We start from the raw sequence: 144,179 nt of genomic DNA, 5'->3' as shown, positions 1-144,179 counted from the left end.
GTCGTTGTCGGTCATTTGTCCCACAAGGTCGAGTTTGCATCCCATAGAGCATATGAGGTTCCAATTGACTTGCCACCAGCCAATTCCACAACAGGTTCGGTTTCAAGAAACATCAGGGTTAAGCGGGACAGGGACGAAGCGATTAATTACCCATACAAGCTACCATGTTGCTATTATGCATGGCGTCGCTCACGCCAATCCTAAATGCCCTTCCACAAGCACCACTACCAGTGTTGTTACGATCACATGGATTCTCAATACTGTCATCGTTCACTTGGTTATTGACATTTTGACTTAATAACAGTCAATCCTTGTCGAAGTCACCCTTGTTTCCATACGGTAGCCTACGATTACGAATACCTTGATGGCGTCGCGACTGTTGCCTCTAACACCGTTGCTTGAAACGGATCCCTACAATCTTTCACCAACAGGGTCCATCTTGTCACATTTCCGTGTCACGTCCTGAGGCGCTACTCATAGTGCGGGCAGTTACACATTCCATACCATGGTCAATTGTCATTGTTTATGTCCCGGTCAATCCGTAGGATCTGACTCCCATAAATCGCTGACTAGGGTTTAGGATTCGGTTGAAGTCAGCCCGCTGGTGTCCGTTGCCAGTAACCAAGGTCGTTCTAACACTAAGGTTGTTACGCTCATCCTCTTGTCCATCGTTCTTGCAAGTTGACTGAGTAATACACAGTATGTTTCCAGAGCGTTGCAGAAGTGATCGCACTTCAGGGTCTAAGACGTCAGTACATTGAATTCCCGCAAACAAAGAGGAATGAGAGTGGTACAGACCAATCGTTGACGCTGCAACATCCAACCCAGGGACGCGCGTATAAGCACCTAACATTCTACACAGTTCGCTAGACGTTCAGGTGGGTGTTCAAGTAATACTTGATAGCATCGAGATTCGAAAGGATTCAGAGAGAAGTGAAAAAGTCACGTTCAAGTAAGAAACAATCACTGCTATGACTCCTATAGGCTTGTTGCGTTTCACATTGATGAAAGAACAGAGTAGAACCCTTTTTCACTTGTTAGGCCTTACTGGGACTCTCATGCACCCCACATTATTATTATGTGTGCACCCACAATAATATTGTGATTTGCATGCTCATCTCAGTTCATCCTAACTCATGTCAAATGGTTTCTCAAACTCAAATGTCAAACAAATAATGTCACAAAACAGGGGTCACGAATATCTAGAGTAACACCACACTATCAATCACTAAACACATGCAAGTAATACGTGAATTCATATTGTTGGGCTAAACGTGCAATCACATACAATATCATATGAAAGTGTTCACTAGTTATCCTGTATAATGAGTAAACGAGAGACGAACCTTGCAGTCTGTAGCTGAGTGTCATGGTCGATTTCGGATCTGTTTGGTTATAGTCTGGTTTTATAAACACGTTTTAAAACCAAGTTCCCTATAACCAGTGGCTCTGATACCAAACTGTCACACCCCCCAAAAATACCCCAAGCGGAAACCCCTGCGAGGCGTGTGACGTATCATGATCTAGCCACCAATCACATTGAACCCATCCAACATTTTAGATAAAACGTTCATTCATTAATATAAAGTGTTACAAACAGTAATTTCAAATCATTGTATTCAGCGGAAGCATAAATCATTAGTTAAGTGTTTCATAAACCATATGTATAATATCCATTAGACTCGTCTCTTATTTTCCTTGTATCTTGACCCATGACCACTCCAGCTTCCCAGACGGCAAGTTCCACATCCACACATACCTATAACCTGCGAGCATGTAACAAGTGTATCAGACAAAGCTGGCGAGTCCACAGTTTAAGAAAACGTTTGTTACCAGTTGAATGTAAAACAGTTCAATAACCAATGCAAGTAATATTGTTAATATCTCAATTCCGAACAATGACGGCTCCTGAAATACACGACTGCCCTTCCCACGTACTCCTATCTAGTACTGGGCCAGACTGGGTCATTAGTTCACCTCCGTCCTCTACAGGAGCGGTGTGAGGGTGCCAAACCTAAGTAGCGCTACTAACTAATACCCGATGAGGGACTTACAAAAGATGATAGGTGAGAATATTAACCAATATACCCGTTTTTACCCAAAGACTTATCCCCCTATGGGATACCCACTGACTGTCCCCAACCACTGGGACACATGCTCGAATGTAGTGAACTCACCTTTGCTTTGCTCGGTAGATAAAGCGTTTGTCCTAAGTTGGTCAACCACACCCTATTATGGTTACCACTTGTTAGGACGGTATACAAATAATCACGTATTAGTTACACGTATCTAACACACATTCATCAAGTAGTGTACCAGTATCAACTATTGTATAACACTTTATTCATGCATGAATACACAAAAATTCCATATATAACAGTTAACACAAGATAATCATAGAACAGTGATGAGTGTGCGACTATTAAAGGATTTGGACTATTTCAGTGTGTGGCCCGTTAAGCTAATCCCAACACCAGGTACGACCCATAAGGGACTCTGCGGCACACATGAGGGCGTGCGACACATTGGAGTGTGCGGCCTCCTCATGTGTGCGGTCATGCAATACCAAGTTGTACCTTATGTAGATTAAGTGATACGGCGTTGGGTGTGCGACTTTTCCATTTATTCAAATAGTATTTCCGTTAATTTTTTTTATAATGTAAATATTACAAACAAGAATTAGATTCATTCACTTTTTCATCAACAAAAATGAACCTTTATTATTAACATTTTTATTAAATGGGTCTTAAACAATTACCATTATTATAAAAACTATCATTTTTAGAAGTGTTACTAAATCGTGTTTCATAAGACCAATAGCAAACACATGCTTCACGGTAACATCTCTTTAAACACATTTATTCATTTGACAGAAGCAATTTCATGTTTTTCACAAATCAAACAACATTTCCTAATCATCCCTTTTTAAACGGACCATGGATTAAACAACAAGAACACATCTTTTGCAACATACAATCTCTAAGTCAACCCATCATATCTTCATGTATCATTATCAACCAGTTAGCATTTATTTATCCTTTTGAATCATATATAACAGAACCATATTATTTTCACCATTACTCAACAATTACCAAACATTATACAGCTTTATATCATTACGACTGATCCTGGTTTAGGATTGTTTAAGCAATCCGTGAGCCTATCATTATTCAAATATGGACAACACACCAACAGAAGTCCTAATCGGATTGTTTGCAAAATACAATACTATCACTATTATATACAGCCGATGATTACCAAATACCAAAGCAATTAACAAGAATCTCGGTATGTAAGAAAATTCAGGATGAGCACATACTATCAGACGAGTTTTGTGCGAGTGAAGATGAGCGAGGGCTGATGTCTTCTTCTTGGATCGAGACCCCAAACCGAGCTCACCATCCTCTTCTCTGTCGTGTAATCGAAGCTTCTGTCGGGGCTCAAATCGAAGCCGGAGTTTCCACAATCGTCCCTCTAATGCCGCCACTTCTGCATTCGTCATATCCCAGCGCCGTCGCACCACCGCCGCTGCTGTTGTGGCTTCGCCGGTCATCACCGAATTCAATCGCCGCCGTCGTCAGTACGGCTGTTGTTGATGACGATGACGGAAAGCCACAGGTCCATCTCTTCTCTTTCGGTGGCGCTCTCTATGTCTCCTTGATCTCGCCGCCGCCGCCACCACGGTGGTGGCTGACCATAAGTGCAGAGGTGGAGACATGTGGGTGTGGGTGAGAAGTAAACGAAGGAGAGAGGGATTTAGGGGGGGGGGGGGTTGTGCGTGGCCAGAAACGTGTCGCCGGACTCTCACCGGAAAACAGCTCCGACGGCCGGACCTTAGAGAGGAGGCGGATGTCTTTGTTTGTGTGTGTGTCAGGGTTTTGAGTTAAATGAGGGATGAAAGGGTATTAGTATGTTTTTATAGGCTAGGGTTTTAGAGGATAGGTTAGGCTTGGCCCAGGTGGACTAGCCCACGAGTGTTATGTGTGTCATGTCTAAACAAACGGTTCGTTTTTATTAACGATTAATTATAACCGTAAATATATATGCGCGTATCTGGGTAAAATTTGGTTTGAGTTATTAGTAAACGGTTATTATGTCAATAAGTAAATAATGATAATAATAATAATAATAATAAAATACTCGTTTCTCGACGATCAAGGTCACGGGTTCGAGTTGTCACAATATGCAATTGTAACCTGTTACATTTGTCTTTTGTTAGAACTCTGCTTCCAAAAGAATCGAAAACACTACTCCTGTGTCTAACATGGCGAGCACCGTTTCACCTGTTTCATTGGATCTCACTGATACTCCTGATTCCATGTTAGCTAAGGATGAAGTGAAGCGAAACTTGGTTCAAGTCTACGATGTTGAAGAAGATTCTCACACATCTGCAACGAAGATCCAAAAGACTGGAGAGGTTCAGGATTTCAACAGTGCGGAGAAGAGGAAACTCTTAATTCCTAAAGTTGAGAAATAGTTTTCAAGTTTTCATAACATTAAGATATTTGGTGACTTTTGAGAAGTTGGTTTTTGTTGATGTCGTCTAAAACAATTGATTGTTTGAATTCGTGGTTTGGATTTATGGTTTTTATTTGATGGTACGGACAATACATGTTTTGAATTTCCAAAGTTGTGATATTTGGTTTCGAGTAATAATTTTTATTTTAATGTACCTGTTTTTTTTATTTCGTTAACACTATTTCTTCCGGACAATACATGTTTTGAATTTCGAAAGTTGTGATATTTGGTATCGAGTAATAATTGTCATTTTAATGTACCTGTTTTTTTTCTAATAATTATTGTTTATGTCTTTTTTTTTACATTTCAGTTAACACTAATTAATAGTATATGCGTATTTTGTATGTGGTTTTTATTATAACAAATCATTTGTCTTTGAACATTTATTATGATAACAACTATCGAAATTTTACAATCTGTAGAAAAAACAAATAAGATTTTTTTAAGTATATTTTTTACATCACTTTATGGTGTCCACTATTAGTTACTAAAAAATATTTTGTTTAAATATGGTCATGTGTGCTAATTATAGAAAGCATACCTATCGGATATGTGATTTTGCTACATTCCATATGTATTTATGATCCAACTAATAAGTTATTTAAAAAACGGCTAATTACCTATAATGTAGATTTCTTAAATTTAGGGTACACCATAATGCATTATTTCTTAATTACTATCAATTAAATTTATATCCATATTTAAGGTTATTTCCTTTTCACTACTTGAATACACTCTCATGTATTCTTATTTATATGTACCTCATTTCTTCTCACAACAAAGAACATCATCATCGAATTTGACAAAGTATGAAATAGTGTTCTATTATGCTTACCGGTTTCATGTGATATAAGGTACGTGTTCTATCCTCATTATACATTTACTTTATCTATCTTTATATATATATATTATTTATATTATTTATTATATATATTATATATAAACTTATGTCCAACAATATATGACAACTAATTACAGTTTGCATTTTAGAAAATGTCTCACATTCGTAAAGGTTCATCCGCATCAAGTCCCGATTTACGTAACATAAATGTTACTTCAGGAACTCCTTTGTCTGATATATCTAACGGTATGTTCTATAATTTTTTTTTTGAGATATTATTAATTCAATTATCGTTTCAGTTCATTTCATTGTTTTACTAATTCATATATCATCTCAGTTGATACATGCAGCAACATTGACAAACCTGAAGCTGTCCAAAGAACAAAAGCTAGAAGAATATATTCCAACAGTAAAAGATTCAATACAACCTCATCGCAGACTCAATCCACACTAAATTATTCAACTCATAATAATAAAGAAAATGTAACTTCAACCACATCTACCGTGTATAACAGATCATTATGTAGGCCTGGTATAAACATCAATTTTTCCTCTGGTATATCATATTCGGAAACTCATAATACGAATCTTCCTTTTTCAACAAATCCTTCACATGATATTTCCAATGGTATTTTCAAATCTATACTACTTACTTTATTACAAAATTTATATTTATATAAATTTAACTAATGTATATGTCATTTCAGTTTCTATACGTGATGTAGACAAGGATGAGGCTGCAAACAGAAGGAAGGCTAGACGTATATACTTGAATAGCAAAAGATTGAATAAAAATTCAACACAGACTCAATCGTCACTAACTTCTTATACGCCAAATAAAGAGAATATTAGTCCGAACACTACTTTTACGTTGAATAGATCATCTTTTAGCGTCCTCTCAAGTATCAATGTCTCTTCCGGTTCATCTAAATTCAATTCAGGTAAGGCGTGAGTAATGTTGTTTTTAACATATTATGTAATAAAGTGTTTTTTCTTATATCATCAAGTGTTTTATAAACCATAACAACTTTATATCTCTCAAATTTTACTAATTCATGTCATTTATGTACATTAATTTTATTTTAGTTACCAATATTATTATCAAGCTTTTTAATATATAGTTAACGAAATTATATATTTTTTTAAGTACGTTTTTTATTATATGATTTTATATCATTTGTTATAATAATTTTTATAGGAAACATTGCATCTTCCAGTGGTATTCCAAGAAACATTACAAGCAACTCAGCATCAGTCATGATACCTTCTTCATCGTCTACAATTCCACCAAATACTGTTATAGCATCAGACGAACCTTCACCATTGATAAGAATGTCATCAGGAAAGCGGAAATTAGTAAGAAAACGACGAAACTTAACACCTATACCTATTATTGATTTGACAACAGATGATGATAATGAGGTTGCTGATATCATTGATCAACATTTAAAAGGTGTTTCAAAAGGTATAGTTAATCCTCTTTTATTTAATACTGCTTCAATTATTTATTTTCATATTGTTTTTTAACAACATAGATTTATTATTTTTAATAACATTAATCTTTTAACTGAAATAAACAAATGTACAGACTACTTGGATCATGGTGACCAGATTATCGTGTGTCGAACGTGTAGCGCAAAGCTATGGAAAGCAGAGGCGGATAGGGGAGAACAAAAGCGAAATAAACCTAACTATTTCCTTTGCTGTTCATACGGCAAAGTTTTGTTACCTGATTTTAAGCAGCCTCCTGAAATTTTGAAAGATCTATATGTTGGCGTCAGTGCGAAGAGCAAATTCTTTTTAAAAAACATTCGTCGTTATAATTCTATGTTCTCATTTACATCTATGGGAGGAAGGATTGACAAAACTATCAACCGTGGAAATGCACCTTATGTCTTTCGATTAAGTGGTCAAAATTATCATACTATTGGGAGTCTATTACCTGATGATGGAAAGGAGCCAAAATTCAGCCAGTTGTATATATACGACACAGATAATGAAATATTTAATCGACAAAATGCAGTTGGGTATGTATTAATTTCATAGTGTTTATAATTACCTATAATTGTCGATTTATTTTATATGATATTAATGTTAGTAATACATATATAATCGCTATTAATCCATACATTTTGTTACTTTTATAGGGGCTCAAACACTTCTTTTACAATAACTGAGTCAACTTTTGATGTTCAGATCATTGAGGAACTTACACTTATGTTAGACACTAACAACGCTTTGGTTAAAATTTATCGACAAGCTAGAAATTGTTTAAACGAAAACCCTTACATCGACTTGAAGCTTTGTCTAATTGGTAAAAGATCCAAAGATGGTAGGACATATAACCTTCCTGAAGCTTCTGAAGTTGCTGCATTAGTTATTGGAGATCTGACTCAAGCTGTTGAGAATCGTGATATAGTAGTGAAAACAAGATCTGGTCGGATTGAGCGCATAAGTGAATTACATCCTTCTTATCTTTCTCTACAATACCCTCTTTTATTTCCATACGGAGAAGATATGTACAGGGTTGACATTCTTCATAGAGGTCTCAATCCAGACACGAACAGCAAACGTCCAATGTGTACTATGCGTGAGTTCTTTGCTTATAGACTACAAGATCGTGTCGATAAGTTTTCTTTGATTCATAATGCAAAAAGACTTTTCCAACACTTTGTTGTTGATGCTTACACTATGATTGAGAGTGAAAGGTTGTTTTACATACGGCGACAACAAACTCATTTGAGGTCAGAAACTGTTCAGAATATTCAGAATGCAAGTAATGCTGGAAAAAAAAGATATGTCAAAAATTGGAACACGTATCTTTATTCCATCTTCCTTCACTGGCGGTTCTCGATATATGATGCAAAATTACTTAGATGCAATGTCTTTGTGCAAATGGTTTGGGTATCCAGATTTTTTCATCACTATTACGTGTAATCCAAAATGGCCGGAGGTGCAAAGGTTTTTAAAAGATACAACGATAAGGCCTGAAGATAGACCAGACATTTTGTGTCGAATTTTCAAGATAAAACTAGATGCCATAACAAAAGAATTGAAAGAAGGCAAGTTGCTCGGTAGAGTTAATTCTGGTATGTTTATTTATACGATAACATCTAAAGGCTACTATTTTTAAATAACGTTACGTTTTTTTTATTAGTATTATTATTATTAATCTATATTTAATGTTGATAATATAAGTTACTTTTTTGTTCTAATTTATTATATGTTTGTTGTTGTACTCTGTAGTTGTCTATACTGTTGAGTTTCAAAAACGCGGACTTCCTCATGCACACATATGTGTATTCATGCATTCTGACAGCAAGATTCTATCTGTTGACCAACTAGATCCAATCATTTCTGCCGAAATTCCAGACATAGCCGAGGATCCAGAGTTATATAAACTTGTGGCAGACTACATGATTCATGGTCCGTGTGGTCCTCTCAATATGAATTGTCCTTGCATGATCGATCGTAAGTGTTCCAAGAAGTTTCCTAAGAAATTTGTTAACGAAACATGTTTGGATAAAAAAGGATTTCCAGTTTATCGTCGAAGGGATTCTGGCCTATCTGTTGTTAAATCACGTGTGAACGTAGACAATAGATATGTTGTTCCATATAGTAAAGTTTTGTTAAAAAGATACCAGGCGCATATTAACGTTGAATGGTGCAATCAAGTTGGTTCTATCAAATATTTGTTCAAGTACATTAACAAAGGCCCAGATAGAACTACTCTTAGAGTTGTTGAAAGTGGAAATCAGGATGAGCAGGAACCTGTAGTCGATGAGATAGAAAAGTATTACGATTGCCGGTATATTTCTGCATGCGAATCTGTTTGGAGGATCTTTTCATATGATATTCATTATCGATATCCCGCAGTTATTCGATTGCCGTTCCATTTACCTGGTCAGCAAAACGTAGTATATGGCGCAGACGATGACATTGACGAGGTTCTTAACAAACCATCTGTTGCTTCTACTATGTTCTTATCTTGGATGAAGTGTAACGAAAAATTACCTGAGGCACGTAATCTTACTTATGTTGAGTTTCCATCAAAGTATGTTTTTAAATTAAGAACTCGCAGTTGGGATATAAGGAAACGACATCCTTCAATCGGTAGGATTCATTCGGTGTTTCCTTCAGCTGGTGAAGCATACTACCTCAGAATATTATTGAACAAAGTAAAGGGACCAAAATCTTTTGAAGATATTCGTACTGTAAATGGTACTTTGTATCCAACTTTCAGGGACGCATGCTATGCGCTAGGGCTTTTGGACGATGATAACGAGTACATTGAAGCTATCAAAGAAGCTAATTTGTATGGAAGTGCTACTTATCTACGGACGTTATTTGGAACAATGCTGATGTCTGGTAGTTTGTCTAGACCTGATTTTGTATGGGAGAAAACATGGACGTATTTATCGGATGACATTTTATATAGACAAGAAAAACATTTGAATGTTGATGGTATGTCTTTTTTTTAATTTTTGCATGTTATCTAATATTCAATTAATATATTTATTAAATTAAATTTTTTTTGTTGATAATTTTTTTATTTGAATGAAATAAAAAAAACTTCATTTGTACAAAATTTTTTTTGTTATTTACCCTTCAAGTTCATTTATGTATATTTACCAAAATATACTTTAATATTCGACAGTACGAATTATTGTATTATTAAATACATCTTCAATTTTGTTTGCAGGTTTAAATTATTCTGACGAAGAAATAAAGAATTTGGCGTTGTTAGAGATTGAGAAGTTCTTACTTCGTAATAATTCATCTCTGAGGAACTATTCAAATATGCCTTATCCTGATGATGAGTCTATTTCTTCGTCTAACAATCGATTGATCAACGAGGAGTTATCTTACTTCCAAAATACCATGGAAGATGAGTTGAATAATATGTTACTACTTTTAACAGATGAGCAACGTAATGTTTTTGATCAGATTATGGAATCTGTTAGAACAAACAAAGGTGGTGTCTTTTTTGTTTACGGATATGGTGGCACCGGTAAGACCTTTCTTTGGAAGACATTGTCGGCAGCAATTCGAAGTAAGTCTGAAATTGTTTTAAATGTTACTTCAAGCGGTATAGCTTCTTTGCTACTTTCTGGAGGTCGAACAGCCCATTCTCGATTTTCCATCCCTCTGAATCTAAATGAGGATTCTCTTTGCCGCATGAAGCCTGGATCTGAACTTGCGTGTCTTTTAAAAAAAACACAACTTATTATATGGGATGAGGCTCCTATGATTCATAAACATGCCTTTGAAGCATTGGATAGAACCTTAAAAGATATATTGATGCCTGATTGTTCAAATAGCGAAGCTTTACCATTTGGAGGAAAGGTAATTGTATTTGGTGGTGACTTTAGACAGATTCTTCCTGTTGTTCCTAATGGCTCTAGACAGGATATCGTGAATGCTTCCCTGAGTTCGTCATATATATGGAATAAATGCAAGTTACTAAGGCTAACAAAAAACATGAGGCTTACTGTTGGCATGAATCATGGTGATATTGACAAGACAAAAGAGTTTGCTAAATGGCTTTTGGATATTGGCGAGGGAAAACTTGGTGGTCGCAACGACGGAGAAGCTCTTATTGATATACCTCAAGAACTGTTGATTACTGAGTCCACTAACCCTATTGGTAATCTGATCAACTTTGTGTATCCGTCGATACTTGAATCGTTCAATGATCCAAATTATTTTCAGGAAAGAGCCATACTTGCTCCTAAGAACGACGTTGTTCACGAGATAAATGATACCTTATTAGCAATGTTTCCTGGTGATCATAAAGAGTATCTAAGTTCAGATTCCATCTGCCAATCTGAGAATGTAACTGACCATATTCGACACAATGTTTACCCCCCGATGTTCTAAATGGTCTTAAGGTTTCAGGAATGCCGAATCATAAATTGGTTTTAAAAGTTGGTGTTCCTATCATGCTGTTACGTAACCTTGATCAGAAAAACGGTCTGTGCAATGGTACAAGATTACAAGTCGTAAAACTTGGTGATCGGATTATTGAAGCCAAAGTGATTTCTGGTAATAATATTGGTACTAGAACTTTTATACCAAGGATCAATCTTTCCCCCTCTGACAAACGAATACCTTTCAAGCTTCAAAGAAGGCAATTCCCGATAGCTGTGTGTTTTGCAATGACGATAAATAAAAGTCAGGGACAGTCGTTATCTAAGGTTGGTTTGTTTCTAAAGCAGCCTGTTTTCACTCACGGACAACTATATGTTGCAGTTTCAAGAGTCAAAAGCATGGATGGTTTAAGGATGTTAATATTAGATGTTGAGGGAAACGTTACTAATAAGACTACAAATGTTGTATACAAAGAGATATTCTCAAATTTATAGTTTTGATTCGAAGTTTCATTATTTTAATATTAATATCCAACTGTCATATTATTTATTCCTTTACTCCGAGATTTATATTTCCATTTTACTTTATATTTTTTTATACATTTCATTTGTAATATATATCACATACAACTTATAAAAATAATCTTAACCACATATAAACAAACACAAGTTAGTTTGTAAATAGATATATTTAAACATTGAAAACCAACAAGTACTTATGCATGATACCAACTGTTAATTACATTCAAATGTATGGTACTTTGTTAGATTATATAATAGTAGTTGTCTTTAACCATAAACTACCTACTAACAAAATAAAACATCATAACCATAGAAACTTTGTCCAAAAAAGAGTAAACCAAATAACATGATCACAAAACAGTTATCATTTGTTCAACACAAACACCTTCATCATTAGATTACCTGTTAACATGCATTAACCCCATCCACATTTGATAAGATCAGGAGATTTGATGAACTTACAAATGTGAAATGCAGTCTATCACCCAAACAAAGTCCATTCTCCTTCATGAACATCGGCCAACCTTCGATTGCATACCTTACAGCATTTCCATTCTTTTGGCGCCTAACATTCATTTTGATTGTTTTTCCCTTCATGTTCCTCACGTTTAACTTATGAGATTTATTTCGGAATCCGGCTGCTCTTACAACATTAGCAGGCATTCTCTGCATGCAAATCCGTATTTAAGAACTCATTCAGCCATATTCATGTTAAAATATTTCAGTCTATGATTTTTATGTCAAAAATACATACCATGCGGTTTTCTCCTTTCATTGTGAAATCATACTTTCCAATTTTCTCAACAGTAGTTGTTTTTGCAACAACTTTTCCTTCAACCTCCGCTATCTTTAATCCATGATCATCCCTCTTTCTTTTTTCCTTTACCTTTTTTTTGAACACATACATTATCTTTAGAATTAAATCTAAGTTAATAATAAATGTTGATCACTACATATTGTTTATTTATGATAAACGTACCATCCGTTTCCGAGTTATCTCTCCATCTGTTGAGACCTTTTCCATTTCAAATTCTGTCCTGCATATCAGCTCCTTACTGACCTCCGCATGACAATATGCCTCTACATGTTTACCTTTCTTCGTAACCTATTAAGATAAAACAAAAAAACCTATTAAGACAATATGCCTCTACATGTTTTCCTCTACGTGTTGAGACCTTTTCCATTTCAAATTCTACCTTTGAGTTTTCTTTTCCAGCAATGTTCTTAATCACTTCCTGTTTTTTACTAATTTCATGAATCTGTGTATCATATTTAATAAAATTACAACATCTGATTGTAATGTGTTTTAATCTACATAAATATAAGGTTATTACCTCAGAAATCATCTCATCTGTGGAGTCATCATCATCATCACCGAAGCTCTGTTATACAATAAGATATTAGCAAAAGAGACGTAATTATTACTAAACTGTTATACTTTAAGTTGATAATACTTACAAAGTTGACGGTTTTGTAGTATGTGTCTTTAGCTATCTCCATCAGAGACTCATCATCACTTTCTTCTTTTTTATTCAAAACAACTTCAATTCCTCGACGATAAATCTTTATCTCAAATTTTTTGCTTTCCGTATTCGTCAACAACATTATATCATCATCTTCTATCCCAAGATCATCAAATAGTTTCGGACAACCTTTCGTAAAAACATAATTATCATTTATTTTCTCCGTCTCAACTTTCCAAATCTGACCTACTGCACATATGTTATAATAATCGTTGACTGGCGTGTGAGAGTAACATTTTGTAACATAAGCTTCGGGAATCACCTGAAAAGTTTAGTAGCATTTTACTCTCAAATATATATGTATATCATTTATTTTACAACTATAAAGAAAAACAGATTAATATATTAATGTATACTTACTATTATCTTTAAAATGCCGTAACGGTTTACTGTTACGAAAGATTCACCACATATGTTGTTGACGAAACAATCAATGTGAATATCTTTATCTTTCAATATCCTTAAGCGCAACAATGTCTGTTTTTTCAACTGAAGATCCCTTACGACATTTTTCCAACCATCAGTTATAACCGATTCCCCGCTTATACTTCTCAAATAAGCTGTCCAACTTCTTTCACTTTGATGATGTATCATTACTTTAGTTCTTTGCCAATAATCACCGTATACACTCTTAACAAACTCAATTAGCAGTACCTGTTGTTAAATTTATGTTAAAGATATTATCTAACACAAATTAGAGTTATTTTATTTTCTAACAATTGTAACATACCAGTTTCATCGAGTAATCATCATCTAACACAGTTATGCATGAGGAACTCATCTTTATATACCTGTAAACAATGATGTATATATTTGTTTACAATATACAATAATACAATATACAATATACATATAAACAATAACAAAGCAACTGTTATCTCATCATCTAACCATAATTTTTTTCACAATTACATTCACAAACTATATCAACCAAATAAGTATAGTAACCTAAATTTTATACTTTCAAAGACAAACAATTAAATGTAATCCGTTTTAGATAACATAAGGTACACAATAAATAACATTGTTATTCAACTTTTTTAATGTTATAACCTAATCAATGATCCAAAATACAATGTCAATCAAGAATTTTTTACTATCACAATAAGATGCACTAAATATATCAACCAAATCATGTTATTAACAGAAATTATATATTTTTAAAACATGCAATACGATCTAATTTATTTTAGATACATATAAGATACACAACATTTAATTTCATAAAACTGAAAAACCTGATTTCATGTGTAAACCGTAAACAATCGCCGGAAATACTTCGGTGAAGTCACTTAACCCGGAAATTGGCGTTCAACTCAGATGATAATAAGTGTGTGAATCAAAGAGGAGATTTCCGATAAAATGATCGGAAATAATGGAGGTAAACTTACTTTACCAAATTTCTTCTTCACCGTCGGTTTATGTTTCTTGAGCCAAGTGATTCTTGATTGAAGGTGATGGAGTGTTGCAGCATCTTTAGTCTTTGATATGATATGTGATGATTATAATTTATATTTTATTTTTAATTTAAGTATCGATTTTTATTTTTAACATATATCCGTTATTTATGTAATAATATTAAACTAATGTTTTTTATTTTACCCATTATGTATTTGAATATCATACAAAAATATATATTCACTAATTAGTACTAATATTTCGGAAAACCTTTTATTATGTTAAATTTTTATTACTAGCAATATTTTGTAAATCTTTTGCTATTTTTAAAACACATTTACAATAATTACATTAATTTATATATTTTTGTACAATATTGAGTTTATTAATTATTTACATAAATAGTTATAAGAATTGTTGATTCTATAGTTTCTTAAATTTTATTTCCAATTTTCTCATATAAATACATGCTGATATCATTCTATGTGTTGCTATTAGTATTCGATTGTTAGTATTCTTCCTCAACTGTCGTGTTCGGGTGAATATGTATCGTCATGGTCCGTATTCATCATAACTCTACTTGATCCACTATCCCTTCAACAGGTACATAACTTTCATTATTGTTTTTATAAACTATTTATTAGTATTGTTTGATGTTTGATATTTATTCTAAAGAAATTTTTCATATATTTTTTTTTGGTTTTCAGGCTATACCTATATGTATGAGTAGATTTATATGGACGAATAAGTTACAATCCTCAACTGTTAGCCTTAAATTTGATGAAAAGCATTCATGGCGTGTTCGCATCCAATTAATAGAAGATGTATTCTACTTCACTGATGGATGGTCTGAGGTTTTAAATTACTTTGGCCATGGATATTTCTTTATTATTTTCAACTATCTTGGTGATCGTACTTTTAAGTTCAAGCTTTTCTGTCATGATCCAAATCAAGAGTGGGGGAAACCGTTTTGTAAAATTATTCAAAATCCTTTACAAACTCCAATGGTACGTACTTTTATTATAGATTTATATTGTTTTTTTCTCGATTTATGTAAAACATAATACTCATACATTTTATAATAATTAATTTCTTTACAGGTTATACCAGATACTTTTCTTTCAGAACATTTTGATTATCCTTTACCGGATAACAAGGTTATACTTAACGTATCCGAGATTCATAAATGGGAAGTCCGTATTAGAAAGATTGGTCCAAATTATTGTTTTGCTGATGGTTGGTTTAAATTTATTGAAGATCTCAGGTTAAATCCAGGCGATATTTTGTGTTTTAAAATAAACGACGTGAAAGATTTTAATATTACCATATTCAATAAGCACGGTCGTCAAGTTTTGTTAAACAACACTCCTTTGATTGAGCAAGAATATGAACATATTACCAATGTTGAAGGTTATCGACAAGTTAGTGACGATCCTAACTATCCTTTTTTTGCAATGACAGTATCTACTGAATTGGTATTCTACTATGCTTTTTTATGTTTAATTTTTTTTTATTTTTAGTTTTTTTTCATTTAATAACATTAACATATTTGTAATGTGCTTACAAAATGTAGATCCTTCCCAAATTGATTACTGACATAAGTGGTTTAAATGAGTTTTCTGAAGTAAACATCAAAGTTGTTAAAGGAAATACTTGGGTTAAGAATCTTCGTACACACAATATTGATGGTCAAATAAGGTTTGTCAATCAATTTATTATCTTATTTATTATATATTATTATTTAACTTTCACTGTATTTGTATATGAATTAGTAACATTTTTTTTCATATTTTATCTAACATAGGTACGGTGTTGTTGGGTGGCATGATATAATTGAAGCTGAACATATTTCCTTAGGTGACGATTGTTTCTTCAACTGGTCGAAAGCGAATTCCAAGTTATTGGTTACGAAACTCAAGCAAGCATAAGTGCTATAGTAATAGGCTTTCACTTTTTATTTAAAATCCGAAAAAACAATTACCTTACAATAACTTTTCGATCACCCTTTATATACGTTTCCGGTACAATGCGTTTGTTATTTTATTTATTTTAAATTCAGATTGCCATTATAACCAGAAAATCAAATCGTATCAACTTCAAATTTCAATAGTACGTTCATGCATACAGTTTCTTTATGATCAGTATAATCGTATTATTTTCAAAAAAAAAAAACATATCATTTCTCAACACCGCGAAATTCGCGGGTATTAGCACTAGTTAAACAATAAAACAAACCAAACATAAACCCAGCTCTCTGTATCATCCCTTTCTCTCTCTAAACCCACCACCCCCGCCGCCACCACTGTAACCCGATTTTACCACCACTCACGACCTACATCTATGCACAACCAACTACCTACCATCTAGAGGCAGGCTGAGAGAGAAAGATGAGTGAGGAGAGGTCACCAGATCTGAAGCGTCGTCTATCGCCACAACCCGTATCTCTCTATCTCTATCTTCTCCTGCACAGCGGCGATGATGGTGATGGACTCAAGCTTGGAAAATACTGAGCAGTCCACGAGTTCTTGCGGATCCGGCGACGTCGCACCAGGACCTCCTGAGCCTCTGTTGGTACCAGGTGGGTTTCTCCATAGATGACGTTTATATATTTGGTGGGTTTATTATGAGGGTATTCATGATGGGAGTTGAAATTTAATGAAAAAAATTGGGTGAATTTGATTAGGTTTTGAATCCTCAATTTAATGAAGAAATTTGGTAGGTTGTTGGTCGTGTATTCAAAACTTGCATCAAATGAAATGAAGAAGAGGTAGAAATTTTGATGATTCTAGAAACAGAAAAAGATGTGGAGGACAAGTTTTTATTTTTTGTTTATTTGAAGTTGTTTTTTTTATTTATAAATATACTTTTAAATAAAATGACTGAAATGCCCTCATGTGCCTTACACATGATTAGACTTAACTAATAGTTTTAACTGGGTTAGTGCTAAAGGACCAAGGATGTAATGCTCTTAACAAAAAAAGGACTGTGACTGTAATTATTGAAGTTAAAAGATATCTATTGCAATCCAATACATACATAAAGGACGAAAAGTGTAATTTACCCTTATAAAAAACTAGGTTACAATCTCGTCTATTACACGGATTGATAAATGTAACGTTATATAACTAATAATAATTTTTTCTTTTAAAAAAATATGCATTGCATGATAAAATAAACCTGTATATTATACTAGTATAATATAATATAATGTAATTTGTCAACATATAGTAGTCAAGATATGTATTTAAAAATGTAATATTGAAGTGACGGTTATAAATTTTGTTAAGTTAATTTTTAAATCATTATTTATTTAACTGGATATTAACATTGAACTTTTTAGTGCCACCTTTTTTTTTATTTAACATGTAGTATTTTTACCATCCAATCACATTAAATATTTGAAAATTTTTAGAAACACTCATTAAAACAACTATCATCATTATTTTTTATTTTTTTTAATATTTAAAGAAACATAACTTTTGAACTTGGTGAATCTTTTATAAGTAAAACATATAAGTTTATTTAAAAATATTATAAATAAATTCATTTGTTTAATGATATAATAACTATCTTTAATTAAAAAAATCCATAATTTTGTAGGAGAGAGAAATGATAAAACCAAAAGGTTGGTGTCTCTAATGGATGACACGTGCGCCCAGTTGTCTTCTTTTAATGCCTTAAAAGGTGCATTAAACTTCTGTTTTGACTCGAGCCAGGGACTCTTCCCCTTGGCCCTCCAGTGGATGCCGCCCCTTGGACCCTGCTACCCGGGGGTGCTGCCCTCGAACCCCCGTTGTTGCCCCCTTGGAATACCCATTAGGGGCTTCGTCCGAACACTAAGAATTATAACAACTCATACAAGCGTGCACTCGTGCATCACCTAACTTGTTTGATGTGTATTAAATGAGTAAATTACTTTTTGAGTCTCTATGTTTTAGTGGTTTTAACCACTTTAGCCCAAAATTAAAAGGTTTGACACTTTGAGTCCCTAACCGCTCATTTTATAACGCTTTGAGTTCCTGTGTTTTAATGGGTTTAACCACTTGAGTCCAAAATCAAAAGTACAAGTGTTAAAAATTGGACTCAAAACGTTATAAAATGAGCGGTTAGAAACTAAGGGCGTTAAACTTTTTGATTTTGGATTAAGTAGTTAAAACCACTAAAACACAGTGACTCGAAAAGTAATTTAACCATATTAAATTCACTTTAGTCGCCAAATTCATCCTAATTACACTAAAATATCCGACATTATTATATCCACCTGTCTAGTAAAAAAATTGCGTGTAAGAAAATTAGAAAAATGCAAAGTTGTAAAATGGCCATCACGTCTTTTTCTTTACTTCTAAGTAATAATTGGAATATTATATTTGAATAATTTATGTGTGTTGTACAAAAGAAAAAAGAAAAAAAGAAAAAGAAAAAGAAAAAATAACTGGAATATTAAATTTGAACAGTATAAAAGAAAAAAAAGCAAAAAAGCAAAAGAAAAAATAATTGAAATATTATAGTTGAACAATTTACGTGTATTGTACAAAAGAAAAAAAAGCAAAAGGAAAAAAGATGATAAAGAAACAAAGGTATACTACTCCAAATTCCATTTGAATCTTGGTAGAGTGAATTAAGAGGGATTGAATACTCATACGTGTCAAATATGTAACTTGATATATAGTTGCATATATATATCTTTATTCAAGTGCTAAATCAACTAAAAATTTTTAAGAAGAAAATAGTTTTAATGGAAAAAAATTAGTTGCTAGGTTTGTTAAGTTGTGAAGTATGACTTTTGTTGTAGGAATGTGATAGCGGCCACATCACGGAATACCGAGATTGTAGTAATAGGACCCACTCCCAACCGAGCGGGCGGAAACTAGGACGAGAAGAGGAAAAAATAGAATGATACAGTTTGGCTTGGATGGATTTTAGGCCTGATTTTACAAGTCGGTTTATAAGCAATTTGAAAAAACAAATAACTTGACAAATTAGCAACAATATAGGATTAATCTTCCCTACATAATGCTATATATAATGTAAACTAATAACACATTAATACAAAAATAATGAAATCTTTAATACGGTCTTGGATGTAAATCCATATTCCTGTGAAACACATAAATTCTTGTATTAATTTCTTTTCTTCCAAGATTAATTAGTGTTTATCTTATTTTGGTATCACTTACACTAAACCTCTGTTTAGTAACAGAGAACAGATTTTAAATTTTTTAAAAGAAAAAACTTTAAGGGTATATAAAATAAAAAATAAAAAATAAAAAATAAAAAATAAAAAATAAAAAAATAAGAAAACATAAAACAGAAAACATCTTCTTTTCTTTTTCCTTTTGTGTAATAGATATGTTTTGATATGAACAATTCAAGACTTCAAACATATATTCCTTTCCCTTTAAAAAATACCATGCTTAAACATCTTCATAGGAATCTCAGTTAGTTCAAATTTACACTTTCCTAAATTTTAGAGGAATGAATATGTTTCCATCTACTTAGAATATGTACTTATTTATTTTATATATTATTAGGAAAATATGTTTTTAATAAACCAACCTTTGTCCCGTTGGTAAATAATAATCTTATCTACGTAATTGGTATACAATAATCCTACCTATCAACATGTTGGTACTCAATGAACTTTCATTAATTTTTTTTAACTGAAGTTAGTTTTTAAGTTTTATTTATTACACAAACAGTCCCTGTAGTTGTTTTACAGTACACATATGTATATATAAAATTTAATTACATGGCCCTTGACGTTTTTTTTGTTTTACAAAACAGTTAAAACTAGTAAATTACAATTACAGGGTGGTGAAACCAAGACTTGAAAACTTAAAACCTTGGTGGGAAACCAAGACTTGAACTTGAGACCTTTACATTATCTTGAGATAGTTTTTCCACTCCACCACCAAAACCTTTTTGCATAATAAGTGGATGCATATATTAAATATATAATTTAGTATATATATAAAAGCTTATAGAAACCGTTCGGGCCCTCTAAAAATTTGGGCCTTGAGCGATGGCACATGATGGTCAGCTGTGATACATGATTAAATTCTTTCACAACCAGGCGAGATTTGTTCCTTTATCTAGGAACAATTGGTGTAATTTTAATAGGATTAAATTAACACACCAAGATACTCATAGACTTAATGCACTTTGATAAAAGTTCATAAACTAGATAACAACTAATTAATGCACTATGATAAAAAATCCTAAACTAGATAACAACTAACAAATGAAATTGACAATGGCGCTTTTATGATTTATCGAAAAATCTTGATACTTATAATATTCTAAAACATCATTTAATATGCTAATGTTATTATAATCAGAAATAATAACATTAACAGATCACAATTTCATGAATACCATCCAACATGTTTTTTTTTTTTTTTTTTTTTTTTTTACATACAAGACTTGATAATGAAGATAATTTAATTTGCAAATTGTGTTTTTAATCCGCAATCATATAAACATATTTACTTTTAGTATGTGATGGGTAACATAAACTTGGTAATGAAGTTAAGTATGTATATGTATGCCTATAAATGCAATAGCTCATCCTTTTCATAACTCACCCCATCACATCTTCGTTTGCTCTTTCTCCCCAATTCTCTTTTCATTTCATTTCTTGTTTACTTTTGTGTCTGTTTCTTCTCATACTATTTTTTTACTAGAAAAAGAAAAAAAACTTAAGATGTTTGAGCACGAACATCCGTTAAATCTTACAGATTTGTGGTCGGAACAACTGCAACGTGACGAAGACCATGAAGAAGACAAGGAAGAGAACGAGGATGAAGTAGATGCAAAACAAGACTTCCGATGTTTGTGTTCCCGGTGTCATGAAGAAATCAACTGGTTCCATAGGTATTACTACTCTTGTTCTACATGTAGTGATTTTTCTATCCATAAGTTTTGTGCAGAGCTTCCCGATAGATTGGAAGACATTTGTGAGGCTGGTCATACTCTTGGCTTCTGCCTAGTTAACTACTATTGGAATTGTAGTATTTGTAATCGATTTAGGAAGCCTAGAGAGCTACTTTACCGCTGTGATCTTTGTGATTTTAAGGTTGATGCAAATTGTGCTAAAAAAAGGCTACAAAACAATATCATCTATCATCCTAGCCATAAACACCCACTAGTTCGCATCCCCAGACAAATTTTAGACGAGTGTGATGCATGCGGGAAGGAGCATAAAGGGCTCTTTTATCATTGTCCCACGTGTGCTAGTTCTAAATTCATTAATAGTGATTGTGCTTTTCTACCGAGAAAATTGCAAATCCAACATACGACAAATGGTATCTTCTCCCATATTCATCCTCTCACCCTCGCTTATTCCTTTCCATATGCGGATCAAATATCCAAAAAATACCCACGGTGTAGGGTATGCCGTTGTGGGTTTGATGATAGTTCACATCTTTGGCTATATAAATGCGAGAAATGCAGATACTATACCCATCTAGATTGCGCAACATCTCCAGGTAGACCTACCACCCTACCTAGTACATATGTTTTTAGTTATTTCTAAATATATTATTGGTTCTATGTTTATCTAATATTTCAATGTTGTTGTTTTCACTAGGTACGGGCAAAATGATTAAAAACTATGACGATGTTGAACACCCTGATCTTCTTCATCTTCCATTTCCTGATCCATCTTATAGCCTACTAAAACACTTGTTTTTCAAAGAAAGTGGATCAAAAACACATGAAGTGAGTCATCAACACCCACTCATTCTGGAAGATAGCCCCACCTCTTCAAGAATATCCTACCATAACCCAACAAAGAGGATTGAAACTTTGTGCAATGGATGTTTAAGACCAATTACGAGTGGGCCAGTTTACGTGTGTTCTAATGAGGAGGGGGAGCATTGCAACTTTGTGCTCCACGAGTGGTGCTCCCGACTGCCTACTGAACTAAAAGACCACCCTCATCACCCACGACACCCCCTGATTCTCCATTCAAAAGTCATTGGTAAGTTTTTCGGGGTCTTCGCTTGTCGTCTTTGCGGGTTAAATTGCAATGGATTTGCTTATTGTTGTGTCAAATGCGATTACTACATCGATGTTAATTGTGCCTTCGTACCTAAAGAAATCACTCACAATTCTCACCCGAATCACCTCCTTACATTAGATAGTCCATTCTTCATTTGCCATACTTGTGATTACTTTAGAATACCCTTGTGGAATGCTTTGTTGATACCAGAGACAACTACACACAAGTGTGACAAGCATCCTATGAAACTGAGTTACTTTCCCATTGAGAACCATATGAGTGACTATTTTTGTGAAATTTGTGAGGAGGATTTAAATCCTGAGTATACATTCTATCATTGTCGTGAGTGTATGCAATCTATGCATACAGCTTGTGCTCCGTCAATACTTCGTTATGAAACATATGCCAAAGATGTTGAATATGGTGCTTACGTTCATCGCTATGTAAATGTGAAATTTGGGGGCACATATAACAATATTGAAGTCCATCCACACCCCCTTTCATTCGTTCAAGGGGTTGAAAGCGATGGTCTTTGTCACGAGGATGGTTGGCGCAGTCTCCATTACGAGATGATCTTTAAGTGTTTAACTTGTGAGTTTGCAATTTGCTACCGTTGTATGAAGTGTCTTTGTGAAGTCTTTTCTGTTTAATCTTTTCTTCTTTTATATGTAATAGACAAATTGAAGTTAATTCATGTGTTTGCTTTGTAATCCACATGTCTTTAGCAGCTTTGTATGCATTAGTTGTTTTTTGAATTGAAATGTCGTTTGGTGTGCGGATATAAGGGGATAATGTACAAGAATATTCGGGTATTTAACCGAGTATGATATTATATAGGAATAATTTAGGGCTACAAATGAACCAAACGTTCAATGAATCGTTTGTGAACCATTCGACAGAAAGTTTGTTTACGCTCGTTCATTTAATAAGTGAGACAACATGAACAAAAGAATTCCATTCGATTAGTTAAATGAACGAACACGACCAAAGGTCTCGTTTGTTCAATTGTGTTTGTGAACGTTTAGTAATGTGTTCGTGAATGTTCATTCATTTACGTTTGTTCATATTCGCGTGTTTATGTTGGTCATTAAAGATTTTGTACATTTAATTATTTTATCTAAACTTTTTATATTTTTTAATTCTTATTTATTTAATTATTTATTATTCTAACAAATAAAACATGAAACCTCATTCCCAATATGGTTATGCACCGTTCCCCACTTCCCATTTCCTGCTCATCATTCAAATCGACAAATACTATTAACCTCTATTCCATGATTAGGCCTTCAGGTTCCAGCGCCACTCCGTCCGCCATCCACCTCTAGTCTCCGCAAATTTTATTTGTGTCCATTTATATCCAATATTCATCATGAGTTTAGGATGGGTATGATATTAAAGGTTATCCATTCAGTAGTAACACGATATTGGTTCCATATCAGGGAAATGAACAAGTTAATACATTATATAATCATAAAAATCGTATCACACGTATTAAAAACTTGCAATTACAAAAAATACAATGTTGTTAGATACTTTTACTAGTATAAAAAGTATAAAATATTTTTTTACTAGAAATAACGTATTTAACATGGGCATAGGAACGCCAATGGGCACGATAAGATATGGTTTTCTTCTGTAATCTCAACAACATATTAGATTATAAGAGAATCTCACATTTCAGGGAAACCCACCGTGTAGGTCCCTTTTCGCGGAGGATGACGAACCTAAACCTTGTTATACAAACCTACTAGCGAGTGCGGAATCCAAGCTAGTAAGCAAACCGGGATGAAGCAAGTAGAGAAACAAACACACAAGAGTTCACCGATTAACACCACTGTATTAATACGTATGAAGGTTCCAGTTACAAGCACAATGTTTACAAATCAGTTTGCAAACTCTCACTATGTGTGTGTGTGTTCCGGACAGAATGCTCTCAAGCTCTCTAGTCTCTTGTCTGTGTGCATCTATCTACACTCAACACACTGCATGGGTATTTATACCCAGCTCATGTTGTCTATCCCGAAGGATCCGATAGATGGTCCGAAGGATCATCTATCGAGGACAAGTCACTCGAAGGATCAGCAGGGACCTCGAAAGATCACCTTTCGAGGTCTAATCATTCGAAGCATATCTTTCGAGCACCTCGAAGGATCAACAGTATCCTTCGAGGCTATCCTTCGATACAGACAAACATATTACAACTTATTGGCCAAGTCAAACTAGGAGGATAGTTGACTTTGTCAACTTACAGACTAACTTAGGACATCGTTTACATACAGACCGAATACAGACAAAGTACAGACACAAGTGCACCAACAAACTCCCCCTTGGCTGTAGCTTTGTCTTTATCTTCTATGGTTGTAGACTCGTCTCGAACTTCGACGGTCTTTGGTCTTCGAGTTACTAAAACTCTGATGTCCTTTCAAGTCTTCATTTTCGGAGGATCTTCAAAGTCTTCACGTCTTGAAAGCAGAGAGTGTATCAACAAACTACCCGTATTATGTGGGAAGTGTGTTAACAAACTCCCCCTTAACATAAGCTCCACCTTGAGTTATGCTCGTGAATGACTTGATCTTTATGAAGTGAGATCCTTGTGGTGTTGATGATGGCCGGCGGCAACTCGATCATCTTCATCTTTTGAGCGCCTTCTCGTCGTGTCTTCATTCCAAAGCTTGTCATCGACCATGTTCTCCTAGCCTTTAGAATCTGCACATGCAAGAAATCTAAACGCGTAATGAGAACAACTGCTTGGAATAGATAACATAACCACATGACACACGAATGACCATGTCATAATCAAACACCGTCCGACAGTTTGAAAGTTTAATAAATTGTCAATTTTAGTTTAACTTTCAAAACTTGCAAATTTCGACCGTTTATGAAGATTTAGTCAGTTCGGTTTTCAGTCAGGTTTCAGGTAACGAGGACTCGAGCTCCAACATCGTACGATCGAAAATAAAGTAGAAAGAAAATCTTTTTGGCTTTTATAAAGTTTATATTAAAACACGCCTAAAATCTTTTTGGTATTTTTGAAATTAAAGGACAACAATTTAAAATCCTTTGAGTGTTATCAAACGACATCACCGCTAATGTCGTGCTGATATGCACCAAACGACGAAACTGTTTAAAAAGAAAAACAATAAAAGTTAAGCAGTAAATAAATACATATATACAAACATTCTTTTTGCGAGTTTCGAGGGTAAGAGAATCATATCAGTGTACGGTCATGCCAAAACACTCTTGTTGTTCAGTTAGTTAATATTAAGACAAGCATCCTATAACAATTATCGGTATTGATGTCCACTTAAACTCAACTTATCAGATGTAATCATGTTTAGGAGATAAGTTAAGGTATGATTTATACTTACCGACCGGTGTTCATCCACATCACGACACATTCCCGTATCAAGGTATGCACGAGAGTTCATCTTACCGGTGAGTATACCGATTATCATCTGTTTGACCGTATAAAATGTGAGATACTCACTTATTTTGATTTGAAAACAAGCCCTATGTGATATAATCACTTATTGATGAGGAACTTGATTTTCGTATGCATGAGGGCACAGGTGCAAGTCCGTGAACAGGTCAGTACTTCCGTACAGCAGAGAGACGAACTTGACACCCGGATAAATGTGATATTTTATCACTTATTTGATTTGGACATGTGATTGTTTATCACTTATTGAGGTCGAATGCAGTATGTAATATGTACACGTTTGTATAGTATCATGGAAGATCTAGACTTGCGTCCCCGTAATTTTTCGGTAAAAGATACAACCATGATACCCAGATGATAAGTAGCATAAAGACCGAATATCTCAGAACCTCGGCAATCTATCAAACGAAATTTCGGTACTAAGACCATATGCCAATGAGTGGTTCCCACCTGGTCTTCAGTCGATTTAAGGTTTATATCACCCTGCACACTTTAAAATGATTGTGAGCCTACCGATACATCTTATATAGAGTTGCTTATCGTTTTTCATTTAAGGTTTAAAGAGGTTTGGATAGACCACTGATGTACTATCATTTTCTCTTTTGCTCGCCAGGAAACTCATTTTTTTTTTCTATTGTTTTTGTGTTTTTGAAATTTTTCGATGTTTTTGGATTTTCAGATTTTTGGATTTACTCCCCCTAAAATCAATAAACTAAGAGAAATTTAAAACACAAAGATATTTACAAAAATGATTTTCCGATGTTGGTTTACTCTTGCTTGACCTTAATGCCATTTACCAATAATAAGAAGTCAAATCTAGATTTGTCAAAAGCTTTGGTAAATAAGTCGGCACGTTGGTCATCGGTGTGGACCTTAACAACATCGATTAGCCTTTTCTCAAAGCAATCACGTATGAAGTGATATTTAATTTCGATGTGTTTGGTCTTTGAATGCTGCACAGGATTTTTAGTGATGTCTAAAGCAGCAGAATTATCAACGTAAATAGGAGTAGTTAGGAATTCAAAACCGTAGTCCCGCAATTGTTGTTGGATCCAAAGAACTTGGGAGCAACAACTTGAGGCAGCAATGTATTCAGCTTCGCATGTTGATGTAGCGACGCATGTCTGCTTCTTGCACTGCCATGTGACTAGGCGATTTCCTAAAAACTGACATCCAGCCGTTGTGGATTTGCCGTCGATTTTGCATCCGCCAAAATCAGAATCACTGAAAGCGACCAAGTCAAAGTTATTATCCCTAGGATACCACAGACCGGTGTCGGGGTAAGCCTTCAAATAACGATAGTATGAAGGGCTAACAGGTTCACCCTTCAAGTCAGGAGTAATTCCGTGATTAGTTGGCAATGGGGTACCAATGGGCGTTGCATCGGACATCTGGAACCGGCTCAAGATGTCACCAACATATTTAGTCTGATGGATGAATATCCCAGACTCCGTTTGTTGCACTTGTAGGCCCAAGAAGAAATTCATTTCCCCCATAGCACTCATCTCGAACTTATCCTGCATGATGCGCTCGAAATTCCTACACAAAACATCATTAGTAGAACCAAAAATAATATCATCAACATATACCTGTACCAGAAGAAGATCTCCATCTTGTTCTTTGATGAAGAGTGTACAATCGATAAGACCTCTTCGAAAACCATTCTCCAGCAGATATGTAGATAAGGTTGCATACCAAGCTCGTGGCGCTTGATGAAGACCATAGAGAGCTTTGTTTAGCAACCAAACCCGATCGGGATGGACAGGATCTTCAAAACCTGGAGGCTGTTCGACATACACCTCTTCTTCAACCACACCATGTAAAAATGCACTTTTGACGTCCATCTGGTAAACCTTGAATCCTTTGAATGAGGCATAAGCCAGAAAGATCCGAATAGCTTCTAGACGTGCAACTGGTGCATAGACTTCGTTGTAGTCGATCCCTTCAATCTGACGAAAACCTTGAACGACTAAACGAGCTTTGTTCCGAATAACCACTCCACGGTCGTCTTTCTTGCATTTGAAGACCCATCGAGTGCCAATCTTCTTGTAGTTCTCAGGCTTTTCAACAAGCTTCCAAACACCAAGCTTGTGAAATTGCTGTAATTCTTCCTGCATGGCTTCAACCCAAGCGCTATCTTTCAACGCTTCTTTCCACGACTTTGGTTCTTCTTGTGACACGTAACACGCGAAGGACCAGTCATTTTGTTGACCAGATTCTCTTATAGCTGAATACAAACCAGCATTCCGGTTGTTTCTCAGCTGATTACGCGTCTGCACACCGCGATGGACATCTCCTATTATGTTCTGCTGGGGGTGGGTATCATGAATCCTCATTTCAGGATTATCTGGCACACGTGCATTGATACCCAAATTGGTAAGATTAAGATCAACAACCAACTCCACACCAGGAATGTGGGTAGAGGTGGATGCATTCCCTTCAGCAGTGTCTACATTCTGCGTATGAGGTGTACCACCAGAGGCACCTTGAACAGGAGCAGCTGGAGCTGAAGATCCTTCAGCTGCATCATGATATTCATCATCTTCAGAAGAATCATTATAATCAGCAGCATCTTCATAAACCTCATTTTGAACCATATTGTTGACTGACGAAGAAGCTTGAGGGTCAACAACAATAGGTCTAACCAATGGCGAGACAGCAGCGTTGTCACTTTCCAACAACATTCTAGCCGCTGCTGATTCTTCGTCAAAGGTTGGCAGATTGAAGGAGTCAAATAGCCCATCGTAATCGAACATCCACGGATCACCCGGAGCCCTAACAGGACTCGTGTACCTTTGAACTCTAACTTCACTCCATAGCTCAATCTTCTTGGTAGCTAGATTCCAAACACGAAAATTCGGAGTGGCATATCCAAGGAAGAAACCCTCGATAGCTCTTGCACCAAACTTTCCATCCGGCTCAATCATAGTACAAGGAGCACCAAACGGTTCAAGGTAAGAAAGATCCGGTTTCCTTTTCTGAAGGAGTTCGAAGCAAGTTTTGCCATGTCTCTTTACTGTAAGAACTCTGTTCAACGTGTAGCATGCAGCCGATACAGCCTCCCCCCAGAATTGAATAGGGAGTTCCGACTCTACTAACATTGTTCTTGCAGTTTCTATAATCGTCCGATTCTTCCTCTCAGCGACACCATTTTGTTGTGGAGTATAACGAGAACTGTACTCATGAAGAATGCCTTTAGAAGTACAAAACTCATCCATAACTTGATTCTTGAATTCGGTTCCATTGTCGCTACGGATCCTTTTTACTTTCAACGAATAGAGATTCTCCAACATTGTAAGAAGATCCTTGAGGATGCCAGGAGTTTGACTCTTGTGTACCATAAAGGATACCCAAGAAAATCTAGAGTAGTCATCAGTAACTACTAAACAATAGGCATCACCGAACGTTGTTTTGTGCTTTATAGGTCCAAAAAGATCCATATGAAGACGTTCGAGAGGCATGCTGACTGTGTTGATTTTCTTCAAAGGGTGAGACTTCTTTGTTTGCTTCCCCTTTTGGCACGAGACACAGATATCTTGTAGATGAAAACTTCTCACAGGCACACCATTCACAAGATTATTTTTCACCAAATGGTTCATTTTTCTCAAGTGAATGTGTCCCATTCTTCTGTGCCAAGATATAGACTCCTTTTCTGTGGCTTTTGAGACAAAGCAAGTGACTTGTGCAGATGTTGTAATCGCCTGGCTCATGTCGAGAATATAAAGATCATTAACTCTCGGAGCCGATAAGAGAATCCATTCTTGTGGAATTTTGAATCCAGGTTTCAGCACATAGCAGCCGGCATCATCAAAATGCACGGTGAATTTCTTATCGCAGATTTGCGACACACTGAGAAGATTGTGATCAATTTGCTTCACATAATTGATCTTATCAAAGCACACGATGCCATTGGAGATACTTCCCTCTCCAGTGATAAAACCGCCTTTGTCACCCGCAAAAGTAACATACCCTCCTCTAATATTTCTCACGTCGTATAGGAGCCGTAAGTCGCCAGTCATGTGCCTGGATGCTCCACTATCAACAATCCAATGACTATTAATAGTTCCTCCTAGAACATCCTGCACATGTCATAAAAACATCAGTTGAGAATGGGGACCCAAGCCTTAGTGGTCTTGGGTCGTCCCTTAGCATCACGAAACGTGAGCTCGATCTCTTGATGATTTTCAAGAATAATTGCTCCCCCTGAATTGTCACCCGACTTAGGTAACCAAGTTCGTTTTTGCCTACCAGTTTTTGAAGATTCTGGTTTTACAGGTTGTGACACACTTGGTTCCTTTTGAACTGTTTTAACTTCAGATTTTAAAGCTTTTTCAACAGTTTTCATGTTTTTACGTCGTTGTTTAGTTTCTTGTTCTTTTACAGTTCGTTTATCATGTTTAGGTGAAACTGACCGACGTTGAGGGTGAACTGTTTCAGGTGGAGCTTTTTCAACAAATTTCTTCTTTGGAGCATTTGGGCAGTTTCTGATAATGTGCCCAATTTCTCCACATTTGAAACAAGTTCTCCTTTCAACAGACTTAGGAGAACTTGATCGACTAGCAGATGTTAAACCTGTAGAACCTGAGGTACTTGCTCTTTCATCACACCCGTTTGTGTGTTGGGTGTAATTGTTATCACTGTTACGTTTCAAAATCTTAACTTGTTGTACAAAATCAGTGTTTGATTTGTTTTCAAAAGTCTCAATTTTATCTGTACCTCTTGATGCTACAAATTTAACATCTTTTCCTTTCTTCGTGTAACGAGCTCCTTTTGATTCAACCTTAGCCTTTGGCTTTGGAGCTCGTTGTTGTTGTTTACCCTTAGAAGCAGTGGGTTGTTCAGTGGTTGGAGATTTTTGATTACCAAACTGTTTTCTCATCTCAGCCTTAGGAATTGGATCACATTGTGTTACAACAATTCCCGGAAGTGTTTTTCCCAAAAACTTGTTTGTGTTGTCTTCAAAGACTTTATCAATCAAGGACTGATTTACATTTTTAATTGGAAAAACATGATCTGAGTAGATTTTATTATCTCCAACCAAAGTGTACAACACATTACTGCTTTTAACAGTAGACACACCTGTCTTATCAACTTTGACAGGATCAATCACTTGCTTCTTAACAGATGGAACCTCAGGAGTATCAGGATCACAAAGGATGTGATTCTCTCGTGGAATATCTACTCCTTTCATCTTGCTAAGTGATTTATCCTGATCACTTACAGCCACTTCTGATTCATCATCCGATGTCTCATAGTCCTCGATAATTGGAGGACTTTGCTTCATGGATGGTGAAGTTTCTTGTTCCTTAGAGGCTGTGTTTGAAGAATTATCCGGTATGAACCCAAGGCCAGTAGCAAACTCCTCAACATCAAGAGGCACACTGGGTTCATACCGAGGCATTTCTTCCTCATCAGGCATCTTGGTATAGTTGTTCATCAAGGGGGGCGGACATTTGTTATACCCTATGCCTTTCTGATTTCCCTTTAGTTGTTGAACATCGATGATGTGATCAAGCACAAATTGGGAGTTAGAATAACTATCCAATTTCTGTTTGATCGCATCATGTTCGCATTGGGCAATGGCTAATTGTTTTTTAGTTTCTTCCACAAGGTTAATATATTCATTTATACTTACTTGCTTGTGGTAAACTACTTTGTTAACCTTGGACACATTTTTCTTTAATGTTTCTATTACAGATTTAAATTCTTTTTCATTCCGGGTTAAAGCCATGTTTGCCTCTTTGCATTCCGACAGTTCAATAACCAAATTCTGGTTATGACTATGAAGCTTTTCTGATTCAAGCTTCATCTCAGCACATGAGTTACAAATACTAGGGGCAGGAGGTTCAGAATTTACCTGACTAGAAGAGGCTGAGCCATTTGCCATAAAGGCAGTTTGAAAAGAAAAAGCTCCATCTTCAGAAAATAGCTTTTCCATTTCCTTTGATGCAGTAGCCGCCTTTCTAATCAGAATTGATTTCTGACATTTAAGCTCATCAGCTTCATTCAGTAGATCCTGAACATCATCATCTCCTTCTTCCTTCACGTCAGGCTCTGAGTGATTATCCCCAGAAACAGAGCCTTCTTCATCCGAACTTCCAGAATAACCAGAACTGTCATCACTTCCAGAAGATTCTTCTTTATGAGCCTGCTCGATGACCTTAGCATACAAAGCTGTTCCACTTCCCTGATCACCTTCACCAAACTGCACTGACCAGTCACATCCTTCATCAGCTTGAACAGCCAAAGCCCGATTGTGATTTGTAGTTCCAGGCTGTCCCTGATTGTTATTCACTGCCACCATCCTCCGTTCACGGTTTTCTTGTTGGGCATTCACATTCGTCTGGTTTCTGAAGGGGTTGTGATTGCCGTGTTTTGTTGGTCGAGTGCACTCACGTTTAAAGTGCCCTTTCTCGCCATAGTTAAAGCATGTGACAGCATTAATATCAAACCCATACTTCGTGTTTTTCTTTCCTTCCAACGAAGTTCTTCCAGTTCGAGCCATAAAATCTTTCGCCCTTCTAACCGCACTAGCAAAAGCCCATTTAATATCCATCAACTCCATTTCTTCCTTGTCGATCTGATCATAATCTTCATTGGTCATGTTGATGTTTCCAAGCTGACCTGCTACCAAACCACAGTAAGCACTGATCATGGTGTTGATAATTTCCATGTGTTCCTTAGCAACTTCAATGCTAAGGTGTGAAAGATTTGAGTTGTCGACTCGGATTGTGTTAGGATTTTGGGGTTGAGGTTGAGGATTGCTTGTATAATGAGCTTGCTGTTGTTGTTGTTGTTGAGATTGTGGTTGTGGCTGTGTTGGGACAGGGATGTAAGACCTCGGATCAAATTGAGGTTGAGGTTGTGGTGGAGCAGCTGTTGACTGAGGAAATGGAAAGGAACTTGTGTTGGAGACAAATGCAGTCTGCAGTTTGGGTTGCTGGGCTGCAGCTGCTCTAGCTAGAGCATCGAAACCCGGAAGATACATTTCTGTATTTTGAGGGGCGGGAGCTCTCTTGGCTTTCCTGATTTCTTCATCATTTTTATGTTCCAGCTTTTGGATGAACTCGTAGATATTAACCGTGTCTAGAGTTCCAGTGTGCTTCAACAACTCAATGAAAGAGCTCCACTTTGGAGGTAAGGCGTCAGCAAACCTACTCACCATGTCTTGTTGAGTAGAGACAACTCCATAAGCACACATTTCACTAATCAAATGATAGAAACGTGTGGTCATATCATTCAGAGTCTCGTTTTCCAAAAACTGAAAAGATTCAAACTCTTTCTTCAACAAATCATGCCGAGACTTTCGAGCAGCTGCATTGCCTTCTCCTCTAGCTACTAAACAATCCCACAATGCATATTGGCATATCCCTCAGAAGTGGATGCAGCAGTCTCCAGATTTTCATTGAATGCATTGATGAAACACGTCCACAGATCGGTGCTTTGCCCTTGGACATACGTGTGAAAGCGGTTTTTCCATGATGGAAACTCATTCATATGATTTAGCTTTGGTGGACGATTGTTACTACCCGTTTCGCTTTCACTGATCAAAAGGTTTTGAATGCTTTGACTTTGATTGGATACCAAAGCCCATTGACTTGGACTGATTGATGGTTGAGGAAGCATACTCTTTGCCCAATCTGCAGCAGTGACTAGCTCTTGATTGGATCGTGAGTCCAAACTCCAATCCCATTGACTTGTACAACTCATTTTAATCAAATACTAATAGAAGAGCTGAAAAACCACAAACTGTTAAAAACACAAGCAAATAAGAATCGAAAGATACTGACTTGTTCGAAAGATCAATGCTTGTTCGAATGATCAACAAGGTTCGAAAGATCCCTGTTGAGTTTCGAACAAAGACTTCGAAGGATTGATTTCGAAAGATTGATCACACGAAGGATCCTTATCTGTCGAAAGATGATTTCGAAAGATTCTCCTTATGTTTCAAACACAGATCATGAAAGATTCACCAACACGAAGGATCCTTATCTTTCGTAGAGAAACAGTAGCTCGAAAGATGTATCCTACGACAAGATTCCTTGGCTCGAAAGATAGAACACAGGCTTCGAAGGATATTCGAAGGATGGGTATCTGTCGAGCTTCCTTGATCGAAAGATGATCTGTCGAGGTCGAAGGATATCTTTCGGAAACTTCTGACACTACTGACACAAAGTTGACTGGTAGGTGAAAAAGGTGATGGGTTGGTGCACAACTTTCGGCAGAAGGTATGTGCAGACACAACTTTTCAACAACTTTGAAAAGTTTACCCAAAATGGACACAACCTTATCCAAACCAGTCACCGGAGATATGACCGGAAAAATGGCCGGAAAACACAAAGTTTCACAAAAACAAATTTTATGTTACCCAAACCGACCTTGAACACTCCCGAAAGGTTTAGAAGCCGTTTTTCAGTTTAGAAAAGCAAGAAAAACCACCAAAACGGGTGCTAAACCTAGTGTCCAAACACACCAAGAACTCGAACAAACCCGGTTTTAAACAAGGTAAAGAGCCAAAGCTCTGATACCAATTGTAGGTCCCTTTTCGCGGAGGATGACGAACCTAAACCTTGTTATACAAACCTACTAGCGAGTGCGGAATCCAAGCTAGTAAGCAAACCGGGATGAAGCAAGTAGAGAAACAAACACACAAGAGTTCACCGATTAACACCACTGTATTAATACGTATGAAGGTTCCAGTTACAAGCACAATGTTTACAAATCAGTTTGCAAACTCTCACTATGTGTGTGTGTGTTTCGGACAGAATGCTCTCAAGCTCTCTAGTCTCTTGTCTGTGTGCATCTATCTACACTCAACACACTGCATGGGTATTTATACCCAGCTCATGTTGTCTATCCCGAAGGATCCGATAGATGGTCCGAAGGATCATCTATCGAGGACAAGTCACTCGAAGGATCAGCAGGGACCTCGAAAGATCACCTTTCGAGGTCTAATCATTCGAAGCATATCTTTCGAGCACCTCGAAGGATCAACAGTATCCTTCGAGGCTATCCTTCGATACAGACAAACATATTACAACTTATTGGCCAAGTCAAACTAGGAGGATAGTTGACTTTGTCAACTTACAGACTAACTTAGGACATCGTTTACATACAGACCGAATACAGACAAAGTACAGACACAAGTGCACCAACACACCGTCATGGCCCATAGTGGTAAAACCCATGGCTCACATGAAACAAAGTGCACCAAGTAGAACTCCAACCCATAACCTCCACATTGGAAGGTCATGGGTTAATTCCTCCCGAACGAATTGATCTAGAACTCGTTGGCTTACCATTACCATCATTATCGTTGTCGTTGCCATCATTATCGTTGACCAATTCCATTTTTAGCCAACTAATCTTTCCATGGTCAAAAAACAAGATTTTCAATTCAACCAGCACTTGCAAATTCAGGGTTAAAAAAAGATGGTATTTGAATTACTTTAACATATACATCTACAAACTTGTATAAAACAGTTTACATATCATCAACACACAATTTCCACTATCTTTTCCTTGGAAAGCTTTTGACAGATAAGTGGATCCAAACACCCCAAGAATCATATTAGCATGCATTATCCATGTAGTCTACCAGTAATTCATTAACCATACCTCTATCCGGAATCTTCCCGGCTGCACCATATATCGGCGCAAGTCCTCCGCTTATTGGCCCGGGATTCTTTTTCACCTAAAAATATAACGAACAATTTATCGGCAAGGTGAAATATATATAGAAGCCGGTTCTTGTACAAAGTGATTTTTGTGTGTGATGGGTAGATGCTTCAGTTAAATTAAAGGTGGTTTTAGACGTGACGTTGTAATGGTTAGGACACACAATTGTAATCACACGGTTCCTTCATGTGTCAGGCCAGGACAACTTGAACGAACCGTTGTATGTTAAAAGCATTGTTGTAACTAGTTTAGACGTACGTTATAATTAATAGTGCATCAACATCTTTACAAATAATATACCAATACTATATTCAAAACAAAGATATCAATCCTCAATGTTATGCTATACTTTTTTATAATATAAAAAATAATAAAGTATATATAACTTAGACTTAACTTCCATTTTGTTCCCTGTGATTTGGTCATTTTAACGGTTTTGCCCCATAGTTTAAAAATAGCCATTTTCCTCCCTGATTTTTCAAACTTATCGTCATTTTGCTCCCCACCTCTAATTCCATCCAAAAAACCCATTAACTAGAAGGGTATTTTGGTAATTTTATAGATAAAAGCAAGGGCAAATAAGTCTTTTCACCTAAATAAATCTATAACTTGTTTATTTACATGTATATAAGTAATTTTTTTCTATCCCCCATCTTTCCAACCACTCTTTCTACCGGCCACCCCCATCCACAACCATCCACCACCACCTGCAACTACCACATGCCGACCACGACTACCGCGACTTTTAACTAAACGTTTTAGTTGAGTTAGAGCCAGGGAGTAAACTACTGAAATACCTCTACTTTTAATTGAACGCTTTAACTGAGTTAGAGCCAAAGAGCAAACTGGCGACAAAATCGAAAGATCAGGGAGGAAAATGACTATTTTTAAACTATAGGAGCAAAATCTTTAAAATGACCAAACCACAAGGAACAAAACAAAAGTTAACTCTATAACTTATTTGAGTTTTTAAAAGAAAAACGTTGAAGCAAGATTTAAGCCAAAAAATCAACATTAACCTTCATTGTTAATTACGATCTTGCCACTCAATCTTAACCATTGAAATAGTGTAATCAACGGTCCAAAAGCACTTAGTACCCTTCTCAAGTAATATCCACTTTGTATATGATCCTAATCCAAATAAATGAAAAGTTATCTAAACAAGAAAATTTGGAGACTTACAGTTTGCACTGAATCCTTTAAATCGTTGAGGAATTCATCAACAACAGGCACATGTTGAAGGGTCACACAGATATGAATGCTGAAATATGAACAATACGTTCGAAATGTCATTTCCCGATTATTATTACACGAAATAAAATTATTATGATCATATACCTGTTGGGTCTCTGCAAAGGACTTAAATGCCAGCCTTTAGAGGACAATATGTCATTCACTTCAAATATGTCAGTTACATTAGAGCCAAACGCCACAATTGTCATATCTGGCCTTCCAACGATAAACAATTCGGGGATCTCTTTCACTCTACAAAACATTCAAAAAAAGGGCATATAAGTAATTTCCACCTTAGAATTAAAAAAAGAGACAGAGAGAGATGCATACCCTTGTTGTATCCTCTTTGATGCTTCCATTATCTCTCTTGTGTGCTCAAGGTAACCTTTAAAACATACAAAATAATGATCATTTTAACTATAAAAATGTGACAAAAAAGGGCCAGAAATTATAAAATCAAATTTTAAATACGCAACCTTCTTGCCCTAATGAAATCATAGCTGCCCAAGCTCCTGCAATCATGTTTCCATGTCGGCTACCAGCAATTGTTGGAGATACATATAGACCACCAGACCACTCGGTAACTTTAGTATTAACATTAAACGCACTTTAAATACACATATATCTCATAATTTCATGCATCAAGCTCACACGTAGATTGGAAAATTCAACCTATCTACTTATAATTTCAATGTGACACGTAGATGGTCGATTGCCGCTTAGAGGACCAAGATAGAAGATTTTGTCCCATGTAAACGCAATATCCCGAGGTGGAGCGACGGGTGTCGGGACACCCGGCCCAATCAGCGTCGGTATAGGCCCGGAGAGAGATATCCGAACACGATGATAAAGTGAGCCCATAGGCTGCCGTGCCTTGAATATAACGAATAATGCGTTTCAATGCCTGCCAATGTTCAATGCTCGGATGATGCATGTGAATGCATATTTGTTGAACCGCATAACTAATATCGGGCCGAGTAAACGTGAGGTATTGCAGAGCACCCGCAAGGCTTCGGTATAACGTGGGATCGTCAAATGGGGTACTAGATGTGGCGGCAAGCTTGGGCTTTGTATCGACCGGTGTACTGACCGGATTGCATGAAGACATACCCGCACGCTGAACAATATCCAAGGCATAAGATTTTTGTGAAAGAAACATAGTCTGACCGGTTCGAGAGACCGTAATACCCAAGAAGTAGCTAAGAGGTCCAAGATCTTTCATGGCGAATTCAGCCGCGAGGCTGCCCATTAGTTTCACCCGTAGCGAGTCGGTAGAAGTGGTGAGTATAATATCATCGACATAGATCAGTAAATACGCAATATCACCCCCGTAATGATATGTGAAAAGAGAGTTGTCACATCGACTTTGCACAAAGCCCATTGAAGTGACAAAATCCGTAAACCTTTGGTACCATGCCCTGGGTGCCTGTTTGAGCCCGTAGAGAGACTTTTTGAGACGACACACGTGGTCTGGATAGTCGCGATGGCGAAAGCCCATAGGTTGATACATATATACAGTCTCCGTAAGATTTCCATGAAGAAACGCGTATTGATGAATGGGCCAAGACTGTGACAGTGCCAATGTTAATACTGTCCGAATGGTGGCCGGTTTAACAACCGGACTGAAAGTTTCCCCGCAATCAACCCCCACTTCCTGATTTCGACCGTCACACACAAGCCGTGCCTTATATCGATCTAATGTGCCATCGGACCTGTATTTATGACGAAAAAGCCACATGCTACGAATAATATGCATGTCAGGATGTCTCGGGACAAGTTCCCAAGTCTTATTTTTAATTAAAGCATTAAATTCGGTCTGCATGGCATTGAACCATTCCGGTGTAGATAAGGCAACATTGGGAGTTTTTGGTATAGGGGCAATGTGGGTTGAGGAGAGATTGAAGATATGTTTGGGTTTGGAAATACCCGACATGGCACGGGTGTGGATGGTTCGTTGAGGTGGAACAGGTGGTGTTGGGTCCGAGATTGGGCTAGGGCATGGGCTGGTAGGTGAAGGCAGTGGGCTGGGAGGTGAGGTATCGGCCAGTGAGTGGGCCGAGGAGTTAGGTTGGGCCTGATGGGAGGTAGTATGTGAGGGGTTGGTGTGGGCCGTAGGAGTAAAGTGTTGGGGTTGGGCCGGAAGGGGAGAAGGGGGAGATTGGGCCGTAGAGATGGGTGTGGGCGGATGCGAGTGGGCTGTAGGGGTGGGTGGGTCTGGTGTGTAGGCCAGGGGGGCGGTTGGAGGTGTAGCAGGTGGGTCGGTTAGGTGGGTAGGTTGGCGAAGGTAAGGGTGTATAGGGGTGTCAAGGAATTGGTAGGAATGAGATGGGTGTTTATGTGGTTTGGAAAATGGAAAGATGGTCTCGTCGAAAAGGACATGGCGGTTGATGGTTATGGTTCGGGTCTTGAGGTCAAGGCATTTGTACCCTCTATGGTTCGAAGGATAGCCAAGAAATACGCATGGGTAGGAACGGTAGGCAAGTTTGTGTATGGTCGTATGAGGTATAAGGGGATAGCAAATACACCCAAACACACGTAAGTGGTCGTAAGAGGGCAAGCACTTGTATAGGCGTTGGGTGGGGGTTTGAAAGTCAAGTGTTTTGTTAGGAATGATATTTAATAAATATGTTGCGGTTTCAAGGGCGTGATGCCAATAAGTGTTTGGGGTTGACGAGTGGGCCACAATGGTACGCATTAAATTATTGATAGTGCGTATTTTGCGTTCGGCTTTACCATTTTGGGAAGAGGTATGTGGGCAAGAGAAACGGAAGTGCATGCCATGGGTGGTGCAAAACGTATGAAATTGGTTATTGGCATATTCACGTCCGTTGTCACATTGAAATTGTTTAATTTTGGTACCAAATTGGGTGTGAACGAAAGTGGTGAATTTAGTGAACATTGCATATACATCAGATTTATTGGCTATAGGGTAGGTCCATAGAAAGTTGGTGTAATCGTCTAAAAATAAGACATAGTACCGGTGTCCCCCATTAGAAATAATGGGAGAGGTCCAAACATCACTGTGGATTATATCAAAAGGCAAACGAGTACTTGTATTAGAAGCAACAATAGGAAGTCTAGTATGTTTCCCAAAAATACAAGCACGACACACTTTATTGTTTAAAGAACCACAAGAAATTGAAGATGAAGTTTTTAAAGTTTGTAAAATAGCTGGGCCAGGATGACCGAGCCGTTGATGCCAGATGTCTTGAGAGATAGCTGCAAAAGTGGATGCAGTGGTGAGGTTGGTGATGTTGGACGGGTTGAGAGTGTAAAGGTCCCCCGAGCTATTGCACCGTAGGATAGGTTTCTTGGTCTTGAGGTCCTTCACAGTAAAACCATAAGGGTCAAATTCAACAGATAATTGGTTATCAGTAGTGAAACGACGTACAGAAATAAGATTTTTAACGAGATTAGGTGCGTATAAGACGTTATTTAATTTAAAGGGTGGGAAAGGTGGGGGGAGGGTTATGTTGCCTTGTCCGAGTACCGGAATGGTTGTGCCGTTGCCAACAATAATGTTGCGAATAATGCCAGAATTAAAAAGAGACTGAAACTTATCAGATTGAGGAGACATTGTACCTGACGCGCCGGTGTCCATGGTCCATGAAGAGTCGTTGTTATGGAGAGCCAAGTTGTAAAGTGCTTGTGCTATATCAGTGGGAGAATATCCAGCAGCATACGTTTGGGCCGAGGAAGGAGTGTTCGGTTTTGGGCCAAGAATCTTCGTGTGAAGTTTTCTCTAAATGACATCTATGTGGGTCAAGCAAAGAACACGGGTGGAATGTATCGTCTTGACTTAGCTGAAGATGGGATTGATGAAGAAGAAGATTCGGATGAAGGGGGCGTTTTTGTGATTGATGGGTTTGGGAATGAAAGTGATAGTGATAGTGGTGGTAGTGATAGTACTAGTATTGGTGAATGTAATGCAATTTGTTTTGAATTGAATGAAATTATGTCTTCTGATTATATCGCTTGTTCAATTTCTTTATGGCATAAACGTTTAGCTCATACAAATATTTTTTTTTATATAAACCAGCCTATTTTTATTTCATTCCAAACATCAGGGCAAATTAGATAAGGATAGCAGGTAGACGAGCAACAAACTGCGCCGCCATCCCTTTCTGAATATAAAAACCCAATCTACTAAAAACAAAGCTCTGCCCCTGAGGGGTCGAAAAGTTGCTATGGACCACACGCTGCACTTTAGACAAGAACCGAACTGCCTCCGGCGCCAAGGAGCCGAACGTGTCAAACGCCAGGGGGACAAAGGCATGCTGATTATCCTCACAAGCTTTCGCGTGATTTTCCACCTTCTTTGACTCTGCTTTCAGTACCGCTTGCCCCGCCACAAACCCATTTTCCTGGAACTCGGCTAGTGGGGATACACCTGTGAGATCGACACAAGCATGTTTCCCGCCCTCCGAACCAAAAACTAGCACGTCAGCTGGGCGTAGGGTGGATCTCCCCTCCGACGGGTCTGTAAGAAAATTAACCGGTGCCTCTTTCTTCGCCGAGATCCCTGCTCGTCTGAGAATATCCATTAACGCGTCTCGCACAAAGTCATGGCGATACTTAAACCCCGGCAACTCTCTACAAATATTAAAAACATTGAAAAAATGCAAACTAAAGGTTTATTAAAATTAAAAGATAAAGACTTTGAAAAATGCGAAACTTGTGTGAAATCAAAATTCACAAAGAAACCTTTTCCAAGTGTCCATAAACGCAATACATCACTACTAGAACTAATTCATTCAGATATTTGTGAACTGAATGGAGTTCTTACTTGTGGGGGTAAGAGATATTTTATCACTTTCTGCGATGACGCGAGCCGATACTTATATGTTTATTTGTTGCATTCAAAAGACGAAGCTTTTGAGGCATTTAAAATATATAAGGCTAAGGTTGAAAAACAAAAAGAGAAACGCATTAAAATTATTCGCTCGGACAGAGGCGGAGAATACTTTAACCGAAAGTTTGATGCATTCTGCGAAGAGGAGGCATCATACATGAGAGAACTGCACCGTATACTCCCCAACAAAATGGTTTGGCTGAGAAAAAGAACCGAACCTTGGTAGAGATGGCTAACTGTATGTTAAATCAATCGGGTCTACCTCGTAATATGTGGGGGGAAGCTGTGTTAACCGCATGTTATGTTCACAATAGGATCACTAGTCGTGTGATACCTACGAGCCCATATGAGTTGTGGAAAGGAAGAAAACCAAACCTAGAGCATTTGAGGGTTTGGGGGTGTCTTGCCTACTATCGCGTACCTGATCCAAAGACACTCAAACTGGGAAAACGAGCTTTCAAGAGTGTATTCATTGGATATGCTTCGCATAGTAAATCTTACCGATTGTTGGATGACGAATCAAGTATAGTTGTAGAATCAAGAGATGTGGAATTCTTTGAGAACAAGTTTTCTAGAGATGATGAAAACTCAAATGGCACCACAACTTCTAGTACTTCTGAAAAAACAACCCTCACTAATAGTTGAAGAACCAAGGAAAAGTACTAGAGTTAGAAAAGAGAAAAGTTATGGAGATGATTTCTTTTCTTACCTGGTTGAGGGAACTCAAAAGAAAGTGACGAGAGAGGTCATTTTCGCTGTAAATTTGGATTATGATCCTAAAACTTTCAGTGAAACAATGCCATCAAGAGATGCTCCTTTGTGGAAGGAGGCAGTCAATGATGAAATGGATTCCATTATAGGAAATGGAACTTGGGAGTTAGCTGATCTATCCAAGGGAAATAAACCTATTTGATCCAAATGGATTTTCAAAAAGAAGTATCATCCAGATGGATCTATCTCTGCCTATAAAGCGAGATTAGTTGCTAAAGGGTATAGGCAGAGAGAAAGGATCAACTATTTTGATACCTATGCACCTGTGGCTAGAATTAGTTCTATTAGAACTCTAATAGCGGTGTTTGCTTTGAAAGGGCTGTACATCTATCAAATGGATGTAAAGACAGCATTTTTAAATGGGTATCTAAATGAGGAGATTTATTTGGAGCAACCAGAAGGGTTTGTGATACCGGGGAAAGAGAACAAAGTGTGTAGACTTATTAAGTCTCTATATGGTTTGAAGCAAGCTCCTAAATGCGAACCCGGTTATACAGTCGTGATTTGTCTTTGTGTTGATGATATGTTGATAATTAGCACTCACGTTGAAGGTATTTCTGAAACTAAGAAATATTTGTCCTCGAACTTTAAGATGAAAGATCTAGGAGAAGTTGATACCATTCTTGGGATCAAGGTGAAGAGAACTGGAAGTCAGATTTCTCTAAGTCAATCTCATTACATAGAGAAAATTCTGACTAAGTTTCAACACTTAAATATTAAAGAGTTTAATACCCCATTTGATCCAAGTGCGAAACTTAAAGTGAACTCTGGAAGAGCAGTGGCTCAATTGGAGTATGCGAGTGCTATTGGAAGTATGATGTATGCAACGCATTGCACTCGTCCTGACATTGCTTTTGCTGTAAGCAAACTGAGTCAGTATACTATTAATCCAGGGACAGAACACTGGAAGGCAGTGGGTAGAGTACTAGGATACCTGAAATGGACCAGTAACTTAGAACTGACATACACGTCTTCTTCCAGAATACTTGAAGGTTATTCTGATGCAAGCTGGATTGATCGCACCAATGATTCAAAATCTACAAGTGGGTGGATTTACACTCTAGCAGGAGGAGCAATTTCTTGGGCGAGCAAGAAACAGACGTGTATTGCCCACTTAACTATGGAAGCTGAGTTCATAGCGTTAGCTGCGGCTGGTAAGGAAGCGGGGTGGATTAGAGATCTACTTATTGACATCCGTCTGTGGGATGTTCCAATGCCGTCTATTCCCATGTATTGTGATAGTGAGGCCACACTATCTAAAGTATACAACTCAGTGTATAATGGGAGGTCAAGACACATAGGTCTTCGGCACAATTATGTGAGACAACTGCTTGAAAGTGGTACCATCAAGGTTATCTATGTCAAGACAAGTAAGAACTTGGCAGATCCGTTTACTAAACCTCTGACGAGGGATTTGGTTGTGAATACCCCGAGAGACATGGGTCTAAAACCACAATAGAATCGTAAATGATGGAAACCCAACTTGAACTTAGTGCTCCTATTTCTCAAGTTTAATGGGTAAAAACGAAGTCACTTAACGATAGAAGGTACTATCAAATTTGATAGATCCATGGGAGGTATGATAGTCTGTCGTTGCAGAGAACAAGGGTGAGCTTATGCTCTTAACAAAGTTTTGGAGGCATCCAAGCAACGTGGATGATGTAAAACTTCGCCTATATGATCTAGGGGTGGTGCCGCCTCGAGTGAAGATTAGTGGTTTATCTTCTAAAGGGTCATGAAAAGGATTTATAGCGCACGGCCATATTCGCGCTTAGTAAGAACGCAAAGTCAGCTGGTGATGTGTGGGGGTAAACCGAAGGGGGCTATCAGGTTAATGGTTTAATTCCATAGGACACCATCAAATCTGTCTCTTCTTGTTTATCAACATAAACTGGGTTTAATCTTCGTGAGACCTAGTGACGTCATATAATTTCAGTGACTTAATAGAGACTAGTTACCTTCCGAATATCATGATTTCTGTATAAAACTATACTAGTCCCTTTGGGTGCCAACCCATACTTATGAACATCTGCTGATATAGAGGTCACTCATTGAACTGTAAAATCAAATGGTGGAATTGGGTACCTGCAAAATAATAAATTAAATCATATAATTTATTATATTTTGGCATTAGTGCATATTGGTTATATAATATAAGCAACAATAGTAATGAACAAAACACTAAGATAATCACACCCGAGTTTGCGTGCAAAAGGCAACACAAAACCACCAAGACAAAGGTCTACATGCAGACAAATCCCGTAACTAACTGCTAATTCACCGAGCTCCTGCAAGATATAAGTATATAACCCACAAATCATTACCGGCAAACAAATTATTTAACAAGTTAGTGACTGATAAACTTTGCTAGATCATACACCTTACCTCTATTGGGTCAATGATTCCATGTGGAAAACCAGGAACCGATCCAACAATCTGATTTGCGATTAAAATGTTGAGTTGTTATGATTTAGGCATATTAAATAAGACTGAAAAGATGACAATCAGTGTACCAGTTCAACAACCACGTACCATTATGGTGTTTTGTTGATATATTTCTTGATAGCTTTAACATCTGCTTGAAATTCCTTATTCACGGGAACACGCCACAATTTGATTTTGAAATATTGACAAGCTTTGTCATAAGCTGAGTGTGCAGATTCAGGTATTATCCTGCACTCAGAAAGAGAGGAAAAAAACTTTATAGGTTAGAGGTGGAAAGTTCAACTGAATTATATGAAAAAGAGTCAATTAATTATTTACTGATAAGTGATATCGGGTCAAACAGGTTTAACAGGTCAAAAGTCTCTACGTGTATCAAAATGCTTACAGTGTCCTGAATTATTTACTGTAATCCTTTTCAACACATCAATTACTTACAAAAGTCTATAAGATTTGCAAAAGTGTGTTGGTCGGTTGACCCGCATGTTAAAATTTTCCATTTTAAGTTGGGTCACTTTTGACTGGTTAACCAACCCAACCATGTGAATTAAGATCATATGTAATGCATTAGTTATTTACAAAACATAAAAAACGAAAAAAATGATTGATAGGTCGACGGTTGTCCCAACCCCACCTGAACCGTTTCACCAGCAAATTAAAACCACCAATTTGACCCGAAGCCATTTTGACCCGTTACCCAACCCACCCACTTTGACCTAAAATGTTTCAGTTAAAAGTAATTATCTGACTATTTTAATAATATGATTTTATCGTATCTAATGCATCAAATTTAATTATTCACAATAAACAAAATTCGGGCAAAAAGGGTCAAAGGTCAGCCCAAACCCATTTGACCGGCTCAGTAAAACTTAAAACCGTTTGTATTATTCCAAATGACTAACCCGCCCACCCATATTGCCACCTTAAAAGTAATCTTACGACAAAAAAAAATCAAACCCACATTTCCGGACATGTAATATTCTTTTTCGCCCTCATATAATCACGTGACGATTTGACAGCCATTAATATACTCTCTGTTCCTCCAGAAGTCATATTGCCACATATTTTCCCTCCGGATGCCTTTTCTTTACTTCCGAAAAGAGCGCCTGTCATTGCAACCACTTCTGCCTCAATCAACCCAACCCGTTACCCCCCGTCTATTGCCTATTTCCTTAACTTAACGTGATGGTATTCTATAACCGATGAGCAGGAAACTCCTGTTCATGTCTTCCAGGACAACCATCACTCGATCACGACTTATAATACTATCCCAAATCGAACTTTTACGCAAAGACTTCAAGTAAACCGCAACGAGAAGGGCAGTTTCGTAAATCATTCACATGCATAGAGACTGCAAAACAAATAGCAGCAGCAGCAGAAGAAGAAGAATCAGCTGCTGTTTTCTCTGAACTTTTTCACGGGTTCCTTACAATAGGAACTCTAGCTGCAGAAACCGTCACTAACGAACCAAAAACACCGACGTTTGCCACCTACATTGAGAACGATATGGTGGTCCTAGAACCTGAAGCAAGGGAGAATGAACTGAAGCTCATTAATGATGAATTAGAGAAGGTTTTAGAACCCGAAGGAAAGGAGAATGCAGCGGTTGTTTGTCCGCTTAAAGATTATCTGTTTGGTTCGGTAATTGAACTGTCGGAAACAGTGACGGCTAAGAGAGAAAAAGGAGCATAGAACCTCACTTGGAGAGCTGTTTCAGAGAACTAAAACAGTTGAAGAAGTTGTTGCTGGAGGTAAAGTTAACAAAGGTGAAAAGATAAAAGAGAAAGAAACTGAAAAGTCTGCTGTTTGTTTGTTTCATCTAAGCACTCCTCAGCTGATAAAAAACCGCGAAAGGTATACTCATATAATGTTTTCTTGACTTGCAAGTTACACAGATCTTTATAGCTAGGGTGTAAAAGGACCGAGCTGAGCTCTGCTCGTTTAACTTATGAGAGCTTGAGCTCAAGCTCGAGCACGGCTCGTGAGTAGTTTAAGTGCGTATCTTACATATTTTGTGTGGTTTTATATGATATATGTTTAGAAATGTTTTATTGCGAGAATTTATATGTTTGCAGGTTAAGAACGTAAAATGGGTGAAGTTACGGAGTTTAAAGAGAAAGAGGAACATGCGAGATGGATGAGTGAGGTAACTGGCAATGTGCGGGACGTGTTTCGAATTTGAGATGAGACTTACGGATGGGTCTTGAAATTTAGGATTGAGAAAGGGTGCAAAGTGCAACCTACAATGTGAACACACTAAATTCCAATCACTTTTTGGGAGCCATTCATGTGATGGAGAGAGAGATATTAATTAATTAATTAATGGGTAAAGGATCAAATAAAAATAATATTAACGTACGAACCGTACGCATTAAGGGAAAAAGCAAAAAGTGGCGATGTCATTTTGGTAATTATCAGCAACTTCAAAATTACTGGGGAAAAAGCAAAAAGTGTCTTTTGAGTAATTTTGAGCATCTGTAGAGTAATTTTGGGAAATGTAGAGTAATTATCAAATTACTCTAGTAGAGTAATTTTGCAAAATGTTTTGTAGAGTAATTTTGTTAGTATTTAGTTATATGGTTTAGTTTTTAGCTTTTAGTTAGGGGGCTTAGTTTTTTTTTTGTTTTTTTTATGGTTAGTGTAATTTTGATAATTACCCTACACGACCAAAATTACTCTACATGAACATTTACAATGGTTTAGGTTTTTTTAGGTTTTTGGGGGGTAGGGGGTAGTTTAGGTTTTTTTTTTTTTTTTTTTTTTTTTTTTTTTTGGGGGGGGGGGGTTAGTGTAATTTTAATAATTACCCTAAAACTTTGATAATTACCCTACACGACCAAAATTACTCTACATGAACATTTACAAAATTACTCTACAGAAGCTCAAAATTACTCTACTAGAGTAATTTTGAAGCTGATGATAATTACCAAAATGACACCGCCACCTTTTTTACTTTTCTTTCAATTCGTACGTTTATTTTATTTTCACGGGAACTTAACTCTTAATTAATGATCACATGTCCTCAAAGAACATCTTAAGGTGAAAAGTTCAATTCTTGGAAGGTCTATGTATAGCTAGTTAATAGGAGTTGATTAGGGCTAGAAGCGATTAATATCTTTAAAAAGACTCTTAAATTCTTGGTAGAAAATAGGGATAAGCATTTGGTACTGGGTACCGGTTATATTCGGTACAAGTACCCATTTATTTCATTTTCTGGTACCGCTTCGATACCGGTACCCGTTTTCCTCATTTTTCGGTACCGGTACTTTCGATACCGGTTTGGTACCATGCTTATCCCTAATGCAAAATTAGTTTCGGTCTTTATTTGTTCGGGGCCGTTGGCATGATCCATGAGTGTTTAGTCCCCCAAAATTTTCTGGTACGTGATTACCTTCAGTATATTATTTAAATTTTTTGTTGGAGAAATTAGAACGTAATGGTTGTTTCAAGAGGTGTGTGTTCACTTTTAGATCAAATAATTTTGGTAGTTCTCTCTAAATATCAAACCAAAGGGGGGAGGGGGTGGTTCTATCACTCACAAGCACCCAATCAAGTTCCGCCATGTCATCAACCATTTTTCCATCACTCACAACCTTTTTTGGTGGCAATGGTCATCACTCACCACCACACCCAATAATTTCCCCCCAACCAACAATTACCCTCACAAAAAAACCATCATGGGCCATGAAGAAAATAACGAAATCTGATTTCGTGGTGATATAACGCGTGGACTTTTGGAGCGGCGGTGGGTATAACACGTGGACTTTTGTGTATAACGGTGCTATCACGCACCGGCCCTTGTCGCCTAATACAACTCAGATTGAAAAATAGAACCTAGTATGTGTGTATTGTGTAATTCGTATGAACCAGAATAGGGTGTAACCAAAAATGGAGTTAGAATTGGGGGATGAAGAGATCAATTGCTAGAAACTGCCTCTAAATAGTTTTTATTATATAAAACTAGGTTACAATCTCGTGTATTACACGGGTTTATAAATGTAATGTTATATAATTAATAATATTTTTTTAAATATGCATTGCATGATAAAATAAACCTGTATATTATAAGTATAATATAATATAGTGTAATTTGTCAACATATAGTAGTCAAGATATGTATTTAAAAAATGTAATATTGAAGTGACAGTTATAAATTTTGTTAAGTTAATTTTTAAATCATTATTTATTTAATCGGATATTAACATTGATTTTTTTAGTGCCACCTATTTTTTTTTATTTAACATGTTGTATTTTTACTATCCAACCACATTAAATATTTGAAAATTTTTAGAAACACTCATTAAAACAACTATCATCATTATTTTTTGTTTTTTTTTTAATATTTAAAGAAACATAACTTTTTGAACTTGGTGAACCTTTTATAAGTAAAACATATAAGTGTATTTAAAATATTATAATTAAACTCATTTCTTTAATAATATAATAACTATCTTTAATTAAAAAATAAGTATCCATAATTTAGTAGGAGATAAAAGCGTAAAACCAAAAAGTAGATGTCTGTTGACACGTTTCCCAGTTGTTTTCTTTTAATGCCTTAAAAAGTGCATTAATCTTCCGTTTCGACCTCAGCCAAAGGCTCTTCCTCTTGGACCCTCCAGTAGCTGTCGCCCCTTGGACCCTACTACCCGGGGGTGCTGCCCCTAAACCCTCGTTGTTGCCCCCTTGGAACACTTAGAATTATAACAACTCATACACCCGTGCACTCGTGCACCACCAAACTTGTTTGATGTGTATTAAATGAGTAAATTACTTTTTAAGTCACTGTGTTTTAGTGGTTTTAACCACTTGAGTCCAAAAACAAAAGTACAAGTGTAAAAAATTGGAGTCAAAACATTATAAAATGAGCGGCTAGGGACTCAGTGTGTTAAACTTTTTGATTTTGGATTCAAATAGTTAAAACCACTAAAATACAGTGACTCAAAAAGTAATTTATCCATATTAATTTCACTTTAGTCGCCAAATCAATCCCAATTACACTAAAATATCCGACATTATTATCTTCATCTGTCTAGAAAAAGAATTATGTAGGATAGGTTTTCAACTTCCGAACGATTGTGTATGACAAGTGTGACGTGCGGAATCCATACACGTGCGTGGACCGAACACGAGAATCGTACTAAATCTGTGATTCGATTGATAGATCTGAAAAGTACAAAGAAACTTGAATCACCTTGCTACTTTCTCTCTCTAGCTCATATGCTCCAAATGTAGCAAATGACAAAAGTTCTAAATCTAAGGCATAAGCCTCCTATTTATAGGCCAAGGCTTTAATGAGAGATCTCATTAATTACAATATTACCACCTTGTCTTTTCCCTACTTATTACAATATAAAATCTTGTTATCTTCTGATTTTTGCTACGAGCTGGATTGACGGAGACGATAGACATTACTGCACTAACAAATTACGTGTAAGAAAATTAGAAAGATGGCAAAGTTGTAAAAAGGTCATCACGTCTTTTTCATTACTTCTAAGTAATAATTGGAATATTATATTTGAACAATATGTGTGTTGTACAAAAGAAAAAAAGCAAAAGAGAAAATAATTGGAATATTAGATTTGAACAATTTACGTGTATTGTACAAAAGAAAAAAGAAAAAAAAGCAAAAGAAAAAAATAATTGGAATATTAGATTTGAACAATTTATGTGTATTGTACAAAAGAAAAAAGAAAAAGAGCAAAAGAAAAAATAATTGGAATATTCAAAAGAAAAAAGAAAAAGGAAAAAAAAAGCAAAAGAAAAAAAAATAATTGGAATAATATATTTGAACAATTTACGTGTATTGTACAAAAGAAAAAATGCAAAAGGAAAAAAATGATAAAGAAACAAAGGGATGCTACTCCGAATTTCTTTTGAATTTTAGTAGAGTGAGTTAAGAAGGATTGCATATTCATACGTGTCAAATATATAACTTGCCTTGTTATATATAGTTTCATCTTTATATCTTTATTCAAATGCTAAATGCCTAAATCAACTAAAAATTTTTAACAAGAAAATAGTTTTAATGGAAAAAAAATTAGTTGCTAGGTTTGTTAAGTTGTGAAGTATGACTTTTGTCGTAGAAATGTGATAGCGGCCACATCACGGAATACCTAGATTGTAGTACCTTGTTTAGGTCCCACTCCCAACCGAGCGGGCGGAAACTAGGACGAGAAGAGAAAAAAATAGAATGATACGGTTTGGCTTGGATGGATTTTAGATCTGATTTTACAAGTCGGTCTATAAGCAACTTGAAAAAACAAGTAACTTTACAAATTAGCAACAATATAGGATTAATCTTCCCTACATAATGCTATATATAATGTAAACTAATCACACATTAATACAAAAAATAATGAAATCTTTAATACGGTCGTGGATGTAAATCCATATTCCTTGAAACACATAAATTCTTGTATTAATTTCTTTTCTTGCAAGATTAGTTAGTGTTCATCTTATTTTGGTATCACTTACACTAAACGTCTGTTTAGTAAAAGAGAACAGATTTTAAATTTTTTAAAAGATGTTGGTGCACTTGTGTCTGTACTTTGTCTGTATTCGGTTTGTATGTAAACGATGTCCTTGTCAGTCCTGTAAGTTGACAAAGTCAACCGTCCTCCTGGTTTGACTTAGTCAACAGTTGAAAGATGTACTGTGTCGAAGGATAAGAGGTCGAAGGATAATGTGGATCCTTCGACCTCATCGAAAGATATGGTTCGAATCATAGACCTCGAAAGATTATCTTTCGAGGTCCTTGATGATCTTTCGAATACTTGGTCTTCTCTATCAGATCCTTCGATCAGGCATGCTAGGCTGGGTATATATATACCCATGCAGTGTTGAGTTTTAGATAGAGATGCACACAGACAGAACACACACATCCGAGAGATATTGTTGAGAGCATTCTGTCCAGAAAACACACACACACTTTGAGAGTTTACAAGTTAGGTTTGTAAACATTGTGCTTGTAACCGAAACCTTCATTTGCATTAATACAAGTTGTGTTAATCGGTGAACCCGTGTGTGCTTGTGTTCATACTTGTTTAATCCCGGTTTGCTTGCTAGCTTGGATTCCGCACTCGCTAGTGAGTTAGTATAACAAGGTTTGAGGTTCGTCATCCACCGGATAGGGACCTACAAGTGGTATCAGAGCTTGGCTCTTTACCTTGTTTAAAACCGGGTTTTTCAAGTTCTTGGTGTGTTTGGACACTAGGTTTAGCACCCGTTTTTGGTAGTTTTCTGCATAAAAACGGCTTCTAAACCTTTCGGGAGTGTTCAGGGTCGGTTTGGGTAAACATAAAATTTGTTTTGTGAAACTTTGTATTTTCCGGCCATTTTTCCGATCATATCTCCGGTGACTGGTTGAGGATAAGGTTTGCTTATTTGGGTAAACTTTTTGAAAGTCAAAAAGTTGGTGAAGATCTGTGTGCAGAACATACCTTTCTGCCGAAAGTACTTCACCAACCCATCACCTTTTTCACCAACCTATCACATCAACGTCAGTTGTGTCAGAACCTCTCGAAAGATATCCTTCGACTTCGAAAGATCATCTTTCGATCAAGGAAGGCTCGAAAGATTATCATCCTTCGACCCATCCTTCGAAGTCTGAAACATATCCTTCGATAAAGGAATCTTTTCGAAAGATAAGTGTCCGAAAGATAGGGATTTATCTCGAAAGATAAGGATCTTTCAAGTGTGAATCTTTCGAGATTTTGAATCTTTCGAAGCCAGTGCTCGAAAGTCAACAGTGATCCTTCGAACACTGTTGATCATTCGAACAAGTGTGATCTTTCGAAAGTCAGCTATACGAAAGATAAGGATATTTAACTCGAAAGATAAGGATCTTTCAAAGGAGAATCCTTCGAGTTCTTGAATCTTTCGACATCATTGTTCGAGATTCAACAGTAATCTTTCGAGTACTGTTGATCCTTCGAACAAGTGATTGATCTTTCGATTGTGGACAGTTTATTGTTAACAAGTTTATGTGATTTCAGATCTTTCGGAACAGGATCTTTCGGCCGTGATATCTTTCGGTTTACTCACTTAGCATTTATTTTGCTTATCTATCATGAATCCGAGTTGGTGGAATCCTGCTCCAGATAATGGTGAATATACAAGATCAAATGTCACTCCCTCATGGTGGGGTACATCGGCTCCAGACGATGGAAAATACACGAATACAAGATCATCTCCTTTATGGGCCGAGTCGCCGGTATCGACATCTTCTCAGGGAAATCAATGGGCTTTGGTATCGAATCAAACTCCAAGCATTCAAAGTATTCTACTAAGCGAAAGTGAAACAGGAAGTTTGAATCGACCTCCAAAGTTGATGCATTTGAATGAATATCCAGGATGGGTTGAGAGGTTTAAAACGTATGTTCTTGGTCAAAATACCGAACTGTGGATACGTTTCACCACAGATTTCGATCAAGCCATAGAGGTTGCTGCTTCAGATTCTGCTACGTTTGCTGATCTTCCAGAAGATAAAAAGAAAACGTATGATCTGGAAAAGAAGGCATATGCCATTCTTACTCAGGCGTTGAGCAAGGATATCTACCATCAGTTCGTCAGCTTCAAGACAACAAAGAAGTTGTGGGACGGATTGAAAAACAGAGGAGTGGGAAATGCAGCAACACGTCAAATGCGTCATGATCTTCTCAAGAAAGAATTTGAAGGTTTCACTTGTATGGATAAGGAGTCCTTGGGAGATATGACAAGCCGATTTTATCATCTGCTTACAGAATTGGATAATTATAGTGTAGTGACAACTCAAGCTGAAGTTGTGAAGAAGTTTGCTGATGCTTTGCCTCCTCAATGGAGTAGTTTCTTGGAAATCCTGAAGTACAACGGAGTGTTGAGAACCACTAATATCAACGAATTCGTTCAACTTTTGGAAAACAAGGATCAGGAGGAAACATTGAAGGCGAAGAGAGTTCCATTGCCACAGAATCCAGAAATGTACTGTGGAACTTCCAATTCTTCGGCTGCAAGAACCGGTTCACATGCTCCACTTCAAACAGCGTTTGTCACAAGCACAGATTGTTTTGGCAACCCAATCCAAGTTCCTGTTAAGCCACCTCCCACCACAGACATGTATGGAAATCCAATCCAACCACCTCCACCTCCTCCTGCTCAACAACAACAACGTGCATGTTATGGAGGAACATCATCTGCTGGTCAACAATCAAAGTCAAGTACAGTACAGCTCGACACGTCAAGCTTCTCTAAAATCAGTGTAGAAGTAGCTAAGGAACACATGGAGCTGCTTAACACTGTAGTGAGCGCGTACTGTGGGTTGATAGAAGGTCAGATTGGCAACATTAATCTGACACAAGAAGATTACAGGCAGATTGATAAAGAGGAGATGGACTTGATGGACATCAAGTGGGCCTTTGCGAGTGCTGTGAGAAGAGCAAAGGATTGGATGGAGAGTACTGGAAGAACCAGCTTGGAAAGTAAGCGAGACACCAAGTATGGGTTCGATAAGCAAGCTGTAAAGTGCTTCAACTGTGGTGAACGGGGTCACTTTAAACGGGAATGCACAAAGCCAGCCCAGCACGGGAATCAAAACCCCTTCAGAAACCAAGGCAACCGGCAGAACAGGAACAATGATCGTACCATGGTACCCGTCAACAACCAAACCAACCGGGCACTTGCGGTTCAGGTGGATGAAGGTTGTGACTGGTCAATCCAGTTGGGTGGTGATGCTCCCGATGGAACAGCATGTTTTGCTCAGATTGTGAAGGAGCTAGTTCACACCAGTGGTGGAGAATCTTCTGCCAGTGGTGGTGAATCGTCTGAAGATGAAGACTCTTCTGGGTACAGTAGAAGTGTTGATGAAGAATCATCAAATTCTGGTGATGATCATGTGGGTGAGACATCTAATGTTTCGGATGATGCTGACTTTGATGAGCTTTTGGAGGAAGCTGCAGCAGAAACTCATAGAAGATCTATTCTGGTGGATCAAGCTGCTTATACTTCGTCTTCTCTCCATTCAGCCTTTATGGCTAATGTCGACGGTTCATCAAGTCAGGTATGTGTCGATGAACCCATTGCTGTTAATTGTGATGAATGTACTAGGTTGCATGCTAGATGTGCTGATCTGGAGGAAAGTATGTCTGAGTTGCAAGGCAAACATGATGCTTTACAAGCTAGTTTGTTTGACTTGCAAGACAAACATACTACTGTGAATGAGAATTTGAGTGACTTGCAAAGTAAGCATGACGCTTTGCAAGAAAAATATGATGTGACCTTTCTCCACAATCAGAAATTGACTGTGGACCTCTCTAAATGCACAGAAGCCAACATGTTTTATGAAAACCATGAAAAAGAATTTAAGTCAGTAATTGAAACATTAAAGAAGGATAAAACTGAACTAACTAAAATGGTTTCAAGAAAACAAACTGATATTAATTTGTATATATCTCGCCTTGAGACAATGCAAAAAGAGATGGCTTGTGTGAAAACCGAAAGTGATGCGATCCAACTCAAGCTAGACAGTTATTTGAGCTCTAGCTATGTGTTAGATCACATCATTGATGTTCAGAAGGAAAAGAGAGATGTCACATGCATAGGCTACAAGAAGTGTCCACCACCAGTGAGACATAATTATGACGCCATGCCTGATGAAGAGGACAGGGTATTCTTTGAACCTTCTGTGCCTCTAGATGTTAAGGAGTTTGCTGCAAGACTCGGATACCAAAAGGAAGTATCCTCAGATTCAGATGTGTCAGCAGATACATTTGTGAGTGCTGAACAGAATCAAGATCCTCCAGTTGTGATTGAGGATGCTGATTCGTCTGATGATGAATCTGATGATACTGTCCCAGCAAAGTCTGATGCGGTAGTCAAAAATGAAGACATACCTCTTGAGAATCACATTCTATGTGATCCCCCTGTACAACCCGCTAAGACTGTTGCAACTGAGTCTTCATCTGCAGAAGAGCCGGAGAGTGTGAATTTGCTGTACACTCTAGTTGGTGATGATAGAATTTACTCAGACAAAGATTTTCCCATTAAGAATGTTAATCAATCCTTAATCAGTAAAGTCTTTGAGAATTCGACGAGTAAGTTCTTGGGAAAGGCAGGACCTAAAGTTACAGTTACACAGTGTCCTCCTATCCCAAAAGCTGAAATCCGAAAGCAATTTGGAAACAAGAAATTACCAACAATGCCAAAACAGCAAAATCACACCAAACCCAAAGGTAAAACACCGGCTCAAGTCCAAAAGAAGCCAAACCAAAAGAAGAAGAAAAATGTTAACTTTGTGAAATCGACGGGAACAGACAAAATTGAAAAGTTTGAAAACCAATCTAACTTAGATTTTGTCAAGAAAACTATTGTCGAGAAAAGAAATGAACCAAGCAGTTCAAAGCCTAGTACCTCGGGTTCACAAAGTTCAACATCATCGGCTAGACGATCACATGATTCTTCGGGGTTTGTTGAACGAAGATCATGTTTTGAATGTGGAACCATTGGACATATTATTCATAATTGTCCATATCTTCATAAGCAAAAGGAAAAGGTTGATGATCCCCGTGGAAAGACTGACCGTAAGCCATCTGTTTCCACAAAACAAGATCCCCGGCTTGTAAAAGAAAGGGAAAAGAAACAGAAACGGCAACAGGTCAAGAAGATTGAAAAGGCAATTAAAATCGATGAGGTTCAAAAATAATCTGTTGCTGTAAAACCAGAAAATTCTAAAATTTCAAACAATCAAGAAGTTAAAATTTTAAAGAAAGATACTGGTAAAACAAAACAGACCTGGAAACCTAAATCGGTTACTGAATCAGGGGGACCATCACAATTCACCAACCATCAAAGACAAGAAGTTATTGTCATTGATGAAAATGGAAGACCCAAGACCACAATGGCTTGGGTCCCCATCTCCAACTAATTCATTTGAGTTCATGTGCAGGGTGCTTCAGGAGGAACTATCAGTAGTCATTGGATTGTTGATAGTGGGGCATCCAGGCACATGACAGGCGACATGAAGCTTCTCTACGACGTTAAATCTATTAGAGGAGGTTATGTTGCTTTTGCTGGAGATAAGGGTGGATATATAACGGGTGAAGGAATGATATCTAACGGGATTGTCAGCTTTGACAAGATCAATTTTGTGCAACAACTTGATCACAATCTTCTTAGTGTTTCTCAAATCTGTGACAAGAAATTTTCAGTACACTTTGATGCTAATGGATGTTATGTGCTGAAACCCGGCTTCAAAATTCCAAAAGAATGGATTCTCTTGTCGGCTCCAAGGATAAATGACTTGTACGTCCTTGACATGAGCCAAGCTATTACTACGTCTGCACAAGCAACTTGTTTCGTTTCCAAAGCCACAGAAAAAGACACTATCTCTTGGCACAGACGAATGGGTCACATTCACTTACGAAAAATGAATCATTTGGTTTCAAATGAATTGGTGAATGGTGTTCCTCTCAAAAATTTCCATCTTCAAGACGTCTGTGTTTCGTGCCAGAAAGGAAAGCAAACAAAGAAGAAGCACCCTAGAAAGAAGATCAACACAGTGGCAGTTCCTCTTGAACGTTTGCACATGGATTTGTTCGGTCCTGTCAAGCACAAGAGTATTCGGGGTGATCAATACTGCCTCGTGATTACTGATGATTATTCAAGATTTTCTTGGGTTGCGTTCATGGCACACAAGAGTGAAACCTTTGGTATTATCAAAAACTTAATCATTCAGATTGAGAATTTGTATAAGTTGAAGGTTAGGCGGATACGTAGCGACAATGGTACTGAATTTAAAAATCATTCCATGACGGAGTTCTGCACTTCAAAGGGTATTCTTCATGAGTTTAGTGCAGCTTATACTCCTCAACAGAATGGTGTCGCTGAACGTAAAAACCGCACATTGATCGAGACTGCTAGGACAATGTTGGTAGAGTCGCAGCTACCCATTCCATTCTGGACTGAAGCTGTGGCATCTGCATGTTATACATTGAACCGAGTCCTTACAGTCAAAAGGCACAACAAGACCTGCTTTGAGCTTCTTCAAAAACGGAAACCAGATTTGTCTTATCTAGAACCGTTTGGAGCTCCATGCACAATCATCGATCCTAATGGAAAGTTTGGGGCAAGAGCAATTGATGGATACTTTCTTGGATATGCCACCCCTAACTTACGAGTCTGGAATCTAGAGACTAAAAGGGTCGAGGAATGGTCTGAGGTCAGAGTACAAAGGCACACCTTGCCAGTCAAAAATCCGGGTCAACCTTGGATGTTTGAGTATGATGACTTCTTCAATTCGATCAATGTTGAAGCCGTTGAAGAAAATGCTGCGGCTAGGATGTTTTTCGAGAGTGATAATGCAACAGTTTCACCGGTGGTTCGTCCAATTCTTGTGAATCAAGAACCATCTTCTTCGGTGAACAACAATACTCTCAACAATGAGGATTTTCATGATGCAAACGAATTGAACGAATCTTCAGAGGATGATGAATTTCTAGATGCAGATCAGGAAGCTCCTACAGCAGCAGTTCATGGTACTTCAGAGGGTACTCCTCCAGTGGATGCTCATAGAACAGCTGAGGCTACTGCATCATCCTCTTCGTCAATTCCGGGCCTTGAATTGGTTGTTGATCTTAACCTCAACAACCTGGGTATAAACGTTCCAGTTCCAGATAATCCAGAAACAAGGATTCATAATACCCATCCTCAACAAAACATCATTGGAAATGTGCAAAGTGGCGTTCAAACAAGAAACATGTTGCGAAACAACAACAATGCAGGCTTGTATGCAGCTATTCGAGAATCCGGGCAACAAAACGACTGGTCCTTCGCGTGTTATGTCTCACAGGAAGAACCAAGAACGTGGAAAGAAGCCTTGAAAGATAATGCCTGGGTTGAAGCAATGCAGGAAGAACTGCAACAATTCCAGAAGCTGGGTGTCTGGAAACTAGTAGAGAAACCTGCTGGATACAAGAAGATTGGTACCCGTTGGGTTTTCAAATGCAAAAAGGATGACCGCGGAGTTGTTATCCGAAACAAAGCTCGTTTAGTCGTTCAAGGTTTTCGTCAGATTGAAGGGATCGACTACAACGAAGTCTATGCACCAGTGGCACGTCTCGAAGCAATTCGAATCTTTCTAGCCTATGCATCCTTCAAAGGATTCAAGGTTTATCAGATGGACGTGAAAAGTGCATTCTTACATGGTGTGGTTGAAGAAGAGGTGTACGTCGAACAGCCTCCAGGTTTTGAAGATCCTATCCATCCCGATCGGGTTTGGTTGCTTAACAAAGCTCTTTATGGTCTTCATCAAGCACCGCGAGCTTGGTATGCAACTTTATCTCACTATCTGCTGGAGAACGGTTTTCGTAGAGGTCTTATCGACTGTACTCTCTTCATCAAAGAACAAGATGGAGATCTTCTTCTGGTACAGGTATACGTTGATGATATTATTTTTGGTTCTACTAATGATGTCTTGTGTAGGGAATTCGAGCGCATTATGCAGGATAAATTCGAGATGAGTGCTATGGGGGAAATGACTTTCTTCTTGGGCCTACAAGTTCAACAAACAGAGTCTGGGATATTCATCCATCAGACTAAATATGTTGGTGACATCTTGAGCCGGTTCCAGATGTCTGATGCAACGCCCATTGGTACCCCATTGCCAACTAATCACGGAATTACTCCAGACTTGAAGGGAGAAGCTGTTAGCCCTTCAAACTATCGCGCTATGATCGGATCTCTTATGTACCTCACAGCATCAAGGCCAGACATAATGTACCCAACGTGCCTGCTTGCCAGATATCAAGTTAACCCGAAGGCCTCTCATCTTGCTGCTGTTAAAAGGATTTTTCGTTATTTGAAGGCGTACCCTGACACCGGTCTGTGGTACCCTAGGGATAATAACTTTGAATTGGTAGCTTTCAGTGATTCTGATTTTGGCGGATGCAAAATCGACGGTAAATCCACAACGGCTGGATGTCAGTTCTTAGGAAATCGCCTAGTCACATGGCAGTGCAAGAAGCAGACGTGTGTCGCTACATCAACATGCGAAGCTGAATACATTGCTGCCTCAAGTTGTTGCTCCCAAGTTCTTTGGATCCAACAACAAATGCGGGACTACGGTTTTGAATTCCTAACTACTCCTATTTACGTTGATAATTCTGCTGCTTTAGATATCACTAGAAATCCTGTGCAGCATTCAAAGACCAAACACATCGAAATCAAATATCACTTCATACGTGATTGCTTTGAGAAAAGGCTAATCGATGTTGTTAAGGTCCACACCGATGACCAACGTGCCGACTTATTTACCAAAGCTTTTGACAAATCAAGATTTGACTTTTTATTATTGGTAAACGGCATTAAGGTCAAGCAAGAGTAAAACCAACATCGGAAAATCATTTTTGTAAATACCTTTGTGTTTTAAATTTGTCTTAGTTTATTGATTTTAGGGGGAGTATATCCAAAAATCAGAAAATCCAAAAACATCGAAAAATTTCAAAAACACAAAAACAATAGAAAAACAAAAATGAGTTTCCTGGCGAGCAAAAGAGAAAATGATAGTACATCAGTGGTCTATCCAAACCTCTTTAAACCTTAAATGCAAAACGATAAGCAGCTCTATATAAGATGTATCGGTAGGCTCACAATCATTTTAAAGTGTGCAGGGTGATATAAATCTTAATCGACTGAAGATCAGGTGGGAACCATTCATTGGCATATGGTCTTAGTACCGAAATTTCGTTTGATAGATTGTCGAGGTTCTGAGATATTCGGTCTTTATGCTGCTTATCATCTGGGTATCATGGTTGTATCTTTTACCGAAAAATAACGGGGACGCAAGTCTAGATCTTCCATGATACTATACATACGTGTACATATTACATACTGCATTCGACCTCAATAAGTGATAAACAATCACATGTCCAAATCAAATAAGTGATAAAATATCACATTTATCCGGGTGTCAAGTTCGTCTCTCTGCTGTACGGAAGTACTGACCTGTTCACGGACTTGCACCTGTGCCCTCATGCATACGAAAATCAAGTTCCTCATCAATAAGTGATTATATCACAAAGGGCTTGTTTTCAATTCAAAATAAGTGAGTATCTCACAATTTATACGGTCAAACAGATGATAATCAGTATACTCACCGGTAAGATGAACCCTCGTGCATACCTTGATACGGGAATGTGTCGTGATGTGGATGAACACCGGTCGGTAAGTATAAATCATACCTTAACGTATCCTCTAAACATGATTACATCTGATAAGTTGAGCTTAAGTGGACAACAATACCGATAATTGTTATAGGATGCTTATCTTAATGTTAACTAACTGAACAACAAGAGTGTTTTGGCATGACCGTACACTGATATGATTCTCTTACCCTCGAAACTCGCAAAAAGAATGTTTGTATATATTTATTTACTGCTTAACTTTTATTGTTTTTCTTTTAAACAGTTTCGTCGTTTGGTGCATATCAGCACGACATTAGCGGTGATGTCGTTTGATAACACTCAAAGGATTTTAAATTGTTGTCTTTTAATTTCAAAAATACCAAAAAGATTTTAGGTGTGTTTTAATATAAACTTTTCAAAAGCCAAAAAGATTTTATTTCTGCTTTATTTTCGATCGTACGATGTTGGAGCTCAAATCTTCGTTACCTGAAACCTGACTGAAAACCGAACTGACTAAATCTTCATAAACGGTCAAAAATTTGCATGTTTGAAAGTTAAAAACTAAAATTGACAAATTTAAACTTTCAAACTGTTGGACGGTGTTTGATTATGACATGGTCATTCGTGTGTCATGTGTGTATGTTAACTATATTCCAAGCAGTTGTTCTCATTATGCGTTTAGATTTCTTGCATGTGCAGATTCTAAAGGCTGGGAGAACATAGTCGATGACAAGCTCTGGAATGAAGACACGACGAGAAGGCGCTCAAGTGATGAAAATGATCGAGTTGCCGCTGGCCATCATCAACACCACAAGGATCTCACTTCATAAAGATAAAGTCTTTTCACGAGCATAACTCAAGGGGGAGCTTATGTTAAGAGGGAGTTTGTCAACACACTTCCTACATGATACGGGTAGTTTGTTGATACACTCTCTGCTTTCAAGACGTGAAGACTTTGAAGATCCTCCGACATTGAAGACTTGAAAGGACATCAGAGTTTTGATAACTCGAAGACCAAAGACCGTCGAAGTTCAAGACGAGTCTACAACCATAGAAGATAAAGACAAAGCTACAGCCAAGGGGGAGTTTGTTGGTGCACTTGTGTCTGTACTTTGTCTGTATTCGGTCTGTATGTAAACGATGTCCTTGTCAGTCCTGTAAGTTGACAAAGTCAACCGTCCTCCTGGTTTGACTTAGTCAACAGCTGAAAGATGTACTGTGTCGAAGGATAAGAGGTCGAAGGATAATGTGGATCCTTCGACCTCATCGAAAGATATGGTTCGAATCATAGACCTCGAAAGATTATCTTTCGAGGTCCTTGATGATCTTTCGAATACTTGGTCTTCGATAGATGATCCTTCGGACCATCTATCAGATCCTTCGATCAGGCATGCTAGGCTGGGTATATATATACCCATGCAGTGTTGAGTTTTAGATAGAGATGCACACAGACAGAACACACAGATCCGAGAGATATTGTTGAGAGCATTCTGTCCAGAAAACACACACACACTTTGAGAGTTTACAAGTTAGGTTTGTAAACATTGTGCTTGTAACCGAAACCTTCATTTGCATTAATACAAGTTGTGTTAATCGGTGAACCCGTGTGTGCTTGTGTTCATACTTGTTTAATCCCGGTTTGCTTGCTAGCTTGGATTCCGCACTCGCTAGTGAGTTAGTATAACAAGGTTTGAGGTTCGTCATCCACCGGATAGGGACCTACAAAAGAAAAAACTTTAAGGGTATATAAAATAAAAAATAAAAAATAAAAAAACATAAAACAAATGCCATATAATCACACCTTCTTTTCTTTTTTCCTTTTGTGAATAGATATGTTCTGATATGAATAATTCATGACGTCAAACATATTTTCCTTTCCCTTTAAAAAATAACATGCTTAAACATCTTCATAGGATTTTTAAAAGAAAAAAACTTTAAGGGTATATAAAATAAAAAATAAAGAGTTAATTACTGTTTTCGTCCCTGTGGTTTTTCAAAAATCACTATTTCAGTCCATTAGTTTAAAAATTGCGATTTCAGTCCCTGAGCTTTCACTTTTGTAACCATTTCAGTCCCTGTGGTTTCACTTTTGTAACCATTTCAATCCATTATTTTGTTAAGTACAGGGACTGAAATGGTTACGAGGTGGACTAAAATGGTTACGAAAGTGAAACCACAGGGACTGAAATCGCAATTTTTAAACTAATGGACTGAAATAGTGATTTTTGACAAACCACAGGGACGAAAACAGTAATTAACTCAAAAATAAAAAATAAGAAAACATAAAACAAATGCCATATAATCACACCTTCTTTTCTTTTTCCTTTTGTGAATAGATATGTTCTGATGTGAATAATTCATGACTTCAAATATATTCTCCTTTCCCTTTAAAAAATACCATGCTTAAACATCTTCATAGGAGTATTCATGACTTCAAATATATTTTCCCTTCCCTTTAAAAAATACCATGCATAAACATCTTCATAGGAATTTCAGTTAGTTGAAATTTACACTTTCCTAAATTTTAAATTCTTCCACAGCTCAGAAACCGTAGTCAGCTGAGATTTAAACCGCCATCCCAGTTTGTAAAAATTAACTTCTAGAAATAACACACCAAGATACTCATAGACTTAATACACTTTGATAAAAATTCATAAACTAGATAACAACTAATTAATGCACTATGGTAAAAATTCATAAACTAGATAACAACTAATTAATGAAATTGACAATGGCGCTTTTATGATTTATCGAAAAAAGTTGATAATTTCACGATATTTTTAACAACTGCCTGCTTATAATATTCTAAAACATCATTTAATATGCTAATGTTACTACCAATGATCTCTAGATCAAGTGGTGGAGGGTTTGCATTTCTCTTGAGAGATGCAGGTTCGACTCCCACTTGGTGCAGAGTGAGGCACTGGTGGGCAATGATAGGAGACCCTGGGAAACCTGGGTTGGATCCTTGAGCCAAACGGGTTTTACCGGTAATTTCACTATCGTGCCTACGGGCGGGTGGGTTACTGGGTTTTCCCCGGAATTGGTGGTGGACTCGGGTTACTCTTGGAGTACTCCGTTTGTCCAGTGGGTGCCCCGAGAGTGCTCGGGATTGAGTTTGTTGGCCGTTCAAAAAAAAAAATATGCTAATGTTATTATAAGGGTAAATTCCACTTTTCGTCCTTTACGTTTGTAGCGGGTTGCAACGAATGACCTTTAACTTCAACAATTACAGTCACAATCTTTTATTTAGAAAACTCATTACACCTTTGCAACCCGCTACAAGCATAACGGACGAAAAGTGTAATTTATCCTTATTATAATCAGGAATAATAACATTAACAGATCACAATTTCATGAATACCATCCAACATGTTTCTTTACATACAAGACTTGATACTGAAGATGATTTAATTTGCAAAATGTGTTTTTAATCTGCAATCATATAAATATATATACTTTTAGTACGTTATGGGTAACATAAACTTGGTAATGAAGTTAAGTATGTATATGTATGCCTATAAATGCTAGCTCATCCTTTCATAACTCACCCCATCACATCTTCAGTTGCTCTATCTTCCCAATTCTCTTTTCATTTCATTTGTTGTTTACTTTTGGGTCTGTTTCTTCTCATACTATTTTTTTACTAGAAAAAGAAAAAAAAACGTAAGATGTTTGAGCACGAACATCCATTAAATCTTACAGATTTGTGGTCGGAACAACAACAACGTGACGAAGACTATGAAGAAGACAAGGAAGAGGACGAGGATGAAGTCAGGGGCGGATCTACAATCAAGAAAGGGGTTCCCAGGAACCTGTTCGGTTTGTAGTTTATAGTGTTAAGTTAAATAAAAAATACTGAAGGAACCCCTTAATATTTTGAAAAGGAACCCATAAACAAATTTGTGTGGTGATCAGTTGGTTAAGCGCCTCCTAAAGAAAGTTGAAGTCCCAAGTTCGAGTCCTTTCGGTAGCTTTTTTTTTGCGTTCTTGGAAGATGGGAAGATTAAAAGACAATCAATCACATTTACTGCTAATAACAGACACCATTTATTATTCTTGGTGGAATATTCACACTATTGTTTGATCATCATTCTTCGTCTACTTCATCAAAGAGGTTTGAATATCTTAGTTTGAAACTCAAACTATCTCGACCCTAAAATAATGATGAAACATTAGCTGAAGCCATTTTGCAGCTGATGATGGTAGGCAAAAAAAAAGGGACAACTTTGGGAAGAGAAAGTCAAGTTGGTTTAATTTTTTTCATTTTTGTATTTGATATTTCACAGATATTCTGGTATCATCACAACCATATGGCTTTTGTCAAGGGTGCAGTTGTGTGCCGAATCATTATAGGTATAAACCTCTAAAAGAGAGGATATCATCATCATACTCAGTAAATCCAATAAATAGCAAAACTAAGGTAGGGTCTGAGGAGGGTAAGATGTAGACAGCCTTACCTCTACCCCGTAGGAATAGAGAAGCTGCTTCCCATGATCATCATACTCAGTAAATCCAATCAATAGCAAAACTAAGGTAGGGTCTGAGGAGACAACCTTACCTCTACCTCGTAGGAATAGAGACGTTGCTTCCCATGAGACTATACCCGACCCGACGACCCGATTTTTTTTTATGTTCGGAGATATGAAATTGGAACATTAAAAGTGAACCCCTTAGAAAAGATTCCTGGATCCGCCACTGGATGAAGTAGATGCAAAACAAGACTTCCGATGTCTGTGTTCCCGGTGTCATGAAGAAATCAACTGGTTCCATAGGTATTACTACTCTTGTTCTACATGTAGTGATTTTTCTATCCATAAATTTTGTGCAGAGCTTCCCGATAGATTGGAAGACATTTGTAAGGTTGGTCATACTCTTGGCTTCTACCTATATAACAACGATTGGTGGTGTGATATTTGTGATAAACTTGGTAAGCCTAGAGAGCTACTTTACTACTGTGATCTTTGTGATTTTTATGTTGATGCAAATTGTGCTAAAAAAAGGCTACAAAACAATATCATCTATCATCCTAGCCACAAACACCCACTAGTTCGCATCCCTAGACAATTTTTAGGTGAGTGTGATGCATGCGGGAAAGAGCATAAAGGGCTCTTTTATCATTGTCCCACGTGTGCTAGTTCTCAATTCATTCATAGTGATTGTGCTTTTCTACCGAAAAAATTGCAAATCCAACATACGACAAATGATATCTTCTCCCATATTCATCCTCTCACCCTTGCTTATTCCTTTCCAAAAACGGATATAGAATCCAAAAGATACCCACGGTGTAGGGTATGCCATCTCGGGTTTTCTTCTAGTTCACATCTTTGGCTGTATAAATGCGAGAAATGCAGATACTATACCCATCTAGATTGCGCAACATCTCCAGGTAGACCTACCACCCTACCTAATATATATGTTTATAGTTATTTCTAAATATGTTATTGGTTCTATGTTTATCTAATATTTCAATGTTGTTGTTTTCACCAGCTACAGACAAAATGATTAAAAACTATGACGATGTTGAACACCCTGATCTTCTTCATCTTCCATTTCCCGATCCATCTTATAGCCTCCTAAAACACTTGTTTTTCAAGGAAAGTGGATCAAAAACACATGAAGTGAGTCATCAACACCCACTCATTCTGGAAGATAGCCCCACCTCTTCCAGAATATCCTACCATGACCCCACAAAGAGGATTGAACTTTTGTGCAATGGATGTTTAAGACCAATTACGAGTAGGCCAGTTTACGTGTGTTCTAATGAGGAGGGGGAGCATTGCAACTTTGTGCTCCACGAGTGGTGCTCCCGACTGCCTATTGAACTAAAAGACCACCCTCATCACCCACTGTTGAAAATATTGTTATTAAATCTGGTCAACAGCTTGACCATGGTCATTCAATTGGTTTATGGGCCTGTTATTTGATGTTGGGCTTGTACGCTTTGCTTTACTGGGCTAATTATTTGTTGAGTTGTTGGTTGTTGTTACAGGCCTGGTTGTTGTTGGAAATGTCTAGAAGGGCTTATGTGTAACTTGGAGGGTTTCTGTTGCTGATCTGTTGAAGCTTTAGGGGCTGGATTGAAACATTTCTTGTTTCTCGCTATTTGAGGCTTTTGATCATCATTATTGATCAGTTTAGTTGTTGATAAATCTCTCTCTCTCTTGTTTAGTTCTCTGCTAGGGTTTGATCCTTTGTGGTTCAGAGTTTGTATATGAATAATCTCTCAACTGTATCTGAGAGATTATTCTATTGTTCTTGTATTTCTTTCTATTGTAGATGATCATCAGTTGATGATCATCGTTGTACTTGTTGTACTTTTGATCTTACAGTTTGTAAGATCTTCTGGGTATTTTGGGGGGCAAGTATTTTGGGTTGGATAAATAAGATTTTGTCACCTGTTTTGTCGCTATTTCTTCTGTTGTTGTTCTTGAGTATTTGATTCATATAATTTTACATGGTATCAGAGCTTGAAAGCTCTTGGTACGTTCTTATTTCCGCTGTTTTGATCTGATTTGGTTGTTGGTTTGTGTAGGTCTGCTTCAAATCGCAGATCTGTTCTTGGTTGTATTAGATCTTCTGGATCTTGGGAGGTGTGATAGCAACTCAAACCCTAGCTAGGGTTTCTTGCATCTGGTTGAAGGACTGTGTTGGTCTCTGAACCCTAGAAGGTTTAGAGCAAACTGACCAGTTTGGTTGAAGGACTGTGTTGGTCTCTAAACCCTAGAAGGTTTAGGGCAAACTGACCAGTTGATCTGCCCCTGATCTTGTATAGGAACTTCAGATCTATTCAGATCTGGTGTTTTTGGATAGCTTGCACCCGCTGTGAGATCTTTCTATCTCCTCTCTTTATTTTTTGTTGTTGGTTGGTTGATTTAGTTGAAGTCGGGGTAGTGAGGACCGGCATTTGTTTGTGTATTTTTTTGTGATTGGTCTTTTTTTTGTGTTGGCTCCTGTATTAAGACCTGTCCAGGCACTATAAGTGACGAACCTGGAATCTGGACACTGATACAGCTTCGCCTTTTTTTGAGTTCTTGTTTATCTGTTCTTTGTTCTGGTATATCTGCTTTTGTGATTGTGTGTTTCTTGATTGATTGGTTATGGGTGATAAAGGTGATAGTTCTGGATCTACTCAGACTTTGATTAGTAAGTTGGATATAGGTGATCCATTGTTTTTACATCCCAGTGACTCAAGCTCTTTAACTATAGTTAGTATAAAGTTAAAGGGTACTGAAAATTATAGGGTTTGGTCTAGTGCTATGAAATTAGCATTAGAAGCCAAAAATAAATTTGGATTTATAGATGGAAAGTGTAAAAAGAATACTGAGGATGATGTTTTGAGTAGTCAGTGGGATAGATGTAACTCTGTGGTGCTAAGTTGGTTGTTAAATTCTGTTTCAGAAGAGTTGTATTTAGGTCAAGTTTTTTCAAAGCTAGCTTCTGATGTTTGGACTGATTTGAAAGAAACTTATGATAAGGTTGATGGCTCTATAGTTTATGATCTTTATAAACAAATTAATTGTATTACTCAAAGTGGTAGTTCAGTGTCTGAATATTATCATAAACTTAATACTATGTGGAAGCAGTTTGATGCTGTGCTTCAACTGCCCACTTGTTCATGTCAAGCAGCTAAAGATTTTAATGATTTCTCTACTTTAATCAAACTTATGCAATTTCTTATGGGTCTTGATGATGTTTATCATCCTGTAAGAACAAATCTTTTAACTAGAGAGCCATTACCCTCAGTCAAAGTTGCTTTTTCAATTGTATCTAGGGAAGAATCACATAGAAATTCTAGTTCAGGGTCAAAAGCTCAGAGTGTATCATTTGTATCTAGAACAACTCAGTCATTTGATCAAAAAAAGAAAGAGTTTAAAGGACCTAATCCCAATCTTAAATGTACTCATTGTAGTAAACTTGGTCATACTGTGGATAGGTGTTTTGAGTTAATTGGATATCCTTCAGGTTTCAGAAAGAAATCTGGAGGTCAAGGTGGAAAGAATTTTTCTAATAATAGATCAAATGTGTCTTCTGTTCCTTCTGTGTCACCATTTTCTCCAGAGCAGGTTGCAAAACTTTTGAGTCTTGTGAGTGAGAAAACAAGTTCTGAATCACAGCCTTCAAATGTTGGAGGTGAGTCTAAATGTGGTTTTAGTTCTTTAAATGACTTTATGTGTTGTTCAAGTTTGATTAGTTTTGGTTTTGATTATAGTTGGATTTGTGATTCTGGTGCAAACCAGCACATGATCAAATCTGATAAAGACATGTTTGATTGGTTTGATGTGTCCGAATTTGATCTTTCTGTTTCTCATCCAAATGGAACTAAAGCCAAGGTTGCTAAAATTGGTAGTATAAAACTTGCAGAAAATGTTATTTTAACAGATGTGTTTTTTGTTCCATCTTATAGTGTCAATCTCCTTTCTGTTTATAAGTTAGCTAAAGTGAACAAAATTACTGTTATTTTTAATGAAAATAATTGTTTACTTCAGGATTCGAAATCAGGGAGAATCCTGGTGACTGGTAAACAAGATAATGGGCTGTATTTTATTACAAAAGTGGTAATTCTATCAATCTGTGTTTTAATAGTCTTAATAATAGTAATTTGTGGCATAGTAGGCTGGGACATCCTGCTAGTCAGGTCTTGTCAATATTAAAAGATGACTTAGGTGTTGTTGATGTTACCAAACACCCTTGTGAGATTTGTCATAGAGCCAAACAAGTTAGGGTCCCTTTTCCTTTGAGTGAACATAAAACTAAAAATGTAGGTGATTTAGTTCATCTGGATGTCTGGGGTCCATATAAAGTTACCAGTAGAGATGGTTTTAAATATTTTTTAACTGTTGTGGATGATTACTCTAGGGCTGTTTGGTGTTATTTAATGAAAAATAAAACTGAGGTGTTTGAAAATATTGAAAATTACTATGAATTAGTCTTAACTCAGTTTAAAAAAAGGATTAAAATCTTTAGAAGTGACAATGGTACCGAGTTTGTAAATAGTAAAATGGAAGTTTTTTGCAAATCAAGAGGTGTTTTACATCAAACATCTTGTTCATACACACCACAGCAAAATGGTGTTGTTGAACGAAAACACAGGCATCTTTTAAACTTGGCAAGATCCTTATTGTTCCAAAGTTGTGTTCCTCTAAGTTTCTGGTCAGATTGTGTCTTGACTGCTGTTTACATTATCAACAGGTTACCATCTTCTGTGCTGCTAGGTAGAAGTCCATATGAGTTAATGTTTGGTTTCAAACCCTCTCTTGAGCATCTTAGGATATTTGGTTGTTTATGCTTTAGCATTGTTCTTAATGATTTAGACAAATTGTCTTTTAATGCTGAAAAATGTGTTTTGATTGGTTATTCAAATGTTAAAAAAGGATACAAGTTATGGAGCTTAGACAATAAAAAGGAATTTTATTCTAGAGATGTTAAGTTTTATGAAACTGTATTTCCTTTTAAATCATCTCAGATAACTGATCAAGATAAAAATTTAAATCAAAGTTTAAATCATTTAAACTTTTTTGATAGTGTTGAAGTGTTAACAACTTGTCCTATAAATCCCAATGATGAAGAGAGGAGTCATGATTCTCATGAGGTTACTGGTGATGATCAGCAACCTATTCCCTCTACATCTGCCATTCCAACTGTTGAACACCAGCATTCAACAGTTGGAGTTGAGAGTAGTAGTAGTAGTGATGAATATGGTAGGGCAGAGGACACAAGTACCTCAAATGATGAGATCATTCAATCTGAGGGAACTAGTGCTGTTAGAAAGTCTAGTAGGAGAGTTGTTGTACCAAAACATTTTCAAGATTTTGTTTTGAATGCCAAAGCTAAGTATAGTATTGATAAAGTTGTTAACTACTCTTGTTTGTCTAGTGATAATTTCTGTTTTACTACCTCTTTAAACAAAACTGTTGAGCCTTCCTGTTATGAGGAAGCAGCCAAAGATCCAAGATGGGTAGAGGCAATGAACAAAGAAATGGATGCTTTGTTCAGAAATAACACTTGGGTTTTGGCTGATCTTCCTCATGATAGGAAAGCAATTGGGTGTAAATGGGTTTATAGAGTTAAATATAGAGCAAATGGTGAAATAGAAAGATTTAAAGCTAGATTAGTTGCTAAGGGATTCAATCAAAGGGAAGGTTTGGATTTTGGAGAAACTTTTTCTCCTGTTGTTAAAATGGTTACTGTTAGAACTATTGTTACCTTGGCTGTCTCTTATGGTTGGTCTTTGTACCAGCTTGATGTTGATAATGCATTTTTGCATGGTACTATTACAGAAGATGTTTATATGAAGTTACCACAAGGCTATTATTCAAAAAATGAGTCTAAGGTTTGTAAGCTTGTTAAGTCCTTATATGGGCTTAAACAAGCCCCTAGGAAATGGAATTAAAGGTTAACTGATGTGTTGCTCAAAAATGGCTTTGTTCAAAGCAAATGTGATCACTCTCTATTTGTTATGTTAAAACCTGGTGTTACTGTTTTTTTGCTTGTCTATGTTGATGATATAGTTGTTACAGGAAATTCAGTTGTTGAAATTGAAAAAATAAAACATGTTTTACATGAAACATTTAGAATTAAAGACTTAGGTGTTTTAAAATACTTTCTTGGTATTGAAGTATTGTATAATCAAAGTTCTATTTTCCTAAGTCAAAGGAAATATTGTCTAGAACTCTTGAATGAGTTTGGCTATCTAGGTTGCAAGCCTGTCAGTACACCAGTTGAACAAAATTTTTTAGTTACTTCTAAAATTGACAAAAAACAAAAATTACTTGACAATATAACTGGGTTTCAAAAACTGATAGGTAAACTTATATATCTGTCTTTAACAAGACCAGATATAAGTTACACAGTTCAGTTTCTAAGTCAGTTTATGCATAGTCCAAAAGAGGTTCATTTGAATTTAGCATTAAGATTGTTAAGATATCTAAAGAAAAGTCCTGGTAAAGGATTGATCTTTAAGAAAAGTGTCAATCTAGAGTTAATAGGTTTTGCTGATTCAGACTGGGCAAAATGTTTAACTACACGTAAATCTGTTACTGGTTTTTGCATTTTTTTGGGAGACTGCCTTGTTTCTTGGAAAAGCAAGAAACAAAGCACTGTTTCTCGGTCTACTGCAGAAGCTGAATATCGTGCTATGTGCTCTGCTACTTGTGAATTAATGTGGTTAAAAAACTTGCTGTCTGAGCTGAATGTTATCTGTTCTTTACCTATGGTATTGCATTGTGACAGTGAAGCTGCTATGTCAATAGCAGCTAACCCTGTGTTTCATGAGAGAACCAAGCATTTTGAGCTTGATTTACATTTTTTGCGTGAAAAGGTTGCAAATGGTGTGATTAATCCCATAAAAGTTGTTTCTGAAAAACAACTGGCAGATATTTTTACAAAAGGTCTTAGTGTTGCACAACATGAAGATTTTTGTACTAAACTTGGGTTGGAAGATTGGTTTAAACCAATTGAATGAAGGGGGGATGTTGAAAATATTGTTATTAAATCTGGTCAACAGCTTGACCATGGTCATTCAATTGGTTTATGGGCCTGTTATTTGATGTTGGGCTTGTACGCTTTACTGGGCTAATTATTTGTTGAGTTGTTGGTTGTTGTTACAGGCCTGGTTGTTGTTGGAAATATCTAGAAGGGCTTATGTGTAACTTGGAGGGTTTCTGTTGCTGATCTGTTGAAGCTTTAGGGGCTGGATTGAAACATTTCTTGTTTCTCGCTATTTGAGGCTTTTGATCATCATTATTGATCAGTTTAGTTGTTGATAACTCTCTCTCTCTCTTGTTTAGTTCTCTGCTAGGGTTTGATCCTTTGTGGTTCAGAGTTTGTATATGAATAATCTCTCAACTGTATCTGAGAGATTATTCTATTGTTCTTGTATTTCTTTCTATTGTAGATGATCATCAGTTGATGATCATCGTTGTACTTGTTGTACTTTTGATCTTACAGTTTGTAAGATCTTCTGGGTATTTTGGGGGGCAAGTATTTTGGGTTGGATAAATAAGATTTTGTCACCTGTTTTGTCGCTATTTCTTCTGTTGTTGTTCTTGAGTATTTGATTCATATAATTTTACACCCACAACACCCCCTGATTCTCCATTCAAAAAGCATTGGTAAGTTTTTCGGGGTCTTCATTTGTGATCTTTGCTGGTTACCTTGCAATGGATTTGCTTATTGTTGTGTCGAATGCGATTACTACATCGATGTTAATTGTGCATTTGTACCTAAAGAAATCACTCACAAATCTCACCCGAATCACCTCCTTACATTAAATAGTAGTCGTCGTTCATTCATTTGCCATACTTGTGATGACTTTGGAATACACTTGACGAGGGCTTTGTTGATACCAGAGACAACTACACACAAGTGTGACAAGCATCCTATGAAGCTAAGTTACTTTCCCAGTGAGAACCATATGGGTGACTATTTTTGTGAAATTTGTGAGGAGGAGTTTGATCCCAAGTATACATTCTATCATTGTCGTGAGTGTATGCAGTCTATGCATACAGCTTGTGCTCCGTCAATACTTCGGTATGAAACATATGACAAATATGCTGGATATGGAGACGTTCATCGCTATGTAAATGTGAAATTTGGGGGCACATATAACAATATTGAAGTGCATCCACACCCTCTTTCATTCGATCAAGGAGTTGAAAGCGATGGTCAATGTGGCAAGTGTGGTCGCAGTCTCCATTACAAGATGATCTTTAAGTGTTTAACTTGTGAGTTTGTAATTTGCTACGATTGTATGGAGCGTCTTTGTAAAGACAAAAACTAAGCTATTTGTTTTCTCATCAAGTAAGGTGACCGACCACACACGTTGACTTTATACTTGAAGTCTTTTCTGTTTAATTTTTTCTTCTTTTCGATGTACTAAACAAATTGAAGTTAATACATGTGTTTGCTTTGTAATCCACATGTCTTTAGCAGCTTTGTATGCATTAGTTGTTTTTTGAATTGAAATTGTTGATGCAGATTTTGTGTCCGATGCTTGTCGAATAGATTAGTTTTAATTTTACGCTGAATTTGTAATAGTTAGTGACACGGTCTATCGAACGTGTATAGACCCGCTCGTTTGAAGTGGTCAAACGAGAGGGTTATTCGGTTGACCGTGTGTGTTTGCAAGACAAGGGGTGTGACTATAAATAGAAAACCCTTGCCATTTGCAACACAAGAGAGTTAGTGGAGGTTTGAGACCTCACCGGGAGAGCTCACCACTTGGTCTCTCCCCGGATGTATACTCCTTTGGTATTAGTTCGGTTATCATGTAATCGGGCCGACTTGTAATGTTTTACTACCGGATTAATACAAAGTTGTTTTGTTTATCATCTCTAATCTCTTCCGTCTTTGAACATAATCATGAAAATCACGGTTTCGGTCCCGAAACCCGGACCTACAATTGGTATCAGAGCCATGGTGCCCGATTTAGTAAATCTAACCGTTTACTAAGTCACATGTGCTCTAGATTTGTGATTTTTGTGCTTTTTGTTCAAGATGTAAAGTTTATAAAAGCCAAAAAGATTTTATTTCTATTTTATTTTCGATCGTACGATGTTGGATCTCGAGTCTTCGTTACCTGAAACCTGAACGAAAACCGAATTGACTAAATCTTCATAAACGGTCGAAATTTGCAAGTTTTGAAAGATAAATCTGAAATTGATAAATTTTGTTAAACTTTCAAACTGTCGGACGGTGTTTGATTGTGACATGGTCATTCGTGTGTCGTTTGTTTATACTAACTATATTCCAAGCAGTTGTTCTCATTACGCGTTTAGATTTCTTGCATGTGCAGATTCTAAAGGCTAGGAGAACATGGTCGATGACAAGCTTCGGAATGAAGACACGACGTGAAGGCACTCAAGTGTTGAAGATTCTAATGCATATGTATTGTTGCTGATGTGTGTATCGAAGAAGGATAAGAGGTCAGGCAATATGTTTATATCTACTGGACTGGTTTGTTTCAAGGAAAAAGATGACAACAGATGGCAGATGTATCGAAGAAGAGAGAAAGAGCTGCTGCTATTGTTGTATAATAATAATAATGATAAGAGAAAGAAGGTGATGTCGGCTGGTGATGTTTAAAAATAGGGTTGTTGACTTTTGGGTGAATCAGATACAATCTGTGGGCTGTGAATGCACATCACAAATTTTATTTGGGCTTGTGTTTTTGGTAAATGAGTTGGGCTAAAGACAAATTATTAACAGAAAGGTGGACTAGTTATTTCAAAGCAATTGTTGTCAGCCATGGATAAAATTGGGGATTTGTGATTATTTATTTGTGGATTTTTATTTGTGGCCCACTAGCATTTTACTAGCAACCATTATCACATTATGGGCTCACATGATGGTTTCTACAAATTACTAGTGGGAGTGGGGTCGGGTGTTCGTGAAGTTTAGTTGAACCACGCTTCTAAATGTCAACGTCAAATTTGTACGGGTTCGGAAGCGCGCTGGATGATGCGGCATGATGAAAACAAGAGATGATGAAAACTTGATTTTTGAAAAATGTGGGGTAGTCACGGTTACCGATGCAAATGGCAAGAATGGTGACGCGACTATAATGGGCCAAAAACAACACGGTATGTTCACTTCCGCACGTCAATATTTATGATTGTTACCGGTCATTCGGAAATGTTCGAAAGCATTTTGTTTATTGTCATATTCTCGCATTTGAAAATGAACGTATGAACCTGGAATGTCAATACCGGTCCTAACGAGTTCACAAAGTCTTTGGAGGGATACAAGTCGGATCCTACGGGGTACTAGGCGAAATTTCTTTATCAACTAGAATATGCAACGAAGAAATCTTTTTGTTTATTGTCATATTCTCGCATTTGGTAACGAATGAATGAACCTAGAATGTCAATACCGGTCCTAACGAGTTCACAAATTCTTTGGGGGGATACAAGTCAGATCCTACGGGGTACCAGGGGACGTTCTTATTCAACTAGAATATGCAAAGAAGAAAGTCGTTTTCGTGAATTTTCGGAACCGAGAACATTCAATGAAGATTGATGACAGTTCCGCTCAGTGGAGGGAATTGGTGAACATTTGAAGATAAATTCTACTCAGTGGAGAGAATTTGTTATGTGAAATTGACGACAGTTTCTTTGAAGTGGAAAGAATCTGTTAAGGTTTAGAGATTTTACCAAAGAAATGGGGGGATAAAAATTTTCATATGTTGAATTTCTTCGGTAAATTTCTAAACGCAATCACAGGTGGTAGAGTTTGTGATTTTCTGGTGATACAAACGGTTCTGCGTGGAATGTTTTGCACAGACACATATTTGAGGATTTTAATTAATTCTCCAGCCAGCGTGAAGAGTTTTGCACGGAAACATACAGGTATCTAAAGTCGACAGTAGTTTCAAAGCGCTGTTTACTGAAGACCTGGGGGAATCTTTATGAAAGTTGATAGTTCAAGGCTGAAGACCTGCAGGATTCGGTTTTGGGTTTGATGTTTCTTTGGGATTTTACAGGGATCTGGGGGTAACTCAATTCGTTGAGTTTGCAAACGATGTACTTGTTCAAGCTGACTTCCTGAGTACTGATGCTGAAGATCCGTAGTGCATTACGTGGTCAACTTCACAAAGGCGAGACAATGAGATCTGGATGTAGTTCAACTAAGCGTGCCGTTTGGTTGAGCTTGCAAGGGATACACTTGGTCTAGCTGACTTTCCTGAGTGTTGATGCTGAAGATTAAAGTGCATTACTTGGTCGATTCCACAAAGACGGTTTACAGAAGACAGTTCACCAGAAATCTCTATCAATGTAGTATGCTTGAAGATCAAGACTTGATGCAGTTTTTTTTTTAAGAATGGAACCCTTATCAAATGCCGGTTGGAGTATTGGAAGATCAGCGGAAGATCGGTCAATTGAGCCTTTTGAGGAAATTGCACAACACCCAACACGGATACGCGTACTTTGAGGGGGAAATATTATGCAAGGAGCATCAAGATACTACTTACCTGGATCATCGGTCAAGGGGGAATTTGTTAACACAGAAAGATGAATACTTGACTGAAGATCGATTGCAGTTGCATTTTCAGCATTCGACAGCAACGAACAAGGGGGAATTTGTTGATGCAGATTTTGTGTCCGATGCTTGTCGAATAGATTAGTTTTAATTTTACGCTGAATTTGTAATAGTTAGTGACACGGTCTATCGAACGTGTATAGACCCGCTCGTTTGAAGTGGTCAAACGAGAGGGTTATTCGGTTGACCGTGTGTGTTTGCAAGACAAGGGGTGTGACTATAAATAGAAAACCCTTGCCATTTGCAACACAAGAGAGTTAGTGGAGGTTTGAGACCTCACCGGGAGAGATCACCACTTGGTCTCTCCCCGGATGTATACTCCTTTGGTATTAGTTCGGTTATCATGTAATCGGGCCGACTTGTAATGTTTTACTACCGGATTAATACAAAGTTGTTTTGTTTATCATCTCTAATCTCTTCCGTCTTTGAACATAATCATGAAAATCACGGTTTCGGTCCCGAAACCCGGACCTACAATTGGTATCAGAGCCATGGTGCCCGATTTAGTAAATCTAACCGTTTACTAAGTCACATGTGCTCTAGATTTGTGATTTTTGTGCTTTTTGTTCAAGATGTAAAGTTTATAAAAGCCAAAAAGATTTTATTTCTATTTTATTTTCGATCGTACGATGTTGGATCTCGAGTCTTCGTTACCTGAAACCTGAACGAAAACCGAATTGACTAAATCTTCATAAACGGTCGAAATTTGCAAGTTTTGAAAGATAAATCTGAAATTGATAAATTTTGTTAAACTTTCAAACTGTCGGACGGTGTTTGATTGTGACATGGTCATTCGTGTGTCGTTTGTTTATACTAACTATATTCCAAGCAGTTGTTCTCATTACGCGTTTAGATTTCTTGCATGTGCAGATTCTAAAGGCTAGGAGAACATGGTCGATGACAAGCTTCGGAATGAAGACACGACGTGAAGGCACTCAAGTGTTGAAGATGATCGAGTTGCCGCTGAACATCATCAACACCACAAGGATCCCAAATTATAAAGATCAAGTCATTCACGAGCATGACTCAAGGGGGAGCTTATGTTAAGGGGGAGTTTGTCAACACACTCTCTACATGAAACGGGGAGTTGGTTGATACACTCTCTGCTTTCAAGACGTGAAGACTTTGAAGATCCTCCGACATGGAAGATATGGAAGTTGAACCTCACGAGTAGCGTCCAAGGGGGAGTTTGTTGATACATATTATGTGGACGCGACTTGGTTCAGTTCAACTCGGTTCGGTTCGACCCGGTTAGGTTCGGCTCAAGCCCGACGCCACGACATTCCTCCGTCGTGCGCCCCAGAGTTCGACACGTGAAGCACGGAGAGCCGCAACCTATTCCCGTCGCCACATCATCATGACATCATCATGATGATGTCATGATGATGTCATGATGATGTCATAAAGTGGCTAGACTTTGACTAAAAACAAGTTCATGAAAATTCATGCAAGTTATTAAACTGAACGTGCATGTGTTGTTGTATATGGGCCAATCACATTACTTGGGCTGATACAATCACATCTGGGCCGAACCTTACCCAATCGCACAAGTCAACATTTATATATATACCGAACTCACTTGGTGATTGGTGGACACAAGGAAAACAAGAAAACAGACAAGTGTTTTCGGTGGTAGACAAGAACCGCACAAGGAAGATATACCCGAGAGATTCAAGAGAGAGTTTGCAAAGATTGTTTTGTAAACATTGAGCTTGTAACCGACTTTTCAAGTATTAATACATTGGTGTTAATCGTTGAGTCTCGGTCTTGTATCTCGTGTTCTTGTCGTGTTCGATCTCGGTTTGCATCTCCGGTTGGATTCCGCACAACCGGGTGTGTTTGTATACAAGGATTAGGCGACTAGATCCTCCTAGCCGGACCTACAGAAATGTCGTTTGTTGCGCGGATATAAGGAGATGATGTACGAGAATATTCGGGTATTTAACCGAGTATGATATTACTTATAGGAATAATTTAGGGCTACAAATGAACCAAACGTTTAATGAATTGTTTGTGAACTGTTCGGCGGAAGGTTTGTTTACGTTCGTTCGTTTAATAAACGAGATAACATGAACAAAAAATTCCATTCTATTAGTTAAAGAACGAACACGATCAGATGTGTTTGTGAACGTTCAGTAATATGTTCGTGAACGTTCATTCATTTATGTTTGTTTATATTCGCGTGTTTATGTTGGTCATTAAAGATTTTGTACATTTAATTATTTTATCTAAACTTTTTATATTCTTTAATGCTTATTTATTTATTTATTTATTATCCTAACAAATAAAATATGAAACCTCATTCCCAACATGGTTATGCACCGTTCCCCACTTCTCATTTCCTTCTCATCATTCACATCGACAAATACTATTAACCTCTATTCCATGATTAGGCCTTCAAGTTCCAGCGCTAATCCATCCATCATCCAGCTCTAGTCTTCGCCAATTTTATTTGTGTCCATTTATAGCCAATATTCATCATGAGTTTAAGATGGGTATGATATTAAAGGTTATCCATAAAGGTTATCCATTCAATTACACGATATTGGTTCCATATATGAACAAGTTAACACATTATATAATCATAAAAATCGTATCACACTTATTAAAAATTTGAAATTACTAAAAATACAATGTTGTTAAACAATTGATGTACTAGTTAAAAATACAATGTTGTTAAATACTTTTACTAGTATAAAAAGCACAATATTTTTTTACCAGAAATAACGGATTTAACATGGGCATAGGGACGCCAATGGGCACGATAGGATATGGTTTTCTTTTGTAATCTCAGCAACATATTAGATTATAAAAGCATCTTTCATTCCAGGGGAAACCCACCGCCATGGCCCATAGTGGTAAAACACATGGCTCACATGAACAAAAATTGCACCAAGTGGGACTCCAACCCATAACCTCCACATTGGAAGGTCATGGGTTACTTCCTCCCGAACGAATTGATCTAGAATTCATTAGCTTACCATTACCATCATTATCGTTGTCGTTGCCATCATTATCGTTGTCGTTGGACAATTCCATTTTTAGCCAACTAATCTTTCCATGGTCAAAAAACAAGATTTTCAATTCAACCAACACTTGCAAATTCAGGGTTAAAAAAAAGATGGTATTTGAATTACTTTAACATATACATCTACAAACTAGTATAAAACAGTTTACATATCATCAACACACAATTTCCACTATCCTTTCCTTCAAAAGCTTTTGACAGATAAGTGGATCCAAACACCCCAAGAATCATATTAGCATGCATTATCCATGTAGTCTACCAGTAATTCACTAACCATACCTCTATCCGGAATCTTCCCGGCTGCACCATATATCGGCGCAAGTCCTCCGCTTATTGGCCCGGGATTCTTTTTCACCTAAAAATATAACGAACAATTTATCGGCAAGGTGAAATATATATAGAAGCCGGTTCTTGTACAAAGTGATTTTTGTGTGTGATGGGTAGATGCTTCAGTTAAATTAAAGGTGGTTTTAGACTTGACGTTGTAATGGTTAGGACACACAATTGTAATCACACGGTTCCTTCATGTGTCAGGCCAGGACAACTTGAACGAACCGTTGTATGTTAAAAGCATTGTTGTAACTAGTTTAGACGTACGTTATAATTAATAGTGCATCAACATCTTTACAAATAATATACCAATACTATATTCAAAACAAAGATATCAATCCTCAATGTTATGGTATACTTTTTTATAATAAAAAAAATAATAAAGTATATATAACTTAGACTTAACTTCCATTTTGTTCCCTGTGATTTGGTCATTTTAACGGTTTTGCCCCATAGTTTAAAAATAGCCATTTTCCTCCCTGATTTTTCAAACTTATCGTCATTTTGCTCCCCACCTCTAACTCCATCCAAAAAACCCATTAACTAGAAGGGTATTTTGGTAATTTTATAGATAAAAGCAAGGGCAAATAAGTCTTTTCACCTAAATAAATCTATAACTTGTTTATTTACATGTATATAAGTAATTTTTTTCTATCCCCCATCTTTCCAACCACTCTTTCTACCGGCCACCACCATCCACAACCATCCACCACCACCTGCAACTACCACATGCCGACCACGACTACCGCGACTTTTAACTAAACGTTTTAGTTGAGTTAGAGCCAGGGAGTAAACTACTGAAATACCTCTACTTTTAATTGAACGCTTTAACTGAGTTAGAGCCAAAGAGCAAACTGGCGACAAAATCGAAAGATCAGGGAGGAAAATGACTATTTTTAAACTATAGGAGCAAAATCGTTAAAATGACCAAACCATAAGGAGCAAAATTAAAAACTCTATAACTTATTTGAGTTTTTAAAAGAAAAACGTTGCATCTAGATTTAAGCCAAAAAATCAACATTAACCTTCACTGTTAATTACGATCTTGCCACTCAATCTTAACCATTGAAATAGTGTAATCAACGGTCCAAAAGCACTTGGTACCCTTATCAAGTAATATCCACTTTGTATTTGATCCTAATCCAAATAAATGAAAAGTTTTCTAAACAAGATAATTTGGAGACTTACAGTTTGCACTGAATCCTTTAAATCGTTGAGGAATTCATCAACAACAGGCACATGTTGAAGGGTCACACAGATATGAATGCTGAAATATGAACAATACGTTCGAAATGTCATTTCCCGATTATTATTTCGCGAAATAAAATTATTATGATGATATACCTGTTGGGTCTCTGCAAGGGACTTAAATGCCAGCCTTTAGAGGACAATATGTCATTCACTTCAAATATGTCAATTACATTAGAGCCAAACGCCACAATTGTCATATCTGGCCTTCCAACGATAAACAATTCGGGGATCTCTTTCACTCTACAAAACATTTAAAAAAGGGCAAATAAGTAATTTTCACCTTGGAATTAAAAAAAAGAGACAGAGAGATGCATACCCTTGTTGTATCCTCTTTGATGCTTCCATTATCTCTCTTGTGTGCTCAAGGTAACCTTTAAAACATACAAAATAATGATCATTTTAGCTATAAAAATGTGACAAAAAAGGGCCAGAAATTATAAAATCAACTTTTAAATACGCAACCTTCTTGCCCTAATGAAATCATAGCTGCCCAAGCTCCGGCAATCACGTTTCCAGGCCGGCTACCAGCAATTGTTGGAGATACATATAGACCACCAGACCACTCGGTAACTGTAGTATTAACATAAAACGCACTTTAAATACACATATATTTCATAATTTCATGCAAGTTCACACGTAGATTGGAAAATTCAACCTATCTACTTGTAACTGGATTGATTTGAGTCATGCTTTATCGTTAATGGGTCAAACACGTAAGACGTGACGTGGGTTATGCTTTAACGTTCTGCATAATATCTCCTAAATCGGTTATTAAAAAAAGGCAAATTGGATTTAAATAGTCCCAACTTGCTCAATTTGGCCGATAATAATCCCAACTCAGTTATTAGCCGATAATAATCCGAACTTGTCCACTTTTGGCCAATAATAGTCCGCCGTTAAAAATAGCTTAACGGAGTTAAGTTTTTTGGGGAATTTGCCTGTAATAATCCCACCTAGACCTTATTGGCCATTAATAATCCCACCTCAGAATATTCCCCCCACCAGTCCCACCTTTCACATATTTTTCCTACAATGGTCCCCCGTTAAAAAAACTTAACGGAGTTGTTGGTGCACTTGTGTCTGTACTTTGTCTGTATTCGGTCTGTATGTACGATGTTCTATTTAGTGTTGTAAGTTGACCAAGTCAACCATCCTCCGGTTTGACTTGGACAACAGTTGGTAAAATAGTGAAAGATGTTCTGATCGAAGGATAGCTCCTCAAAGGATGCTGTTGATCCTTCGAGGTGCACGAAAGATATGGTTCGACTGATTAGACCTCGAAGGATGATCCTTCGAGGTCAATGCTGATCATTCGAACAACTTGTGATCGATAGATGATCCTTCGGACCATCTATCGGATCCTTCGGACCAGACATCATGGGCTGGGTATAAATACCCATGCAGTGTGTTGAGTTTCAAGAGATAGTAGACTTGTGAGACAGAACACACACACATCCGAAAGATTGAGAGCATTCTGCCCGGAAACTCACACACACACTTTGAGAGTTTGCAAGTTAGATTTGTAAACATTGTGCTTGTAACCGAAACTTTCATTTGCATTAATACAAGTTGTGTTAATCGGTGAAACCTTTGTGTGTTTGTGTTTATACTTGTCTCATCCCGGTTTGCCTACTAGCTTGGATTCCGCACTCGCTAGTGGGTTAGTATAACAAGGTTTAGGTTTGTTCTCGATCCTCCGAGAGGGACCTACAAGTGGTATCAGAGCCTCGCTCTTTACCTTGTTTAAAACCGGGTTTGTTCAAGTGTTTGGTGTGTTTGGACACTTGGTTTAGCACCCGTTTTTGGTGGTTTTCTTGCTTGTTTAAACTGAAAAACGGTTCCTAAACCTTCGGGAGTGCTCAAGGTTGGGTTGGGTAACTTGAAAACTTGTTTTTGAGTAACTTTGTGTTTTCCGGCGAAAGCTCCGGTTAAAAATTCCGGTGACTGTGGTTAAGATAAGGTTTTTCATTTTTGGCAAATTTTCAAAGTTGGTGGTGAAAGGACAGCCTGCACATACCATCTTGCCGAAAGTTGACTTACCATCCTGTCACCTTTTCACCAACCTTTCACATCAGATCAGTTTGTGTCAGAAGTCTCGAAGGATATCTTTCGATCAAGAAAGGGTCGAAAGATTATTATCCTTCGATTCATCTTTCAAAGTTTGAATCATATCCTTCGAGAAAGGAATCTTTTCGAAAGACAAGTGTCCGAAAGATAAGGATCTTTTGTATTGGTGAATCTTTCGAGATTTGTTGTTCGAAAGATAAGGATTTAACACGAAAGATAAGGATCTTTCAAAAGGGAATCTTTCGAGTTCTTGAATCTTTCGAAATCATTGTTCGAGAGTCAACAGTAATCTTTCGAGTACTGTTGATCCTTCGAACAAGGTTATATCTTTCGATTGTGGTCTGTTTATTGCTAACAAGTTTCTGTTTTCTTTTAAGATCTTTCGAACTAGCATCCTTCGACTGTGTGCTCATCATCTTTCGTGACTTGGACATAGAATTTATTTTTCTTGTTAAAGATGAATCCGAGTTGGTGGGGAAATCCGGCTCCAGACAGTGGAAAATACATGAATACCAGTCAATCTCCATCATGGGCCGAATCTCCGGTATCTACATCCTCACAAACAAATGCCACTCCAGCTGGTCAATGGGCGTTTGTTTCAAATCAAACTCCGAGTATTCAAAGTCTTCTACTAAGCGAAAGTGAAACCGGAAGTTTGAACAGGCCTCCAAAGTTGATGCATCTTAATGAATATCCGGGATGGGTTGATCGTTTCCATACATACATTCTTGGTCAAAATACAGAGTTGTGGTTGCGGTTCACTACGGAATTCGATCAAACTATCGAGGTTGCTACTTCTTCGACAGCTACATTTGCCGATCTTCCTGATGATCAAAAGAAGACGTATGACTTAGAAAAGAAAGCATACGCTATTCTCACTCAAGCACTGAGCAAGGATATTTATCATCAGTTCGTCAGTTTCAAGACTACGAAGAAGCTGTGGGATGCATTGAAGACAAGAGGAGTAGGTAATGAAGCCACACGTCAACTACGACGAGATCTACTGAAGAAAGAATTCGATGGCTTCACATGTATGGATAAGGAGTCCTTGGGAGATATGACAAGCCGTTTCTATCATCTACTTACTGAGCTGACCAACTTTGAAGTCACAACGACTCCAACAGAGGTGGTAAAGAAGTTTGCCGATGCATTGCCTCCTCAATGGAATAACTTCCTGGAAATCTTGAAGTACAACGGAACGTTGAAAACTACAAATATCAACGATTTCGTGCAGCTTCTGGAGAACAAGGATCAGGAAGAAACGTTGAAGGCAAAGAGAGTTGCAGTGCCACAGAATCCAGAGATGTATTATGGCACCTCCACTTCTTCATCTGCAAAAGCCGGTTCACATACTCCACTTCAAACGGCGTTTGTCACAAGCACGGATATGTATGGCAATCCAGTGCAAGTTCCTGTAAAGCCGCCTCCAACCACAGATCTGTATGGAAATCCAATACAACCACCTCCTCCTCCTCCTGCTCAACAACCACAATATGCGTGTTATGGAGGAACATCATCTGCTGCAGGTCAACAATCAAAGCCAAATACAGTACAGCTTGACACTTCAAGCTTCTCTAAAGTCAGTGTAGAAGTAGCTAAGGAACACATGGAGCTACTTAACACTGTAGTGAGCGCGTACTGTGGGTTGATAGAAGGTTAGATTGGAAACATTAATCTGACACAAGAAGATTACAGGCAGATTGATAAGGAAGAGATGGACTTGATGGATATCAAGTGGGCCTTTGCGAGTGCTGTGAGAAGAGCAAAGGATTGGATGGAAAGTACTGGCAGAACCAGCTTGGAAAGTAAGCGAGACACCAAGTATGGGTTCGATAAGCAGGCTGTTAAGTGCTTCAACTGTGGTGAACGGGGCCACTTTAAAAGGGAATGTACAAAGCCAGCACATCACGGGAATCAAAATCCCTTCAGAAACCGAGGCAACCAGCAGAATCAGAACAGAAACACTGAGCGTTCATTGGTGCCTGCAAATAACCAAACCAACCGAGCACTTGCAGTTCAGGTGGATGAAGGTTGTGACTGGTCAATCCAGTTGGGTGGTGATGCTCCTGATGGAACAGCATGTTTTGCTCAAATTGTGAAAGAGTTAGTTCACACCAGTGGTAGAGAATCTTCTGCCAGTGGTGGTGAATCGTCTGAAGATGAAGACTCTTCTGGTTATAGCAGGAGTGCTGATGAAGAATCATCCAATTCTGGTGATGATTATATGGGTGAGACATCAAATGCAGCAATCGATGCAGATATTGATGAACTTTTGGAGGAAGCTGCAGCAGAAACTCAAAGAAGATCTATTTTGGTGGATCAAGCTGCTTATACTTCATCTTCTCTCCATTCAGCCTTTATGGCTAATGTCGACGGTTCATCAAGTCAGGTATGTGTCAATGAACCCACTGCTGTTAATTGTGATGAATGTGCTAGGTTGCATGCTAGATGTGCCGATCTTGAGAAAAGTATGTCTGAGTTGCAAGGCAAACATGATGCTTTACAAGCTAGTTTGTTTGACTTGCAAGACAAACATACTACTGTGAATGAGAATTTGAGTGACTTGCAAAGTAAGCATGACGCTTTGCAAGAAAAATATGATGTGACCTTTCTCCACAATCAGAAATTGACTGTGGATCTCTCAAAATGCACAGAAGCCAACATGTTTCATGAAAACCATGAAAAAGAATTTAAGTCAATGATTGAAACATTAAAGAAAGATAAAACTGAATTGACAAAAATGGTTTCAAGAAAACAGACGGACATTAATTTGTATATCTCTCGTCTTGAAACAATGCAAAAAGAGATGGCTTGTGTGAAAACCGAAAGTGATGCGATCCAACTCAAGCTAGACAGTTATTTGAGCTCTAGCTATGTGTTAGATCACATCATTGATGTTCAGAAGGAAAAGAGAGATGTCACATGCATAGGCTACAAGAAGTGTCCACCACCAGTGAGACATAATTATGACGCCATGCCTGATGAAGAGGACAGGGTATTCTTTGAACCTTCTGTGCCTCTAGATGTTAAGGAGTTTGCTGCAGGACTCGGATACCAAAAGGAAGTATCCTCAGATTCAGATGTGTCAGCAGATACATTTGTGAGTGCTGAACAGAATCAAGATCCTCCAGTTGTGATTGAGGATGCTGATTCGTCTGATGATGAATCTGATGATACTGTCCCAGCAAAGTCTGATGCGGTAGTCAAAAATGAGGACATACCTCTTGAGAATCACATTCTATGTGATCCCCCTGTACAACCCGCTAAGACTATTGCAACTGAGTCCTCATCTGCAGAAAAGCTGGAGAGTGTGAATTTGCTGTACACTCTAGTTGGTGATGATAGAATTTACTCAGACAAAGATTTTCCCATTAAGAATGTTAATCAATCCTTAATCTGCAAAGTCTTTGAGAATTCGACGAGTAAGTTCTTGGGAAAGGCAGGACCTAAAGTTACAGTTACACAGTGTCCTCCTATTCCAAAGGCTGAAATTCGAAAACAATTTGGTAACAAGAAATTACCAACAGTGCCAACACAGCAAAATCACATCAAACCCAAAAGTAAAACACCGGCTCAAGCTAACAAGAAGCCGAACCAAAAGAAGAAGAAAAAGGTTAACTTTGTGAAATCGACGGGAACGGACAAGATTGAAAAGTTTGAAAATCAATCTAACTTAGATTTTGTCAAGAAAGCTATTGTCGAGAAAAGAAATGAACCAAGCAGTTCAAAACCTAGTACCTCGGGTTCACAAAGTTCAACATCATCGGCTAGACGATCACATGATTCTTCGGGGTTTGTAGAACGAAGATCATGTTTTGAATGTGGAACCATTGGACATATTATTCGTAATTGTCCATTTCTTCATAAACAAAAAGGAAAGGTTGATGATCCCCATGGCAAAACTGACCATAAGCCAACTGTTTCCACAAAACAAGATCCCCGACTTGTAAAAGAAAGGGAAAAGAAACAGAAAAGGCAACAGGTCAAGAAAATTGAAAAAGCAATTAAAACTGATGTGGTTCAAAAACAATCTGTTGCTGTAAAACCAGAAACTTCTACAATTTCAAACAATCAAGAAGTTAAAATTTTAAAGAAAGATACTGGTAAAACAAAACAGACATGGAAACCTAAATCGGTTACTGAATCAGGGGGACCATCACAATTCACCAATCATCAAAGACAAGAAGTTATTGTCATTGATGAAAATGGAAGACCCAAGACCACAATGGCTTGGGTCCCCATCTCCAACTAATTCATTTGAGTTCATGTGCAGGGTGCTTCAGGAGGAACTATCAGTAGTCATTGGATTGTTGATAGTGGGGCATCCAGGCACATGACGGGCGACATGAAGCTTCTCTACGACGTTAAATCTATTAGAGGAGGTTATGTTGCTTTTGCTGGAGATAAAGGTGGATACATTACGGGTGAAGGAATGATATCTAACGGGATTGTCAGCTTTGACAAGATCAACTTTGTGCAACAACTTGATCACAATCTTCTTAGTGTTTCTCAAATCTGTGACAAGCAGTTCTCAGTACACTTTGATGCTAATGGATGTTATGTGCTGAAACCCGGCTTCAAAATTCCAAAAGAATGGATTCTCTTGTCGGCTCCAAGGATAAATGATTTGTACGTCCTTGACATGAGCCAGGCTATTACTACGTCTGCACAAGCAACTTGTTTCGTTTCAAAAGCCACAGAAAAAGACACTATCTCTTGGCACAGACGAATGGGTCACATTCACTTACGCAAAATGAATCATTTGGTTTCAAATGAATTGGTGAATGGTGTTCCCCTCAAAAATTTCCATCTTCAAGACGTCTGTGTTTCGTGCCAGAAAGGAAAACAAACAAAGAAGAAGCACCCTACAAAGAAGATCAACACAGTGGCAGTTCCTCTTGAACGTTTGCACATGGATTTGTTCGGTCCTGTCAAGCACAAGAGTATTCGGGGTGACCAATACTGCCTTGTGGTTACTGATGATTATTCAAGATTTTCTTGGGTTGCGTTCATGGCACACAAGAGTGAAACCTTTGGTATTATCAAAAACTTAATCATTCAGATTGAGAATTTGTATAAGTTGAAGGTTAGGCGGATACGTAGCGACAATGGTACTGAATTTAAGAATCATTCCATGGCGGAGTTCTGCACTTCAAAGGGTATTCTTCATGAGTTTAGTGCAGCTTATACTCCTCAACAGAATGGTGTCGCTGAACGTAAGAACCGCACATTGATCGAGACTGCTAGGACAATGTTAGTAGAGTCGCAGCTACCCATTCCATTCTGGACTGAAGCTGTGGCCTCTGCATGTTATACATTGAACCGAGTCCTTACAGTCAAAAGGCACAACAAGACCTGCTTTGAGCTTCTTCAAAAACGGAAACCAGATTTGTCTTATCTAGAACCGTTTGGAGCTCCATGCACGATCATCGATCCTAATGGAAAGTTTGGGGCAAGAGCAATTGATGGATACTTTCTTGGGTATGCCACCCCTAACTTACGAGTCTGGAATCTAGAGACTAAAAGGGTCGAGGAATGGTCTGAGGTCAGAGTACAAAGGCACACCTTGCCAGTCAAAAATCCGGGTCAACCTTGGATGTTTGAGTACGATGACTTTTTCAATTCGATCAATGTTGAAGCCGTTGAAGAAAATGCTGCGGCTATGATGTTTTTCGAGAGTGACAATGCAACAGTTTCACCGGTGGTTCGTCCAATTCTTGTTAATCAAGAACCATCTTCTTCGGTGAACAATAATACTCTCAACAATGAGGATTTTCATGATGCAAACGAATTGAACGAATCTTCAGAGGATGATGAATTTCTAGATGCAGATCAAGAAGCCCCAACAACAGCAGTTCATGGTACTTCAGAGGGTACTCCTCCAGTGGATGCCCATAGAACAGCTGAGACTACTGCATCATCCTCTTCGTCAATTCCGGGTCTTGAATTGGTTGTTGATCTTAATCTTAACAACCTGGGTATAAATGTTCCAGTTCCAGATAATCCAGAAACAAGGATTCATAATACCCATCCTCAACAAAACATCATTGGAAATGTGCAAAGTGGCGTACAAACAAGAAACATGTTGCGAAACAACAACAATGCAGGCTTGTATGCAGCTATTCGAGAATCCGGGCAACAAAACGATTGGTCCTTCGCGTGTTATGTCTCACAAGAAGAACCAAGAACGTGGAAAGAAGCCTTGAAAGATAGCGCTTGGGTTGAAGCAATGCAGGAAGAACTGCAACAATTCCAGAAGCTGGGTGTCTGGAAACTAGTAGAGAAACCTGCTGGATATAAGAAGATTGGTACCCGTTGGGTTTTCAAATGCAAAAAGGATGACCGCGGAGTTGTTATCCGAAACAAAGCTCGTTTAGTCGTTCAAGGTTTTCGTCAGATTGAAGGGATTGACTACAACGAAGTCTATGCACCAGTGGCACGTCTCGAAGCAATTCGAATCTTTCTAGCCTATGCGTCCTTCAAAGGATTCAAGGTTTATCAGATGGACGTGAAAAGTGCATTCTTACATGGTGTGGTTGAAGAAGAGGTATATGTCGAACAGCCTCCAGGTTTTGAAGATCCTATCCATCCCGATCGGGTTTGGTTGCTCAACAAAGCTCTTTATGGTCTACATCAAGCACCGCGAGCTTGGTATGCAACCTTATCTCACTATCTGCTGGAGAACGGTTTTCGTAGAGGTCTTATCGACTGTACTCTTTTCATCAAAGAACAAGATGGAGATCTTCTTCTGGTACAGGTATACGTTGATGATATTATTTTTGGTTCTCTTAATGATGTCTTGTGTAGGGAATTCGAGCGCATTATGCAGGATAAATTCGAGATGAGTGCTATGGGGGAAATGACCTTCTTCTTGGGCCTACAAGTACAACAAACGGAGTCTGGAATATTCATCCATCAGACTAAATATGTTGGTGACATCTTGAGCCGGTTCCAGATGTCTGATGCAACGCCCATTGGTACCCCATTGCCAACTAATCACGGAATTACTCCAGACTTGAAGGGAGAAGCTGTTAGCCCTTCCATCTATCGCGCCATGATCGGATCTCTCATGTACCTCACAGCATCAAGGCCAGACATAATGTACCCAACGTGCCTGCTTGCTAGATATCAAGTTAACCCGAAGGCCTCACATCTTGCTGCTGTTAAAAGGATTTTTCGTTATTTGAAGGCGTACCCTGACACCGGTCTATGGTACCCTAGGGATAATAACTTTGAATTGGTAGCTTTCAGTGATTCTGATTTTGGCGGATGCAAAATCGACGGCAAATCCACAACGGCTGGATGTCAGTTCTTAGGAAATCGCCTAGTCACATGGCAGTGCAAGAAGCAGACGTGTGTAGCTACATCAACATGCGAAGCTGAATACATTGCTGCCTCAAGTTGTTGCTCCCAAGTTCTTTGGATCCAACAACAGATGCGGGACTACGGTTTTGAATTCCTAACTACTCCTATTTACGTTGATAATTCTGCTGCTTTAGATATCACTAGAAATCCTGTGCAGCATTCAAAGACCAAACACATCGAAATCAAATATCACTTCATACGTGATTGCTTTGAGAAAAGGCTAATCGATGTTGTTAAGGTCCACACCGATGACCAACGTGCCGACTTATTTACCAAAGCTTTTGACAAATCAAGATTTGACTTTTTATTATTGGTAAACGGCATTAAGGTCAAGCAAGAGTAAAACCAACATCGGAAAATCATTTTTGTAAATACCTTTGTGTTTTAAATTTATCTTAGTTTATTGATTTTAGGGGGAGTATATCCAAAAATCAGAAAATCCAAAAACATCGAAAAATTTCAAAAACACAAAAACTATAGAAAAACAAAAATGAGTTTCCTGGCGAGCAAAAGAGAAAATGATAGTACATCAGTGGTCTATCCAAACCTCTTTAAACCTTAAATGAAAAACGATAAGCAGCTCTATATAAGATGTATCGGTAGGCTCACAATCATGTTAAAGTGTGCAGGGTGATATAAATCTTAATCGACTGAAGACCAGGTGGGAACCATTCATTGGCATATGGTCTTAGTACCGAAATTTCGTTTGATAGATTGCCGAGGTTCTGAGATATTCGGTCTTTATGCTGCTTATCATCTGGGTATCATGGTTGTATCTTTTACCGAAAAATAACGGGGACGCAAGTCTAGATCTTCCATGATACTATACATACGTGTACATATTGCATACTGCATTCGACCTCAATAAGTGATAAACAATCACATGTCCAAAACAAATAAGTGATAAAAATATCACATTTTTCCGGGTGTCAAGTTCGTCTCTCTGCTGTACGGAAGTACTGACCTGTTCACGGACTTGCACCTGTGCCCTCATGCATATGAAAATCAAGTTCCTCATCAATAAGTGATTATATCACATAGGGCTTGTTTTCAATTCAAAATAAGTGAGTATCTCACATTTTATACGGTCAAACAGATGATAATCGGTATACTCACCGGTAAGATGAACTCTCGTGCATACCTTGATACGGGAATGTGTCGTGATATGGATGAACACCGGTCGGTAAGTATAAATCATACATTAACGTATCCTCTAAACATGATTACATCTGATAAGTTGAGCTTAAGTGGACAACAATACCGATAATTGTTATAGGATGCTTATCTTAATGTTAACTAACTGAACAACAAGAGTGTTTTGGCATGACCGTACACTGATATGATTCTCTTACCCTCGAAACTCGCAAAAAGAATGTCTGTATATATTTATTTACTGCTTAACTTTTATTGTTTTTCTTTTAAACAGTTTCGTCGTTTGGTGCATATCAGCACGACATTAGCGGTGATGTCGTTTGATAACACTCAAAGGATTTTAAAATTGTTGTCTTTTAATTTCAAAAACACACCTAAAATCTGTGTTTTAATATAAACTTTATAAAAGCCAAAAAGATTTTATTTCTGCTTTATTTTCGATCGTACGATGTTGGAGCTCAAGTCTTCGTTACCTGAAACCTGAACGAAAACCGAATTGACTAAATCTTCATAAACGGTCAAATTTTGCAAGTTTTGAAAGTTAAATCTAAAATTGACAAATTTATTAAACTTTCAAACTGTCGGACGGTGTTTGATTGTGACATGGCCATTCGTGTGTCAATTGCTTATACTATATTCCAAGCAGTTGTTCTCATTACGCGTTTAGATTTCTTGCATGTGCAGATTCTAAAGGCTAGGAGAACATGGTCGATGACAAGACTTGGAATGAAGACACGACGAGAAGGCGCTCAAAAGATGAAGATGATCGAGTTGCCGCTGGCCATCATCAACACCACAAGGATCTCACTTCATAAAGATCAAGTTATTCACGAGCATAACTCAAGGGGGAGCTTATGTTAAGGGGGAGTTTGTCAACACACTTCCTACATGATTCGGGTAGTTTGTTGATACACTCTCTGCTTGCAAGACGTGAAGACTTTGAAGATCCTCCGACATTGAAGACTTGAAAGGACATCAGAGTTTTGATAACTCGAAGACCAAAGACCGTCGAAGTTCAAGACGAGTCTACAACCATAGAAGATAAAGACAAAGCTACAGCCAAGGGGGAGTTTGTTGGTGCACTTGTGTCTGTACTTTGTCTGTATTCGGTCTGTATGTACGATGTTCTATTTAGTGTTGTAAGTTGACCAAGTCAACCATCCTCCGGTTTGACTTGGACAACAGTTGGTAAAATAGTGAAAGATGTTCTGATCGAAGGATAGCTCCTCGAAGGATTGTGTTGATCCTTCGAGGTGCACGAAAGATATGGTTCGACTGATTAGACCTCGAAGGATGATCCTTCGAGGTCAATGCTGATCATTCGAACAACTTGTGATCGATAGATGATCCTTCGGACCATCTATCGGATCCTTCGGACCAGACATCATGGGCTGGGTATAAATACCCATGCAGTGTGTTGAGTTTCAAGAGATAGTAGACTTGTGAGACAGAACACACACACATCCGAAAGATTGAGAGCATTCTGCCCGGAAACTCACACACACACTTTGAGAGTTTGCAAGTTAGATTTGTAAACATTGTGCTTGTAACCGAAACTTTCATTTGCATTAATACAAGTTGTGTTAATCGGTGAAACCTTTGTGTGTTTGTGTTTATACTTGTCTCATCCCGGTTTGCCTACTAGCTTGGATTCCGCACTCGCTAGTGGGTTAGTATAACAAGGTTTAGGTTTGTTCTCGATCCTCCGAGAGGGACCTACAGGAGTTAAGTTTTTTTCCAAATCACAAACAGATTTTTTAGGGCTTTTGATCGGAACGATGATACGAGTCCATTGATGTAAAACATACTTCGAAATGGTGCTTCAAGTGACTTGATTTTGGTTAATTAGAAATTTAAACACCCGAATTGAAGCGCCATTTTCATCGGTTGGAGCACCGTTTCGAGGCAAGTTTTACATCAATGGACTCGTATTGCCGTTCTTATGAAAAGCCCTAAAAAATCTGTTTGTAATTTGGAAAAAAGCTTAACTCCGTTAAGTTTTTTTTAACGGGGGACCATTGTAGGAAAAATATGTGAAAGGTGGGACTAGTGGGGGGAATATTCCGAGGTGGGATTATTAATGGCCAATAAGGTCTAAGTGGGATTATTACAGGTCAATTTCCCAAGTTTTTTTTCCGAATTACAAACCGATGTTTTATGGATTTTGATCAGAACGAGGATACGATTCGATTTATGTAAAACTTACCTCGAAACGGTGCTTCAAACGACTTGATTTTTGTTAATTGGAAGTTTAAACACCCGAATTGAAGCACCGTTTTCGTCGTTTGGGGCAGTATTTCCAGGTAAATTTTATATCAATCAACTCGTATCCTCGTTCTGATCAAAATCCATAAAACATCGGTTTGTAATTCGGAAAAAAGCTTAACTCCGTTAAGCTATTTTTAACGGCGGACTATTATCGGCCAAAAGTGGACCAGTTCGGATTATTATCGGCCAATAACTGAGTTGGGATTATTATCGGCCAAATTGAGCAAGTTGGGATTATTTAAATCCAGATTTGCCTTAAAAAATAGATTACCGAAAATGTACAACTTTAAGTAATCATATTTGACACACTGATTATTAATTAAAACTACTTTTTTTACAAAAAGTGTTCATGTTATATTGGTTTTTTTTTTTTTTTTTTTTTTTTTTTGTAGCAGGTAATACACTCTTTTTTTTAAGGATAACATGATTCAGAAGAAAGAATCTTACCAGCAACAAACTGATGCTGTTTAAGTCAGAAGGATGCACAAGTTAGCCAATTTCCAGAACGCCAGCCACCGTCAAATATGAGAAAGCAAGAAAAGTGTGAATTTTGTGATTTGGCTCGACTCATATAAACCAAACAATCAAACATCATATTTTGGTTAGTTCTTATTTGATTCTGGCTATATACACACACATACACATACATATGGAAGTCAAACGTTCTGTTTTGGAAAAACGATCAAATGGAAAGGTAGGCAAACAGTACAAATAGTAGTTTATTAAGAATAATCATAGTTCACCTGTGTTATTAGAAGTTTGTAAACAGCTTATATGCTACAAAATGTTGAATTACAGGGATTTAATAGAGAGTAGTTACCTTCCGAATATCATGATTTCTGTATAAAACTATACTAGTCCCTTTGGGTGCCAACCCATACTTATGAACATCTGCTGATATAGAGGTCACTCCTTGAACTGTAAAATCAAATGGTGGAATTGGGTACCTGCAAAATAATAAATTAAATCATATTGGTAGTATAAGCAACAATAGTAATGAACAAAATGCTAAGATAATCACACCCGAGTTTGCGTGCAAAAGGTAACACAAAACCACCAAGACAAAGGTCTACATGCAGACAAATCCCGTAACTAACTGCTAATTCACCGAGCTCCTGCAAGATATAAGCATATAACCCACAAATCATCACCATTACACAAATTATTTAATAAGTTAGTGACCGAAAAAACTATGCTAGATCATACACTTTACCTCAATTGGGTCAATGATTCCATGTGGAAAACCAGGAGCCGATCCAACAATCTAATTTGCGGTTAAAACGTTGAGTTGTTAAGATTTAGGTGTATTGAATAAGACTGAAAAGATGACAATCAGTGTACCAGACCAGTTCAACAACCACGTACCATTATGGTGTTTTTGTTGATATATTTCTTGATAGCTTTAATATTGATGTAGTGAGTAGTACGATAATGAAGATCAAACACGTTGATTCTGTGAATACCCGTGTCGTTCTTCCCCAACCCCAAAATTCAACCCAAAGGGCTCGGAATTTGAAGTGAAAAAACTGTTTTCTCAAAATTCAATTCTGATTGATCAAATGACTAGGGCAATACATAAATAGAGACAGAAATTCGAAACGGGCCTAAAAAAGACAACGGGCCAAACACAAGCCCAAAAACAAAAAGCCCAAAATACTTGAAAAAACATAAAAATGGAAAAAAACTAATAGAAATAAGCGTTTTTTCGGCCCACGTAGCCCAAGTTAGAGCCATTTCAGTGAAGCCCTTTTGTGACGCGATCTTGGGCCTCCAAGTACAGGATGGCCCGCTCTTCCACGCTTGGGCCCGCATCAAATATCTGCTTGAAATTCCTTATTCACGGGAACACGCCACAATTTGATTTTGAAATATTGACAAGCTTTGTCATAAGCTGAGTGTGCAGATTCAGGTATTATCCTGCACTCAGAAAGAGAGAGAGAAAAAAACTTTATAGATTAGAGGTGGAAAGTTCAACTGAATTTTTTTTTTTTTTGAACGTCCAACATAAGAATCGCCGGGTACTCCGTACGCGGCACCCATTGGCCGAAAGGTAGCCCGCGGCAGCCCAACCTGCACGCACGGAGCCCCTAGCCCACCATGCCACCAGTTCCGGGGAAAACCCGACCCTGCACCCGCCCGAGGGCACGACAATGCAGAGCTGGTAAAACCCGGGTGGATCAGGAATCGAACTTGAGACCTTTCAGTCAAAAGTCTTCCCTCATTTCCATAACCACTAAGCTATAAGCCCAGGGTTAGTTCAACTGAATTATATGAAAAAGAGTCAATTATTTCTTGATAAGTGATAACGTGTATTAAAATGCTTACAGTGTCCTGATTATTTACTTTAATCGTTTTCAACACATTAATTACTTACAAAAGTCTATAAGATTTGCAAAAGTCTGTTGGTCGGTTGACCCGCATGTTTTTTCCCCTCCGGATGCCTTTTCTTTACTTCCGAAAAGAGTGCCAGTAATTGCAACCACTTCTGCCTCAATCAACCCCACCCGTTACCCGCCCATCTATCACCTATTTCCTTAACTTAACGAGACGGTATTCTATAACCGATGAGCAGGAAACTCCTGTTCATGTCTTCCGGGACAACCATCACTCGATCACGACCTACAATACTATCCCAAATCGAACTTTTACGCAAAGACTTCAAGCAAAACGCAACGAGAAGCACAGTTTCGTAGATCATTCACATGCATAGAGACTGCAAAACAAACAGCAGCAGCAGAAGAAGAAGAATCAGCGGCTGTTTTCTCTGAACTTTTTCACGGGTTCCTTGCAATAGGAACTCTAGCTGCAGAAACCGTCACTAACGAACCAAAAACACCGACGTTTGCCACCTACATTGAGAACGATATGGTGGTCCTAGAACCCGAAGCAATGGAGAATGAACTGAAGCTCATTAATGATGAGTTAGAGAAGGTTTTAGAACCCGAAGGAAAGGAGAATGCAGCGGTTGTTTGTCCGCTTCAAGATTATCTGTTTGGTTCGGTAATTGAACTGTCGGAAACAGTGACGGTTAAGAAAGAAAAGGAGCATAGAACATCACTTGGGGAGCTGTTTCAGAGAACTAAAACAGTTGAGGAAGTTACTACTGGAGGTAAAGTTAACAAAACTGAAAAGATAAAAGAGAAAGAAACTGAAAAGTCTGCTGTTTGTTTGATGAAGAAGATACTGAAAGGAAGAACACATTATTCTTCATCTAAGCACTCCTCAGCTGATAAAAAACCGCGAAAGGTATACGCGTATAATGTTTTCTTGACTTGCAAGTTACACAGATCTTTATAGGGGTGTAAATGAGCCGAGCCTGAGCTTAAGCACGGCTTAGTAGTTTTCCAAGTTCAAGCTTAGCTCAGCTCGGGTTCGGCTCTTTTATAATTTATTAAGTACTTTATGTACATGTTTATATATTTTATAATATTTATTTCTATGTAGTTAATACCGGTGATATATCGGTTATCAATCCCCATGTAAAATATCAGTACCAATATTATCGACGATATTGACCGATATTAAAATTACGGATATCCCACCGATATCCTACCGCGATAACCTATATCTCAAATAACAGTCCTTGACCTTGACCGATATCCGATATTTTACCACGTTAACTGCATAGTTTTAATTATATATAGCACACATATATTATTTGGTAATATTTAAAAGTAATTATTATATAAATATATATTTAATATATTAAAAAAAAGTCATATAAATAACTCGTTTAAGCTTGGCTCTATATGAGCTTTTAGCGAGCCTATCTCGAGTAGCTCATGAGCGGCTTGGCTCGTTTATAGTCCTGGATACTTTTAGTTAAGTATTCTAACATGTTATGTGGGACATACATGCAGATTTTGCAAATGTTTCATAGGAAAGTTCACCCTGAAGGAGTAGCTGTTGAACCCAAGTCTGAAAATCATTTGAAACATGCTACAGAGGGCAACTTTGCTCAGGAGTTTAAAAACAAAAATCAAATATTGTTTGAAGATGATAAACTATTTCCTAAAAAGGGTACAAACTGCACTAGCAGCCACATGCCCTCTGACTGTTGTATGAATGATTCAGATGGGAATAGAGAATGCTGGATTAATTCAGATGCTGATTGTAAGCATGCAAACATCCACCATCTATCATCTCATAAACACACACACACACACACACACATATATATGTATATTTATAGAGGGGCATGCATTTCAGAACCATAGTTACTTTGAGAACTGTTAGAACCACCTAATGCACTTGTATCTTTTGCTTTAAGTGATATAGAATGTGGTTACATAACCTACTACCCCGTATCTCACTAAACTATCAATGCACTACATACAAGTGTTTTATGCAGTTGTCGCGGTTCTTAACATAGAATTGGTTTTGAAAAGAACGTGTCCATTTATGTATATATAGGGGCTCATTCATTACATAATCAATTTTAAGTATAGCAGTGTAAAAACCAGGTTAAATATAACAGTTAAAGCAATAGGTACACGTGTTTATATGGTTCTCGCAGTTTTCTATCTAAAACTAGTTCTGTATTGAATGAACATCCATATGTTAATACTCCAACCAACAATAATGTTATATTTTCTTATTGTTCATGACACATGATTGCTATTTCATGCAGACCTGGTGCTGGAACTGTAGAAGGCAAAAGATACAAAGAAAGTGGCATGCAAGGTTGTGATTGATTGAATTTGGGCTGGAAGAAGCAAGATATGATAGTGTGAGTGTATGAGTTTTCCTGTTGGTAAGTGATATAATGACAAGTGTTTATGAGCATTGTATTGTTGAAGTTTGTGAAGTTGAAAAGAATAAAATGGAATATAGTTATCAAATGCATGAGCCATGCATGAAGATTAACTAATATTCCTTAAGATACATTAATTTGTGAAATGTTTGATGTGGATTCAATGAAGTCTTTTACCGTCCATATAAATATACTCTTTAAAAAGATTCAAAAGCAACTGTGTGAGTTGTGCTTTTACCTTGTACTCGCTCGTTGGGAGTGTATTGGTGGCCCGCGAGTTTAAGGAGTTTCTTTTATTAACTCGATATTTGACATGAATATAATTGGATTTTGTGATGCTTAACTCATTTAATAAATGGTTCGTTATGTTGATCTGGTTAACAAGTTTAATTTAAGGGTTATATTTGGATTGCCCCTCACGACCCTCTAAAATAATATATATAAAAAATAATCTAAGTGTATGTAGTTTTTATACAAATAAAATATAATATATAATTCAAATAACTAATTCTGGAAAATTCATAGATTCAAACCTGGTTCACGAACCGATTCAAATATTTGGAGCCCAGATTTGAACTCTTTCTTCAAATTTGGTTCGAAATGATTTTCCGAGTATGATTCAAATAGTTAAGTATCCTAGTTTGTGAGTTTTGTGAAAAATAACTTGATTGTAAAAGTTTACTTGAACTAATGCAAGAATTTAGCTTAAAAAGAGATTGATATGAAGCCCATTTCAAATAATTTAGTCTTTAAGCTTACGAGTACGAAGTTGAAATTTCTCAACTTTGTCTAGCTCTAAGCCCTTTTAAACTATAACAATTATTTTAATTTTACTTACTCTTTTTGTGTTGAGTGGGAAAACTACAAAAATAACATTAAAATAACATGTAAAACATATTTTCATTATCTGTAAAAAAAATTATCCGCTTCTATTAAAATAGTGATTAATATTGCAAAGTTTAAATCGTGAGACTCCGTGTCTCGCAAGACTTACATGTGGATTTACAATTGGCTCCCGTTGGTATCAAGGGTCGACATTCAAACATCTCATAAGATTTTTAAACATCACACAAAATTGCCAAAAACGTAAATAAATAAATAAATAAAAGATGTTTCCATCATGTTTAATAAAGAACAATAAATGTGATATCTCCCATTAGAAGAATATGTTCTCCGTATTGAACTTGAATATTCAATTGTAAGTAGTTCACAAACAACCTAAGAGAAACATGATCTCAAATAAGTTGTTCTGAATACACATTTAACTATAATGTCCACATGTCTAAGTGAATATGACTCAATAATTCACTACTTTGTAGCCGTAGACACAATTTTTGCTCCTAGAAGGGATGGTTCATTCATTATGTTGACTAGACGTGGATATTTACACATGGCATGTGTAAGTTAAGCAATTATTTAGCGTACTGTATTTGCTCAAATATTGTATTATATTTGATAAGTTAAGAAAATGTACCATAGCTAAAGCTTGTTTATCAACAATATCAGCAAGAAGAAATGTACCATAGTTAAATCTTATTCTATCAAGTACATATATCTTACATGTTTTTGTTACAAAAGAAGGCATAAAAAATCACGGTTTGAAAAACAACACTAAATAGACCATCCAAAGGTATTTCGCTAATTGCTATTTTTTAAAGCCGAGCCGCCATATACTAATCCATAGTAAGCACTTCAGCAAATTTGATCACGAGTCCTCAAAGAACATCTTAAAGTGAAAAGTTCTATTCTTGGAAGGTCTATGTATAGCTGGTTAATAGGAGTTGATTAGGACTATAAGCGATTCATATCTTTAAAAAGACTCCTAAATTCTTGGTATAAAATAGAGACAAGCATTTGGTACTGGGTAACGATTATTCGGTACTAGTACCCATTTTTTTTTCATTTTCCGGTACCGGTTCGATACCGGTACCCGTTTTCCTCATTTTCCGGTACCGGTACTTTCGATACCGGTTCGGTACCATGCTCATCCCCAGTACAAAATTAGTTTTGGTCTTTATTTGTTCGGGGCCTTGGGCATGATCCATGAGTGTTTAGCTCCTAAAATTTCTGGTACAGTATACTATTTAAATTATTTGTTGGAGAATTTAGAATGTTATATGGTTGTTTCAAGAGGTGTGTGTTCACTTTTAGTTCGAATAATTTTGGTAGTTCTCTCGAAATATCAAACCTAATACAACTAAGATTGAAAAAGAGAACCTAGCTAGTATGTGTGTGTTGTGTAATTCGTATGAACCAGAATAGGGTGTAACCAAAAATGGATTTCGAATTGGGGGATGAAGAGATCAACTACTAGAAACTGCCTGTAGATAGTTTTTATTATAAAAAGGGTAAATTACATTTTCCGTCTTTTATATATGTACTGGATTGCAATAGATACCCTTTAACTTCAATAATTACAGTCACAGTCCTTTGTTTGCGAAACTCATTACACCTTAGATCCTTTAACCCTAACATGGTTAAACTTTTCAGATAAATATGGCATCTACTGCACATGAGGATAGATTTGTAATTTTACTCATTTATTTACTTAAAAAAATTAAACAATAAAACAAACCAGACATAAACCCAGCTCTCTGTATCATCCCTTTCTCTCTCTAAACCCACCACCCCCTCCGCCACCACCGCCGCCACCACTGTAACCCGATTTTACCACCACTCACGACCTACATCTATGCACAACCAACTACCTACCATCTCTAGTACACAGTTTTAGAGAGGGGATTTTAGAGAAAGTTTAGACATATGAGTGGTTAGTGGTTACAGTTGAGAGGCAGGCTGAGAGAGAAAGATGAGTGAGGAGAGGTCACCAGATCTGAAGCGTCGTCTATCGCCACAACCCGTATCTCTCTATCTCTATCTTCTCCTGCACAGCGGCGATGATGGTGATGGACTCGAGCTTGGAAAATACTGAGCAGTCCACGAGTTCTTGCGGATCCGGCGACGTCGCACCAGGACCTCCTGAGCCTCTGTTGGTACCAGGTGGGTTTCTCCATAGATGACGTTTATATATTTGGTGGGTTTATTATGAGGGTATTCATGATGGGAGTTGAAATTTAATGAAAAAAAATTGGGTGAATTTGATTAGGTTTTGAATCCTGAATTTAATGAAGAAATTTGGTAGGTTGTTGGGCAGAGAGAGGGCGTTTAGATGTGCTGGGCCGCTGGGGGGGGGGGGGGGGGGGCAATATGCACTCACCGAATCACATCTGCTTGTGTATTCAAAACTTGCATCAAATGAAATGAAGGGGGTGTTTGGCCTAGTTTTTTTTTTTTTTGCTTATAATTATATTTTAAAGTAGCTTATAAGCTTATTTTTTATCATTTGATAAGCTATTTTTAATGTGTTTTGATTAGCTTATAGCTTATTAATATCATTTGCCCTTACAAAAAGAAGACTTCTTCAAATAAGCTAAATAACCATCATCAAATAAGCTTCTTCAAATTAGCTTATATAAGCTAATAAGCATAAGCTTAAAAAGCTAAACCAAACAGTGGCGGAGCTTGACCAAAAGTTTCGAGTGGGCGTAAAATGATGGGACCCAAAATTTTTTTCCTATCTTTATGTTTCGGGTCGAGTCGGCTATTCGATTCAGGTCAGGTCAAATAATAATAGTTTCAAATAAAACTAAAAAAATCATTCATTCGAAGGACCTGTTCTTGCACAAAGAAAAATTAAATATTGTATAACAAACAAAAGACCTATATATATGTAATGATACGAGATAAATTGAACCTGGACGAAAAATTACAACTCAGCCCGGCGACCTTTAAGATTTTTGAACTCATCAAATATGTTTTCCGAATCAAACTTATCAGCAATTTCTTTTTCTATGTAAATCATGAAGCTATTTGTGAGATATTAATTTTATTGTGTGGTCGGTAATCAAGGGTTAAACAAATAAAGTAAGAGTAAAAATATATTTACCAAATTACCCATTATTTAGGAATAATAATCGGGGGGGCGATCCTATATAATTTTTAAAATTTTCGGACGAAAAATCGGACCATATACACTTCTAACCGAAACATTGGGGTGGGCGGGTGCACCCCCGGCCACCCATTATCCTTCGCCACTGAAACCAAACATCAAATTAAGCTTATTTTGTAAAAAAAAAAAAAGCTAAAAAAAGCTATAAGCTTTGTTAAAAAAGCTATGCCAAACACCCCCGAAGAAGAGGTAGAAATTTTGATGATTCTAGAAACAGAAAAAGATGTGGAGGAGGACAAGTTTTTATTTTTTGTTTACTTGAAGTTGTTTTTTTTTTAGGATAAATTACACTTTTCGTCCTTTATGTTTGTACTGGATTGCAACGGATAGCCTTTAACTTTAATAATTACAGTCACAGTCCTTTATTTGGAAAACTCGTTACATCTTTCGTCCTTTAACACTAACTAGGTTAGAAATTTCAGTTAACTCTGATCATGTGCTTAGCATGTGAGGGCATTTATGTCCTTTTACCCTTGATTCCTCCCACCTTATAAAGCCCTCTTTCACCCTCTATCCAAAATTAGGGTTCCAAACTTCAAACATCCAAGCCCCACCACCACCGTTCAAATCTGTCCACCAAGTCCCACAATCACAACTGTCGCCCTCTTTCTATCAGCCATCTCTTTCTCACTCTTTGTCTTCAACCAACCACCACCACCATCTCCCAGTCGCTGGAGAGAAGATACTGGAGATGTTATGTGGAAAATTGATTTGTTTTGCTGGATTTAGATGCTGGAAAGTTAAGAATGAAATGTATGCGTAATTGATTGATTTTGTTGCACTTTGTTGGAATTTTTGCAATTTTAGCTGTTTTTATGTTTTTTTTTTTTGGGTTCTGATTTGAGATGTTATGTGGAAAATTGATTTGTTTAGCTGGATTTAGATGCTGGAAATTAGAATTAGTGAATTGCAAGAATGACATGTATGCACTAATTGATTGATTTTGTTTCATATTGTTGATTTTTGTTGGATTTTGTGCAATTTTAGCTCTTTTTGTTTGAGTTTTTTCTTCTGATTTGAGATGATAGTGGAAAATTGTGGAAATTGATTTGTTTTGCTAGATTTAGTGAATTGGAAGACTGAAATGTGTGCATAATTGTTGAGTTTTGGCTGTATTTTGTGAGTTCAGAGTAGAAAAGTTATGATAGGACCACAAATTGATGTTATGTAGAAAGTTGTAGAAATTGATTTGTTTTGGTAGATTTAGATACTGGAAATTAGAATTAGTCGATTGGAGAAATTGATTTTTTATGCTAGATTTAGATGTTGGAAAATCGAATTAATGAATTTGTTGAGAAAATGTATGTACCTTTGTTTGATTTGTTTTATTTATAAAATATTTTAATTAGATTGGTAAAAAGACCAAAATGCACTTATGTAAATAGACTTAACTAAAATTTTTAACCTTGTTAGTGCTAAAGGACGAAAGATGTAACGAGTTTTCTAAATAAAGGACTGTGACTGTAATTATTAAAGTTAAAGGTTATCCGTTGCAATCCGGTACAAACATAAAGGACGAAAAGTGTAATTTATCCTTTTTTTATTTATAAATATACTTTTAAATAAAATGACTGAAATGCCCTCATGTGCCTTGCACAAAGGCACATGATTAGACTTAACTAATAGTTTTAACTGGGTTAGTGCTAAAGGACCAAGGATGTAATGCTCTTAACGAAAAAAAGGACTGTGACTGTAATTATTGAAGTTAAAAGATATCTATTGCAATCCAATACATACATAAAGGACGAAAAGTGTAATTTACCCTTATAAAAAACTAGGTTACAATCCCGTCTATTACTCGGATTGATAAATGTAACGTTATATAACTAATAATAATTTTTTCTTTTAAAAAAATATGCATTGCATGATAAAATAAACCTGTATATTATACTAGTATAATATAATATAATGTAATTTGTCAACATATAGTAGTCAAGATATGTATTTAAAAATGTAATATTGAAGTGACGGTTATAAATTTTGTTAAGTTAATTTTTAAATCATTATTTATTTAACTGGATATTAACATTGAACTTTTTAGTGCCACCTTTTTTTTATTTAACATGTAGTATTTTTACCATCCAATCACATTAAATATTTGAAAATTTTTAGAAACACTCATTAAAACAACTATCATCATTATTTTTTATTTTTTTTAATATTTAAAGAAACATAACTTTTGAACTTGGTGAATCTTTTATAAGTAAAACATATAAGTTTATTTAAAAATATTATAAATAAATTCATTTGTTTAATGATATAATAACTATCTTTAATTAAAAAAATCCATAATTTTGTAGGAGAGAGAAATAATAAAACCAAAAAGTTGGTGTCTCTAATGGATGACACGTGCGTCCAGTTGTTTTCTTTTAATGCCTTAAAAGGTGCATTAAACTTCTGTTTCGACTCGAGCCAGGGACTCTTCCCCTTGGCCCTCCAGTGGATGCTGCTCCTTGGACCCTGCTACCCGGGGGTGCTGCCCTTGAACCCCCGTTGTTGCCCCCTTGGAATACCCATTAGGGGCTTCGTCCGAACACTAAGAATTATAACAACTAATACAAGCGTGCACTCGTGCATCACCTAACTTATTTGATGTGTATTAAATGAGTAAATTACTTTTTGAGTCTCTATGTTTTAGTGGTTTTAACCACTTTAGCCCAAAATTAAAAGGTTTGACACTTTGAGTCCCTAACCGCTCATTTTATAACGCTTTGAGTTCCTGTGTTTTAATGGGTTTAACCACTTGAGTCCAAAATCAAAAGTACAAGTGTTAAAAATTGGACTCAAAACGTTATAAAATGAGCGGTTAGAAACTAAGGGCGTTAAACTTTATGATTTTGGATTAAGTAGTTAAAACCACTAAAACACAGTGACTCGAAAAGTAATTTAACCATATTAAATTCACTTTAGTCGCCAAATTCATCCTAATTACACTAAAATATCCGACATTATTATATCCACCTGTCTAGTAAAAAAATTGCGTGTAAGAAAATTAGAAAAATGCAAAGTTGTAAAATGGCCATCACGTCTTTTTCTTTACTTCTAAGTAATAATTGGAATATTATATTTGAATAATTTATGTGTGTCGTACAAAAGAAAAAAGAAAAAAAGCAAAAGAAAAAGAAAAAATAACTGGAATATTAAATTTGAACAGTATAAAAGAAAAAAAGCAAAAAAGCAAAAGAAAAAATAATTGAAATATTATATTTGAACAATTTACGTGTATTGTACAAAAGAAAAAAAAGCAAAAGGAAAAAAAGATGATAAAGAAACAAAGGTATACTACTCCGAATTCCATTTGAATTCCATTTGAATCTTGGTAGAGTGAATTAAGAGGGATTGAATACTCATATGTGTCAAATATGTAACTTGATATATAGTTGCATATATATATCTTTATTCAAATGCTAAATCAACTAAAAATTTTTAAGAAGAAAATAGTTTTAATGGAAAAAAATTAGTTGCTAGGTTTGTTAAGTTGTGAAGTATGACTTTTGTTGTAGGAATGTGATAGCGGCCACATCACGGAATACCGAGATTGTAGTAATAGGACCCACTCCCAACCGAGCGGGCGGAAACTAGGACGAGAAGAGGAAAAAATAGAATGATACGGTTTGGCTTGGATGGATTTTAGGCCTGATTTTACAAGTCGGTTTATAAGCAATTTGAAAAAACAAATAACTTGACAAATTAGCAACAATATAGGATTAATCTTCCCTACATAATGCTATATATAATGTAAACTAATAACACATTAATACAAAAATAATGAAATCTTTAATACGGTCTTGGATGTAAATCCATATTCCTGTGAAACACATAAATTCTTGTATTAATTTCTTTTCTTCCAAGATTAATTAGTGTTTATCTTATTTTGGTATCACTTACACTAAACCTCTGTTTAGTAACAGAGAACAGATTTTAAATTTTTTAAAAGAAAAAACTTTAAGGGTATATAAAATAAAAAATAAAAAATAAAAAAATAAGAAAACATAAAACATCTTCTTTTCTTTTTCCTTTTGTGTAATAGATATGTTTTGTTATGAACAATTCTAAGACTTCAAACATATATTCCTTTCCCTTTAAAAAATACCATGCTTAAACATCTTCATAGGAATCTCAGTTAGTTCAATTTACACTTTCCTAAATTTTAGGGGAATGAATATGTTTCCATCTACTTAGAATATGTACGTATTTATTTTATATATTAGGAAAATTGGTTTTTAATAAATCAATCTTTGTCTCGTTGGTAAATAATAATCTTATATACAATAATCATACCTATCAACATGTTGGTACTCAATGAACTTTCATTAACTTTTTTTTAACTGAAGTTAGTTTTTAAGTTTTATTTATTACACAAACAGTCTCCTTGACGTTTTTTTTTGTTTTACAAAATAGTTAAAACTAGTAAATTACAATTACAGGGTGGTGAAACCAAGACTTGAACTTGAGTCCTTTACATTATCTTGAGATAGTTTTTCCACTCCACCACCAAAACCTTTTTGCATAATAAGTGGATGCATATATTAAATATATAATTTAGTATATATATAAAAGCTTATAGAAACCGTTCGGGCCCTCTAAAATTTTGGGCCTTGAGCGATGGCACGTGATAGTCAGCTGTGATATGATTAAATTCTTTCACAACCAGACGAGATTTGTTCCTTTATCTAGGAACAATTGGTGTAATTTTAATATAAAACTATAAAAATTAACTTCCACGAATTAACACACCAAGATACTCATAGACTTTGTTGGTGCACTTGTGTCTGTACTTTGTCTGTATTCGGTCTGATATAAACGATGTCCTGATTTGTATTGTAAGTTGACCAAGTCAACTATCCTCCGGTTTGACTTGGACAACATTTGAAAGATGTTCTGATCGAAGGATAGCCTCGAAGGATACACCGGATCCTTCGAGGTGATCGAAAGATATGGTTCGACCATGGTTCGACCATTAGACCTCGAAGGATGATCCTTCGAGGTCCATGCTGATCTTTCGTGTAACATGTGGTCGACAGATGATCCTTCGGACCATCTGTCGAATCCTTCGAGCAGACCTGCTGAGCTGGGTATATATACCCATGCATGTGTTGAGAGTTCTAGAGTTCTGCCATTTTACACACCCGAGAGATAGAAGCTTAGAGAGCATTCTGCCCAGAACTCACTCACACACTTAGAGAGTTTATAGAACACTTCTGTAAACATTGAGCTTGTAACCGAAACCCTCATTGCATTAATACAACTAGTGTTAATCGGTGAATCTTTGTGTGTTTGTTTCTCTACTTGCTACTAACTCGGTTTGCTTGCTAGCTTGGATTCCGCACTCGCTAGTAGGTTTGTATAACAAGGTTTAGGTTCGTAATCCTCCGCGAAAAGGGACCTACAGACTTAATGCACTAAAGTTCATAAACTAGATAACAACTAATTAATGCACTATGATAAAAGTGCCTAAACTAGATAACAACTAATTAATGAAATTGACGATATTTTATGATTTATCGAAAAATCTTGATAGATAATTTCACGATATTTTCAACAACTGCCTACTTATAATATTCTAAAACATCATTTAATATGCTAATGTTATTATAATCAGGAATAATAACATTAACAGATCACAATTTCATGAATACCATCCAACATGTTTTTTTTTTTTTTTTTTTTTTTTTACATACAAGACTTGATAATGAAGATAATTTAATTTGCAAAATGTGTTTTTAATCTGCAATCATATATATATATATATAATATATATATATATATATATATATATATATATATATAGGTAGAGGATCCTGTAAAAAGTGCTCAAAGTGTGAGAAGTGTAAGAAGTGTATTATAACACTATATATAATACTATATAACACCATATAAACACCGTATAACAATATGTAACAACATATAATACTATATAACACTATGTAACACTATATATCATTATATAACAAATATAACACTATACATCTATCATAGACATGTTATCAGACAACCTATAGTGTTATATTTGTTATATAATGATATATAGTGTTACATAGTGTTATATGGTATTATATGGTGTTACATATTGTTATACGGTGTTTATATGGTGTTATATAGTATTATATATAGTGTTATAATACACTTCTTACACTTCACACACTTTAGGCCCTTTTTACACTATCCTTACCCTATATATATATATATATATATATATATATATATATATATATAGGGTAAGGATCCTGTAAAAAGTGCTCAAAGTGCTCAAAGTGTGAGAAGTGTATTATAACACTATATATAATACTACCTCCGTCCCACTAAAAGTGTCATATTTTAAATTTTCAAAGTCTTTATTTATAAACTTTGACCTTAAATAATTTTGTTTGTGTTAGATAATACTTGATGAAAGTTATATGATTTGAGTGTGTTTTACAAGTGTTTTTATCGGGTTAATTTTCAACAAGTTTTATATAACACAAAAAATATATAATTAAAGTCAAAGTTTATAAATAAAGACTTTGAAAATTCAAAATATGACACTTTTAATGGGACGGAGTGAGTACTATATAACACCATATAAACACCATATAACAATATGTAACACCATATAATACCATATAACACTATGTAACACTATATATCATTATATAACAAATATAACACTATACATCTATCATAGACATGATATCAGACAACCTATAGTGTTATATTTGTTATATAATGATATATAGTGTTACATAGTGTTATATGGTATTATATAGTGTTATATATTGTTATACGGTGTTTATATGGTGTTATATAGTATTATATATAATGTTATAATACACTTCTCACACTTCTTACACTTTGAGCACTTTTTACAGGATCCTCTACCTATATATATATATATATATATATATATATACACACACACACTTTTAGTACGTGATGGGTAACATAAACTTGGTAATGAAGTTAAGTATATATATGTATGCCTATAAATGCTAGCTCATCCTTTTCATAACTCACCCCATCACATCTTCAGTTGCTCTATCTTCCCAATTCTCTTTTCATTTCATTTGTTGTTTACTTTTGTGTCTGTTTCTTCTCATACTATTTTTTTACTAGAAAAACAAAAAAAAAAACTTAACATGTTTGAGCACGAACATCCATTAAATCTTACAGATTTGTGGTCGGAGGAAGAGAATGAAGACTATGAAGAAGACAAGGAAGAGAACGAAGATGAAGTAGATGCAAAACAAGACTTCCGATGTTTGTGTTCCCGGTGTCATGAAGAAATCAACTGGTTCCATAGGTATTACTACTCTTGTTCTACATGTAGTGATTTTTCTATCCATAAATTTTGTGCAGAGCTTCCCGATAGATTGGAAGACATTTGTGAGGTTGGTCATACTCTTGGCTTCTACCTATTTAACGACGATTGGTGGTGTGATATTTGTGATAAACTTGGTAAGCCTGGAGAGCTACTTTACCGCTGTGATATTTGTGATTTTAAGGTTGATGCAAATTGTGCTACAAAAGCGCTACAAAAGAATATCATCCATCATCCTAGCCACAGACACCCACTAGTTCGCATCCCCAGACAATTTTTAGGCGAGTGTGATGCATGCGGGGAGGAGCATAAAGGGCTCTTTTATCATTGTCCCACGTGTCCTAGTTCTTATTTCATTCATAGTGATTGTGCTTTTCTACCGAAAAAATTGCAAATCCAACATACGACAAATGATATCTTCTCCCATATTCATCCTCTCACCCTTGCTTATTCCTTTCCAAAAACGGATCAAGAATCCAAAAGATACCCACGGTGTAGGGTATGCCGTCACGGGTTTTCTTCTAGTTCACATCTTTGGCTGTATAAATGCGAGAAATGCAGATACTATACCCATCTAGATTGCGCAACATCTCCAGGTAGACCTACCACCCTACCTAATATATATGTTTATAGTTATTTCTAAATATGTTATTGGTTCTATGTTTATCTAATATTTTAATGTTGTTTTCACCAGCTACAGACAAAATGATTAAAAACTATGACGATGTTGAACACCCTGATCTTCTTCATCTTCCATTTCCTGATCCATCTTATAGCCTCCTAAAACACTTGTTTTTCAAGGAAAGTGGAACAGAAACACATGAAGTGAGTCATCAACACCCACTCATTCTGGAAGATAGCCGAATATCCTACCATGACCCAACAAAGAGGATTGAAACTTTGTGCAATGGATGTTTAAGACCGATTACGAGTGGGCCAGTTTACGTGTGTTCTAATGAGGAGGGAGATGAGCATTGCAACTTTGTGCTCCACGAGTGGTGCTCCCGACTGCCTACTGAACTAAAAGACCACCCTCGTCACCCACGACACCCCCTGATTCTCCATTCAAAAGTCATCGGTAAGTTTTTCGGGGTCTTCGCTTGTGATCTTTGCGGGTTATATTGCAATGGATTCGCTTATTGTTGTGTCAAATGCGATTACTACATGGATGTTAATTGTGCATTTGTACCTAAAGAAATCACTCACAATTCTCACCCGAATCACCTCCTTACATTAAATAGTAGTCGTCGTTCATTCATTTGCCATACTTGTGATTACATTAAATAGTAGTCGTCGTTCATTCATTTGCCATACTTGGACAACATTTGAAAGATGTTCTGATCGAAGGATAGCCTCGAAGGATACACCGGATCCTTCGAGGTGATCGAAAGATATGGTTCGACCATGGTTCGACCATTAGACCTCGAAGGATGATCCTTCGAGGTCCATGCTGATCTTTCGTGTAACATGTGGTCGACAGATGATCCTTCGGACCATCTGTCGAATCCTTCGAGCAGACCTGCTGAGCTGGGTATATATACCCATGCATGTGTTGAGAGTTCTAGAGTTCTGCCATTTTACACACCCGAGAGATAGAAGCTTAGAGAGCATTCTGCCCAGAACTCACTCACACACTTAGAGAGTTTATAGAACACTTCTGTAAACATTGAGCTTGTAACCGAAACCCTCATTGCATTAATACAACTAGTGTTAATCGGTGAATCTTTGTGTGTTTGTTTCTCTACTTGCTACTAACTCGGTTTGCTTGCTAGCTTGGATTCCGCACTCGCTAGTAGGTTTGTATAACAAGGTTTAGGTTCGTAATCCTCCGCGAAAAGGGACCTACAAGTGGTATCAGAGCTAAGGCTCTTAACCTTGTTTAAAACCGGGTTTTTACAAGTTGTGGTGTGTTGAAACACTTGGTTTTGCACCTGTTTTTACCAAGTTTCTTGCTTTTTCTTTGAGTAAAAACGTGTCTAAACTAACCGGGAGTGTTCAAGTTTTGGTTGGGTAACATAAAAATTGGTTTTTAGAAAACTTTGTGTTTTCCGGTGGTATTCCGGTGTGTTTCCGGTGACTGGCTTAAGGATAAGGTTATCCTTTTTGGGCAATCTTTCAAAAGTTGGTGGGAAAGTTGATCTGACATCCCCTTTTGCCGAAAGTTTGACCTTACCAACCTGTCACCTTTTTCACCAACCTTTCACATCAAAGTCAGTTGTGTCAGAGCCTCTCGAAAGATATCTTTCGACATCGAAAGATCATCCTTCGATATCTTTCGATCAAGGAGGGCTCGAAAGATTTATATCCTTCGACCCATCCTTCGAAGTCTGAAACATATCCTTCGACAGAGGAATCTTTTCGAAAGACTAGTGTCCGAAAGATTAGGATCCTTCGTATTGGTGAATCTTTCGAGATCTGTTGTTCGAAAGATAAGGATTTGGCTCGAAAGATAAGGATCTTTCAAAGGGAATCTTTCGAGTTCTTGAATCTTTCGAAATCATTGTTCGAGAGTCAACAGTAATCTTTCGAGTACTGTTGATCCTTCGAACAAGGTTATATCTTTCGATTGAGGTTTGTTTATTGTTAACAAGTTTCTGTGATTTCAGATCTTTCGACCAGGATCTTTCGGTTGTGTTATCTTTCGGATCTTTCTTACTTAGCATTTATTTTGCTTATCTATCATGAATCCGAGTTGGTGGGGAAGTCCGGCTCCAGACAGTGGAAAATACATGAATACCAGTCAATCTCCATCATGGGCCGAATCTCCAGTTTCTACATCCTCACAAGCAAATGCCACTCCAGCTGGTCAATGGGCGTTTGTTTCAAATCAAACTCCGAGTATTCAAAGTCTTCTACTAAGCGAAAGTGAAACCGGAAGTTTAAACAGGCCTCCAAAGTTGATGCATCTTCATGAATATCCGGGATGGGTTGATCGTTTCCATACATATATTCTTGGTCAAAATACAGAGTTGTGGTTACGGTTCATTACGGAATTCGATCAAACTATCGAGGTTGCTGCTTCTTCGACAGCTACATTTGCCGATCTTCCTGATGAACAAAAGAAGACGTATGACTTAGAAAAGAAAGCATACGCTATCCTCACTCAAGCACTGAGCAAGGATATTTATCATCAGTTCGTCAGTTTCAAGACTACGAAGAAGTTGTGGGATGCATTGAAGACAAGAGGAGTAGGTAATGAAGCCACACGTCAACTACGACGAGATCTACTGAAGAAAGAATTTGATGGCTTCACATGTATGGATAAGGAGTCCTTGGGAGATATGACAAGCCGTTTCTATCACCTGCTTACTGAGCTGACAAACTTTGAAGTCACAACGACTCCAACAGAGGTGGTAAAGAAGTTTGCCGATGCATTGCCGCCTCAATGGAATAACTTCCTGGAAATCTTGAAGTACAACGGAACGTTGAGAACTACCAATATCAACGATTTCGTGCAGCTTCTGGAGAACAAGGATCAGGAAGAAACGTTGAAGGCAAAGAGAGTTGCAGTGCCACAGAATCCAGAGATGTATTATGGCACCTCCACTACTTCATCTGCAAAAGCTGGATCACATGCTCCACTTCAAACGGCGTTTGTCACAAGCACGGATATGTATGGCAATCCAGTGCAAGTTCCTGTAAAGCCGCCTCCAACCACAGATCTGTATGGAAATCCAATACAACCACCTCATCCTCCTCCTGCTCAACAACCTCAATATGCATGTTATGGAGGAACATCATCTGCTGCAGGTCAACAATCAAAGTCAAGTACAGTACAGCTCGACACGTCAAGCTTCTCTAAAATCAGTGTAGAAGTAGCTAAGGAACACATGGAGCTGCTTAACACTGTAGTGAGCGCGTACTGTGGGTTGATAGAAGGTCAGATTGGAAACATTAATCTGACACAAGAAGATTACAGGCAGATTGATAAGGAGGAGATGGACTTGATGGACATCAAGTGGGCCTTTGCGAGTGCTGTGAGAAGAGCAAAGGATTGGATGGAAAGTACTGGAAGAACCAGCTTGGAAAGTAAGCGAGACACCAAGTATGGGTTCGATAAGCAAGCTGTTAAGTGCTTCAACTGTGGTGAACGGGGCCACTTTAAACGGGAATGTACAAAGCCAGCCCAGCACGGGAATCAAAACCCCTTCAGGAACCAAGGCAACCAGCAGAACAGAAACAATGATCGTACATTGGTGCCTGTCAACAACCAAACCAACCGAGCACTTGCAGTTCAGGTGGATGAAGGTTGTGACTGGTCAATCCAGTTGGGTGGTGATGCTCCTGATGGAACAGCATGTTTTGCTCAGATTGTGAAGGAGCTGGTTCACACCAATGGTGGAGAATCTTCTGTCAGTGGTGATGAATCGTCTGAAGATGAAGACTCCTCTGGATACAGCAGGAGTGTTGATGAAGAATCATCCAACTCTGGTGATGATCATGTGGGTGAGACATCTAATGTTTCGGATGATATTGACATTGATGAACTCTTGGGGGAAGCTGTAGCAGAAACTCAAAGAAGATCTATTCTGGTGGATCAAGCTGCTTACTCTTCGTCTTCTCTCCATTCAGCCTTTATGGCTAATGTCGACGGTTCATCAAGTCAGGTATGTGTCGATGAACCCACTGCTGTTAATTGTGATGAATGTGCTAGGTTGCATGCTAGATATGCTGATCTTGAGAAAAGTATGTCTGAGTTGCAAGGCAAACATGATGCTTTACAAGCTAGTTTGTTTGACTTGCAAGACAAACATACTACTGTGAATGAGAATTTGAGTGACTTGCAAAGTAAGCATGACGCTTTGCAAGAAAAATATGATGTGACCTTTCTCCACAATCAGAAGTTGACTATGGATCTCTCTAAATGCACAGAAGCCAACATGTTTTATGAAAACCATGAAAAAGAATTTAAGTCAGTAATTGAAACATTAAAGAAGGATAAAACTGAACTGACTAAAATGGTTTCAAGAAAACAAACTGATATTAATTTGTATATATCTCGCCTTGAGAGTATGCAAAAAGAGATGGCTTGTGTGAAAACCGAAAGTGATGCGATCCAACTCAAGCTAGACAGTTATTTGAGTTCTAGCTATGTGTTAGATCACATCATTGACGTTCAGAAGGAAAAGAGAGATGTCACATGCATTGGCTACAAGAAGTGTCCACCACCAGTGAGACATAATTATGATGCCATGCCTGATGAAGAGGACAGGGTTTTCTTTGAACCTTCTGTGCCTCTAGATGTTAAGGAGTTTGCTGCAGGGCTCGGATACCAAAAGGAAGTATCCTCAGATTCAGATGTGTCAGCAGATACATTTGTGAGTGCTGAACAGAATCAAGATCCTCCAGTTGTGATTGAGGATGCTGATTCGTCTGATGATGAATCTGATGATACTGTCCCAGCAAAGTCTGATGCGGTAGTCAAAAATGAGGACATACCTCTTGAGAATCACATTCTATGTGATCCCCCTGTTCAACCCGCTAAGACTGTTGCAACTGAGTCCTCATCTGCAGGAGAGCCGGAGAGTGTGAATTTGCTGTACACTCTAGTTGGTGATGATAAAATTTACTCAGACAAAGATTTTCCCATTAAGAACGTTAATCAATCCTTAATCTGCAAAGTCTTTGAGAATTCGACGAGTAAGTTCTTGGGAAAGGCAGGACCTAAAGTTACAGTTACACAGTGTCCTCCTATTCCAAAGGCTGAAATTCGAAAACAATTTGGCAACAAGAAATTACCAACAGTGCCAACACAGCAAAATCACACCAAACCCAAAGGTAAAACACCGGCTCAAACTAACAAGAAGCCGAATCAAAAGAAGAAGAAAAATGTTAACTTTGTGAAATCGACGGGAACAGACAAAATTGAAAAGTTTGAAAATCAATCTAACTTAGATTTTGTCAAGAAAGCTATTGTCGAGAAAAGAAACGAACCAAGCAGTTCAAAACCTAGTACCTCGGGTTCACAAAGTTCAACATCATCGGCTAGACGATCACATGATTCTTCGGGGTTTGTAGAACGAAGATCATGTTTTGAGTGTGGAACCATTGGGCACATTATTAGAAACTGCCCATATCTTCATAAGCAGAAAGGAAAGGTTGATGATCCCCGTGGTAAGACTGACCGTAAGCCATCTGTTTCCACAAAACAAGATCCCCGACTTGTAAAAGAAAGGGAAAAGAAACAGAAACGGCAACAGGTCAATAAAATTGAAAAAGCGATTAAAACCGATGTGGTTCATAAACAATCTGTTGTTGTAAAACCAGAAAATTCTAAAACTTCAAATCATCAAGAAGTTAAAATTTTAAAGAAAAACACTGGTGAAACCAAACAGACTTGGAAACCAAAAACGGTTGTTGAATCAGGGGGACCATCACAATTCACCAACCATCAAAGACAAGAAGTTATTGTCATTGATGAAAATGGAAGACCCAAGACCACAATGGCTTGGGTCCCCATCTCCAACTAATTTATTTGAGTTCATGTGCAGGGTGCTTCAGGAGGAACTATTAGTAGTCACTGGATTGTTGATAGTGGGGCATCCAGGCACATGACAGGCGACATGAAGCTTCTCTACGACGTTAAATCTATTAGAGGAGGTTATGTTGCTTTTGCTGGAGATAAAGGTGGATACATTACGGGAGAAGGAATGATATCTAACGGGATTGTCAGCTTTGACAAGATCAATTTTGTGCAACAACTTGATCACAATCTTCTTAGTGTTTCTCAAATCTGTGACAAGAAATTTTCAGTACACTTTGATGCTAATGGATGTTATGTGCTGAAACCCGGCTTCAAAATTCCAAAAGAATGGATTCTCTTGTCGGCTCCAAGGATAAATGATTTGTACGTCCTTGACTTGAGCCAAGCTATTACTACGTCTGCACAAGCAACTTGTTTCGTTTCCAAAGCCACAGAAAAAGACACTATCTCTTGGCACAGACGAATGGGTCACATTCACTTACGCAAAATGAATCATCTGGTTTCAAATGAATTGGTGAATGGTGTTCCCCTCAAAAATTTCCATCTTCAAGACGTCTGTGTTTCGTGCCAGAAAGGAAAGCAAACAAAGAAGAAGCACCCTACAAAGAAGATCAACACAGTGGCAGTTCCTCTTGAACGTTTGCACATGGATTTGTTCGGTCCTGTCAAGCACAAGAGTATTCGGGGTGATCAATACTGCCTCGTGGTTACTGATGATTATTCAAGATTTTCTTGGGTTGCGTTCATGGCACACAAGAGTGAAACCTTTGGCATTATCAAAAACTTGATCATTCAGATTGAGAATTTGTATAAGTTGAAGGTTAGGCGGATACGTAGCGACAATGGTACTGAATTTAAAAATCATTCCATGACGGAGTTCTGCACTTCAAAGGGTATTCTTCATGAGTTTAGTGCAGCCTATACTCCTCAACAGAATGGTGTCGCTGAACGTAAGAACCGCACATTGATCGAGACTGCTAGGACAATGTTGGTAGAGTCACAGTTGCCCATTCCATTCTGGACTGAAGCTGTGGCCTCTGCATGTTACACATTGAACAGAGTCCTTACAGTCAAAAGGCACAACAAGACCTGCTTTGAGCTTCTTCAGAAACGGAAACCAGATTTGTCTTATCTAGAACCGTTTGGAGCTCCATGCACAATCATCGATCCTAATGGAAAGTTTGGGGCAAGAGCAATTGATGGATACTTTCTTGGGTATGCCACCCCTAACCTACGAGTCTGGAATCTAGAGACTAAAAGGGTCGAGGAATGGTCTGAGGTCAGAGTACAAAGGCACACTTTGCCAGTCAAAAATCCGGGTCAACCTTGGATGTTTGAGTATGATGACTTCTTCAATTCGATCAATGTTGAAGCCGTTGAAGAAAATGCTGCGGCTAGGATGTTTTTCGAGAGTGACAATGCAACAGTTTCACCGGTGGTTCGTCCGATTCTTGTTAATCAAGAACCATCTTCTTCGGTGAACAATAATACTCTCAATAATGAGGATTTTCATGATGCAAACGAATTGAACGAATCTTCAGAGGATGATGAATTTCTAGATGCAGATCAAGAAGCTCCTACAACAGCAGTTCATGGTACTTCAGAGGGTACTCCTCCAGTAGATGCTCATAGAACAGCTGAGGCTACTGCATCATCCTCTTCGTCAATTCCGGGTCTTGAATTGGTTGTTGATCTTAATCTTAACAACCTGGGTATAAATGTTCCAGTTCCAGACAATCCAGAAACAAGGATTCATAATACCCATCCTCAACAAAACATCATTGGAAATGTGCAAAGTGGCGTACAAACAAGAAACATGTTGCGAAACAACAACAATGCAGGCTTGTATGCAGCTATTCGAGAATCCGGGCAACAAAACGACTGGTCCTTCGCGTGTTATGTCTCACAAGAAGAACCAAGGACGTGGAAAGAAGCTTTGAAAGATAATGCTTGGGTTGAAGCAATGCAGGAAGAACTGCAACAATTCCAGAAGCTGGGTGTCTGGAAACTAGTAGAGAAACCTGCTGGATACAAGAAGATTGGTACCCGTTGGGTTTTCAAATGCAAAAAGGATGACCGCGGAGGTGTTATCCGAAACAAAGCTCGTTTAGTCGTTCAAGGTTTTCGTCAGATTGAAGGGATCGACTACAACGAAGTCTATGCACCAGTGGCACGTCTCGAAGCAATTCGAATCTTTCTAGCCTATGCGTCCTTCAAAGGATTCAAGGTTTATCAGATGGACGTGAAAAGTGCATTTTTACATGGTGTGGTTGAAGAAGAGGTGTACGTCGAACAGCCTCCAGGTTTTGAAGATCCTATTCATCCCGATCGGGTTTGGTTGCTCAACAAAGCTCTTTATGGTCTTCATCAAGCACCACGAGCTTGGTATGCAACCTTATCACACTATCTGCTGGAGAACGGTTTTCGTAGAGGTCTTATCGACTGTACTCTTTTCATCAAGGAACAAGATGGAGATCTTCTTCTGGTACAGGTATACGTTGATGACATTATTTTTGGTTCTACTAATGATGTCTTGTGTAGGGAATTCGAGCGCATTATGCAGGATAAATTCGAGATGAGTGCTATGGGGGAAATGACTTTCTTCTTGGGCCTACAAGTACAACAAACGGAGTCTGGGATATTCATCCATCAGACTAAATATGTTGGTGACATCTTGAGCCGGTTCCAGATGTCTGATGCAACGCCCATTGGTACCCCATTGCCAACTAATCACGGAATTACTCCAGACTTGAAGGGAGAAGCTGTTAGCCCTTCTATCTATCGCGCCATGATCGGATCTCTCATGTACCTCACAGCATCAAGGCCAGACATAATGTACCCGACGTGCCTGCTTGCCAGATATCAAGTTAACCCGAAGGCCTCACATCTTGCTGCTGTCAAAAGGATTTTTCGTTATTTGAAGACGTACCCCGACACCGGTCTGTGGTACCCTAGGGATAATAACTTTGAATTGGTAGCTTTCAGTGATTCTGATTTTGGCGGATGCAAAATCGACGGTAAATCCACAACGGCTGGATGTCAGTTTTTAGGAAATCGCCTAGTCACATGGCAGTGCAAGAAGCAGACGTGTGTAGCTACATCAACATGCGAAGCTGAATACATTGCTGCCTCCAGTTGTTGCTCCCAAGTTCTTTGGATCCAACAACAAATGCGGGACAACGGTTTTGAATTCCTAACTACTCCTATTTACGTTGATAATTCTGCTGCTTTAGATATCACTAGAAATCCTGTGCAGCATTCAAAGACCAAACACATCGAAATCAAATATCACTTCATACGTGATTGCTTTGAGAAAAGGCTAATCGATGTTGTTAAGGTCCACACCGATGACCAACGTGCCGACTTATTTACCAAAGCTTTTGACAAATCAAGATTTGACTTTTTATTATTGGTAAACGGCATTAAGGTCAAGCAAGAGTAAAACCAACATCGGAAAATCATTTTTGTAAATATCTTTGTGTGTTCTTTAAATTTATCTTAGTTTGTTGATTTTAGGGGGAGTAAATCCAAAATTCTGAAAATCCAAAAACATCGAAAAATTTCAAAAACACAAAAACAATAGAAAAACAAAAATGAGTTTCCTGGCGAGCAAAAGAGAAAATGATAGTACATCAGTGGTCTATCCAAACCTCTTTAAACCTTAAATGAAAAACGATAAGCAGCTCTATATAAGATGTATCGGTAGGCTCACAATCATTTTAAAGTGTGCAGGGTGATATAAATCTTAATCGACTGAAGACCAGGTGGGAACCATTCATTGGCATATGGTCTTAGTACCGAAATTTCGTTTGATAGATTGCCGAGGTTCTGAGATATTCGGTCTTTATGCTGCTTATCATCTGGGTATCATGGTTGTATCTTTTGCCGAAAAATAACGGGGACGCAAGTCTAGATCTTCCATGATACTATACATACGTGTACATATTGCATACTGCATTCGACCTCAATAAGTGATTATATCACATAGGACTTGTTTTCAAATCAAAATAAGTGAGTATCTCACAATTTATACGGTCAAACAGATGATAATCGGTATACTCACCGGTAAGATGAACCCTCGTGCATACCTTGATACGGGAATGTGTCGTGATGTGGATGAACACCGGTCGGTAAGTATAAATCATACATTAACGTATCCTCTAAACATGATTACATCTGATAAGTTGAGCTTAAGTGGACAACAATACCGATAATTGTTATAGGATGCTTATCTTAATGTTAACTAACTGAACAACAAGAGTGTTTTGGCATGACCGTACACTGATATGATTCTTTTACCCTCGAAACTCGCAAAAAGAATGTCTGTATATATTTAATTTACTGCTTAACTTTTATTATCTCTTTTAAACAGTTTCGTCGTTTGGTGCATATCAGCACGACATTAGCGGTGATGTCGTTTGATAACACTCAAAGGATTTTAAATTGTTGTCTTTTAATTTCAAAAATACCAAAAAGATTTTAGGCTTGTTTTAATATAAACTTTATAAAAGCCAAAAAGATTTTATTTCTGCTTTATTTTCGATCGTACGATGTTGGAGCTCAAGTCTTCGTTACCTGAAACCTGACTGAAAACCGAACTGACTAAATCTTCATAAACGGTCGAAATTTGCATGTTTTGAAAGTTAAAAACTAAAATTGACAAATTTTATTAAACTTTCAAACTGTCGGACGGTGTTTGATTATGACATGGTCATTCGTGTGTCATTTGTTTATGCTATATTCCAAGCAGTTGTTCTCATTACGCGTTTAGATTTCTTGCATGTGCAGATTCTAAAGGCTAGGAGAACATGGTCGATGACAAGCTTTGGAATGAAGACACGACGAGAAGGCGCTCAAAAGATGAAGATGATCGAGTTGCCGCTGGCCATCATCAACACCACAAGGATCTCACTTCATAAAGATAAAGTCTTTTCACGAGCATAACTCAAGGGGGAGCTTATGTTAAGGGGGAGTTTGTCAACACACTTCCTACATGATACGGGTAGTTTGTTGATACACTCTCTACTTTCAAGACGTGAAGACTTTGAAGATCCTCCGGCATTGAAGACATGATAGGACATCAGAGTCTTGAAGACCTGAAGACCAAAGACTGTCGAAGTTCCAGACAAGTCTACACTGTTAGAAGAACAAGACAAAGCTTAGAGATCAAAGACAAAGCTACAGCCAAGGGGGAGTTTGTTGGTGCACTTGTGTCTGTACTTTGTCTGTATTCGGTCTGATATAAACGATGTCCTGATTTGTATTGTAAGTTGACCAAGTCAACTATCCTCCGGTTTGACTTGGACAACATTTGAAAGATGTTCTGATCGAAGGATAGCCTCGAAGGATACACCGGATCCTTCGAGGTGATCGAAAGATATGGTTCGACCATGGTTCGACCATTAGACCTCGAAGGATGATCCTTCGAGGTCCATGCTGATCTTTCGTGTAACATGTGGTCGACAGATGATCCTTCGGACCATCTGTCGAATCCTTCGAGCAGACCTGCTGAGCTGGGTATATATACCCATGCATGTGTTGAGAGTTCTAGAGTTCTGCCATTTTACACACCCGAGAGATAGAAGCTTAGAGAGCATTCTGCCCAGAACTCACTCACACACTTAGAGAGTTTATAGAACACTTCTGTAAACATTGAGCTTGTAACCGAAACCCTCATTGCATTAATACAACTAGTGTTAATCGGTGAATCTTTGTGTGTTTGTTTCTCTACTTGCTACTAACTCGGTTTGCTTGCTAGCTTGGATTCCGCACTCGCTAGTAGGTTTGTATAACAAGGTTTAGGTTCGTAATCCTCCGCGAAAAGGGACCTACAGACTTAATGCACTAAAGTTCATAAACTAGATAACAACTAATTAATGCACTATGATAAAAGTGCCTAAACTAGATAACAACTAATTAATGAAATTGACGATATTTTATGATTTATCGAAAAATCTTGATAGATAATTTCACGATATTTTCAACAACTGCCTACTTATAATATTCTAAAACATCATTTAATATGCTAATGTTATTATAATCAGGAATAATAACATTAACAGATCACAATTTCATGAATACCATCCAACATGTTTTTTTTTTTTTTTTTTTTTTTTTACATACAAGACTTGATAATGAAGATAATTTAATTTGCAAAATGTGTTTTTAATCTGCAATCATATATATATATATATATAATATATATATATATATATATATATATATATATATAGGTAGAGGATCCTGTAAAAAGTGCTCAAAGTGTGAGAAGTGTAAGAAGTGTATTATAACACTATATATAATACTATATAACACCATATAAACACCGTATAACAATATGTAACAACATATAATACTATATAACACTATGTAACACTATATATCATTATATAACAAATATAACACTATACATCTATCATAGACATGTTATCAGACAACCTATAGTGTTATATTTGTTATATAATGATATATAGTGTTACATAGTGTTATATGGTATTATATGGTGTTACATATTGTTATACGGTGTTTATATGGTGTTATATAGTATTATATATAGTGTTATAATACACTTCTTACACTTCACACACTTTAGGCCCTTTTTACACTATCCTTACCCTATATATATATATATATATATATATATATATATATATATATATAGGGTAAGGATCCTGTAAAAAGTGCTCAAAGTGCTCAAAGTGTGAGAAGTGTATTATAACACTATATATAATACTACCTCCGTCCCACTAAAAGTGTCATATTTTAAATTTTCAAAGTCTTTATTTATAAACTTTGACCTTAAATAATTTTGTTTGTGTTAGATAATACTTGATGAAAGTTATATGATTTGAGTGTGTTTTACAAGTGTTTTTATCGGGTTAATTTTCAACAAGTTTTATATAACACAAAAAATATATAATTAAAGTCAAAGTTTATAAATAAAGACTTTGAAAATTCAAAATATGACACTTTTAATGGGACGGAGTGAGTACTATATAACACCATATAAACACCATATAACAATATGTAACACCATATAATACCATATAACACTATGTAACACTATATATCATTATATAACAAATATAACACTATACATCTATCATAGACATGATATCAGACAACCTATAGTGTTATATTTGTTATATAATGATATATAGTGTTACATAGTGTTATATGGTATTATATAGTGTTATATATTGTTATACGGTGTTTATATGGTGTTATATAGTATTATATATAATGTTATAATACACTTCTCACACTTCTTACACTTTGAGCACTTTTTACAGGATCCTCTACCTATATATATATATACACACACACACTTTTAGTACGTGATGGGTAACATAAACTTGGTAATGAAGTTAAGTATATATATGTATGCCTATAAATGCTAGCTCATCCTTTTCATAACTCACCCCATCACATCTTCAGTTGCTCTATCTTCCCAATTCTCTTTTCATTTCATTTGTTGTTTACTTTTGTGTCTGTTTCTTCTCATACTATTTTTTTACTAGAAAAACAAAAAAAAAAAACTTAACATGTTTGAGCACGAACATCCATTAAATCTTACAGATTTGTGGTCGGAGGAAGAGAATGAAGACTATGAAGAAGACAAGGAAGAGAACGAAGATGAAGTAGATGCAAAACAAGACTTCCGATGTTTGTGTTCCCGGTGTCATGAAGAAATCAACTGGTTCCATAGGTATTACTACTCTTGTTCTACATGTAGTGATTTTTCTATCCATAAATTTTGTGCAGAGCTTCCCGATAGATTGGAAGACATTTGTGAGGTTGGTCATACTCTTGGCTTCTACCTATTTAACGACGATTGGTGGTGTGATATTTGTGATAAACTTGGTAAGCCTGGAGAGCTACTTTACCGCTGTGATATTTGTGATTTTAAGGTTGATGCAAATTGTGCTACAAAAGCGCTACAAAAGAATATCATCCATCATCCTAGCCACAGACACCCACTAGTTCGCATCCCCAGACAATTTTTAGGCGAGTGTGATGCATGCGGGGAGGAGCATAAAGGGCTCTTTTATCATTGTCCCACGTGTCCTAGTTCTTATTTCATTCATAGTGATTGTGCTTTTCTACCGAAAAAATTGCAAATCCAACATACGACAAATGATATCTTCTCCCATATTCATCCTCTCACCCTTGCTTATTCCTTTCCAAAAACGGATCAAGAATCCAAAAGATACCCACGGTGTAGGGTATGCCGTCACGGGTTTTCTTCTAGTTCACATCTTTGGCTGTATAAATGCGAGAAATGCAGATACTATACCCATCTAGATTGCGCAACATCTCCAGGTAGACCTACCACCCTACCTAATATATATGTTTATAGTTATTTCTAAATATGTTATTGGTTCTATGTTTATCTAATATTTTAATGTTGTTTTCACCAGCTACAGACAAAATGATTAAAAACTATGACGATGTTGAACACCCTGATCTTCTTCATCTTCCATTTCCTGATCCATCTTATAGCCTCCTAAAACACTTGTTTTTCAAGGAAAGTGGAACAGAAACACATGAAGTGAGTCATCAACACCCACTCATTCTGGAAGATAGCCGAATATCCTACCATGACCCAACAAAGAGGATTGAAACTTTGTGCAATGGATGTTTAAGACCGATTACGAGTGGGCCAGTTTACGTGTGTTCTAATGAGGAGGGAGATGAGCATTGCAACTTTGTGCTCCACGAGTGGTGCTCCCGACTGCCTACTGAACTAAAAGACCACCCTCGTCACCCACGACACCCCCTGATTCTCCATTCAAAAGTCATCGGTAAGTTTTTCGGGGTCTTCGCTTGTGATCTTTGCGGGTTATATTGCAATGGATTCGCTTATTGTTGTGTCAAATGCGATTACTACATGGATGTTAATTGTGCATTTGTACCTAAAGAAATCACTCACAATTCTCACCCGAATCACCTCCTTACATTAAATAGTAGTCGTCGTTCATTCATTTGCCATACTTGTGATTACTTTGAAATACCCTTGAGGAAGGCTTTGTTGATACCAGAGACAACTACACACAAGTGTGACAAGCATCCTATGAAGCTAAGTTACTTTCCCATTGAGAACCATATGGGTGACTATTTTTGTGAAATTTGTGAGGAGGAGTTTGATCCTGAGTCTACATTCTATCATTGTCGTGAGTGTATGCAGTCTATTCATACAGCTTGTGCTCCGTCAATACTTCGGTATGAAACATATGCCAAATGTGGTAGATATGGTCATGACGTTAATGAGTATATAAATGTGAAATTTGGGGGCACATATAACAATATTGAAGTGCATCCACACCCCCTTTCATTCGATCAAGGAGTTGAAAGCGATGGTCTTTGTCACAAGGATGGTTGGCGCAGTCTCCATTTCAAGATGATCTTTAAGTGTTTAACTTGTGAGTTTGTAATTTGCTACGATTGTATGAAGCGTCTTTGTTTTCTCATCAAGTAATTAGGTGACCGACCACACACGTTGACTTTTATAGTTGAAGTCTTTTCTGTTTAATCTTTTCTTCTTTTATATACAAAACGATGTAATAAACAAATTGAAGTTAATACACGTGTTTGCTTTGTAATCCACATGTCTTTAGCAGCTTTGTATGCATTAGTTGTTTTTTGAATTGAAATGTCGTTTGGTGTGCGGATATAAGGAGATAATGTACAAGAATATAGGGATTTAAGAAAAAACTTAACCAAACAAGAAAAACGAAACAATCAGGATGATTATTCGGGTATTTAACCGGGTATGATATTACTTATAGGAATAATTTAGGGCTACAAATGAACCAAACGTTCAACAAACAGTTCGTGAACCGTTCGACAGAAAGTTTGTTTACGTTCGTTCGTTTAATAAACGAGATGACATGAACAAAAAATTCCGTTCGATTAGTTAAATGAACGAACACGACCAAAAGTGTCGTTCGTTCAATTGTGTTTGTGAACGTTCAGTAATGTGTTTGTGAACGTTCATTCATTTACGTTTGTTCATGTTTGCGCGTTTATGTTGGTCATTAAAGATTTTGTGCATTTGATTATTTTATCTAAACTTTTTATATTCTTTAATTCTTATTTATTTATTATCCTAGCAAATAAAACAGGAAACCCCATTCCCAACATGGTTATGCACCGTTCCCCACTTTTCATTTCCTTCTCATCATTCACATCGACAAATACTATTAACCTCTATTCCATGATTAGGCCTTCAAGTTCCAACGCATATTCATCATGAGTTTAGGATGGGTATGATATTAAAGGTTATCCATTCAATTACAAAATATTGGTTCCATATCAGGGAAATGATCAACAAGTTAATACATTATATAATCATAAAAATCGTATCACGCGTATTAAAAACTTGAAATTACTAAAAATACATTTAATGTTGTTAAACAATTGTACTAGTTAAAAAAACAATGTTTTTAAATAATTGTACTAGTATAAAAAGCACATAATATTTTTTTACTAGAAATAACGGATTTAACATGGGCATAGGAACGCCAATGGTCACGATAAGATATGGTTTTCTTCTGTAATCTCAACAACATATTAGATTATAAAAGCATCTCACATTTCGGGGGAAACCCACCGCCATGGCCCATAGTGGTAAAACCCATGGCTCACATGAAACAAATTGCAAAAAGTAGGACTCCAACCCATAACCTCCACATTGGAAGGTCATGGGTTACTTCCTCCTGAAACGAATTGATCTAGAACTCATTGGCTTACCATTACCATCATTATCGTTGTCGTTGTCGTCATCATTATCGTTGTCGTTATCGTTGACCAATTCCATTTTTAGCCAACTAATCTTTCCATGGTCAAAAAACAAGATTTTCAATTCAACCAACACTTGCAAATTCAGGGTTAAAAATAGATGGTATTTGAATTACTTTAACATATACATCTACAAACTTGTATAAAACAGTTTACATATCATCAACACACAATTTCCACTATCCTTTCCTTCGAAAGCTTTTGACAGATAAGTGGATCCAAACACCCCAAGAATCATATTAGCATGCATTATCCATGTAGTCTACCAGTAATTCGCTAACCATACCTCTATCCGGAATCTTCCCGGCTGCACCATATATCGGCGCAAGTCCTCCGCTTATTGGCCCGGGATTCCTTTTCACCTAAAAATATAACGAACAATTTATCGGCAAGGTGAAATATATATAGAAGCTGGTTCTTGTACAAAGTGATTTTTGTGTGTGATGGGTAGATGCTTCAGTTAAATTAAAGGTGGTTTTAGACTTGACGTTGTAATGGTTAGGACACACAATTGTAATCACACGGTTCCTTCATGTGTCAGGCCAGGACAACTTGAACGAACCGTTGTATGTTAAAAGCATTGTTGTAACTAGTTTAGACGTACGTTATAATTAATAGTGCATCAACATCTTTACAAATAATATACCAATACTATATTCAAAACAAAGATATCAATCCTCAATGTTATGGTATACTTTTTTATAATAAAAAAAATAATAAAGTATATATAACTTAGACTTAACTTCCATTTTGTTCCCTGTGATTTGGTCATTTTAACGGTTTTGCCCCATAGTTTAAAAATAGCCATTTTCCTCCCTGATTTTTCAAACTTATCGTCATTTTGCTCCCCACCTCTAACTCCATCCAAAAAACCCATTAACTAGAAGGGTATTTTGGTAATTTTATAGATAAAAGCAAGGGCAAATAAGTCTTTTCACCTAAATAAATCTATAACTTGTTTATTTACATGTATATAAGTAATTTTTTTCTATCCCCCATCTTTCCAACCACTCTTTCTACCGGCCACCACCATCCACAACCATCCACCACCACCTGCAACTACCACATGCCGACCACGACTACCGCGACTTTTAACTAAACGTTTTAGTTGAGTTAGAGCCAGGGAGTAAACTACTGAAATACCTCTACTTTTAATTGAACGCTTTAACTGAGTTAGAGCCAAAGAGCAAACTGGCGACAAAATCGAAAGATCAGGGAGGAAAATGACTATTTTTAAACTATAGGAGCAAAATCATTAAAATGACCAAACCACAAGGAGCAAAACGAAAGTTAACTCAATAACTTATTTGAGTTTTTAAAAGAAAAACGTTGAAGCTAGATTTAAGCCAAAATATCAACATTAACCTTCACTGTTAATTACGATCTTGCCACTCAATCTTAACCATTGAAATAGTGTAATCAACGATCCAAAAGCACATAGTACCCTTCTCAAGTAATATCCACTTTGTATTGGATCCTAATCCAAATAAATGAAAAGTTTTCTAAACAAGAAAATTTGGAGACTTACAGTTTGCACTGAATCCTTTAAATCGTTGAGGAATTCATCAACAACAGGCACATGTTGAAGGGTCACACAGATATGAATGCTGAAATATGAACAATACGTTCGAAATGTCATTTCCAGATTATTATTTCACGAAATAAAATTATTATGATCATATACCTGTTGGGTCTCTGCAAGGGACTAAAATGCCAGCCTTTAGAGGACAATATGTCATTCACTTCAAATATGTCAATTACATTAGAGCCAAACGCCACAATTGTCATATCTGGCCTTCCAATGATAAACAATTCGGGGATCTCTTTCACTCTACAGAACATTCAAATAGGGCAAATAAGTAATTTCCACCTTGGAATTAAAAAAAGAGACAGAGAGAGATGCATACCCTTGTTGTATCCTCTTTGATGCTTCCATTATCTCTCTTGTGTGCTCAAGGTAACCTTTAAAACATACAAAATAATGATCATTTTAACTATACAAATGTGACAAAAAAGGGCCAGAAATTATAACATCAAATTTTAAATACGCAACCTTCTTGCCCTAATGAAATCATAGCTGCCCAAGCTCCGGCAATCACGTTTCCAGGTCGGCTACCAGCAATTGTTGGAGATACATATAGACCACCAGACCACTCGGTAACTGTAGTATTAACATAAAACGCACTTTAAATACACATATATTTTATAATTTCATGCATCAAGCTCACACGTAGATTGGAAAATTCAATCTATCTACTTGTAACTGGATTGATTTGAGTCATGCTTTATCGTTAATGGGTCAAACACGTAAGACGTGACGTGGGTTATGCTTTAACGTTCTGCATAATATCTCCTAAATCGGTTATTAAAAAAAGGCAAATTGGATTTAAATAATCCCAACTTGCTCAATTTGGCCGATAATAATCCCAACTCAGTTATTGGCCGATAATAATCTGAACTGGTCCACTTTTGGCCAAATAATAGTCTGCCGTTAAAAATAGCTTAACGGAGTTAAGTTTTTTTTCCGAATTACAAACCGATGTTTTATGGATTTTGATCAGAACGAGGATACGATTCGATTTATGTAAAACTTACCTCGAAACGGTGCTTCAAACGACTTGATTTTTGTTAATTGGAAGTTTAAACACCCGAATTGAAGCACCGTTTTCGTCGTTTGGGGCAGTATTTCCAGGTAAATTTTATATCAATCAACTCGTATCCTCGTTCTGATCAAAATCCATAAAACATCGGTTTGTAATTCGGAAAAAAGCTTAACTCCGTTAAGCTATTTTTAACGGCGGACTATTATCGGCCAAAAGTGGACCAGTTCGGATTATTATCGGCCAATAACTGAGTTGGGATTATTATCGGCCAAATTGAGCAAGTTGGGATTATTTAAATCCAGATTTGCCTTAAAAAATAGATTACCGAAAATGTACAACTTTAAGTAATCATATTTGACACACTGATTATTAATTAAAACTACTTTTTTTACAAAAAGTGTTCATGTTATATTGGTTTTTTTTTTTTTTTTTTTTTTTTGTAGCAGGTAATACACTCTTTTTTTTAAGGATAACATGATTCAGAAGAAAGAATCTTACCAGCAACAAACTGATGCTGTTTAGGTCAGAAGGATGCACAAGTTAGCCAATTTCCAGAACGCCAGCCACCGTCAAATATGAGAAAGCAAGAAAAGTGTGAATTTTGTGATTTGGCTCGACTCATATAAACCAAACAATCAAACATCAGACTTTGGTTAGTTCATAAGTTTTAACCAATATTCAAGTTCTTATTTGATTTTGATTATATACACACACATACACATACATATGGAAGTCAAACGTTCTGTTTTGGAAAATCGATCAAATGGAAAGGTAGGCAAACAGTATAAATAGTCATTTATTAAAAATAATCATAGTTCACCTGTGTTATTAGAAGTTTGTAAACAGCTTATATGCTACAAAATGTTGAATTACAGTGACTTAATAGAGACTAGGGCTGCAAACGAACCAAACGTTCGGCGAACAATTCGTGAACCGTTCGGCAGGAAGTTCGTTTGTGTTCGTTCGTTTAATAAACAAACAAACACGAACAAGAAATTTCGTTCGTTTAGTTAAATGAACAAACATGAACAGAAGTCGTGTTCGTTCGTTTATGTTCGTGAACGTTCGGTAACGTGTTTGTTTGTGTTTGATAGTTCATTAGTGTTTTTAGTTTTTATATCTATTTAAATACTTCAAAATTCTGACAAATTAAATATTTAATAAGTGTAAGTGTATTATATATTCTGTTCATGAACGATTGTTTGTGTTCATTTGTTTCCATTTGTGTTCATGAACATTATTTTGTGCTAATTTGTGTTCGTCAATGTTCTTTTTGTTTGTTTCCTAAAATTAACAAACAAACACAAACGAACACGAACAACTTCATTACCTTAACAAACAAACACGAACGTAAAATCTCGTTCCATAAGTGTTCGTGAACGGTTCGCGAACACATATTTCTTAACAAACGAACACGAACAAGGTCTTGTTCGTGTTTGTTCGGTTCGTTTACAGCCCTAATAGAGACTAGTTACCTTCCGAATATCATGATTTCTGTATAACACTATACTAGTCCCTTTGGGTGCCAACCCATACTTATGAACATCTGCTGATATAGAGGTCACTCCTTGAACTGTAAAATCAAATGGTGGAATTGGGTACCTGCAAAATAATAAATTAAATCATATAATTTATTATATTTTGGCATTAGTGCATATTGGTAATATAATATAAGCAACATTAGTAATGAACAAAACGCTAAGATAATCACACCCGAGTTTACGTGCAAAAGGTAACACAAAACCACCAAGACAAAGGTCTACATGCAGACAAATCCTGTAACTAACTGCTAATTCACCGAGCTCCTGCAAGATATAAGTATATAACCCACAAATCATCAACAGTAAACAAATTATTTAACAAGTTAGTGACTGATAAACTTTGCTAGATCATACACCTTACCTCTATTGGGTCAATGATTCCATGTGGAAAACCAGGAGCCGATCCAACAATCTAATTTGCGGTTAAAACGTTGAGTTGTTAAGATTTAGGTGTATTGAATAATACTGAAAAGATGACAATCAGTGTACCAGACCAGTTCAACAACCACGTACCATAATGGTGTTTTTGTTGATATATTTCCTGATAGCTTTAACATCTGCTTGAAATTCCTTATTCACGGGAACACGCCACAATTTGATTTTGAAATATTGACAAGCTTTGTCATAAGCTGAGTGTGCAGATTCAGGTATTATCCTGCGCTCGGAAAGAGAGAGAGAAAAAAACTTTATAGATTAGAGGTGGAAAGTTCAACTGAATTATATGAAAAAGAGTCAATTATTTACTGATAAGTGATATCGGGTCAAACAGTTTTAACAGGTCAAAAGTCTCTACGTGTATTCAAATGCTTACAGTGTCCTGAATTATTTACTTTAATCCTTTTCAACACATCAATTACTTAAAATTTGCAAAAGTGTGTTGGTCGGTTGACCCGCATGTTAAAATTTTCCATTTTAAGCTGGGTCACTTTTAACCGGTTAACCAACCCAACCATTTGAATTAAGATCATATGTAACGCATTAGTTATTTACAAAACATAAAAAACGAACAAAAATGGTTGATAGGTCGATGGTTGGCCCAACCCCATCCGAACCGTTTCACCAGCAAATTAAAACCACCAATTTGACCTGAAGTCATTTTGACCCGTTACCCAACCCACCCACTTTGACCTAAAATGTTTCAGTTAAAAGAAATTATCTGACTGTTTTAATAATATGGATTTTATCGTATGATTCGTATCTATGCATCAAATTTAATTATTCACAATAAACAAAATTCGGGCAAAAAGGGTCAAAGGTCAGCCCAAACCCATTTGACCGGCTCAGTAAAACTTAAAACCGTTTGTATTATTCCAAATGACCGACCCGCCCACCCATATTGCCACCTTAAAAGTAAACTTAGGACAAAAAAAATCAAACCCACATTTCCGGACATGTAATATTCTTTTTCGCCCTCATATAATCACGTGACGATTTGACAGCCATTAATATACTCTCTGTTCCTCCTGAAGTCATATTGCCACATATTTTCCCTCCGGATGCCTTTTCTTTACTTCCGAAAAGAGCGCCAGTCATTGCAACCACTTCTGCCTCAAATCTCACAACACTCTTGAATACATCTAAATGTAACGGGTTGGTATGTGCAAACCTAAGATTATAATGTAATGTTTAAATAATTGAAAAGATTTTATGGTCTAAAACATAGAATAGCATGTGAGGATTAAAAATCAGCATCTTACTAACATTGAACATGCCTCGTTTATTAATGAAAAGTGACCTTCAGATTCATTTCCTCCAATATATCTGCACAAAAAGCAATAGATTTTCATTGTTATGTTTCTAACTTTCAAGTTAAACACCAAAATCTAGTAATATTGTAGAAAAGGTTTGTAGAACATACACTGTACCAGAACATTTGCCTTGCCAAGCTGGATCTTTTTGTTTGAGGTCTTTCATTTGTTCTAGAACCTTTGTTCCTAATCCCGTATTTGGGAGCTCAGTTTTCCAACCATCCCTTGAAGATTTACCAGAAGATTGCAATTTGTCAACAACCTATGTAGTAGAACATGAACACTTGTTTTAATATAATCAATTTCCCCTTTTCACAAAAGGATATATTAATCAGCAAGTTGACATGTCATAGTTTGGATACTATTAAAGATTGCTTGACCACTTTTCAGTTAAACGAAGCCATGAATTATTGCATTTAAACCGCTTATTGCATTATTGAAAACAGATGAATACGTATTAACTAATTTTAGAGCAAAATAAGTCATATTCAATAAAACAGTGAGATGCTTATTTCAAACCGGCTATTCTTGCCCGTTTAAAATTACAAGTTTACCATTAAGTTGAATAAGTTGCTTTCAATAAGTTGGCCATCTGCTTTTATTTATCAGCATAATGTGGCGGGCCAAATGTTTGAAGACCGTATCTACTCGGAAACATGTTTAAACACTTATGTTCCTAGTCACTCATGTATATATATACTCATAAGCACTTTACACCTCACCGGTCAATAAATTTAAGGCAGGAGAAACCACTAACCCATGATCGTAAGTGGGTCGATATAGCACTTCCTTAGGGATCGGAGTCCTCGGCACAGTGCTCACAATAACAATTCCGTGACAATAAGCTGTTTAGATAAACAATCCCTAAACTCTACAACCGATAGAAAATACAAATCAAAAGATACTATACGTAGATTAGCTACAAATACTCAAACCGTTTCCTTATTCAGAATATCATAGGTTTAAAATGATAAACTCTAAACTAGCTACTGTTTGATTTCCATGTGCATCAATGTGGCATGACTATTAAATCACTCAAAAAGTATGAACTCCTAATCACATGTCATATTAATAACTTCACTAAATGTACTACAAACACTCCCAAATTAATTCCTTATTCGGAATATCATAGGTTTAAACTCATCAAAATAATCAACTCTAAACTAGCTACTGTTTGATACTTTTATTTCCATCATCATCATCATCAAACCCAGTAAATCCCACAAATAGCAAAGCTAAGGCAGGGTCTGAGGAGTGTAGATGTAGACAGCCTTACCTCTACCCTGTAGGAATAGAGAGGCTGCTTCCAGTGAGACCCCCGGCTCGATTGTAGTTTTGTATCAAGCCTTGGACCTAAGGAACATAACACTCAAACCATAGTTGTTAAAAGCCATCGCCTCTTGCGCCTAGGCCCATTTTTCAGGCGAGGCGAGGCAGTTGCGCTTTAAGTCGAGGCAATTGCGCTTTAACTCTCTAGGTGATGGTTCAGGCGCACATTCCGGCAAGATTCCTAGATTCCGGCTAAATTCCGACAAGATTCTAGCCAAATTTCTACTTTTAATCAAGGAAAACTACTTTTCTACACTAATACACTAATATTTTGGTACTAATTAGATGATATAAAGTGCTACATAATAGACTTTGTTTATTTTATTTGAACAATAGTATTCTTTTTCTAATACATAATATATTTTTCAAATTTTTTCATTATGCGCTTTATTTTTCTCAGGCCCTCGCTTTTTTTGCGCTTTGCGCCTAGGCCCCAGGCGAGGCCTATGCGCCTTGAGTGCGCCAGGCGAGGCCTATGCGCCTTGAGTGCGCCTAGTGCCTTTAATAACTATGACTCAAACAATCGGGACAGAAACCGATTAGTGCATGTACTCACGTGTCTTTCAGCTATCAACGCCACCACATGATACATGGTTAACCATCAGCCGCTTTTAACGTTATTTTCACGAAATTAGTAAAATAACGTTAAAGTTTGTATGTGCATCAATGTAGCATGACTAATAAATCACTCAAAAAGCATGAAATCTCAACCACATGTCACATATAAATCAAAAAAACTTCAATAAATGTACCACATACTCCCAAATTAACCTCTGTAACCTAAATAAAATATTAATAACAAAAAATTACCATACCTTTTGTTTCTCGGCATCAATATACTTCTGCACACCAGGAACCAACCTATCAACATTTCACAAACAATTATCACTAAACATATCCTATTTCATCACTTAAAACACAAATTAAAATCATATAAACATCTCGAAACATGATAATACGTAAAATAACGATAACAATAACAATAATAATTACTTGAACAGTGTCATGACGAATCCAATAACCGTTGCTTTGACTCCTTTTTCATGAATTAGTTGAATAAACGATTGAAGAACCCTAGCGACTAGAAACGAAACGATAGGAGCAACAACGATTGCTAGCGGTTCGAATTGAGATAGAAATGAGTTTGCAGATGCTCGTAGTTGAATCAGTGTAGGAAGAATTGATGATTCCATGGATTGATTCTGTAGATTTTTGATTAGTTGAGATTGATAGAGGATTAGATTGTAGATTAGGATAATAATAGAGTGAGATTAGAGTTTAGGTGTTGCGTAACGGCGTTGGTTTTAATGGGATCCGATAACTACAATGAATGTGCTCTGCCGCTTTCTTTCTACCCGGATCTTACGCAAATAGAAGCGGTTAATCGAGCATAACTGGTTCGGTTAATCAGTTACACCGGTTAATTTGAGAGCAGAGCTGTACAAACTAGTTAATTTCAATAACTGATTCGGTTAATCTGTTACACCAGTTAATCTAATTTTTATTTTACTTTGACGGTTAATGTTTTAACCAGTTATTACTTTAACTCGGTTATTTTTTTACTGGTTCGATTAAATATTTTAACCAGTTAGTTTAATTAACCGGTTATTTTCGGTTAATAACCGGTTTTTATGTTTTTTTTTTATTTTTTTGGTTTTTTTCGGTTAAAAACCGGTTACTAACTTACGGTTAATAATAACCACTAACCGATTATTCCTTAAGCGATTATTAACGTTACTTTCGGTTACGGTTAATTAACCGGTTATTTTGTGCAGTTTGGAGTTCAAGAAAGTGAAATTTTGAAATACACATGTTTGTGGAGTAAAAGACTATTTTGGAAACTAATGAAATTATTCGGCATTGTGACCCGAATTTGATATGTTTCAGTTTGGTTTTTACGGTATTGGTACGGTACTAATACATGGTATAATAACTGAAAGAGAAAAGCTAAAAAATAAAGTCGTGACATACCCTAAGGATAGTTTTTTTTTTTTTTGAACGGCCAACAAACTCAATCCCGAGCACTCTCGAGGCACTCACTGGACAAACGGAGTACTCCGAGAGTAACCCGAGTCCACCACCAATTCCGGGGAAAACCCGGTAGTCCACCCGCCCGTAGGCACGACAGTGAAATTACCGGTAAAACCCGTTTGGCTCAAGGATCCAACCAAGGTTTCCCTGGGTCCCCTATCATTGCCCACCAGTGCCTCACTTTGCACCAAGTGGGAGTCGAACCTGCATCTCTCAAGAGAAATGCAAGCCCTCCACCACTTGATCTAGAGATCATTGGCACCCTAAGGATAGTAACACGTGTTTTACATTGATAAAAACCATAAAAAAGAATGTTGGTAATGGTTCCGACAATGTCGGTACTGGTACCTATGTTGTTTGGTCGGAATCGATTCGGTTTGTTACGTCACCGGTACAGGCACGACACTCAATAATATAGTTTATGATACGATAGTAAAAAACTATTTTGAAAACAACTATGTTTTCGACAAACTTGGTCACATTGTGTTGAATAAGGCTTGTTTCCAACACTCTGTTCATTCGTTTATGGATCTTTACGTACTAATAGGCTCGGTTATAAACTTTTTGTTTGGGCCTATACGTACTCAATGGAGTGTGTTGTTAATATTGTGTTTTATAACCAGATCAGTTCATTGGCTATACCTATTCATATATAATAATTATGTTTGGTTATGCAACTACTAGGTTAGCATTATGTGTATTTTGGAATAAAATATAATTATGCGGTTACTTATATAGGTACAGGGAAAGAGAAGAAGTGAAATAAGAGAAGCTGAAAAATAAATGTTGGGCTCATATGATTGTGACACATACGTAACCGGTTACTTATTTATAGCAATTATGTACTCAGTTAAGTATATTACTGGGAGATGAAGACGGGTATTTAAACCTTTCCCTGATGTTATTTATTTCCTTTCTACCTATTTTCAAAATAAGGAACACGATTTATGTCTCTCAAGCTTTCCCATTAAATGGTTATTTAATTATTTTCTATTTTTTTACTTTATTTAAAATATTTTCAAAGACTTATGTTTAAAAAAGTAAATATTTATACATTTAAGAAATAAATCCAACAAACTCTAAATGTACCATCGTATGGCTATTGTGTGAACACTCATTTATTATCCATGTAGTTTTTATTTTTTAGCGGTTTTGCTTCTTTTTTTTTGCGAACCGAGCACTATCGGCTGAACAAAATCGGTATAGGTATTTGTTTGTATTGTTTTTGTTACTTAAAGCACATGTCTATATCCTCTTTATTGCTATACCGAGTGTCTGCATCATACCGGTATTGTAATGAAATGAACCATTGCCGACTGGAAGCCTACCTTAACAGTTGGCCGATGTTATATATTAAATAGTTTGCCGTTGTTATATATTAACTAGGACATCAATATTGCAATTGGTACCATTTATTTATAGTTGGTTTATTGTAATTATTCTTATTTTCTTGGATAGATTATATACAAATTTGATCTTTTAACAGTTTGTCGTTGTTATATATTAAATAAGACATAAATATTGCAATTGGTACTATTTATTTATAGTTGGTTTATTATATTTATTCTTATTTTTTCTGTGATAATTTTCTTAAAGTTCTGAATATTATTGATGGCTCTCAATAACACACGGGTTTGTAATACTTTCAAGTTAAACCCGAAACGACTGCTTTTATTGTTTAGTCAAGTTTTGAATGCATTGTGGTTTAACCGTGCCGCAACGCGCACGTACTAAACACTAGTTTATAAGGTACTAGGTTAGAAACTGTGTATAACATGAGTGAATATATAAAATATTAAATAGTTAGTATTGAAAATTTAGATGCAAGTTCAACTCCCACTTGGTGCAGAGTGAGGCATTGGTGGGCAATGATAGGAGACCTAGGAAATCCTGGGTTCGATCCTTGAGCCAAACGGGTTTTACCGGTAATCTCACTGTCGTGCCTACGGACGGGTGAGTTACCGGGTTTTCCCCGGAATTGGTGGTGGACTCGGGTTACTCTCGGAGTACTCCGTTTGGTCCAGTGGGTGCCCCGAGAGTGCTCGGAATTGATTCTGTTGGCCGTTAAAAAAAGTAATGAAAATTTAGAAATTATAAAAAGAAGGGTGAAATAAAAGATACGAAAAGTGAAAATATAAGAAGTGGGAAAAGATAACGTTCTGTTCATGGAATTATTGCATTTGGCACCCAAGATACTCATTTATTAGCCATCAATAGACTTAAAAGAAATTAAAATATTCTTTTTCATTTGCAATTATACTTTCTTTTTTAAACGGTAAGGAATGATGTGTCAATCACCGTGACACCGGGTGTTATGGCTAAGGTCGATTACTCGACCGCCGCCAGCCCATTGGCTCTTCCAGATGCGCGGAAACCCAACCTCCACCCGCCCGAATGCACGGCAGTGGAATAATCGGTAAAATCTCGCCTCCCATCCAAGACGAACCGGCGTCACCCGTATTCGCCCTTCACCTGGATGCCGCAAAAAATAATGGGGATAGTGAGAGTCGAACCTAGGTCACAAGGAACATCAAGTCTTTCCTCAACCACTCCACCACTACCTCATTGACATTTGTAATAATACTTTATCCATGTTTTTTTCTAACACACAAATTTAATGTTATATCATATATGCCACCCGCTTACACCTTGTAGATGAGGATACACTATTCTAAGTTTAAGTTTGTTTCAATGATGTGGCCATTCCAAAATAGCTCATAAGAAGTTTATCTACTTTCTTTCTAAAAGGAGAAAGAAGATAAGATATACCCGTACTTAAAAGATCTTTCTTCAATTCGTCTCACTCTTCGCTTTTTTTAATGAGCAAATCTCATAATGTACACTTTTATGAAAGATTTGTACATGTTTCATGGTCTTTATAACACTCTTGCTTACGGATTAGGAAGACGAAATGTGATATAACACTCTTGCAAACCTTTTACTACGTGAGGTTATTAGTGTGTGGGTTTTTGAGAAAACTATACTTTTCTTCGGTTTAAAACCTCTTAACTTTCGTAATGGAAAAGTATATGGACTATATACTTTTCTTCGGTTTACCATGTATATCATTTGAAGTATTTAGAAACATCCCGCCCTCTCTATTTTTTTTTAAATCCAAGTATGAAGATTGTGCCTTCGTTTAAGTATTTGTCTAAAGCAAAATATCGTTATTTTTTATCATGAAATATAAGTAAAAATTATGTTTGGTGATTTTAGTGTCATCAAGCCATTTTACTTTAGATAGATTTACTTGAGAATCTTGAAATGATAATGAAATCATGATAAACATCGATACAAACTTTGAGGTGTGGAGGACAGGCTTGTTTAAGACTATTGTAACTTCTAACACCTAGGAACCTTAGGTGTTTTAACCATGGGGTCCAATGGGGTAACGCCTCCTTGGCGTGGGCGAAAGGGCAGAGCCCTCACAAATTTGTATGATTCACGAAAAGTTGTATGACAATTTGATTGTTAGTGGTAAATGGTCATTAACGGTAAAGTTTTAAAGCGGGTTGGTTTAACATCATAATCATTTTCAAAGTTTTAAAGAATAATTCACTTGGTAATATTTGAAGTGATAAGACCGTGGGGTATGGTGGGGCGTGGGTTGGGGGCATGGTGCGACACGTGGAGTATGGGGCACCTAAGACCAAAAACCAATTTCAAAGGGGTATGGTGGGGCGTGGCTGGGGTGGCGTGGCCAAGCCACATCATAATGAGGTTCCGTCATGGCTAGTGCTCTTGGCCAATGAGGTTCTGTCATGTCATGTGGGTAGCCCCGCCCAACGCCCGGGCTGAATCCCACGCCAAACGGGCCACGCTGAAACCCAAGCCCACCCAGGGTGATGACTTGGGCGTTTGTACCCAACCCACGCCCCAACCCCGCCCCATACCCCATAGTCTAATAAAATAGCAAATTCAAAAATATTGAAATCCTATGAAGGAAATAAGTTTATATTCACAATTAATGAAGCGTGTTAATATAGATACACCCTTTCACTCTATCACTCTCTAGATAAAGTAGAAATGATGTATGAATAAGATGTAGGTGTGTATGAATAACATGAACTTAATGAAATATGAAAACACACTTGTGATGGCTACATCTAGCTACATCTGTCCTTTTATATTAACATGTACAATTTAGTATATGGTTCATGACATGTGAGTATGTCTGAAAATAACATCTTTATAAAAACGTTTAAAACAACTGGTCGGTTTCGAAACAACGTTACAGAGTTCACATCGAAACTTAGATAAAAAAAATCATGTAACAGGAGATTTGTTAAAAAGTCAAAAGATAACGTTATTAAAGTTCAGGAGTTGTAGTTTGAATCAGTTTATGAAAAAGAATACCAAGATAAACAGATGCCCAATCTGTAAATTGGCGACCAGGTGTAAAACACCTTGTGTAAAAATAATTCGTGAACATGAAGATGATTCTGTCCACGAGTATAAACCAATGGAAAGCATCTAACCTGTATGCCCGAACCGGTCCATACCGTTTTTATTATTGAATCAGCCAATTGAAGCCACCGAACCGTCTGGTTCTCGTAATAATCTTAGTTAATATCGAAACTATATCTAGGCCCGTATCAGTAAAGATTAGGCCCATTAGATTAGATTATTAAAATTAACTTCTTGTTTTTGGCCCATAAATATCAAGTTAACCCAAATACTTGAACACTTTATATTAGGCCCACTCCATTATTTTTCGTCTTATGTTCTTTTTAAATTTAATAAATTACCAGATTTAGTTACAAATCTATAGTGTTTCTACATGTTTTCTGTGATCCTTTTGAATACCCAATGAACGATTTTCAACTTATTTGATTGGTTATTATTTTGTAACAAGTAGAAGATAAATGATTTATTTTTTTTTAACGACAAACTAACATAATTCTATACTTGCACCTTGTGAGCCCTAATTTATAATTTTAGTTAAATTTTTTGTCACAACTCACATCTAACTATTTTTAAGTGGGCCCTAATTTAAAATATTTAATTAAATTTTTGGTCACAACTCACATCTAACTATTTTTAAAAGTATATGAAATCTAATATTTTTATGGCATGTGATGCATATATCACACAAATCATTTGGTTATTAATATCGTATCATGTTTTTTTTGAAAGGTAAACTTCATTAAGAACCGGCCGGCCTGACAAAAAACACAGAACCGCGTCAAAAATCAACTACAACAGAACAAGTCACACGATATATCTTGTTTACTGTTATTTATTTACATTAGACGCCTAGTTTTTCACACTTAATTCTTAAAGAAATATGATGATATTTAATTTGTCAAATTCAAAGAAAAGTCAGTGAATCCTTGTACTCATAGAGAAAAAATTGTAATTTTCGTGTATAAATAATGTTGATGTCCGGCTAACTGCGGAATATTATCTAGAAAAAGATTGACTTGAATATTCCTAGCTACCAATATAACATTCCTTTTTGAAAGATAAAAAAATAGAAAATTCTGATTTCATTTATAGTTGGATATAACTATTTATATTTGTAGAGTTATCCATCTTAGTTCTCACTAGTATCTCAGTCACCCAGTGACTGTCACTCGTCAGTTTGTCCCTTACTTTATAGACCCACAGGTAACGGAAATCTGTGCGTTGTGATGGTGACGTTAAATCGTGAAGAAAAAGTAATGTCGAAACATTAACACAAACCCGCATGCTGGGGGAAGGGGGTTAGTCACAACTGGAATATTCGTTTAAAACTTGGAAAGTTGCAACTTTAAGTGTGGGGGCTTTAATATGATATAAAATGGTATAAAAAAATATTTATTGAAGTTTAGAGTCTGTATGATAACTTTATTACATATTAAGGATAGAAATTGTAAATAAAAATTTGCATTAAAAGAAAAAATAGAGGTTACATGATAACTTTATTAAAGTTTAAGATTAGAAATATAAATTAGTTAAAGAAAAAAAAAACAGGCTCATTAAAATATACTAGTATGTATCATGTATGAAAATTTTCACTAAATAACAAAGTTTGATCAATCTATAAAACAAAAATTTTGGGGGGCCAAAGTCAACTTAAAGAAGTTTAAGGTTAAAAATATAACTTAGTTAAAGAAAAGAAAACTGACTCATTAAAGTATACTGATGTGTATGAAAATTTTCACTAAATAACAAAGTTCGATCAATTTGTTAAAACAAAATTTTTTGTGGCCAAAGTCAACAACTTAGGGTGTAAGGAGTGGTTAAACACTTTGGAGTGGTAAACCAAAAAACCGACCAATCAGAGTGCGCCATGTCAATCAGTCAAAAATGTTTAAACTTTACTGAAAAGTGTTGGCAATGGTTTAAACATTTGGTGAAGTGGTAAACTTTTTAAATAAAAAAAAAGGAAAAAAGATGTGATTGGTTGAGATTGGAATGGACCCCACCCCACACCCCCTCTCTCTCCTTCCTCCCTTTGCCGCATCGGTGTTGGCTCACCGATTTCAAAACAATTTCGTCAAACACTTAATGTGGCAACAGGTTGGCAATGGTTTGCCACCCTTTACCGAATCGGTAAAGGTGGTTTACCAAAACCACACCGTATGCCCTTAAAGAAAGTTTAGTATTAACTAAGTTGGTTTTAAATAATAGATTAATTAATAGTTTTCTCAATTAATTATCTCAACTATTAATATTGACTTATGTAGACATAATGATCTTAGTCTAATTAAATATATTTGATTTTATTTTTGTACCATTGTCACATCACCACTCGTTCAAAAATAATCTAAAACTCCAATGATGATAGTTGCGAACGAAAAATAGCGGCGAAAACGAAATGGCTTGTGTATACTTGAATATTATGATTTGTTTAATTGTTT

General features: G+C 36.9%; 5 protein-coding genes and 2 pseudogenes across 8 annotated transcripts; 4 read left to right on the top strand and 3 right to left on the bottom strand.

Moving 5' to 3' along the window:
• The first annotated feature begins 5,511 nt into the window (after window positions 1-5,511).
• On the top strand, window positions 5,512-11,724 carry LOC110869424. The gene is made up of 10 exons (XM_035976777.1): window positions 5,512-5,605; window positions 5,697-5,891; window positions 6,067-6,300; window positions 6,558-6,824; window positions 6,948-7,386; window positions 7,507-8,135; window positions 8,272-8,448; window positions 8,606-9,823; window positions 10,062-11,194; window positions 11,326-11,724. The coding sequence occupies exons 1-10, from the start codon at window positions 5,512-5,514 to the stop codon at window positions 11,722-11,724; spliced, it is 4,785 nt and encodes a 1,594-aa protein (XP_035832670.1).
• Window positions 11,725-21,259: 9,535 nt separating this feature from the next.
• On the top strand, window positions 21,260-23,401 carry LOC110871783. Its single transcript, XM_022120514.2, has 2 exons — window positions 21,260-22,159; window positions 22,261-23,401. The coding sequence occupies exons 1-2, from the start codon at window positions 21,376-21,378 to the stop codon at window positions 23,322-23,324; spliced, it is 1,848 nt and encodes a 615-aa protein (XP_021976206.1). The 5' UTR covers window positions 21,260-21,375; the 3' UTR covers window positions 23,325-23,401.
• A 12,127-nt stretch (window positions 23,402-35,528) lies between these two features.
• LOC110869425 lies at window positions 35,529-46,235 on the bottom strand (annotated as a pseudogene).
• Window positions 46,236-46,307: 72 nt separating this feature from the next.
• On the top strand, window positions 46,308-47,230 carry LOC118481327 (annotated as a pseudogene).
• A 17,864-nt stretch (window positions 47,231-65,094) lies between these two features.
• On the top strand, window positions 65,095-126,876 carry LOC110924276. Of its 2 annotated transcripts, none has more exons than XM_035976351.1 (5): window positions 65,095-66,015; window positions 110,651-111,394; window positions 111,493-111,876; window positions 124,861-125,604; window positions 125,703-126,876. In XM_035976351.1, exons 1-5 carry the CDS (start codon window positions 65,952-65,954, stop codon window positions 126,758-126,760), a joined length of 2,994 nt encoding a protein of 997 aa, XP_035832244.1. In that variant the 5' UTR covers window positions 65,095-65,951; the 3' UTR covers window positions 126,761-126,876. The 2 variants fall into 2 exon arrangements, with proteins under 2 accessions (XP_035832244.1, XP_035832243.1); XM_035976350.1 differs by lacking the exon at window positions 65,095-66,015 and adding an exon at window positions 102,058-102,492.
• Window positions 80,334-96,676, bottom strand: LOC110871788 (sphingosine-1-phosphate lyase). Of its 2 annotated transcripts, XM_022120519.2 has the most exons (11): window positions 96,555-96,676; window positions 96,105-96,144; window positions 95,953-96,003; window positions 95,763-95,854; window positions 95,560-95,686; window positions 95,187-95,202; window positions 82,350-82,457; window positions 82,204-82,258; window positions 81,981-82,127; window positions 81,825-81,903; window positions 80,334-80,661 (listed from the first exon to the last, which is right to left on the bottom strand). In XM_022120519.2, the coding sequence occupies exons 2-11, from the start codon at window positions 96,105-96,107 to the stop codon at window positions 80,539-80,541; spliced, it is 801 nt and encodes a 266-aa protein (XP_021976211.1). In that variant the 5' UTR covers window positions 96,108-96,144; window positions 96,555-96,676; the 3' UTR covers window positions 80,334-80,538. The 2 variants fall into 2 exon arrangements, with proteins under 2 accessions (XP_021976211.1, XP_035832245.1); XM_035976352.1 differs by lacking the exon at window positions 96,555-96,676 and having other exon boundaries at window positions 96,105-96,192.
• A 1,263-nt stretch (window positions 126,877-128,139) lies between the features above and the next one.
• Window positions 128,140-136,648, bottom strand: LOC110871775 (sphingosine-1-phosphate lyase). 2 transcript variants are annotated; one of them, XM_022120508.2, is made up of 15 exons: window positions 136,297-136,648; window positions 136,119-136,164; window positions 134,085-134,236; window positions 133,928-133,987; window positions 133,608-133,832; window positions 132,740-132,881; window positions 132,588-132,638; window positions 132,399-132,490; window positions 132,161-132,287; window positions 131,184-131,199; window positions 130,136-130,243; window positions 129,990-130,044; window positions 129,767-129,913; window positions 129,611-129,689; window positions 128,140-128,444 (listed from the first exon to the last, which is right to left on the bottom strand). In XM_022120508.2, the coding sequence occupies exons 1-15, from the start codon at window positions 136,494-136,496 to the stop codon at window positions 128,322-128,324; spliced, it is 1,623 nt and encodes a 540-aa protein (XP_021976200.1). In that variant the 5' UTR covers window positions 136,497-136,648; the 3' UTR covers window positions 128,140-128,321. The 2 variants fall into 2 exon arrangements, with proteins under 2 accessions (XP_021976200.1, XP_021976201.1); XM_022120509.2 differs by lacking the exons at window positions 136,119-136,164; window positions 136,297-136,648 and adding an exon at window positions 134,732-134,857.
• Between the last annotated feature and the right edge of the window lie 7,531 nt (window positions 136,649-144,179).

Source organism: Helianthus annuus, chromosome 8, assembly GCF_002127325.2.
Source record: "Helianthus annuus cultivar XRQ/B chromosome 8, HanXRQr2.0-SUNRISE, whole genome shotgun sequence".
NCBI classification, from domain to species: domain Eukaryota; kingdom Viridiplantae; phylum Streptophyta; class Magnoliopsida; order Asterales; family Asteraceae; genus Helianthus; species Helianthus annuus.
This window is presented reverse-complemented; position numbering and strand designations above follow the sequence as displayed.

Bases quoted from the DNA above. Each gene is read 5' to 3' on its own strand.
- LOC110869424 (XM_035976777.1), top strand. From the start codon at position 5,512: ATGTCTCACATTCGTAAAGGTTCATCCGCATCAAGTCCCGATTTACGT. The intron at 5,892-6,066 runs GTATAAACATCA...ATGTCATTTCAG, and splicing joins CAGATCATTATGTAGGCCTG to TTTCTATACGTGATGTAGAC. The intron at 6,301-6,557 runs GTAAGGCGTGAG...TAATTTTTATAG, and splicing joins TTCATCTAAATTCAATTCAG to GAAACATTGCATCTTCCAGT.
- LOC110924276 (XM_035976350.1), top strand. From the start codon at position 102,390: ATGATGGTGATGGACTCGAGCTTGGAAAATACTGAGCAGTCCACGAGT. The intron at 111,395-111,492 runs GTAGACCTACCA...TGTTTTCACCAG, and splicing joins AGATTGCGCAACATCTCCAG to CTACAGACAAAATGATTAAA. The intron at 125,605-125,702 runs GTAGACCTACCA...TGTTTTCACCAG, and splicing joins AGATTGCGCAACATCTCCAG to CTACAGACAAAATGATTAAA.
- LOC110871788 (XM_022120519.2), bottom strand. The intron at 82,259-82,349 runs GTTGCGTATTTA...TATGTTTTAAAG, and splicing joins GATTTCATTAGGGCAAGAAG to GTTACCTTGAGCACACAAGA. The intron at 80,662-81,824 runs GTAAGTCTCCAA...TTATATTTTTAG, and splicing joins TAAAGGATTCAGTGCAAACT to GTGAAAAAGAATCCCGGGCC.
- LOC110871775 (XM_022120508.2), bottom strand. From the start codon at position 136,496: ATGGAATCATCAATTCTTCCTACACTGATTCAACTACGAGCATCTGCA. The intron at 132,491-132,587 runs GTAAGGTGTATG...TATATCTTGCAG, and splicing joins GAATCATTGACCCAATAGAG to GAGCTCGGTGAATTAGCAGT. The intron at 132,288-132,398 runs GTGTGATTATCT...ATTATTTTGCAG, and splicing joins CCTTTTGCACGTAAACTCGG to GTACCCAATTCCACCATTTG.
- LOC110871783 (XM_022120514.2), top strand. From the start codon at position 21,376: ATGTTTGAGCACGAACATCCGTTAAATCTTACAGATTTGTGGTCGGAA. The intron at 22,160-22,260 runs GTAGACCTACCA...TGTTTTCACTAG, and splicing joins AGATTGCGCAACATCTCCAG to GTACGGGCAAAATGATTAAA.